A 109,018-nucleotide genomic window follows, 5' to 3' on the forward strand; every position below is an offset into this window, starting at 1 on the left:
AGGCTGATGCAGGACAGTACTCACTGTATGTCACCAGTATTTTACCTTTGATGAGTCGAACATTTACATATCCCATTTACAGTGCTGTGTGGAACCACTGCTCAGTGAAATTAAATGACTAAATACTGTAGCTTCAAATTACACACTTCCCATTCTATCTCAACACCAGCACCCATACTGAAATAATCTGACACAAATTTAAATGACTGAAAATGCTGTAGATTACAGTACTTGTAGATGATGATGCTGGGAAATGAAGTTTCATTCTCATTGAATTTTTTTGCAATTGTATATTCTGCATATGATTCAAAGTTTGTTTTATTATCTGCGTTGCAGTCCGCTACCAGCAGATGGAACCAAAGTACCGATTTGAAAGAATTCCTTACAGTGAACAGGCAACAATACTGATTGCAGACGTAGAAGCTACAGTACTTTAGTGCCAAGTTATATATACACTTAAGATACAGTCCCATAATCATGATCTCCTCCTGGCCCTGTCAGGCATTTGACCAATAAGGTTCGCTGAAGCACGATAAGTGGGCAGGTGATTTCCCTCCCTCATCTCCAGGAACAGAAAACGAATACAGAGTTCCCTGTGGGCCCCGAGCCAAGATCGCCAACTTAGCACTGAGAGGAATCGTACCCCACTATGGCCCAGTCAGTCTGAACTAAACAGCCACCTTCCTGATAAACCTGCAGCAGCAAAAAGTTCAATTCCTGAAGTCAGGTGGTTTGAAAAATATCCAATAGGGGCACTGTGACACTTACTGCCCCCACTGAAACCATGACTTTGTGCAGCGATATTTACTCCCAGTTGCCACAGGTGCAGAGGAGGTTGCACGCCCCTAGTGCACGCCCCTAGTGGTCATTTCTAACACCAACTCGCTTCAGAAATTCAGCTTTTTCAAAGGTCGCTAACATTAGTTAGCAAGCCTGGTAAATAATCGAGAATGGCAAATTGCACATCATAATATATTAAACACATAGCAAGGTAAACATAACGTAGATGGCATCCCTGTAAAACTGTTTGTATTAACTAAATCCTTGAAAAGCAACAGGAAGTAGAAATGCTGTGCTCGGTTTGGATTCAAAGGTAATTACAGCACGCATGATAATTGCGGTTACTCTGTCAACGTGTTAGAAACGATGACTCAAACTGCAGCTCCTATTCCAAGTCAGGCAGTCTTACAATGCTGTGCGTGTGCCGGGTTATTGAAGTTTAACTTGTAGGTGTTAGGACAGTTTCAGTTTGCTGATTACGTTGTTTCACTATTGCATGAGATATGTCAACCTGGCAAACTTGTAACCTAGCAAAATACAGAACAAGTGTTGATACAGCAAACAGGCCCGTGGTAATAGCCATTGTTAACAATAGTGTCCATTATTAAAATGTAATTCAATCACCACATACATGCAAATGATAAGGAACATACACAATGTGCTACTTTAAATGCCAGACCGTTTCCATACTGCACAGCAACTTACTTATATATACACTTTCTAATCATACCAAAGGGGTTTTAGTGCAGGGGGAATGCAGTTGTGTGACTGAGAAATGTGTTTGATATTAGCTGGAGCCAGTAACAATCTTTGACCCAGAAGACACTGCTGAGGTGAAATGACCCAGGAAGTGGAAGTGTGACAGATTTCCTGGAAGGAGAGGCAAGCAAACTGAGAACTTCCTTTGCTGTAGTGTAGTACTAGTCATGTTTTAAAATGAATATAATACATGTCTGGGCTATTATGTTTCTTTTGAAACTGCACATATGGCAGCTATATTGAGTCTTTTCTTAGCTGCAGCAGCTTAATGGTGATTTGGTCTTTAGCAGGAGATGGTCATTGGTCTTGGCTGAGGATTCTGCAGGAAGTGCTGCATTGACTCTGGCACTCCTACAGGATAGGGAGGCAAACCATTTCTGTTTCTCCTCATCACCCTACAGTTGACCCTTCTGGCTTAAGCACCTAGTGATCTCTGGTGGTCTTTGTCTTCCAGAGGCTGGTAGCTCGCTGACATCCACTCTCGAGTTCCTGGGTGTGACAGAGGAAACTGGCTCGCTCGTGGGATCGGAGGACGTCCACTGAACCTTCAGTTCTCCTGAGCTGTGCCACCGTGAGGGAACATAAATGGACATTCTGATTTGGGGAGGAACTCTGGGGTAAAATAATTGTGTCTACTTTATTTAAAAAAATAAAATGAGCTGGTCACAAGGGAGAGTTTACACTGTTTCCACACCCCCTGATCCAGTAGATCAGAGGTCCTGTGTGTTTTATATGGAACCCTTATTTTTTTAATAAAAACAGAGGGTTCATTCTATAAATCAAAGTATTCTAATTAAGAGCCATTAGGGGTTCCACAGTAGAACTGGATGCTTTCTATTTCAACCCCCCCCCCCCTCAGTTAGGGGTTCAGAATACAGTGTGATGCAGCATTCAAAAGGAAAACATACACAAGTAATTGTATTGTATCACAGGCCTGTATCAGATGTGGTTAAACAAGTTGCTGATGTGAGCTCTGTAGAGAACTTAGACAGTTTGAAAGCTGAATTATCTCTTCCTCCTCTCTCTGATGTCTCAGAATGAATCAATGACCACAGTTAGGCACGTGCACACACCCCACACACAAGCATAATAATACTGCAAGCACAAGCACCTGTTTAATATCTTACTGAGTGGGATTTGAATAATTCTCTGTTGCTGTTTCTGCAGAGAACATTCTTTACCAGGCTTACTAATAATGCCCTTTTTCAACCTGCTTCTGAAAAGACTCCTTAAAGATGTATTTCTAAAGGGTGTTAGGTATCCAGACCCTGAATTAAGGTAATTATATCATTTTACTAGCTAAACCTGAAGTAGAAAGGCCCTCCAGGACTGTGATTGGACACCCCTGGTGTATATACTAGAAACTACTGTCATAACACTGTCAATAGGGTTCCCGCCAATACAGCCAGGTAATGTGGGAGCTTTGCTCAATTATCACCACCTCCAGTTCCTTCAGTGGAAATTGAGATGGAAATCTGCAGCAAGATGGAAATAAAATCATCTATTTTCAGACTGTTCCTGAAAAGCATAAAGTATTGGGTAAGGAAGCACCTGCCAACTGAGCACCTGCTATCAGCCCTGCTTCAAAGTCTAGCAGAGGTACTGTCTTACCCATCGTTATTGAATCAGATGTGTCATAGAGAGGCGCCACTTTGCATAACAAATCAATCAGTCGTTTGAGGGACAGGCCATTTGCACAAAAGTATGTGCTGTAGATGGCAGGATTTGTCCGTCCTTCTGTATGCTTACTTTTTGGGGTTTTTTTAAGAACGCCACTTTTTATTAATCGCTATAGTAGTTTTATTACAAAGCATCTGAATACAATACATTTTTCAAATGCGTGGATTTTCTCATACACTTCAATAATGTACTGTAATATAAATTAGCTGTAACTTATCATCGGCATATATATCAGCATCACTGTGAAACTTAAATAGCTTATAATGACTAAGAAATACAAGAAAATCACGTAAGAAACTTTCACAGTGCCTCATAGTAAATTCAACGGTAGTTGACACGTTGTCAATGACTTTGTCTCCTTTATGAATGACTAACCCTTTTCTTACTGTAATGAAGAACGCACATACTTTGTTACAAAATTGGTCTTTTCAATTGTATTCAGCAACAAACTTATTAAATTGAGCACTATTTCAGTTTTCTTTTGTTGCTTCAGCATCTTGCAGACAGGGGTCGCTTTGAGACGGTTTATATTCTTATTAAATAAATACCCTCCCTCCGTTAACACTCTCCAAACATTTGTTTTCCACATTTACATAACATGCTGTGGGCGTGTGAGAGCGCGTCTCTCCTGTGTGCGTGCAGAGGGTTAAGTACCTAAAGTCGAAAAAACGTCTCAGTAATGCAGAATTCTAGACGTTTTGAGAAAGAGGGAGGGCTTCGTTAGCACCATATGTACACCTGGAAAAACAAAACAAAAGAGGATACTTCTTGTACTTTATTTTTACGGCTCAGTTTACCTTGAGCTGTCAAACTTTTTTTTTTGTAGGCGGAAATGATGCGATATTAGCGTTTTTTCCGCGCCTTAGTTTCCTTCCTGGAACTTTTGCAAACTTTTTTTTAAACGCCTCCAATATGGGACTGAAACAGACAGGCGACTTTTCTTGCAGGTAAATGTCATTATTATTGATGTATTTGCAATGTAACTTGGTTTCGTCATGACTTAATTAGCTGTTACTTGGAAAATAGCGACGTTATATGCCGCTTTTTTATACAGCAAGTACACTTTGCATCAAATAAGACAACATACGGCTTGATAATGTGGATTTGAAAACATAAATGTTAAGCAGACGCATATTATATGGCTGTGTTGTATGTCTAGTGTGTCAATACGTTACGTTAGATGCACAAATATATACAGCAAGTTAGTAGCATACCCGTTATTTTTCAGGTATGATGTGTTTGAAGACTGTGAATAAAACTAAATTAACCGTTGCCTCCCCGGCCCGCTTCCCTTTTGAATTTTCTTTTGGTCCTCCTTTTTGAGGTGTTTGTCTCTGCATTATGTATGTTTTGTACACACTATTGACATGACATGAAGTTTAAAAACTAGATTTTTCCATGTAGGCTGAACGTTCTTCCAGTTCCCCGACGATTATGTGACACCAGACCATAGCCGGTCTGTCCAAGGATTTGGAGCCGGGCAGCGAATTAGAAAGTAAAAGTTGAGTCTCCTGCAGTCAGAATTGAATCGCTGCGTAGGGAGGGAGGGGTATCCTGTACTCTTTCAGTACTTGTATGGAAAGGACTGATTGTTAGTTCGTGACAATTATCATTATATCCGTTTCTCTGTTTATTTTTTTAAACTGGCTCTTCAAATATGATAATTGTCTTCACAGATGTTGTGTTCAGGTAGGTTCGTTTTGATAACTGTTAGGTAATAAAAACGAGTAATGAAACTACCTTACGATGCGAGTGTGTGTGTGTGTGTGTGTATATATATATATATATATATATATATATATATAATATAATATAATATAATATATATATATATATATATATATATATATATATATATATATATATATATATATATATATATATATATATATATATATAATCAATAATAATAGCATACACAGATTTCACCGGCTGTATTATTTGTTTTATTATGATCATGTTTTCTAGTGATCGTGTTTACAGCATTTTATTTTGACACAGCTTAGCTTTGGGTTTATATTTGACTAACTTGTTCCCGATTTGTTGCCGCGTGATTCACAGAACTTAAAGCACCTTTAATGAAGTTGTGGGCTACATACTGTACGGGAAATGATTTGAATTTTCCATTAAAACCACCGATTTTTAAAAACCTACATTTCACAAGTTTCGCAGGTTTAAGGCACTGTCATGGTGTTAAAATGTATAAACGACACAGGTTTAGAGCGATTTACAGCATTTTATTCTGAAGTTTCGATCTATTGTACTCGTGCTGTGCGTGGAATTGGAAAGTCGAAGTTGACCTTATAGATTTGGGTGTTAAAGTTTCTTAGTTTTGCTCCCATCTGGTTTAGTTTTAATACTTAATGTTTTGCATTGCCTACACTTACAGTAGCAAGGCCTTACTAATGTAGGCTACTGTATGCAGTACTACAGTGTACAGCTTCTTTGTATTATAAAATGAAATCAAGCCTCTGCTATATATCTGTTCTCTATAATACATTGAAGTCCTATTCCTTGCGCCGCATTTTATCGATATTTATTTAGCAAAGATTTAATGCACATGGTAAATCTGTTTCTTAAGTAACTTTCGTGTTTTATAACATATATGAATCACTGTATTCGCAATATTTTTTTATGTTGTAAATTTAAAAAATGATTTTTTATGTCACGTTTATGTTGTCTACTCTCTGTCTGAAATGTGCTGAGCACAAAAAGTAAACAAGAAATGAGAAAGGTAGTCAGGAAGTAAGGACGAGGTGTCTTGGTTTGATTCTGAATCAATATCCATTTTGTAGAAACACGTGAGTGGTATAGATCTGAACCGTCTATTTTATATTCCTGCATTTCCATCCGTTTTGTTTTCAAAACATGACTTCATAAAAACGTCACATATAACCGCGCACACTTCTTAGAATTAGAACTAGGTGTGCGTGTACATTTATCATCAGCCTGCTTGCTGTGGTCTCCTTCAATGTCATGAATTCATCTCTGCTTACTTTGATCTATGTACAAATAAACTGCTGTTATGTACCCTGCGTCTTGTGACCATTGTACAACCTTAATTAAAAAGTTGTAAAATTGCGATGAGGCTTTCGACTTGAGGAAGGACAGTAGACCCAGTACAGTGAGAGTCCTGCTAGATGGTTTAGCGTGTGAAATAAATGATTGCATCATGCCATGCTATTTCAGTGTATTGAGGGTGTGCACATGTCCTGAAATAGCATGAGCCTGCGTTTTTTAATTCACTGTGTTTCAAAAGCATGCACTTTTGAAATCCTTTTATTTTGATAATGAAACATGGTTCATTGACAGTTATTTAGCGTGTTAGATACCTATACATTTAGACTAGTTCGTTATAGCCTGTTTGACTTGGGTTTTATTTTTGGGTCAATCTGTAAACTAATGGCAGTTGCTGTAATTTCCAAAAGCACACAGTATTTTCTTGTTCAATTTTGAATGACTTTTTTTTTTTTTTTTTTTTTAAATAAACATGACATTTAGCGGCTTATGCATTTTTTGCGTGTGTAAGTATACTGTATACGGTTGGGACAATAATTGTTGTAATTATAAGCAGCACGTTTTCAATTATAGGTGATTGTTTTTGAAAACTGCCACCTTTTCTAAGCATGATGAATTTAGATGACTGGGTGCGCACCCTGCCTTTCAAAATGGCGATTTTAATTTGGAATAAAACGTGATTGGGTGATTGTAATTTTAATTTCCACTTGAGACTATTAAGGTAAAATACGAAATTGAGGTTGTCTTTCAAATTGCATGAAAAAACAAGGCTTTTTTTTTTTTTTTTTGCACAAAGTAAGGGCTGACCTGAAACAGGAAGCATGAGATTTAATGGTAGGGTAAGATGAAAGCAACAATGACTGAGGTAGCATAATATGCCTAGCATTATGTTGCTTACATATATATCATGTTAATATGAATAAGCCTTGATGTAACAAGTGAATGCCTTAGGATAGCCATCCTGTTTAACCCTTTATTGAACAGTTTAACTATTTCTATGTGCTCTTTATTGCATTTCTCTTGTAAGCAAACTGTTTTAGTTTCTAAAACTCTTTTTGTATCTAAATCAAAAGTTCCATCCGAGTTTTCAAATGGTTTGCCAAAAAAAATAGAAAAAAAAAAACTGTTTTACAGAAAGTTGGTCTTAAAACAGACTTCAGATTGTAGCTTTAATACTGACAACTGGAGTGGCCTTAATATTGAGGGTGACATTGCATTGCTATCCATAGCAGTAAACTGCTGACTGTATACAAAAAGCAACCTGAATTGGGAGGAGGTCATACAGAGTGGTTGAAATGTGTTTAAGGAACTCTACTGGGATCCGGTACAGACAACAATGAATGACGCACAGTTTATTGGACAAAGATCATTTCCCTTCTCTCCACAGACAAGTCTTGCTTTCGGGATTATAGGCAGACTTTTGTTTTGTGCCGTGGCCACTTGATTAAAGTGACTGCTAGATACTATGCCAGTTACCCCTGGCTGCAGTGGTTACACTGTGGTTCAGTCTGGAGCAATTAGGCAGCTTTTGATTTTGATACATGCTGACTGGAAGTTGCATCGCCACTATAACAATGTCTTTCTAATGAGAAATCTGTCAGGGCTCTTACTTTTTACACATTTGTGTAATTATTCTGCTCTAATTCAGTTTCAATGAAGATTAGGAGATTCATCTAATTAGGACAGTTAATTAGGTGCGCATTGTTTTAATGGTTTATTTTAATTTTTGAATTATTTCTGGGTAAGTGCTACCTACAACGCTTCACACCAAGTTTTGTTTTTCATTTTTCAGATTTTAGTGTAAAATGGGTTGCTGCTTCATTATGAACAGCTCAGCAGTGTATATATATATATATATATATATATATATATATATATATATATATATATATACATATATATATATATATAGTGCTGGGACGAACACAGGATTTTCATGTTCAGGTATTCAATCATAATTTAAATATTCGTTCGGATATTCATTCGTTTTCAAAAAGTAATGAAAGCCATTATATTGCTCAGAACGCAGGCAGAGACCGCATAGCAGCAATATATAAATATTTGTGATACCAGATGAGGGATGGATGTGATCCTGTAGAAGCTAGTTCATTCGCGTCTCTGCTCTGCATTGCACAGTCCCTGTAGTGATCTCTGCCGAACACGTAGTATTTAAGGAAGACATGATGACTGCAATGACTTTGAAGTGGCTAACAATTTAGGAAATATTGTATAGGCCTGCACTGTATCCTCTGGGGAGAATATACAACCCCATCAGGTGATGTAATATTAGACTCTACACATTAGCGTCTTCAATGACAAACATCTCATTTTGCAACAGAGATAGTGTAGGCCCCAGTATCTCCACTACAATATTTACATGGGCTGTGCTACATATAAAAACTTTTCGAACACAACCATGGGTAGCTGGGAAGGTGCTGGCTTGATGTGAGAAGCCAAGATGTTAAACATTTTCTTGAATGACACATGACCATTCCTCAGGGATTCCTGTCCTCCTTCGGGGAAGTTGGGGTGGAATTCTGCAGGGATGTCTGTTCTCCAGAATAGCTGACATCCATTTTTGTTTCCTGTGAAACATCAAAATGGATTGGGCCTGTCAGTAAAGCACCAGCTATGAATCCTGTCAGGAACTGACTTCCACAGGGAGGTGCAGCTTTTATATATTACAGAATATAGGTCTGGGATATGCAGGGCAAGCACGGGAGGGACCATTTATGCAAAAGTGTGTGCTACATATACACATTTCACTTCCACTGTGGGCGTGACTGTGTGCATGTATGGTAAAACATACTGTGCATTCTGTGTCATATTTATTGAAATGATTTCCAGTTTGAGATTTTGACCTCTGTCAAAAAAATAATAATAAAAAAAGCATTCCCTTCCCACACGCTGCCAAGTAGTGATAAGGGCAGCCCTGTAAGTAGAGATAAGGACGGCTCTGTAAGTAGTGTGCTGTGCGCTGGCAGCCTTGATGGACTGTGACACTGTAATCCCACGCCATCGCCATGCGGAGAGAGATTCCCTGAGCCCAAGGGCTCTGCTGTCTGAGGCAGGAAGTGAACTCTGTGCGCAAGGATGCTGAGTCATCCACAGGCTGGCAACACTGATAGAAGCATGAACCCAGGGGCCTGAGAGGGGGGTGGGAGGAGCACGTTCACACTGCAGCTGAGAGGGGAGTGGGAGGAGCACGTTCACACTGCAGCTGAGAGGGGGATGGGAGGAGCACGTTCACACTGCAGCTGAGAGGGGAGTGGGAGGAGCACGTTCACACTGTAGCTGAGAGGGGTGGGAGGAGCACGTTCACACTGCAGCTGAGAGGGGGATGGGAGGAGCACGTTCACACTGCAGCTGAGAGGGGGGTGGGAGGAGCACGTTCACACTGTAGCTGAGAGGGGTGGGAGGAGCACGTTCACACTGCAGCTGAGAGGGGGATGGGAGGAGCACGTTCACACTGCAGCTGAGAGGGGGGTGGGAGGAGCACGTTCACACTGCAGCTGAGAGGGGGGTGGGAGGAGCACGTTCACACTGTAGCTGAGAGGGGTGGGAGGAGCACGTTCACACTGTAGCTGAGAGGGGTGGGAGGAGCACGTTCACACTGCAGCTGAGAGGGGGATGGGAGGAGCACGTTCACACTGCAGCTGAGAGGGGGGTGGGAGGAGCACGTTCACACTGTAGCTGAGAGGGGTGGGAGGAGCACGTTCACACTGTAGCTGAGAGGGGTGGGAGGAGCACGTTCACACTGCAGCTGAGAGGGGGGTGGGAGGAGCACATTCACACTGCAGCTGAGAGGGGAGTGGGAGGAGCACGTTCACACTGCAGCTGAGAGGGGGGTGGGAGGAGCACGTTCACACTGCAGCTGAGAGGGGAGTGGGAGGAGCACGTTCACACTGCAGCTGAGAGGGGAGTGGGAGGAGCACGTTCACACTGTAGCTGAGAGGGGTGGGAGGAGCACGTTCACACTGCAGCTGAGAGGGGGGTGGGAGGAGCACATTCACACTGCAGCTGAGAGGGGAGTGGGAGGAGCACGTTCACACTGTAGCTGAGAGGGGTGGGAGGAGCACGTTCACACTGCAGCTGAAAGGGGAGTGGGAGGAGCACGTTCACACTGCAGCTGAGAGGGGGGTGGGAGGAGCACGTTCACACTGCAGCTGAGAGGGGGGTGGGAGGAGCACGTTCACACTGCAGCTGAGAGGGGTGGGAGGAGCACGTTCACACTGCAGCTGAGAGGGGAGTGGGAGGAGCACGTTCACACTGCAGCACCTGTTTTTGTTTTCTGTATATTTACATATTAAAAAAAGAAAGACAAATCAGATACTTTGGTAGTAGGCCCAATAATATATTAATATACGAATAATAAATAAATAAAAACAGTATCAGAATATATAAACTTCATAACATTGTCCAATTTTGAAAATAAGTATAAATGCACCACGCCATGTGGACTTTGGGAACACACGTTTAGAAAAGGGTAGTCCATTATCAATGTGCATACATGATATGCTTCATTTTTATTGCATTTTAATGTTGTACAATTACACTTTTTTGTTTTAGAATATAGTATTTAAAAAATAAAAACTCCTCTATAGACTAAATACATCCAGTTGTATGAGGATAACTAATTACAATTTTAAAAAATCAGCAGCACTTTATCGAAATACAGTTGTCTCCGCGTATAGGAACACCTCATAAGAGAACACTTCACCTAAGAGAACACCCTTGTGGTGAGACTGATTTTTCCCATTGTAAACGCTCCGCCTAAAGGAACAGGAACTTCGCTTTAAAGAACACCTTTTCGGCACTGCTGGCGATTTGTTCACAACTGATACAGGACTGTTTTGTAACCTGATAACTCATCATTAGCAAACTTAAATTCAAATGGTTTATTCAATCTTTTTATTATTATTATTTATTTCTTAGCAGACGCCTCTAACCAAACTTTTCAAAATTGACACGTCATTGCGAGAGTGTCTTGAGGAGCACTGATTGGTTTATTCAGTCTTTCCTGAACCTCCGTTATTTATCATTGTCTTGTTTTGTATTCTGTTTTCCTCGAGTGCTCCTCATCGCTACAAAATGGCATGTAAACAAACGCTGAAATGTGCCGCTGTTTCTCTTGCTACAAAAAGCTGGAAATTGTTCGAGCTCTTGAAAAAAACCTGAATCAGACCCAAGTCGCTGAGCAATTTGGCATTTCCCGTTCTGGTGAATTACTTCACTGTTAAATAATTTTGTGTGTGTCTTGAATATTGCTCCTGTACATGTATTCATAATTCATCTAGAGCTGCTGCTGTATTTTTTTAACATGTGTAGGGTTCTGTATTAATTTAGTTTGACAGTTAGTTTATTAACGTTAGTTTGTCTGTTACTTTATTATTATAGTTTATCATGACAAGTAATACATATTTATTTATGTATTGATTCATATTGTGTCTGGAGGTGAACTCCGTCTTCGAGAACACTTTAGCTAAGAGAACACTTTGCTTGCTTCTCGAGTGGTGTTCTCTTAGCTGGAGATGACTGCAGTATTCTTGTCTTTTAGTGATTGAACTCCTATGAGATAAATGGGTGCTGCTGCTGTCTGTTGTTAAATAACAGCAGGTCATTACAGGGTGCTTGTACCATCAGGGGTGTGCAGTTTTTGAAATAAACTTGATGTCCAAGGGACAAAATTCTAGAAACATCTACTTGTCCTTCTTAAAAATCTACTTGCCCCCTGCCTGTCGAGCAAAACACACACAAAAAAGTAGAATATAACATGTAGGATTTTGGTTTTATTTAACAGTGAACACAATCAATCAATTAGTGATTAACAGGGGCGGCTCTGGCCTTGTAGCTTGACGGGTTCACTAAATTCTTCAAGATACACAAAAGGTTCCCTGTGACCCCACCTCACCTCAACAAATGTATAACATACTTTAAGGAAATGCTCCTTTCAGTGCAGTTTGGAACACATTTGCTAGTAAATTTAAGTAACATACTAAGAGTACAACTGTAATAAGCAATACTTGGAGTTATTCAAATGTAAAAATAACTTCTGCCTGTTTTTTCTCCATTTTCTCTATTAGCTGAAACTGGAGATGTACAGGTGTTTTAGTTTGTTGCATCACAGATACAAAATCACTGCCGGCTATTACTGCTGCTTTGTGGAATTCTGATTTTTCTTGAGGTTTTCAGTTTTGTAACTGCTGAACCCCACTTATCTTAGAATCTTAACATAGGGTACGGTGGATTCTTTTTTCCACCCCCAGCACTCCCCCAAATTGGATTTCGAAAGCTTTGGAGAGATTGCGGATTACACTGTGTATACTGCACACAAATAATTCCAGCGATTCAGCTGCTCTTCTGTGTGGACAGTAAGGACAGAATAGTATAAAGACTGAAACCTGAGCTAAGTGCATGAAATGGCCCTTAGCCCAACACTGCACACAGTGGCTTTCTGATTTCTTTTAGTTTCATCTTTAACCATCTGTTCAGGGTTCCAGGACTGGGAGTGTTAGAGGCAAAAGAAGCACAAAGAACAGCATTGCGAATGTGACGACAGCAAGTCTAAACAATAATAATGAAAGAAGTGGCTGTCAGGCTCCTGCTTTTTCATTAGCAGCTGCAGAGTGACAGCTTATGAATAGGGGTTGGAGCACAGTATTCTAGGTATGAATCCCCAGAGCACTAACAGAGCACAAAGAAGGGATTCTGAGAAGAAGTACTGGAAGTTTTGATGGGGTGCTGCAGTAAAGGGAGCAAAATGGAACCAAAGAGACTGAAATACGCTTGAACACACCCACCCACTTGTGGGTTGGATCTCCGTTTGACTGTGGTTTTATTTCATTTGGTGATTAAGTGTTAGACCCTCTGTGTGTATTAGATTAGGTAATGCATTGTGTTAAAAAATCTGTCCCACATTGTTCTTGCAAACATCGAACTATACAGTCTGGTCAGTCATAGGATCCCTACACTGGCTCTCGAGATCTCAAACCACCCTTTTTCACCACAGGGAAATTCCAGTAGCAACAGTGAAAGAAGCAGAAATGGGAACAAAGTGCCCAAAACCCATATAGCAAAGGTATGAGTGTGCATTTAAACCAGAAAATGAAACCATTGCAACACATTGGTGCTGATGGCCCTTTAAAGTGTGCTAGCTCGGTTCCCGTCACAGGGGCTGTTTCTGAGAGGAGTGTATTACTCAATTTTATTTGTTTCCTTTTCTTCAGACCCATTTTGCTTTTTTTGCTAATTTCATTTCTATAATAATATAGAAAGCGCCTCTTTCTTCTCTAAACGTGTCTGAGAATTCAGGAAGTGTGAATTTTGGAGTGGAATTATTGACATGCTATTTTTGTAAGTCAGGTCAGTTTAGTCATTTTTTGTTTTGCTCTGATGTGGAACTGGTACCAGTAACAAAGACACATGTGATTTCAACATATTTCAGCATAACTTTTCTTTTTATAAACCAATATTGTCCCAATCGCTGATTTGCAAGCCCCACATGCATGCTTCTTACTTTAACCAGATAAACATCACCGTTACATCGAACCAGCAGACGAACACAATTCATTGGCAATTACAGTCCATTTTTATTTTACTACAGGGGTGGACTTTTTTCAATCAAGCCATTATAAAACATTGATTACAATAATGTATTAAAGTCGCAATTATTCGATAAATCGTGCAGTACCTTCAAACATGTCATTCAGATTTCAAGCAAATTCAGCAAACCTTCAGCAAAGACTCATCTTATAGGTGGTAGTAAACTGGTGGCTTGGATCATGGCTATTTAGAGCAGTGATAGGTAAATGTTGACAAATGTGGGCTAGGGTTAGCTTCTTAGTTCTAAATGTAAAGCCACAACTTCATTAAGGACGACTTGGGTTAATTACCGGCAAGTGCAAGACCCTTGTGACTTGTTATTTGCAGCATAGTTCAGTCCAGTGGTTCAGGAACCCATAGACAGAGATTATTAATATTATAGTTTCCATTATCACTCGATGAGAGGATCAGTGCAGTGTTGAAAGTGTGTCCGACTTCAGTATTGTTCTAATGAAAGATATCAGTAGCATCTCTCAATGTGACTACCCAATACAGCTGATCCCTTTTTTTTCCCTCCCCTCCTATCTAGTATTCCACAGCTGTGCTGGTTACTGCAATGAATGGCAACAGTAGCCACCAAGGGACTACTTCCACTTCCGCCAGTCAGCCCAGGGGCTGGAAGGAGTTCTGTGAGCTACATGCCATCGCCACGGCCCGGGAACTGGCCAAGCAGTACCGTCTCTTCGTCAACGAGTATCCTCAACAAGATGCCCTGGCGGTTGAAAACTTATCGCTGCAGTTCATTGACCTCTTCCAGCAGTATTTCCGCAATGAGATGGGAGAGGGTGGCCTGGCCATGACGGGGCGCTATAGAATCGTGCCTTTCACGGGGGCGCAGGACTACCGAGAAGCAGGCAGGCGCTTCTCCGATGGCCCGCAGTTGTTGATGGCGGTGGTGACGCCCAAACCGGACCAGCCAGCTGTTCCCCGGGACCAGGATAAACGGGAGAGTAGGGCCTCCTCCTCTACTGACACTAATCACCCTACCCTCCTGCTGACTAAGAGCTCCGAGGAGGTTTCTGACGCTGCTTTTTCCGGGCCTGACCGGGCCCCAAGTTCCGCCTCCGCAGACGCAAACACCACACACTTTTCCATTACCAGTTTGCGACGGAGCATGCGGGGAATCTTCCGAAGGAAAACGACCGAGTCTCTTATAGCCACTGGGTCGAGCGACGTGAAAGACAGGGGGGCCTCGGGCACAACGGAACAGGTTACAGCCACGACCGCTGTCGGGCAGCGCTGGTTTGACAGATGGGCCAATAAGTGGCGTCCACAGACTGTTTCTAGAGGGGAGGAGAGCCGCGAGAGCGTGAAGGAGGCCCAGCTAAAGTACCTCATGGTGGACGACGCCAGCTCGGATACCCAGCCCCGCTGGAAGTGCTGCAGGCTGCTTGTGCGAAAGGCTGGCGGGACGGAAAGTGAGGGGTACCAGCTAGAGATCTTTGACCCTCCAAAGGTAAGCTAGCAGAGGTCTTGCATTCTTACTGCATTCTCATTGTGTTGAGACGTTGGCTTGGCAGATAGTGGTTAACGGAAGAAAAAGAAAAGTTTGATCAGATGTCTTTTTTTCATCTTAAACGTTTATCCAAGTGGGGAATCCAGTAGAACTGGGCCGCAGTCGTGATTGATGGATATCGTCTTGATTTATTTGTAGCTTGAAGCAATGTGTTGAAAGATCATTATCATAGAGCTGTCTAGAGTGCTGGTGTTCCATGGAATGTTTTTACTGGGATAGCTCTGTCCTGTGATCGCTCAAAGCAATCAGATCTGTTCATTTTGCTCTGATATTGCTTTATCTGGATCTCTACGCAATTTTAAACACAGCCCTGCGCTTGTTTGGTCTAAAGGGATGCTGTGAAATGTGTTTGTAAAATAATCTGGAGGTATTAAGACCCTTTGTTTGTATATTTCTTTGAGGATGTTTTTGATAATGATCATGGTTGCTATGCAAACAAAGGGTCTTTTTTAGCTTTGCTTTAACACTAGAACGACCGTGTTTATAGGCCTACCTACAACAACCATGACCAGTCAATTTGACCGGCGTATTAAAAACAACAGAAATATTACAATGAAAGGACAAACAATTGAATGTAAGTCGTAGTTTTATTCAGGAACGTCATATAAAGCATCTACACAAACGAAACATTGTAAATAAATGGACCTTTGAACAGAAATGTGTTTATATACAGACATATTACATAAAGTGCAACCTCCAAAAAATCTAAAAAAGTGAAATAAACAAATATTTGAAAATCAGTTTGTGTATATACAGGTATATCATGTACATACAAAACTGCACAACTGAAATGATTTAAAATGTTTTTTAAAATAAATGGGTTTATATTGCCTACATAACAAAGCGCTTATATTCAACCGATCTATGCGTTTATACACAAACCTACTATAATCGAAATGACATGAATAAATAAACATTTAAACAGATGGGTGTCATTTACAATCGTTTACAAAGTCTAAGTGGTGACACAAATCACACAGATCCTGTTCTTTTCAAAATATGCAGTGCACTTACGACAGACTGTCTTTGCGCATTTGGCACAGCTGGCAGCAGTAACTCAGGCTTCTGGCACCAAATGCTTCACGGGCATATACTAGTGCAATGAAAGCTTCTAATTCCTCCAAGGACGTTGACCAGGGATCATCTTGTAGTTGTCGGTGGGATCTGCTTCAGTGCAGTATTGTATGTGGTGAGGCGTATCCATGTTCAATAGGTGAAAAGAACTCAATGTGCTCTCATCAATGTTGTGTTTTGCATATGCCGTGGGCCCTGGAACTTCCCTCAAAATATTATGTTCACCCCTTCTACCTGCAGCTTCAACACCAGGATTTATAGTGTTCCAAACAGTGCCATCATTACCAGCCTCTTGAGTGCCATGTGGTGCTGGCGCGTCCGCTGGAGAAGTGGCTGCCTCAGGTGAAGTAGCAGCTGGATCAGGTGCAGGGGCTGATGCAGGTGAAGTGGCTGGCATCCCACGGGATCTCCTGCGCCCTCTTCGCGCACTTGGTCCTGGCACTTCGCTAGCATCCTCCACACTGTCACTGCTGCTGCATCAGAATGTTTTTTTGGTAAAGTTTGCAGTAATTCAAAACACTGCTTTGCTGTCATGCATCTTCCACGACACTGGAGGAATGCAGACTGATATAATCAATAGACAGCCGGGCGCCGTGAGCTGTCAAGGCTGATTGATTGGCTATCAGGATGCTCATTAAAACCATAGAAATGTCAGAAGACCTCTCACTTGAGAAATGCAGACTGATATAATCAAACTTCAATCAAGTCCCAACTGATAAATACAAATAATACCGCAGCATTTCATTGTTATAATATGTTTTATATGTAGCGGTCACTTTGACAGCTCCTGGTCGGAATAGGTATGACAGTATTTTATCTCCCTAATTTTTGCAGCTGCGCGATTCTTTCTTTGTCAGGGTAATTGGTACATATAATTAGGAAAAGTCAGGAAAGCGCAGCTCTGTATCTTAAACACACATGCCCCAATTTAAAAAAACGGTCCAAATGACCGCCTGGGTCGTTCTAGTGTTCATACCAGGCCTCAGAGAGATGCCTGGACTCAGTGGAAGCTTGTTTACTCTCCCCTGGTCCGGGTGTGGAATACAGTATGAGGCTATGATCTAGGTATAGAGGATCAAGTAGAGCTCTTGGATCTTGGATATGCTTTCTTGCTGCTTTCTTTTCTCTAATCTTTTCAGTACGTTTTGTCTGATTTCCTGGAGATAAGCTAATGACCAACAAAGCCTATTCACCCTGCGAGCTATTTCTTATAACTATGAAAGAAAAGAGGTAGGCTAAATGTAGACTCTGCTAGATTCATTGAAACATGCACACATACACACACACACACACAATCACACTGTCACAAACACAGACTTATTCACTTAGACATGCATAAACCACACAGTACTGTAGTTGCCAATGTTTAGCAGACTGGTTACACCCCCAGGAAGTCTTTGGCGATTTGTTGGGGCTTTATTTTGGTATCAATACTATACCATACCATACCAATTTCACTTATATAGAGACCTTCATGTGTAAACATCCCAGGGCGCTTTACAACAGCAAGCCAAGAGAGCTCCAAACTGCTCGCTAGTGATATATATTTTATGTGGGAAGGTTTAGGACAATTTGTATCATTTTGTTCAGTAGCATTCATTTGACAAGACCAAACATCACATGTTGTGGAAAGCTTCCATCGCCCTGCAGGTACAATTCAATTGTGGTTTTGAAACTAAAACTAACAAATATTGAGTGATTGAAACAATGGACGTTTGTGAATAGATACAAAAATATGCAAACACAAAGATAATAAGCTATTGTATAATAATGACGGAAAGAACAATTCGGTGCAGAGTTTTGTATGCATGGAAATTTCACTGGGTTGTGACCAAATGTTGTCTTTGAAGCTGGTCAGCTGCTGTACTGTGTTGATTCTTCCTCCCACACATCGTGGTGTAACATTTCACAGATATACTATTTCATAGTTGTCATTGATTGCTGTACAGCACCGTACTGTACACTACACAGGATCTTCTCCTGCCCGAAGCTCTTGTTTCTGCTCCTGTTAGGAGTCATTAGCAGACCCAGTTGCCGGATAGCCCAGAACTTGCAGCTCTCTGGTTGCACTGAATCAGTAAAAGGTGTTGGCTGATGCAAGTATCTTTCATCTCTCCCTTTTTAAACAAAGCTGGCGATTACAGCCTGGCTTACGGGTAGCATGCAGAGCTGACCAGACGAGTGTTGGCTGATTCGCTTTTATTTCTGTATCGTAAGAGCTTTCCCAGGCCTATATTTGGGCATGTGCTGCAGACTGTTATCAGAGGGATGCGGAGCGCTGTGTTTTCTGAAGGAGATAAAACCCTCTCGGACGCCCCCCCCCCCCCCCCCCCCCCCCGCCTCCCTTGATCAGCATGCTGTAACAGTGTGCATGTGCGCAGTGCGGAGAGGAGGCAGAGGAAAGGGAGCCAATAGAAGCCAGCGTGCTGTTACACAATGCAGGGAAACAGGCTTCCTTTACTCAGCTCCGACTTTACCACCGACACGCAGTGGAAGTTAGACTTTTGACAAGCAGTGGGGCAGAGAATAAAAGAACCCTGATATATACGTGTGGCTTTAAATACCCTTTTACCATTTGAGCCAGGTGTGAAAATTGCACACTGAGCTCCACCTGCGCAGCAAATAAAAAAAAAAAAAAACTAAACCTAAAAAGCATGGTATCCTCTAAGTAAAATTGTTTTGCTGTGCTGAGTAACAATGACCAGTAAAGTTTCTTCTTGTACAGCTGTGGTGCTGGTTTCATTCGACTTTATGAAGCAAAATTTGTTAATTCTATAAGGTGATGCCAAACTTTTTGCCATAGCTGTACAGTGCCATATATGGTATAGAGTGAGGCTGCCCAGTGCAAGAAATGCATTTAATTTAGTGCTGCTTGTTTAGACTGGAGGAGCAGCTTCGGTGGTCTAGCAGATGTATTCATGTCAGAGAGCAGCGATGCAGAGAACTGCACACAAGGAACTGACTTGAACTTTGCTCAAGACCCAAGGCATGTAGGTGGGTCGTCCAGCAGGGAGCTGAAAGGACTGTGTGAGTGGAAGGCATGTTCATGTTTGAAATTGAACAGAGCACTGGAGTAGGCTTGCTTGCCAGGAAGTTGTTTCCAGGGGAGGATGCTAGCATGCAGGATGGCTGGCTGTCTATGGAAGGACCAGATGTATTGTACAGTACCCCCGGGGAAATCCTTTTTATTTTTATTTTTTTAGGTTGTAATTTTATTTTTTTAATTTTACTTTTAGTTTTCCAGCTAATTAAAATGATGAACATTCAAATACAGTATATTTAAAAAAAAAAAAAGTTGAATATTCAGACATCAAAAACCCATGTTTTTCCCATTTATGTAGGTATCCATTTTATTAGGTTCTTAGATTTAAATACCATTATCATAATCTCTGGCACCAAGCAAATAGACATTTAGAAAACCACCCAACTTAAATCCACTACTCCAGGTTCTGCTCCAGAAAGCTGTTTACTCTGCTCTGACGAGTCATTGTCTCGACGGCTCTTATCTGTCCTCTGCTGGACGCGAGAACCCTCAGCTTCCTGCCTGTTCTTTCGACTGGTCGAGAAACACAATCCTCGCTGTTCCTGCGCACACTCGATCGCGCTCTCTCTTTCTCAGAAACACAATCCTCGCTGTTCCTGCGCACACTCGATCTCGCTCTCTCTTTCTCAGAAACACAATCCTCGCTGAGTTCCTGCGCACACTCTATCGCGCTCTCTCTTTCTCAGAAACACAATCCTCGCTGAGTTCCTGCGCACACTCTATTGCGCTCTCTCTTTCTCAGAAACACAATCCTCGCTGAGTTCCTGCGAACACTCGATCGCTCTCTCTCTTTCTCTGAAACACAATCCTCGCTGAGTTCCTGCGCACACTCTATTGCGCTCTCTCTTTTCCTGAAACACAATCCTCGCTGAGTTCCTGCGAACACTCGATCGCGCTCTCTCTTTTCCTGAAACACAATCCTCGCTGAGTTCCTGCGCACACTCGATCACGCTCTCTCTTTCTCTGAAACACAATCCTCGCTGAGTTCCTGCGAACACTCGATCGCTCTCTCTCTTTCTCTGAAACACAATCCTCGCTGAGTTCCTGCGAACACTCGATCGCGCTCTCTCTTTCTCTGAAACACAATCCTCGCTGAGTTCTTGCGCACACTCTATTGCGCTCTCTCTTTCTTTCTCAGAAACACAATCCTCGCTGAGTTCCTGCGAACACTCGATCGCTCTCTCTCTTTCTCTGAAACACAATCCTCGCTGAGTTCCTGCGCACACTCTATTGCGCTCTCTCTTTTCCTGAAACACAATTCTCGCTGAGTTCCTGCGAACACTCGATCGCGCTCTCTCTTTTCCTGAAACACAATCCTCGCTGAGTTCCTGCGCACACTCAATCGCGCTCTCTCTCTGAAACACAATCCTCGCTGAGTTCCTGCGCACACTCTATTGCGCTCTCTCTTTCTCAGAAACACAATCCTCGCGGAGTTCCTGCAAACACTCTATTGCGCTCTCTCTTTCTCTGAAACACAATCCTCGCTGAGTTCCTGCGAACACTCGATCGCGCTCTCTCTTTCTCAGAAACACAATCCTCGCTGAGTTCCTGCGCACACTCTATTGCGCTCTCTCTTTTCCTGAAACACAATCCTCGCTGAGTTCCTCCGAACACTCGATCGCGCTCTCTCTTTCTCAGAAACACAATCCTCGCTGAGTTCCTGCGAACACTCGATCGCGCTCTCTCTTTCTCAGAAACACAATCCTCGCTGAGTTCCTGCGCACACTCTATTGCGCTCTCTCTTTTCCTGAAACACAATCCTCGCTGAGTTCCTGCGCACACTCTATTGCGCTCTCTCTTTCTCAGAAACACAATCCTCGCTGAGTTCCTGCGAACACTCGATCGCATTCTCTCTTTTCCTGAAACACAATCCTCGCTGAGTTCCTGCGAACACTCGATCGCGGTCTCTCTTTCTCTGAAACACAATCCTCGCTGAGTTCCTGTGCACACTCTATTGCGCTCTCTCTTTCTCTGAAACACAATCCTCGCTGAGTTCCTGCGAACACTCGATCGCGCTCTCTCTTTTCCTGAAACACAATCCTCGCTGAGTTCCTGCGAACACTCGATCGCGCTCTCTCTTTCTCTGAAACACAATCCTCGCTGAGTTCCTGCGCACACTCTATTGCGCTCTCTCTTTCTCTGAAACACAATCCTCGCTGAGTTCCTGCGCACACTCTATTGCGCTCTCTCTTTCTCAGAAACACAATCCTCGCTGAGTTCCTGCGAACACTCGATCGCGTTCTCTCTTTTCCTGAAACACAATCCTCGCTGAGTTCCTGCGAACACTCGATCGCGGTCTCTCTTTCTCTGAAACACAATCCTCGCTGAGTTCCTGCGCACACTCTATTGCGCTCTCTCTTTCTCTGAAACACAATCCTCGCTGAGTTCCTGCGAACACTCGATCGCGCTCTCTCTTTTCCTGAAACACAATCCTCGCTGAGTTCCTGCGAACACTCGATCGCGCTCTCTCTTTCTCTGAAACACAATCCTCGCTGAGTTCCTGCGCACACTCTATTGCGCTCTCTCTTTCTCTGAAACACAATCCTCGCTGAGTTCCTGCGAACACTCGATCGCGCTCTCTCTCTGAAACACAATCCTCACCGAGTTCCTGCGCACACACTGTGTCTCTTTCTGTGTTTCTTTTTCTGTAGTCTGCCTCCCCTATCTGTTATGGGAATGAGGTGACTCATTTTCAGTTCATTCTGGCGAGGCTCACTTGGCATGAGTTGTCTTGTTTGTAAAGGAACCCTGATGACATGGCTTCATGGGAAGGAATGGAATTGTATGCAGGTGAACCTGGCTTGGATGTCTCTTTTGGCAGGCATACCATGAACTAGTTGTCTTCATAAAGTTGCACTTTATAGTTTAAAGATTCTAAAGTACTGTTAGCCTTATAGGGCATCTACTGGTGGGGCATTAATGACCACTCTGCTTTCTCTATGAGAGGATCCAAGAGGTACACAAATATGCAGGTCTGCATATTAGTCTTTGAACTCCAGGATCATGCTTTATGTTGTGGATTTATTTTCTACCTTTTTGCCTTCAGTAATTCCAAATGCAGTGAGGCCATTTGCAGGTTTGCAGTGTCACATTTACTCTATAGTGACACGCTATAGCAAAGATGAATATTACAGTATATTTTTAAATTACACATAAAACTTTTTTGTAAAGTGTGGGTTTTTAATCTGATTCTCTTTCAGCACTAAGTACTTTAAGTAACACTTGGAAAAGTAATAAAATCATTTCTGTTTCTTATACTATATGAGCAATAACTAAAAATCAATATATATTATATTAGCTTCCTGGCTTGGTGTTTGGAGGGGAGTTCTCTTTCCTAGACAACTGAGGGAGTCTGCAGTTTTGAGTGAAGTTCTGAACATTAGTCCTGTGATTGATGTACAATTCATTCAAATCAGCAGTTATCTTAATTTAGACTATGCGCTGCAGCTGAAAGTTTAATACAAACTGCGTCTGCACAGGTTGTGAGAGCAACAGGTAATAAGTATTTCTTTGCTTTTTTTTTGGGCATGGTTATTACAGAGAAGTACACAAATTACTGCTGTCATCCCCTGTTGTAAGATTGGAATCTTGGCAGTGGTGAGTCGCGGCCCTTTGGCACTGAAAGCAGGAGGGTGCCTTAAAAGGAAAGGTAATTCAGAACAGAACAAGCAGCAGAGCTCAGATAGTCTTGGACACCTCGTCCTCATTCAAGGATTTCCCCATAACCTTCCAGATAACGTTTAAATAATTGCACAGTTGTGAGAGTTTGTGTTGTTTGGTACTTTTTAAAAGCTGTAAAAAGGAAAGCGGAGCCATGAATAAAATGTAATCTTAGAGTAAGTAATCAAATCAGATATGTGTTATTTGATAATACTTTCCACAAAGAACAGCAGGCCTGATTCGATCACATGCTTCAAAAGGCAACAGGCTAGTGCAGTGACCCCCTTTTGGAGAGATTAATGGTCACACTTTAAAATAGTGCCTACAAATAATGCTTATGATGGAAATTCAATGTTTAATAAACTCTTCAACACTGCAGACCTTTATACAGAATAACTCCATACCAGCTAACTTATCCAGCATTGGATTTATCCAGGGTAGTGTTTCTGTAAAGTTATTAGATGTCAGTGAGACCAGTAGCAAGTGACCTGTTGCAGTAATTGGTACTGCTCCTGAATTACATAAGAAGCAATGTACACTGTACATGATAAAGGTGTGATATCTATTGAGGGGTTCTGGGGACATGATGAACCACAAGAGCAGAGCTTGGAATTCCAGATTTGCAGTGCGCAATACATGCATTTACTCTGTGGTGAAGAATAAAAAGAATAGAGACAACATGTAAAAGTAGCAAAGCTAATAATACTGTCATTGTTGTTCAGTAGCGGCTTCCACGCAGAACTAAACCCTGCAGTGTCTCGAGAAAAAATAACGGTTCATCACGTAGGAAGTATTCCTGAATTGCTGACACACGTTTAAAAAATGTTTCCTTCTTTCTTTAACCAAGACCCTTGCCTGCCCTTCATCTTCCGAAATCAGATGTTCTGAAATCTGTCACTGAACAATGTCCTGGTCTATAATAGAGACGTCAGCCGGATCCGAGTTCCCAGAATGAGGAAGCTGTATGAGTACTGATAAGTGATGCGTGAGAAAGGCTTAATAGCAGGGAAGTCCTTGCTCCCAAAGATGGCTTGTAGGAACCAGATAAATGTGTTTCTTTGACTGCGGTCAGGTTTCAATACCATTTTCATTTCTTTTTTTTCTTTTTCTGTTCTCTGAAGGGGAGCAGCTGTCACTTCATCAGCTACTCCATGTAGCAGAGCAACCCTATAGCACAAAACTATACTTACTGTACTCACATGCTGCTGGTATTTTAACCAGTCATATGTGCCCCAAAAGTGTAACGACTCTGCTTGCAAACTTGTAGGATCTCTGCTGGGCTCAGTTAATGGAGCTGCGTCTTTAGTTCTGTGGCAGTGGTTTTTGACAGCTGTGGATCCTTTGCTTGACTTGAAACTATGAGTGGAGGTTTTTGTGATTGGCTCCCTCACAAACCTCCACCAATGAATGCACTGTATCGTATACATCTATATATATATATATATCGTCTGAAAAAAAAGTTAATATAAAGTACTGTGTTGTGGCTTGCAGATTGCAGAAAATATCATGTTTGTCAAATCTGCAGGTGATTTGTGTAAAACGTGCATGTTGGGCAGACACTACTAAACTACAATACTGTGCATTTTGAGTCTTAAATGCTAGCCAGAACAGAGCATTTTCAGTAATGCTAGTTGGAGGTAAAGGGGGTAATTGCACAGGACGCAGCCACGTGGTTCAGCCCTGCCGTTGCTTCTTGGCAGATAGGATATGCCCGCCCCCGGCTTGGACAGACAGCAAGATCTTGCTTTAATTGTGTTCTACTTTTCATTGTCCAGCATGTGAACCTCAGAGCCGGAAACCAAACTCCCACTTCTACAGCTCTAAAGCATTTCTAACTGAGCAAAGAGGAAAGAAGAAGGTGCTGTAACATAGTTATCCACAGTGCTCGTGTCACAGAGGAAAGATCTCATGGTGACAGGACATCTGTCTTGAATCTTCATTGTGATTGGGTGTAATATACAGTGGATCATAAAAATCTGTTTGATTTCCATTTCTAATAGCAAGATTATTAGGACCCTCTGCTTTTATTGTGGACGGGCTTGGCTGTCGATTTTGTCAGTCCGTTCTTGTGGGACTACAGACTGTAGACCCTGACCTTTTGGATTGTGAGCTTTGATCCCATGGTCCTTCAAAACCAGGGTGTTTTCCTTGAGCCCTGAAGGAATGCTAAATCTCACTGGGGATTATTAACTATCCATCCCCTTGGGATTGGGAAATTTGACCCTGTACACAATAGCTTTGGCCATTGTCTTCCAAATACATGTCAAGTAAGGATTCTGGATGGGAAATAATTATGTTTTTTTTTTCTCCTGTGCAAAGGGAATGAAACTGAACCAGACACCTGCCCCTCTGTCACTAGCCCATTCCAAATGGTTTAGTAAATGTGCTGTAATAGCAAAAGTTTAGGTTTATTTTCTTGAGTAGGAGAAACCTTTATAAATCTGTTTTCCATTTTTAAACCAAATAAATGCTTGCTTGTTTACCACAGATAAACATAATATATCATAATATGCTGATAATTAATTTGTTCCTTATTTCCTGTGTTGTCTCAATTCTTGGTGTTGTTTATTTTCTAAGGGGAAATACCAATGTTAACCTTGCAGGGAGTTTATAAACAGGGCCTTGTTTATAACGCAGTAGGTTTGATTTGATATTTGACTCTTTTCATCCAGATATCGACCAATGGAAGAAACATCAACATAATGTCCTCTTAGATTTCACTGGTGAATACATTAGACTGGTCTAGTGCTGCATGATGCTTTAATCATGAACTTCTGCAGACAAAACTGTTGATAAGGGAACTGGGCTGGTGTCTGTTCCACTTTCAGGAAAAGCAGAAAGCGAAGATAAGGAAGGATCAAGGTTAGGTTCAGATCATGTTTAAAATCTGGGAATAGATTTGCAATTAACCCTTGTGTCCTTTTCTTAACTAGTCTTCGATAAAGACATACAGTAGTTCTGAAAAGTGTTTGCGATTTTTATTACAGAATTTCTTTTTTCCTCTGTATTATTTGTTTTACTCCTGTGGTGAGCACCACCTGTTCTGTGCGTTTTCATGAAGACAGTATAATGCACCTGGCAGGTTGGGAGGGCTGGGTAATCAATCAATCTGTATCCCTCACAGTGAGGCTTTATTGACCCACGCATTAACATTATTACATACGATAAAAAAGAAAACGGTGAAATGAGTCCTCTTAAAAAAAAAAAAGAAAAGAAAAAAGGGGGTTCCTCCTGAACTGATCATGTCCGTCCGTCTGTTGTTCACACTCTACATGATAAACACAGTAACTTGGTTCTGCCCCAAACCTTTATCATGCAATGGAAGCTTGGAGGAGGGCTCTATCATGAAAGATGGATCCATTTTCTATTTTTTTTTTAAGAACGAATGCTAACAGATTTGGCTTAACTTTGGGAGGAATGTTTGTGTTGAAAAACTAATAAACAAATCACCTGCAGTTGAGTAGCATTAAATGAACCTTCTTATTACTTCTACTGCAATTTTGCAATGTCAATTCTCCCCCCCCCCCCCCCCCCCCCAGCAACATGGGTGTCTTGTTGCAAATAGAGGTTGTGCGATACATGAGAACTTGTCTCTACAGCTTATCTTACATCAGCGAGAGCCTTTTTTTGATGCTGTCAGCTAAACAGCGGGTGTGTTGAAATGTACCTCCTCAGTGTAAAGAATGAAGGTTTATTGCATGTCTGCATGTGGGGGAAAAATGTTCGGCATGTTTGATATTAAAGGCAGATGGATACAGAGGAGCTGCCATGCCAGCATCGAGGAACCAGATAAAACCACAGTTTGATTGAAATACAGGAAAACATGTGTAACATGCTGGCGTGACACTCAGTGTTTTTTGTCTCCACACCTAGCTGTCTCGCTTGTGGATTTGAATACTTTTCTATGTTCTTATATGATGAAGTGCCTCCTTGTTATTACACTGCAGATGGGAGTTCTGGTTTGGAGTCCACACTGTATTGTGTGGGTTACACCTTCAATTGAGAATACAAGTGCAAATGAAATGGCATTAAAGGGGGAAATGGAGGCCACTGTCATAAATCAAGCTCCATGGGCCTCCTGTTCGTAAACACAGAACCACTGAAACAAGCCAGCAAGCAAAACCGGAATATCAAAATGACCTCCAGATTTCAAACATTAAAAAAATGATTCGACACCATTCTTATGAGGGAGTTCTGTATCAATATTAAAATATTCTCATTTAAAAATGTAGCCATATATGTGTAAGCTAGACTGGCAGTACAGCTCCTCACACTAATTGGTTGTTGGATTGTATCTCATACTCATTGATTTGTTTGAAACCGAAAAAAACACTATTGGCCAGGTGCATGGAAACCGAGTCCATGCCCCGGGGAAGTATTCAGGTACACAATGATTTTATACAGCTCTTTTAATATCATCAATGAATCAAAATTGCACTGTTACTCTTTGCTGAGCTACTATGAAAGTAGGATTTACAATGCAACATTTATTATTGCTTGCAAAGCAACAGCTTGCAAGCCTGCAATGAGTGGATCTGACTATGAGATGCTGTTTGCAGAAATGTCTATTTCTTCTGTTTTTATCAGTTTCCTGTTTATGACAGTTCTAGCTGTTCTGTGTCTTGAGTGGAAAAAGATGCTGGGTACGGGCTAGGTGGCCGTTTGGGAGATTCATATTGTTGTGCTCCTTCTAGGAAATTATTGGTCTTGTCTTGTGTGTGAATAACATGTTCACCACTTACATTTTTAGAAAGCTGTGGTTAGAATAATTTCCTTTAGTAGAATAACCAGCATTTCCATTGACGAATAACAAAATATTTGTGCAAGACCTCAGTTTTCATGTTGGTTTGGTTTAGTCGGTTTAGTGACTTACTATCAAACTTGTATTGGGGTCCATTTTAAATAAAAAAAAAGTAGCAGATCATAATTCAAGGCTGTGTTAAAGATCATTGATATTATCTAAAGTGATCACTGTGAAGAATACCTGTGGTCGATGTAGAACCCCAGCGACTGGTTTCACAGACTCCGACTACGGTTTGTGAAACCAGCCCTAGGAGATTTAGGTGTAATCATGACCATGGCATTGCTTGATCTCCATTTCCTACAATGAGCAAATACGTCATTCATTAACAAAACACCAGAACATCTACATGTCGGTAAAAAACACAAAAACTAATTGCAAAATGACTTTAAATACATCCTTTTGGGGGGCACAAAATGTACAGTATATAACCCCTTAATATCCAAGGATGTCTCAGACAGTCCTGGCCAGTTGTGGATGGTTATTATGTGCAGGTATGACTAATCAAAACGCAACAGGCTGTGTAAACATGGTAATGTGCAAAACGGCAAGAGCAAACAAAGGCAAGTTGCAAATGAAAGTGTTGTACAAACCCTACCGGTCCCAATAGTATTTCCTCTCAGTTGCCTTTTTCTTTATAAACCATACCCATGAGTGAAGCTGATGTGTTTTTTGATGATTTGGTGAAAAGTCTAATTTCCTGCTTTTACTGAGGGCTTACCACATCAATTGTGCCAGTCTGGTTCATGTTTAGTCAGTTGCGCCTGGCGTTTGCACTTTCTGGGAAGCCCAGATTGGGACACCTACGGAGGTACAAAAACCGGACAGTTGCCCAGAGCAATTAGACTGGCAGTCATAAATTTCCTGAAATCCTGTTCCAGCAGTGAACCTGAGAGCTAGGCTGCTTCTGTTAAAGCAACAGTGAGCCACAGTCCTGATTTAAGTTTCATAGAATGTGACTCCACTGTTGCATCATTTACCCACATGTCTGTGTGGGTTAGTGACCCTGTCTCCTAATTCCGTCATTAAGCATCACAGCTGCAAAACGCAAAATAATTAACACCAAAATGAAAAAGGACTCTAAATATCCCCATTAGGGCATCCATTTTTCAAAGCCCTTAATATCTCTGGTTCAACAATGATACAGAGCACTCACTATGAGAAACTATCATTACAGTTCATCCACAGCTATTTTCTACTATTCTTTAAGCTTCATTACTAGTATTATTATTATTATTATTATAAAGTACAAGATAACCGTTTCTCTTCCACATGCAGTTTCTATCTTACTTTTACAAACTATTCTATCACCCAGGAAGTATACACGCAAGCAGAAAATAGACTCTTTTTTAAAAAAATTAAAATGACATATGTTAGTTTTAGATAAAAAAAATTCAATTGCTCATAAAGTGTCTTATATAGAGAGGTCGCTTTTATCTCTAGACTTCCGTAACCTTCCACTAGCGCTGCCCAGAATTCTTGGAACGTCTCTGGGTTTCTGCACGTCGTTCACGATTCGACTCGGGCGTCGGGAGTCTACAGCTTTGAATGGGTACACACACTAACTCCAGATATATTGGGCTTCTTGTAAAAGGAAGGAAAGGTTTTGCAATGTGTGTTGGCATCTATTCAATGAAACTCCATTGTGCTGCTTTAGCAGCAGCTGGAGGTGGTGGATTAGAGAGAACATTCTGAAGTGTGATATATATATACGGTTTGCTTGCCTGATTTGATTTTTAGTTTTGTTTTTGTTTTTAAACAATCTGGGCATTTCAAACCAAAACGAGAAGACTGCTTCAGCCTAGCATTGAGGCTGATGCAGCACGGTTCCTCCCGGGATTGCATGATGCTGGGATGGCTGTCATGCGGCAGGGATGGACGCACATAGCATAGCTGTTTGAGCCGTTCCAGATTTTACTGTGAGCTTCATAAGAGTTTTCCTCCCCATGGTTTGCCAAGCCTTGAAACCTGCTTCCAGGAGACCAGGAGATCTAGTTTACTTTATGTTGCCAGCTGTGATACGGACAACACAGGGTACAGCAAAGGGAATGCATTGTGTTTCCTGTAAACACTGCAGGGGGTTCTGTAACCCTTTAAGATTGGTGGCTATTTTAAAGCCATAGGGGTTGATTTGATATCAGGGATGGAAATAAGACTTCTATTGCATAACACAGTTTCATTACATTCCAGGTTTTATTACAAGTTTGATTAGAGTGTATAGGTAACTAGCTCAGGTCTGTCTTCTTAAACTCATACTAAAACCAGGAAAAGATTATAGAATGAGTTGCTTGGAAATATTCCAATGTACCTACTTCTGTAAAAAAAAAAATGCTGGGGTGGACGGGGGAGGGGGCAGGAATTGCAAAAAGTAAAGCTGTTTCTTTTTTCCTCTGAATGTAAAATACATGAAGAGGGGACAGTGTTTTGGTGGGTTACTGCTGTTATCTGCATCGAGAAGCCATAACCACAGACTTGTCTACCTGACCTTGTTTAGCAGTTTGGAAAGTCCCTATTTCGCAACTCCAGTCCTGCTGCTGCTGTGAATGAACTGAGGAGCTGCAGGAGAGGTATTGAATCAGACTGATTTGCTGTAAGGAGAACCCAAAGAACTGGATTTCACAATCCCATCTGCAGGATTAAAATGTCAGAAACGGAGGTTCATCTTTGCGCGTGATTTTTGTTGTTTTCTTTTTAAAATCTTTTTCAGCCCTTGTGAAGTGAGCCACAGCTCACCCCACTGTAAGCGCCACCAAGTGGGTCCATGCGGTTCTGGATACACACCCTCGCACTTGAAACCACAGCAGGGGATTATTTTGTACATTTATTTACACATTTTATCAGGCGTTAATACTGCCCACTCAAATCCCACACAAATTCATATGGGTTATACTTTTTTTTAATTTTTTTGCACGTTTGACCACACTGCTGATTAACTTAACACAGAGTTGTTGACAAATTGCTCCTGAGTGATATGGGCTTGAATGAGCTATACAATAAGGCTCTCATTATTTAATGGTCCAGGTAATTGGTTGTATAGGGTCGCTATAGGATTGCATAGCAGTTTGAGCATTTCCTGATTTTACTAGGAGCTAACTTAGAGAAACCAGGTGGAATTGATCGTTAATGTATGGAATGGCACAGGCTGATTTAAACAGGGAGTCTTATTCTGACATTGGTGCTGTGCAACGGAAGCTCTCTGTTAGCCTGGCACTGCGTTTAATGTGCATTAGAAAACAATGCAGATTTTAAATGTTTAGCACCTTCAGTTTCTTTTCTTTCTTTGCTGCTCATATCCAGAATTGCCAGCAGACCACAGAAACATGTGGGTGTTTTTTTTTTCTTTTTAAGTTTGCTGTTCTGCAAAACCATCAGTCGCACTGTGCTTTCAGAAGCAATGCGGACCGCTTGGTAGATATTTGTAATTTCATACAGTACTTTCACTGTCTTTCTGAAACTTCATCGCCAGGGAGGGGAGAGGTTAGGGTGCATTCCCTACTGTTATTTTCAGCACTGTGTTTGATTCATTGTTCTTCGAAGGTGCTGATATGACACAGGTCTGCCTTTTTTATTACTATTTCAGTCAGTGACAAAGAAGAGTGATCAGGCAAGGAAGTTTATGTATTTGTTATTTAGCAACCACAACTTTTTCCGTCCTGGGTCAGATGAGAGAGAGAGAAAAAAAAGCAGCTATTAAGAAGTAGAAGCGGTGACTTTACCACAGCCCCGGTGCTACAGGGCTGAAAAGACAGAGTTTCTTATTTTGGAAACTGTGTTGCTGGGATGGAGCAAGCTGTCTTTTGATTGGGTTGTATGGAAATGTCAGAGGAAAAGCCTCACTCTGATTGGTAAACGCTGACTTGATCTCTAGCCTGTGTTGTGACAAAAGCAAAAAAAAAAAATGTTGTGTGGCTTCTTCCGTTCTCTCACACTTTTTGATGTAAAGATTAATGTATTTATTTATTGATTGATTGATTGATTTATTTGTAAAAAGATTATTTTTAAGGCAAGGTTGGTTGTGGCAGATGTACAGGATAGAAATACTTTAAAACTACTGTATTTGTGACTAAAATATAATGGTATTTATTTCTTGTATTAAAAAACAAAAAACCCTGAATGTTATGTACTAGTTATTATTATTATTATTATTATTATTATTATTATTATTATTATTTATTATTATTATTATTATTATTATTATTATTATTATTATTATTATTATTATTTATTTCTTAGCAGACGCCCTTATCCAGGGCGACTTACAATCGTAAGCAAATACATTAAGTGTTACAATACAAGTAATACAATAAGAGCAAGAAATACAATAACTTTTGTTCAAGCAAAGTACAAGTGTGACAAACTACAATTCAATAATACAGCAGATAATAGTGATAGTTACATCAGGATATGATTAAATACAGAATACTACAGGTTAAACACTTGGCAGATTACAGTATTCTGAAGTACAGGATTAAATGCAGTAAAATAGGGGGCAGATAAGAGCAAAATAAAGCACATTTAAATGAAGGGTGATAGTGTCCCAGGATACAAACAGAGGAGTTTTACAGGTGCTGTTTGAAGAGTTACAGACTGTATAGGATAGGGCCAATCATCTTTGCATTTCCGTTTTGTACAAAATGCTTCGTAGGCTTTAGAACAGACGGAGATATAAAATGTGTTGTTTTTTTATTTTATTGCTGATTGAACAGTCATTTCAGTGTTACATCCATTTAACTTGCAAATTGAACAGAATCCTTAAAATGTCAAACCTGTGTAGTATTGTACAGAAATGTGTATATGTCACGGTTCATGTGTAAAATCGGTAAGTGTATAGATTAACCGGTATATGTGTAGATTTACCAGCTCAGCGGTCAATCTATATACTAACTAAGGAGATGGTAGTTAATGCTATTTGAGGTGTATTCGGAAATAAAGTAATCGAGGAGCTTAATTACAAAAAAAAAAAGGTTTCTGTAAGCTGTTACTTGGGCACATCAACTAATTTATTATTTATTTTTCTTAAACTCCAGCCGTAGGATTTTTTGTATTATTTTATTAATCTTTGTAAAGGTCACTGCATCCCTCTTGCAATATTAGTATTACTAATACTATTATTATTGTCATTATTATTATTAATAATAATAATAATAATAATAATAATAATAATAATAATAATAATAATAATGTATGTACTGTATTTAGCAGAGACCATGCATTAATGTTTTGTCCTGTATACAGACATGATTAGAGACAGAGTTCTGGTTTTATTTCTAACGATTTTATCCCCCTTGTCTTTCACTTTATGTAAAAAAAAAAAAGCACTTTCCCGAATATATTTTAAATCACAATTTACCATAGAGCAACCATTAGGCATGGTAATAATGATGACATCTCTTCAGTCATTTTGCAGCCAAAACATTATTTTGTTTTGTGAATTGTTGCCAGACAGTGATCATGGATGTAAGTAAAAGAGGACGTTTACACCATCTCCTTAGTTATTTTATACATTGACCGCTGAGCTGGTAAATCTACACATTTATCAGTTAATCTATAGATTTACCAATTTTACACATGAACAGTAACACACACATATATATACGTTCATGTCATTGAATTGTAAATGGCTGTAAACCATTATGTAGGTGTGCACCTTTAGGTTAAATATACTGATACAAACCAAATTAATTCCATGGGCATTCACTGAAATTATTAGTTTGAAATGCAGCCCATAATTCTTATCCCCTTGTCACGGGGGGTTTGCATTCCATGCATCTGACTGTCATTCAGACACGTTTTACTGCTCTAGCACATACTGTAGTGAATTCTATAGGAAATCTTCAGCCAGTGTTCTACTTCATGGCCTGTGTTCATTCAGAACGGAGGTCTTTAATTTGAACAAAAATCACATGAAGTTTTAAACTGGAGCTGTTATTGAAGAGAATGCCCAGTTTGGGAATGAATGGGTGCTTAAAACACATAAGTATAACCATGAGGTTACATGCAGCAGGCAGTCATGAAAGATAGTTCAGTGACCTGTTTATGTACAAAAACAACTAGACTAGTTTCTGATCCCCTAAATTTAAGATCAAGAGATACAAGGGTCTACTGAAATGATCTAAACGCTGCCCAATCGAAACACCACCAGCACCACCACCACTTCCATCTGAAGAAATGAGAGCAGCCCTGGAATTGTGCTTTGTTTCTTTAATGGACCTCATACAGTCGTAGTCTAATATCATACTGTGTGTGCACTTAACAAACACCAGTTTTAATCGCAGCCAAATGAAGGTCCTTGGCCTCGATGCACTCATGGCTCAGTGCTTTGTCTGCCGTCGTGTGTGTTTGTAAATTCTTCAGTATTAATCACTCTGCTGTGTTTTGAGACCTGGGCTGTCTCTTCTCATGGCTGAATCAAATGTGTCGGTATTTGATGCGGAGAGATAAGGTGTCTTTCTCAGCCCTGCACCCTGCCCCAGTTTCTGAAGGTTGCTGACACACACTGATTAAAATGCCTGCCTTGCAGCCTTTGGGTCGCCTAATTCTGTGGAAGAGTGGCTTTCATATTAACCGATAGAAGGTTTCTTCTGTACATAGATACATGCTGCAGGTTTCCTTTGGGGTGCTTTCAGCATTCGGGATGTGTTACCCCCAAACAGTCTTGTTTTACCTGTGGAGGCAGCACATGTATTAAAGAGGACTTTTGCATTTTGTCCCTGGAGGCCTGTGTTTGAATTCACCTCGGGCCGGAATTGAAAGCGAACCTCAGTGAGCAGTAGTCCACATCACAAAACCACCAGTCACGCCTACGTCTTTCAAATACATTTCTTTTAACATTACATTTATTTATTTTAATGAATACTATTGTTCATTCAGTTGAAGGTACACACAGTCTTGAATTATAGGCATTGTGAAGACAGTGGGGCTGGGCTCCAGTAATATAACACTGTCAATGATGTAAAGAGATACTGCATTACGAGTGCCTACGTAGGCTTTATCACAGTTGTGTATGTGAGGTCTTGATGTTATCACGGGACAGCGTGTTACTATGACAAGCCAAAGTGATTTCTTAGAAATCACACATTTTCAGATGAACGTCTTGCATCCCTAGCCACTGATAAAGCCTCCAGATAGACAACAAATGGAATTTTATTTTTTGCAATATATATATATATATATACAGACGTGCTCAAATTTGATGGTACCCCTCCACAAAAAACGAGGAATGCACAATTTTCTCTGAAATAAATTGAAACTGACAAAAGTAATTGGCATCCACCATTGTTTATTCCATATTTAATAGAAATCAGACTTTGCTTTTGATTTTTTATTCAACATAATATTGTAAATAAGAAAACAAATGAAAATGGCATGGACAAAAATGATGGGACCGCTAACCTAATATTTTGTTGCATAACCTTTAGAGGCAATCACTGCAATCAAACGTTTTCTGTAGCTCTCAATGAGACTTCTGCACCTGTTAACAGGTAGTTTGGCCCACTCTTCCTGAGCAAACTGCTCCAGCTGTCTCAGGTTTGATGGGTGCCTTCTCCAGACTGCAAGTTTCAGCTCTTTCCATAGATGTTCGATAGGATTCAGATCAGGACTCATAGAAGGCCACTTCAGAATAGTCCAATGTTTTGTTCTTCTCCATTCTTGGGTGCTTTTAGCTGTGTGTTTGAGGTCATTATCCTGTTGGAGGACCCATGACCTGCAACTGAGACAGAGCTTTCTGACACTGGGCAGTACGTTTCGCTCCAGAATGCCTTGATAGTCTTGAGATTTCATTGTGCCCTGCACAGATTCAAGGCACCCTGTGCCAGGCGCAGCAAAGCAGCCCCAAAACATAACCGAGCCTCCTCCATGTTTCACTGTAGGTATGGTGTTCTTTTCTTTGAAAGCTTCATTTTTTCGTCTGTGAACATAGAGCTGATGTGACTTGCCAAAAAGCTCCATTTTTGACTCATCTCCCAGAAGGATTGTGGCTTGTCAATATGCATTTTAGCAAATTCCAGTCTGGCTTTTTTATGTTTTTCTTTCAAAAGTGGAGTCCTCCTGGGTCTTCTTCCATGGAGCCCACTTTCACTCAAAAAGCGACGGATGGTGCGATCAGAAACTGACGTACCTTCACCTTGGAGTTCAGCTTGTATCTCTTTGGCAGTTATCCTTGGTTCTTTTTCTACCATTCGCACTATCCTTCTGTTCACTCTGGGGTCGATTTTCCTCTTGCGGCCGCGCCCAGGAAGGTTGGCTCCAGTTCCATGGACCTTAAACTTCTTAATAATATTTGCAACTGTTGTCACAGGAACATCAAGCTGCTTGGAGATGGTCTTGTAGCCTTTACCTTTACCATGCTTGTCTATTATTTTCTTTCTGATCTCCTCAGACAACTCTCTCCTTTGCTTTCTCTGGTCCATGTTCAGTGTGGTGCACACAATGATACCAAACAGCACAGTGACTACTTTTCTCCATTTAAATAGGCTGAATGACTGATTACAAGATTGGAGACATGTGTGATACTAATTAAAGAAACGAATTAGTTTGAAATATCACTATAATCCAATTATTTATTATCATTTCTAAGGGGTACCAACAAATGTGTCCAGGCCATTTTAGAATATCTTTGTAGAATAAGCAATAATTCATCTCTTTTCACAGCTTCTTTGCTTTATTCTATGACATACCAAAGGCATGCAAGTATACATGATAAAATAGCTTTTAATTTCATCACTTTTCAGGAGGAATGAAGCATTATTTCAATGAGCTGTAAGGGTACCAACAAATTTGAGCACGTCTATATATATATATATATATATATATATATATATATATATATATAATTATAGAGCTAATTTATATATATATATTTATATATCTGTGATGTTTAATGAAGTAAGACATTTTTGGGACAATTTCATCATAAATGTTGTGTAACATGCTGTGACAGGAACGGCTGAGTGGTCTGACGTCACGGCAGAAGCAGGGACAACAAAAACAAAAAGGTATTGTGCAGTGGCGCGGGCGCCGTTTTATTTAATGAATTCAAAAAATTAAATAAAATATTTAAACAGAAAACAGTCGCTCACAGAGCAAAATAAATAGTTAAACAAAACAAAATCACGAACACAAAATAATAACTGCAACACAGGTCAGGCTGGGCAGATTGCCTTCACTGTTCCTATGTTTACTTTCTCTCTCGTTTCTCCGTCACTCCTCTCGCACACTCTCCTTATGACACCCACCCCGAACTAGAGAGCTGCAGGCTTTTATTAAGGTGAACCATCTCCCAATTAGCAACAAAATTAATCCCGTAATTAATTCGGGAGATGGTTCACCTTCTGCACGAGTTTATTAATTATTACTCCTGGCAGAGGACGAGCACCGATCTCGCCTCTGCCAGGACACGTTTTAAAAATAAACGAAACAATAACAAACATACGGCGCTCGCCGTCATGCATACAACAATCAAAATAAACAAACACAAAATAACACAGGAGCGGAGGGGGAACCCTCGTTCTAAAAATAAACAAATCAATGTACAGGGCTGCTCGCCCTGTTACATATCCCCCCCCTTGTGCAAAGCACACATGGCCCAACGGCCACCTTCCCCCTCAGTCTCATAGTCCCGGAAGAGGGGAAAGCCCAGTGTCCATGGGGGTGGCCAGGGTGGGATGTCCTCCACCCCCCAATTCTTCATGGCCGGCAGCTCCCTCTTCCGGGGCTCCCGCCACACTCTCTCCTGCCGCGAAATTGCGGCTGGGGGAGCTGGTCTCCTGACCTTCCCCCTCCTCTTCATGGCCAGCAGTTCCCCTCCGTGGGGCTCTGACCACACAAACTCCTGCCGCGAAAGTGCGGCTGGGGGAGCTGGTCTCCTGACCTCCCCCCCCTTCTTCATAGCCGGCAGTTCCCCTCCGTGGGGCTCCGACCACACAATATCCTGCCGCGATAGTGCGGCTGGGGGAGCTGGTCTCCTGACCTCCCCCCCTTTCTTGATGGCCGGCAGCTCCCCTCCGTGGGGCTCCGACCACATGACCTCTGGCCGCGAAAGTGCGGCTGGGGGAGCTGGTCTCCTGACCTCCCCCCCTTTCTTGATGGCCGGCAGCTCCCCTCCGTGGGGCTCCGACCACAGTGTAGGGACCCCAGGTGAAGCAGGATCCCTGGCGATCCCAGGCGACGGCAGCGGACCCTCGGGAGGCGACGGCAGCGGCAGCGGACCCTCGGGAGGCGACGGCAGCGGCAGCGGACCCTCGGGAGGCGACGGCAGCGGACCCTCGGGAGGCGACGGCAGCGGACCCTCGGGAGGTGACGCAGGACCGGCAGCAACCCTAGGAGACGCAAGGGAGACACAGGCGACCCAAGGCGATGCTGACGGCGGGAGGGGAGCCCCTGGCCATGAAGGCGGCAGCAGGAGCTCCACTTCTCCCAATGGTGGTGGTGGTGGAGGTAGAGGTAGCTCCTGCTCCTCTCCTCTTGACAGTAAAGGTGGCAGGGGCTCCTCCTCTTCTGGCGGCCAAGGCGGCAGGGCTTCCTCCCCTTCAGGCGGCCAAGGCGGCAGGGCTTCCTCCCCTTCAGGCGGCCAAGGCGGCAGGGCTTCCTCCCCTTCAGGCGGCCAAGGCGGCAGGGCTTCCTCCCCTTCAGGCGGCCAAGGCGGCAGGGCTTCCTCCCCTTCAGGCGGCCAAGGCGGCAGGGCTTCCTCCCCTTCAGGCGGCCAAGGCGGCAGGGCTTCCTCCCCTTCAGGCGGCCAAGGCGGCAGGGCTTCCTCCCCTTCAGGCTGCGAAGGCGGCAGGGCTTCCTCCCCTTCAGGCTGCGAAGGCGGCAGGGCTTCCTCCCCTTCAGGCTGCGAAGGCGGCAGGGCTTCCTCCCCTTCAGGCTGCGAAGGCGGCAGGGCTTCCTCCCCTTCAGGCTGCGAAGGCGGCAGGGCTTCCTCCCCTTCAGGCTGCGAAGGCGGCTCCTCCCCTTCTGGCAGAGAAGGCGGCTCCTCCCCTTCTGGCAGCGAAGGCGGCTCCTCCCCTTCTGGCAGCGAAGGCAGCTCCTCCCCTTCTGGCAGCGAAGGCGGCTCCTCCCCTTCTGGCAGCGACAGGGAAACCAGCAGGCATGTTCCCTCTGCTGGTTGTGGTGGAAGCGGAACCAGCAGGCATGCTCCCTCTGCTGGTGGTGGTGGTGGGAGCAACATGTCGTCCTCCCACGGAGACGGAGGTGGCACCAGCAGGTATGCTCCCTCTGCTGGTGGTGGGAGCGACACGTCGTCCTCCCACGACGGTGGAGGTGGAACCAGCAGGAATGCTCCCTCTGCTGGCGGAGGTGGGAGCGACACACAGTCCTCCCATGGAGACGGAGGTGGAACCAGCAGGCATGCTCCCTCTGCTGGCGGAGGTGGGAGCGACTCACAGTCCTCCCACGGCGGTGGAGGTGGAACCAGCAGGAATGCTCCCTCTGCTGGCGGAGGTGGGAGCGACTCACAGTCCTCCCACGGCGGTGGAGGTGGAACCAGCAGGAATGCTCCCTCTGCTGGCGGAGGTGGGAGCAACTCATAGTCCTCCCAGGGCGGTGGAGGTGGACCCAGCAGGAACTCTCCCTCTGCTGGCAGGTACCTGGGCTGTGGACCTTCGGCCTTCCCCTTCTTGGGCCGTGGACGCACCGACTCCGCCCTCTTGGGCCGTGGCCGCACCGACTCCCCCCTCTTGGGCCGTGGACGCACCGACTCCCCCCTCTTGGGCCGTGGACGCACCGACTCCTCCCTTTTAGGCGCAGGACGTTCGGGCTCCTCCCTTTTAGGCGCAGGACGTTCGGGCTCCTCCCACTCAGGCGCAGGACGTTCGGGCTCCTCCCACTCAGGCGCAGGACGCACCAACTCCTCCCTCTTGTCTCCCCTCCAGCAGCTGTAATCCCAGTCTTCAGGGAGGGGGCAATTAACTGGGAAATGCCCCCGCTCCCCACAGATGCAGCAACAACTCAGCTGGCTTATGCTATGGAGGAGGGCTTCCCAGCTCATCTCCTCCTGTGCCTGCTGTTGTTGCTGCAGCGGCTGCTGTCTCCTCATCCTCCTTCTTCCTCCCATCTTCCTTCCTCCCATCCTCCTCTTCACTCCTTTTCTCCACACACAAAAACGAAAAAAAAACGAAAAAACCTGCAGTACCCTCTTCTGCCTGCGTCCTGGAGGCGCTGCAATCCCACGCAGGACACCACGTGTGACAGGAACGGCTGAGTGGTCTGACGTCACGGCAGAAGCAGGGACAACAAAAACAAAAAGGTATTGTGCAGTGGCGCGGGCGCCGTTTTATTTAATGAATTCAAAAAAATTAAATAAAATATTTAAACAGAAAACAGTCGCTCACAGAGCAAAATAAATAGTTAAACAAAACAAAATCACGAACACAAAATAATAACTGCAACACAGGTCAGGCTGGGCAGATTGCCTTCACTGTTCCTATGTTTACTTTCTCTCTCGTTTCTCCGTCACTCCTCTCGCACACTCTCCTTATGACACCCACCCCGAACTAGAGAGCTGCAGGCTTTTATTAAGGTGAACCATCTCCCAATTAGCAACAAAATTAATCCCGTAATTAATTCGGGAGATGGTTCACCTTCTGCACGAGTTTATTAATTATTACTCCTGGCAGAGGACGAGCACCGATCTCGCCTCTGCCAGGACACGTTTTAAAAATAAACGAAACAATAACAAACATACGGCGCTCGCCGTCATGCATACAACAATCAAAATAAACAAACACAAAATAACACAGGAGCGGAGGGGGAACCCTCGTTCTAAAAATAAACAAATCAATGTACAGGGCTGCTCGCCCTGTTACACATGCCAATACAATTTTATTCAGTTTTGACATCGAGACAAATATAAACACAAAAATAAAACTTATATTTCTTTGGTACTCCATTGTAAAGTTATGGCGATGCAATAACTGTAAGTAAACCTCATATGTTTTTTTATTCCCCATTCTCCTGCAGAGAGAAATATAAAATATGTATGTGTTTAGGTAAAAGTGGCCTAGCAAAAAAGAGTGTATTCAACTTTAGAATCATTTTCGATTAACAATGCTGTAATTTTTAATAGTAATTACATAATACATAATGTAATTATTTTTTGGGCTGTAAAGTGGCAAAAATGTCATAGATAAAGAATACGTCATCTTAAGTAAATCTGAAATCAATACACTTGCCAAAAACCAATAGGCTAACCTTAAAGCAATTTCCACGATTTGTCAAACCATCCCTGCATAGTTTTGTGCGTACGGACGTGTGTTCGGTGGCACAGAACAGCTGCCGTTTGAGACTTTGTTGTGGTTGACAGTCTTTGATAATACTAGCCAACCCAACTCGGCACAGTCAGAATCTGCGGATCAACCCTAACACTTCACTTTCTCTGAATAACCCTCTTCATCTTTTCAAAACACCTTTAACCCCAAGACCCATCGCCGGTTTCAAATTCAGCGAAAAAAAAAAAGAAAAAAAAGCTTCAAAGGAACATGAGATGTGGCTTCTGATCTTGACCTACTGAAAACGGCAAACTGTGAAGCAGATGATGATAAAAATGCTCAACATTTAATCTAAACTGAGAGAGCTCAGATACTGAAGTCATTCAGTACATTATTCATGTGCTTTGTTGTTGCTATAATAAAGTGAATTAAGCCGTGAATTGCAGTGTTGGGCAAACACCCTACTAGTGTCATTACCTTCTGCATTGCCTTTTGTGTTGCACTGTTTAGAAATGTGTTGGTTGTACTGTTGCATTGAGCTGGTCCCTAGATTGTGATTCTTTGGGAGTTTGACACAATCAATAGGTCTAAAGAGTAGAATTGAGTTCACTGCAATCAGCACACATATTTGTAGACATGGAAGCCCCACTGACATTATTCAAGCTGACTAGATTCCGTGCATTGCTAAGGTACACATTTTGTCATAGCTGAATTCCCTTTAAACTGAAAGAGGCAGTACACTGCGCCTTCCGATGGGAACCGGGTCGCCGGTACTTCCCGCTATCATTCCAATGACTCCCAGCTCTGGGATTGCTCTGTGCTTTTAAGAGTGACCTCATGAGGGACATCAAAGCGATGGGCAGACCTCAGCGCTGCAGGGAGCGCTCACATAGAGCCCAGTGTTTGGCTTTGCTTTCGCAGAGACTCTTGGTTCAAATGTCACCAGTGCGTCTTTCCTTTGAACCCCCGGATTATGAGACATGAGGAATGCTTAGAGCTGGCCTGACCTGCCCCTGTTGTTTTAAGAAGGGCCGAGCCTCTCTCTGTAATTTAGGGAAGTCACAAGCTATTAAAGACGAAAGAAAAGAAGAGCTGCACAATGAAACTCGGGTGGCCAACTTTTAAAATGAGGTTGACAGCTATGTTTGGATGGCATGGAAGCTATCACTTCTCCTTCTGTTAAAAAGAAAAAGATGAGTGAATAATAATATCCATATTAATGTAAATGCCGGTGTACAAAAGTAGGGAAGATTCCTCAAGGAATCTTCCTCACAGACATTCCCAAGGAAATGTGATTTATTTGGTTTCCTAATCTCCCAGTGACAGCAGTACTGCCCTTGTGCGTACTGTGCAGTGTGGTTCTACATGTAGCTCCTTCAAACCAAGGGTGTTGGTTCCCGTCACAATCTAAGAGTTGCTTAAAAATTGGGAGTCTTTTTCTCACTTACAAATCAATGCAATTAACCTTTTATGACTAAAAACAAAACTTTGTCTAAATCCTGGAAGTGTTACACAATGCTGGGGAATCCCCAGTTGCATGTGTGATTTGTTTGTTTAGCAAAATTAAATTTGAAAGTGTCTAAACACTGTGGGTGCCTTTGGCGCTTCAATGCAACAATAAGATTTGTGCCGATATCGTTGTGGAGTGACAACATGTCGATGCGTCTGTGTTGCTTTGAAAAAATCATACTGATCGCTCCTGTAATGTTTTGCAGGATGCATGTTGCTAACATTCGTGTTCCTTCAGTATAAAGATATCAATTTGTGTGTGTTTAGTGTAACACTGAAAATGATTGAGGAGCACTAGAGCTTTAAGGGAATGCTCACTTTGGAATTCTGTAAGTTAACAGTATGTTAACAGCTAGCTTGTGTTGTCAGCTACAGTCTTTGTAGGCTGATGATTTAGTTGTTAACAAAACTTGCTTAGCCAAGCCCGTATAACACAAGCTTTACTTTTTTGTTTTTATTGACAACTAAGGTATTTTATCTGCAGGTAGATGAATTTAACTGAGTAAAAAAACCAAAACAAAAAAACAGTCTACAACATGTTTTTAAGCTTGATTCAGTACTGGAATGCAGCCCCATTGTGTGCTCTGACATGTAAGTGATGTTGAGTGAGATGATATTTCAGAGGCTGTCATTCTGAGTTAATAGGGAGTTCAGAATTGTATCAAGGGTTCACATAACCAGTCAACTTTGAAAAACGAGTGGGTGAAAGTATTCAAAACATTAATGACCAGGAGAAGGCTAGTTTGAATCGATTAGGAAATATACAACAGTGCTTTTATTTTAAGAAGGGCGGAGTAATCTTAGATTTCTAGTATACAGCTTTTTTTTTTAAACTGATAAGTATAAGAATGCGTGACTGCATTCTTACCTAGCCTTCTCTCTTATGTGTGCCTTTCAGTTTGTACATCCTGTGGTTAAATGTTTTGTGTGAGAGAGAGTGTGTGTGTGTGTGTGTGTGTGTGTATATATATTACACACATATGTATAAATAAGTAAATACTCGTTTATTTAAGAATTATAAGGGGAGTGGCTGCATTATACTTGGTAAGCAATGTGCATTGAGTTCTTTAATTGTATTTTAGCAAATAATATGTTTTACCTTATATTAGAATCAGGGGTTTTATGGAGGCTGTCTGTCAATCTTTCACAGATATACTAGCTTCAATTTTGTATTAATACTTCAAGGATGGAGATAAGTCTCCTAGTGCATAGCTGTTTGATCCATTCCTGGTTTTACTGTGAGTTTTATAACATATACACTATGGCTAATCAAGCTCGTAGTAAAACCTGGAATGGGTGAAACTGCTATGCAATGGGAGTCTTATTCTCGTCCCTGTAGTTGAGTACAGTACACTACCATGCAGATGTTATGTTTCCAGCAGAAGGCACTGTCTGGTTTGAACTGTCTCAGCAGGTACCTGTCAAAGACAGTGCTGGCACACAGAAGCTCGGTTACTGCAAGCTCGGTGGATTAGGACACTGGTCTTACATTACATTGTGATGTCATGGGCACTCTCTGCCGGCACTGTTCTGCACAGAGCTACAGGGAATTACATAGAAGTTAAATAGAAATATCCTTCAGTAAAAGGGATGAGGTTGGGGATTTGTTTAGAATTTGGGTACTTTTGAACCAGTTAAAAAGCACACGTTTAGAAAAGTTCCTTGTTCTTTTGTTCAGTAGCACGAATGAATGACTTTAACCCTTTTTTGTGTTGAAACTGCAAAACCAGGCAAACACACAGCACACATGTTTCTGGATCATGTAGCTAATACGGTAAATGGACATCGTTACTGTTGTTTCTTTTTATTTTCTAAAGAATGGGATGCTGCTTTTTCTTTAAGAGTCGCTACTCGGTAAACTCGTACAGTAGGTGCCATTTCCGGCAATGTTTTCCATGTCAGGATATGAGCTGATAAGATAAGCGTTTCAGTACCTGTGGCTAGAATTGTACTGTCAGGTTGCATGTTAACGGATAGTGTTGTAGAGTTCCAGCAGCCCCCTTTAGGACTGCATAGGAGTAACTGCTTTGGAGTTAAGAGGGGGTCATTTGCATCAGATTTGATGTCATATTCACATGCAAAGCCTGTTCCAATTATTAACTGTCAAAGTATCATATATGAAAGCAGGGTTGCGTAAGCAGTTATTAATATTTAATGCCCTATTAACAGTGTTTATTTAATGATTTTTCTTATTTGTTTTTTGCATTGCAAAGAGTGCTGTCCCAGGTGGCAGATTCTCGTGCACATAATGTCCAGCACTGTGTGCTTCTGAATGAAACCAAACAAACAAAGGGTTTCAAATGTATGTTAAACATTTAAAACAACGTCTTGTTCAATGTCTGTCTGCTGGACTAAGTTCCGCTAGTTTATTAACTCTGAAACGTACTGCTGGAAGACATCGCCCACGTTAAATGAGTATTCATTAACTAGTGTTGCATTTTCAGTGATCTCATTATTCTTTAGTATGGGCAGTCCACTCTGGCACCCGCAGGCTCAGCTTATGGCTGAGTTGTGGGGCTGCAGTTAGTTTGCCCATGAGGTGAAGAGGTTAAAGTTGACCTGCTTGGTGGTTGGAAGCCGGATGAATAGAGCACTTTAATGAAGTTTAGACAAGGCAGCGCTTCGATCATTCATTTTCCACAACATGGCTGATTGTTTTAGAGCTCCTGTGTAATCATAGTAGCTTATTTTTATACTAGTATTGAGATGAACACTTTTAATGTTCAAATGTTGTTCATTTTAAGTATCAGAATAAAAAGCATTGTATTACTGTAGAAATTGTATGCTTTTAAAATACAAAAGCAGATAGGCACCCCTGAACATACTAATAAGAACGATGCGGTGTAAGAGTCACAGGAATGTCTTAGAAATTAATGCAACAGTGACCCCTGACTGAACCTGTGACCCAGGTCGTATTATGAGCACAAGCCCACCCGTTCTTAGGAACCAGCACTATAGGGTTTGTTCTGTATGTAATTGCGAGATGCTAAACTGCCACACTGCGTTGTTTTGAAGCACAGCAATTTGTGAGCTCTTGGGTAAAAAAGTGAATCGGTCCTGTGAGGGGCAGCACATTTGCACAAAAGTATGTGCTACATGTGTGTGGTTGGTCCTTTAGGCTGTATTCTTTCCAGATGTGTATAGTGTTCATTGTAAATATGCAGATGGCATTACCTACAGTAGTGTATCAGGATTGCTGTCTATGTTGGTTCTGTTATAGTACCACACAGAGGAGAAATCTATAGTCGTAACAGCTTGATTGTGTTTATTCTAGTTTTTTTAATAGTTTTTATCTGCCCTGTTCAAACAGAACTGAACTATGTGATACCTAAAACATAACCTGGTCTTTAATCCATAAGTAGACTCTTGATCTGGTTTTAACAGCATTCAAGGGACTGACTTTTTGCATGTAAAGAGTGCAGTGTTGGGAACCTGGGGGGACAGGACAAGACATAAAACCCTTACTATGTAGGATTAACAAAAGGGTCACAGTCATAGCACTCTTCAGATGGTAGTGAACCACTTCCACTAATAATTCAACCCTTAAGTAGAGTCTCAAACACCGTCCTTGTATTGCACATAACTACAGACAAGTACTTTACAGGCTCATGTTCAGCCAAACTCCATGGCGCATATATATAATTTTCTTTCTTGGTATGTCTTCAGTTTTATTTGGAAGATGTGAGAGATCAGGTACAGGGTTTAATGGACTGGGTGGGGTGATGGCGGTGGAGCAACCTGTGGCTAAGCAGTCTTGTTTCACATCCCTACTTAGGTCAGCTTATCTCTTCATCAGACCGTTTGCTCGTCACAGATAGCAGCAAGCTAATCCACCAGCGACTCTCTCTTTTTTTTCAAAGTTCAGAGAAAGACATTTTTCTATTGTAAGCGTTTGAGGACTGAGAAAAGAAGAAAGAAAAACTTAAAAGGCTTATTAAAGAAAATCTGCCGCATGCATTTCTTTCAAGACCGAGCACCACGAAAATGTACAGTACAACACATGCTTGTTGTATGTAACTGCATCTGCACTGAAAAAACAGGACTGTTTACAGATTATTTAATTAATTATTTAATCAGTAAATTAATCAAGCACAATGTTGATAATCATGAAACACTCGTAAAAACCAATGTAAAAGGGGTCCACTATTTCCAGTTGCATTTCTCACTGTTATAAAAACAGTAATTTATTACAGCACATTGCCCAAGGTTTCTTCAGTCTGTCTGTGCTGTTCTACAATTAACTACAGTGTTTAAGTTTTCTCAGTTTCACCTGGACGTGCTTTCCAGTCATTTGACAGTGAGTAGTCCTATGTGGCTTCTTACTGTCATTAGAATTGTATTTGGTGTTTTTTTTTCCTTTGAGAACCAAATTGTTTAAAGACATCATGAGTGGACTCTGAATGATGGAGACCATCCATGATGTTTATAATAATTCATTTAAAAAGAATATGTTTTCCTGAATTCCCCCCCTCCCATTCCTAGCTGCAAAACAGTTAATGTTCTCCAGGTAATGGAAGTACCAGTGCTAGGGACACTTCAGAATAGGGCAGCGGAGAGCGAGGTTTAAAAACGCAGAGAGTCTTTTTCGGTTTTCACTTGAATAAGTCTGCTCATTGTTCAAGTTGCAAGGGGTAGTTTGAGAGGATGTCGGCTGAGCTGCATGTGCAAAACAAGCAATAAAAAGGCTATTGATCCTGGGCCTGGCTGAGGCGTGAGAGTGGAGAAGGGTAGTCCTGTATGAGGTGTGACTGGCCTGGAATATTAATGCTGAGCAGAGGGAATGACAAAGACAGCACTGTGTGTGTGTGTGTGTGTGTGTGTGCGTGAGCCTGCCTGCAGCTGTGACTCAGCGAGGACAGACACAGCTGCAAGCTCACACACTGCACACTGTAGGAAGGGGTTTCCTGGCCCCCCAGGGCCTCAGCGAGCGGGCCCTCATGATGAAGCCAGGCCGTGTTCCTGTGGCGTGGTAGCATCTGCATTCCCTGTGCTGACAGAGAAAGCCTTATTTTTTTGTGTGGAACGCTTAACTTGACTGAACATTTGATGTATGTATTACAGTGTAGAGGAAATTTGAATTTCACAGAAACAGTCCGTGTGGCCTAGTCTGTCGTTTGCTGTGTCTGCAGGAGTCCACTATATATTACTCCTGTTTTTATTAACATAATGTTTCTTTTTTATTACAGATATTTCATTGCTTAGACTTAAGACTTTAGAGAGATGACGGACTGTGGAAATGGAGGTTAATCTATAGCATCATTATTAAAAAGGAAAAATAGAATACTCTGCATAAGGCAATGTGGTGAAGCCCAGCCCCCCTCCCCTGCCTTCAAGGAGAGAGGAGCTGTACTCTGTATTTTGTTTAGTATCACCTTGAAGTCACAGGAAGTTCAGAAGAATAATTCTAGTTCCTATATAGGTCAGCCAGTTTGCACTTGACTGGTTGATGTGCTCAAGGTTTTTCCCCTTTACCTAGTTGTGAAGTGAAATATGTTGTTTTTATAAACTCACTAACGACAAGCAACCCCTTTCATTTTCTGCGTATTTGATCTCAGAAATGCGAACATGTGTTCCTGGATAATGCGTTGGATAGATAGTATACTAAGGTCACAGGTTTTATTGCAGTTTCAGCATCACTTTTATGTTTTGTTTAGGTTACTTTATCAGTTTACAGATCTCCTGCTTCCATTTTCAGAATATCTTTGCAACAGAGCATGAACTTCATTACATTTGTTGTGTGTGTGCGTGCGTGCGTGTGCGTGCGTACGTGTGTGTGTGTGTGTGCGTGTGTGTGCTGATGCCGTGGATCCATGAAACAAAATTAATTCAGATGTTAAAATTGAAGTGCTTACCGTAACTGAAGCTCATTAGAACCAACTGCATCAGCTGGTTTGGCAAACATTCCGAGGTTCTATTAATTCTTTGCATGTGTTGCAGAGTCTAACTCTGTTTCCATGTTCCATCAGCAGAATCTTAACAAACAAACAAACAAAAAAAGAATGCATTTTTAACAATTGGTATAGCACGGGCTGCTGTATCGTACTGTAGCAGTGTGTTGTATAGTTTTGGTTTCTTTGCAGCTTCCTTTAATTTGACTTATTAATGATGATGGTGGTCTAGCGGTGTGACGCTGGCCTCATTCACAGAAATACAGTATGCTGAAAACATAAGCGAATGTGCTGTAAATAGTTGTTAACTGGCTGTATCCCTGTATAATTACTGTATGACTTGCTTCCGTATAAGATACTGAAAACAAATTAGTTGGGGTAGCCGACTTGACTCACAAGTTAAAGCATTGTGCAGAGAACTTAGATGACCTAAAACTGCGCATAATTACGTCCCAGTTGCTGACACGTTTTATAAAGTAATAGCTGCTCAAGAAAGCTGTTTTATTGCCCTGTTTGAGAGTCTGAGGCTTGCTGTAGCAGCGGTTATTAATAGTCACTGTGGAAGTGAGAGATCAGCTCTTTTATCATGTGTTTCTCGAAAGGGTTCTGACAGAGCGACGGCTGACGTGGGAGCGTCATAGTGAAAGCCAGCCTTGGCAATGTAAACTCACAGCACGTGCTGGAGCAAGCTCTCCTATTGCTTCACACTATGAAGTGAACAACCAGCCAGGCTAACCTGAGGCTGTCTGCCAAGTCAACCCATGACACAGTGCTGCAGTGCATCTGTGACAAGTTCACACGTAGTGAGCTGTACATGGCAGCAATGTGCTATACATCAGGCTGTTTAATTACAGCTGTGGCCAAAAGCTTTGCATCACCCTGTAGAATTAACTAATGAAACCTGCTGAATAATGTTAACATATTGAATTGCATACCGCTTTGTAGTTGTCCATATACGTATCAAAAAACTGACAAAAATGGAAAAATTTGATATTTCAAAATCTAACATGAAATACTGTACCACTATTATGGCTTCTGGTAGACTTTTGCAATATAATTTTGTAGTTTCTTTGATTACATGATGTTAATAAAAGATAAATAAATGATGTTCATATATCAATTTTTTTAATTATGTCTCAATCATAAAATTCTAGGTGAAACTTTTGACCATCGCTTTAGCTGGACAGCTGATAACAAACTTCTAAAAGACAGTTTTATCATTAGAGGGTTCAGTGTCTACTTCATAGTCCAGGAAAAGCTTTGTAAATGAGAAGGTGAACTGTCTACTGTCTACACCTTTTATTTAAATTTATTTCTGCTACTAAACGTTTAAAAGAAACTCATTCATTGTCTTGGTTGTTGCTTAAGCAGTGTATTCTACAACATTCAGTATTTCTTTAAGGTGGGGCACTGTTTTGTGGATAAAGTAGGCTAAGGGTTTATAATTTACTGCAATAAGTGTACACAAATATCTATAAACACGTACTGTGTATTAATAACTTTAAAAACTTGTTTTACAAGAGTAAGCTGTTCAAATCTTGCATGAATAAATCTGATACAAGCAGTCTTACCAATGAGCTGCTTGTTACCCCCTGTTTAATATAGCAGCCCATCATTGTTCCGGAAGCTATGAAATTGGAAATAAATGAAACAGTTCCTTGGTGACTGAATAGAGACTGACTAGAGTTTGTCAGCGAGCTTGCTACTGAGGAGTGTCTTGTGATACCTTTAGCCCTTTTCTCACCCCTGCCATTGCGTTCAGATGGAGAAACCAGCTGTTGGGAAGCAATCAGGTCAGAGCTGACGTTAGTCAAACAAGTATTTAATCTGGTGGCTGTTGCATGTGATATATGAATACAGGTCAATGCACAACATTTTATCATGACATCACTAAACAAAGGCAGATACATTCACACTGAAACCCTATGCAAAGAAATATATCAAGCATTATCGCTCAGGTCTGATCGGTCAATGTTGATTTCAACCAACGATTCTCTCACTGGTGCAAAAAAAGTCTGTCAGTAATGTTGGGATGAACACACACACACACATCTGTGATATTGAGATAGAGAAGGGCTCACATACATATTGCCCGTCATTCCGATCCACCTCCCTTAGCCAAGAAAGAATTGGCATTACTTTGCATTACAGCCACTTTCCAGCAGCACTGGAAACGGTACAAAGGCGAACATTGTCCAATGCAAACACATGGTATTTGCATGATTATATTACGTTCAGGGTTTAATATGTATTTATCTAGCAGCATCAAACAGTTCTAGGACAGTGTCTTTTCTTACCGGGGATCTTTTGCATCCAGATTTGTAATGGATTGGGGATAACAGGGTTTTTCTCATGGATTGGGTACCAGAGTGGCGTGTCAAGCTGGGGACCCAGGGACAGAGATATTCAGAGCTTCATTTGAGATGGTGCAAAGTAGCCTAGAGGTAAGTGACCCAGGCAGGAAACATCCTCGCTGTTTCGTTCTCCACACTATTAACAGAACTCCCCAGTGATCTGATGTGGTCTTGACCCAAAAAAAGACTGATCGTCTGTGGTCAATTATCAGGGACGATGGTTTACATGTTCCGCATTGTTCCAGGTTTCTCACGGTATTGTCAGGCTGTTACAGCTTTAACGTGAAGAGCTCATGTGGGTATGTGTGATGAAACTTGAGAATTTGAGGCAAATAGTACAGTACCTGCAGTGTTGTCTGTGCAGACTTTTTCCAGAAGTCCAGGTGTTACTGTAAGCTCGAAACAACTAATATAAAGAGCATGCCAAGGACACTGAAAGGTCATTCTATACAAAATCAGCACATTTTCCAAGCTATCAGAATATATTACCCAACTTCGCAGTTTCCTAACTGCATTATCTTCAGGGGTTTTTGCTGAACCCATGCAAGTGCATATAATATACTGTACTGTATATGCTGAAAATGTAGTGTTAAATAATTTACCTTCTTCAGGAGTACCATGGCACAGTTTAACAATGCCATGATGGCATAGGATGATTCTGCCAGTACCCCAGGCATCTCAATCTCTTACAGCACAATGGAACCATGCATGCATTGAGGCTGAATTATGAAATATGCAACTTGCATCAACATCTGATTTGTCATACTTGCCTCCATAACAGGGATGGAAATAAGACTCCCATTGCATAGCAGTTTGTTCCATTCCTGGTTTTACTATGGGTTTAATGAAACACACATGCACTTGTTACCTATACACTGGGGCTGATCAAGCTTGTATTAAAACCTGGAAAGGGTGAAACTGCTAAGCAATGGGATTCATATTTCCATCCCTGCATAACATGGACAACCCCCTTACCAAAACCTTGTGGTTTCATTTCTAATCAAGGCTGCTTTAGGGGGATTTTTCCATTTATTGTGGGTTCTTATGGTCAAGAGACCTAGACCAAGCTAGACCACCCACACCTGCTGTCCTTCTCTGCACAGAGAGGCCCCCGACCCAAGGAAAGGGATTTGACACTGAAATGGGCTCTTGAGAGGGACGATGTATAGGAATTCAAATAGTATTCCTCTTAAATCCTGGGCTTTTAATCTTGGCGCGTGTAAACAATTTACATGCTGCTCTGCGCTATGCAAACACATTACCCGCAAGGAGTAAACACCTGATGATAAAACAGTAAAAGTATTCCTTCCTATCCTGCTGCAGTGCCGGCATGCCCCGATAAACAGTCTTGCAGACTGTGTGCAGCCAGGCCACAGAAAGCCACAAGGGAAACTCCTGTGAGGCTATGCTCCAGTGTGCACAGCCTGTGGAGTTTCTTTGCGGTTTACCCATGACCTATGCTATGTGTGTACCATAGTTTACCATGTCCTTTATTATGATTTATCATACAACACTGCGCTTTACCATGTTTGTTAAGCTTTCTTACGCTCTTACTCTGGAAAGCTTTATACGGGAGCTGCCGATTTACAAGGAGTATTCGTTCATCTGTTCTACTTAAATGCAAGGTTTTCAGGCTCGGTTACATCAGTATTCACTGTATTTTGGAAAGTGTTCGCCTGGAACTTTGCCAAGGACATGTGTTCTAATGAGTTAGGGAACGTTCTATTCATGTTGATGATAGGAGAAAAGCGTTCAGGGTCGCCAACTGTCAGCCATCATTTACACCACCCACAAACATTGAATGAACAGCTTGTTGCAGTAAAAGCACTCACTCTATGTATGCAGACGTTCAAGCTCACAAACCCAGTCTAGTTGATGCTAGAGCAGGACTATACCTGAGTATTCGTATAAACCTCAGTAATTGAGCTTGAAGTCATTCAACTGTTCTGCCTTTTGTACCTTAAATAGCTTTGGTTAGGCTTCAGGTTGATCTAAAACCATTCTACCATACAAAACAAGTCACTACTTTCAATACAGTGCCTTCCTCTTTGAAACTGCAGCTCAACAGCAGAAGTTCCTCAGCGAAAGAACCGGACCCCACATTTACACTATCGGTTTTAAAATAAACCATTTCAATCCTTTATGTTGCTTGCTATTTCGTAGGAAATTCATTCAAGATGTGAATACTTTAAAGAGACGCTGACAAAGGCTTGACTATCCTGCTGAAATGGGAAGTGTTTCTTGGCTTCCTACTCTTTTGTTAAAGGAGATGTCAACTCAAATATTTGAAGTTATAACAACCTCTCGCCCACGACCACATGTGCCAATCCCCAGGGTTTTTAATGGAGCCCAGTTCCGGGGTTGGTGAGACGAGACCTCTTTCCTGCATTAATTGACTCATGTTTTTCTAAGGAAAGCCTTGTGGTCACACTTTAACACAGATGACCTGACATGACCATGTGGACCAGTGTGAATGGAGCAGCAGGCTGTCCTCAGGAGCTTCCATTTGATCTTAGTCAGCCAGTACTCATTTTTTTTTTTTTTTTTAATTTAGTCATCACCAATGGTTTTTTACCTAGGTTTTTCTCCCCAATTTGGAATGCCCAATTGTTATTTGTATCCTGGTTCACCACCGCGACTCGGGAAAAGGAGGCTGGAACACACGTCCTCAGAAAACGTGTTCCTACCAATCCTTCATTTTTCACACTGCAGATCCACAGTGAGGCCACCAGATCTATAGTGCCAGAGGACAAAACAGATCTGATGGCTCCACTGCAGAACCGCAAGTGCCCTATTGGCCACAGGGGTCGCTGGTGCGCTGTGAACCATGGATTCCCCTGCCAACCTAAGCCCTCCCTCCCCGGGTGGCGCTCGGCCAATTGTGCGCTGCTCCCTAGGAACCCCCGGTCATGGGCAGTGACATAACCTGGATTTGAACCTGCGATCTCCGGGCTATAGGGCGCATCCTGCACTCCACGCGGAGCGCTTTTACTGGATGAGCCACTCGGGAGCCCCCTAGCCAGCACTCATTTTTAAATTATAAAGAAGATATATTTGGAAAGATTTTTTTTTCTTTTCCTTTATTTGCAAAGCACTGTTCTTCTCATCAAACAGGATTATTATTTTAAATTGATTGCCAGCTAGGGACAACTTTGTTCCCTTGCCAACATGCGTTCTCAGTTTTAGCCTGCAAGCTTCTCCTCTTTCATGCAGGAGAGATATTCGAATAGCAGCTAACTCTGCTCCCAGGAATACCATAAAGAGACTCGGTTATAAAATTAGACAAAGTTCCTTTGCTCCCCAATGTTTAATTCAGTAAGATTTCCATAAGATTCAGACAGACAGAGACAGCCTCCCTTGGATAGCTGGCACCTTACCAAAGCCAAATGCATTATCAAGCAGCAGCAGGAACAACACCTTTATTGACAAAACTTCTCAGACCGGGACAGTCTTTTGAATTCTTTTGAGAACTCTGCAGCTGTAGTTTAGGTTTTTGCTTCCCTTTGCTTTGTTTGATCCGTGCCTGGCAATGGGGCAATACTGGCTTGGGTAGTCTCTGAATCTGGCACGTTATCCTCCTATTAGGTATCTAAAACCAATTCACCATATTTTTGTGATCAGACATTTTGTGGAAACAGAAACCTGTTTAAAACTGTCCCCTGGGACTGTCTAGGGCAGTTTCTCAAATGAGAGCACCATGGCCACATGCCTCCCACTGCTTCCCTTTGATACCTTCTATTGGCAAGTATAGTGATGGTGGTGGCACTCAATGACACCCAAAATATTAAGCACCAAAGCCCTATACAAACAGAATATCCACATGCAAAAGGTGATTACAGAATGAGATTACAGAGAAGGCTGGCCTAAATCAGAATGGGGAGATGGAGTAATAATCCATGGATGCCACTGGCTTTATCCATTCACGTAGCCTCTGAAAAAAAGGTGTTCTTTTCTAAAGGACAAGGAACCCAGAACCTGTAACCTGGCTCTTCCACCGCACTGACATGTGACACGGCAGTATCAGCACTTTACATCTCCCAGGGTTATCATCGGGCTGAGAGGCACACAGTCACGCTTCCTGTAACAAGAAAAAAAGCAAAAGCTTTTCCAGGAAAAGAGAGCCCACTACTTCAAAGTAGCTCTTTTTGTTTAATCATTATTTCGCTCTTTTTATCTTCACTGCGATCTGCTCAACGTTTTACAATACAAAAAAAAAATAGTGCACAAAAAAGGCCTGGATTGAATTAAAACTGCAATGGCATTTCGTCAAGCACTTAATCCTTTTCATCTTAGCTTTTCTGCACTGTGTGCTTGGTGCGGATACATGGTCTGAAAGAGTTACAGTACAATACATTCTAATACTTTTCATGCAATGCAATAAGCATGCTAGGTTTCTGTGGTCCTGGCCACTGATCGCTGGTGCACAATGGTGCTTCCTTGCAGGGTTGCTTGGCTGCTGGACTGGTGAATTTACAGTCCACCGTAAACTCGTGCCCCTCATGTGGCTCCCACATATTTACTGGTTCTCTGAGACCCAAGGGAGTCCTTCACTTCTAAACAGGTCTAAATAGGTTTCCATGGCCACCCAGACTGTAGACTGCATAAACTAAATTGGTGTGTGTGCATAATAGGCTTGTGTCTAACACATAATCTGTCAGGGTTTTTAATGGTCACGAGGGAATGCGTAACAGCGGAATTGCAAAGCCAGGGACAGTAAATCAGCATTAAGAGTGAGGCAGCAGCACATGAAGCCTGGCACATGGTGAAAGGAGCTCACGTCGAAGCTCTGCTCGGGCACAGGCAGGGCTTCACTGAGTGTTTTGGAACCCAGCCTCCAGCTGGATGCTCTCGAATAACGTTGGCGACCGCTGTTTGTTTTAATGCTGTGGTGTGAGGTTGCAGGCTTGGTGCAATTGAGAGGCTGCTGTCTCCACTATAATGTGCTAAAATATTGGGATAATATAATAATTTGTCCTTTTGGGATATGGTTATAAATTCTGCTTGTGGATCATATTATATGACTCTGGATGCATTTAGGATTCAAATGAGTCGTTTACGGTAGTGTATTCACCAGATCAAACCTACCCTAATTGATTATTCTTTTTGTAAAATCCTTCGGCAGTGCTGTCTTTGAGAATGTGCATTGTTTAAGGAATACCCCAGATGCAGATTTACATTACTGCCTTGGTGAAGCAGATTAATAAAAGGATTAATAGAAACTGATGTGGAGGATTCATTGAGATAGATTGTAATGGGCTTTTACCCTTTCATTTGAAATAATTGCAACAAATTAATCAACATGTTAATTTACAGAGCTTCTGCACATTTGGAGTCTCAGATTATTTCTCATTAGGTTTAGTAGTGCTTTAGATCCCAGAATGCATTGCAACACTGTGATCATTGATTCATGCTACAAGATTCAGAACATGATACAGGCACTGGTGGCTCTAGGAATCTACACAAGAGGATTAATAGTAGCCTTTTTACTTTTTATTTGATTGCTGGGCTCTCAATTTAGCGACTGTACTATATTTCTCAAAGATCAAGACATTAAATGGAATTGCATTGTAATTACATTTCATTGTATTTTGTTGTAACAACTGTGTTGACAACCAAAGTCTATTCAAACGCATTTGTGTGCATCCAGCAGGATTTTCCAAACCCGCCCAGCACAGGAAATGCTAGTCATTGTGGAACACTGCGCAAATTGTGAGCTGGCTAATTGTTTTCAGCAGTTTGGTCATTGAGGGGGTGGTTATTTTTCGCTCAGGGGACAGAAACAATGGGGTTTCTTTCTGTGAGAGTTTATTGACCGAGTTCTCAAAATGATTCTTCTCCCCAAGGAGTCCTGTGAGTGGAACGTTTTCTGAACTTGCGGTTTGGAATTCGCAGGACTGTCGTTTAGAATGCGTGCGTGTGAGCTCCTGGGATTAGCGCTGGAATGTTTAAACAGCTCTCCCAGAGCAGGCAAGGCTCGCTGGCAGGCTGGACAGCCAGTTGGACTTCTTGTTGTGTTTGGAGGGTGAAGGGGACGAGGGACGGGGGACGGGGGACGGGGACTTTGTGTTGATAAACCATTTCAGTTTCCCTCCAAAATTGTGATCCTGGATCTAAACTGGGCTTAAATTATTATTTCGTTTTTGTTTTTTGTTTGCTAAGCCCATTTATATTTACACAGTACAGGTACTGTAGGTCAGCCTGTGGCTCACTAGTGCCCATCTTTAACTACAGACCTGTCATTTTAATCAGTCTGCCCCTGGGTATTCAGGTCTGCATTCAAGCATTTTCTTCAGATTAGCCCAGTTGACAGTTACTGTAGTATTCAGGTAATGTGTTGCATTGAAGGCTCCTCTAATCTCTTCTAATGGGTTTCTCTCCTGTCACAGTGCACCAGACCCCATCTGAAGGCTCTCTGCTCTGATATAACTGAGATACGGAGGTGTAACCGGCTGGAGATGCCAGACAACATGAACACGTTTGTTTTAAAGGTGAGTCTCTTCACAGCAGCAGAGTCACCCCAGCGTGCATGCATGTGCAGCATTGCAATAGCAAGTTCTATCTGTAACTAAGTGGCCTATATGAACTGAGAGTTTCATGCGTCAAAGTAGCCAAGCAGTGTCTCCAGCGAGAGCAAACTATTAATTTCTATTACAAAAAACATGTGCTATTTCTATTACAAAAAGCAATCTTATATTTCCAAAGCGGTTAACTTTTTTTTGTAAATGTAGGAAATAATATGTATGTTAGTATCCAAAAATGATGTCATGTTTTTATGCAGTTTCTTTTATACAATTATCAGTATCAGTTTTACATTTTTGTTATCCTTTCCTGGGCTACAGCTGAACTGTCAGACATCTTTCATAAGCACCTGCTGCTGCAGGTAATATTGGGAGCAGGGGGTGGTGTTGAGGAGTAGTTAACAAACCTGAGATCCAGCCAATGAGATGTGTTTTCTTATGAAGCACGAGAAAAAGGAAAAACTGATTGAAGAATGTAAGAACATTCACCAAAGAATCCTATTGTTGTATAAAACTTAACAATCAAAAACTGAAAAAGAACAAGCAAACAAACCAAACTAGTCTGTAAACACAGGAAATCAGATACTCCCCCAGTCTTGAAGCAGGGAAGAGGAATTCCATTCTGAAATGAAGTCTAGCCAGGCTCTGTCCAAACAATGCAAGGCTTATTATTGTGCCACTGGACGCAAGTCATCGTCTGTTCTGCTACTACAAAGGGGGTGTGGAAACATGAATGTTGGAGTTATTCATCCTAATATTATCCGTTTTGATGCGTGACAAATGGAGACTTTCATTAGTAAGACACCATTCAAACCCTGAAGTCAGGCAAATCAAGCTACAACGCTATTTTCTTTATACAAAATCCACTTTACTTTCGGTTCATTCACCAGCCCATGTATGAATCAATAAAACCAAGTTTGCCAAGTAACATAAACTCGGTGGCTCTCCCTCTGTTCTGCTGCATTGAAGAAGACGGAGCACTAGTTTGTCTTGCACGTTATTCCTTCCGATTATAATAAGTGCTCGTCTATTATTCACGTCCTTATTTGTTTAAATTTCAGGGGCGATTTTCACAGCGCTTTTCTACTAAATGTAGCAGGTAGTGCTCTGTTGAGTGGAGGTTTCACAGGAGCGTAACATCTGGAGCAGACTGTTCTTCCAGATGGCGGGGAGTCTTTGATGTACAGTCCTAACTCGCTGCTTCCCCTGGTAAAAGCATGGGACACCCAGGATATGATTCTACACATTCCATGGAAATCATTAAAGCTACACTCCCATCGGGGTCTGCAGTGCTGCATTAGTCATCAGGCCCAGTTCCTCATTCTGTTCATGTTCTTATTTAGGTACTGTATGTATAACAAAAGAACAAATACCATGTACAGACATTAACCAAAGCAGATGGGATTAAAATGGTAAATGCTTTTACTGCTTCAGTAATTTACTATGAACAGTCAGTTGCTGTGCCACATGCATAAAAGACAATTGGATTGATGTGGGTTCCTCCACAGGGAGTGTTGCATTGGCTGTGATGATCCCACGGGTTAGGAAGGCATGACCAGCAGGGACTGTTTTTACAGTGACCAGGTGCAGACACCTGCAGGGCTGGCCTTTGTCCTCCAGAGGCTGGTTGCTCACGGACATCTGCTGTAGGAGGCCTGGGCTCTAAATAGGCAATTGACTTGGTCATGGGTTCAAGGCCGCCCACTGACCTTCAGCTCTCTTGAGCTGTTGTACAGAATTTGCTGCGGTGAAGGAACATAATTGGACATTATGAAATTAAGATGAAAAAGAGAAAAAAAAATATCCACGAGCAGGATCACATGCAGTGACACAGTAGGTTTGGTGTGTTGCAGAGAGCTGACGAAGGACAGCCGTCAATTAGTCTTGACGTTAGCTTGATAATGCAGATGTCATGTATGACGTATCAAACCGCTGCAGGGTCTTCCCCTAAACCTGGATGTTCTTTATCATCAAGCTGCAAGATGTATCACAAATTCATCTGAATCCACGCTTCATTGTTACACTAGATTGGCTACCACCTGGTGCCCACAGATGTTATGGTTTGCTGACCACGTCAATGTCGCCAGATATCCTCCTCTGAAGAACGTTAATCGAAGAGCGCCTTCATTCATCCATTCTGATTCTAAGAAAAGTTCACTGGAGTAAATGCTTCTGTGGATTTGACCCGCTGTTTGGTGCAGGTCCATACAGTTCTTTAGCAGAGGATGATTAGACAAGCCTTGTAATATCACTCTTAAGGCACAACAATACAGTGAAGATGACCTATCCACATGAGTCTTTTAAAGTTCGGTGTCAACAGCCCTACAGTAGACTAAGCGGGGCTCTTTAACTCCAGTACCACACACGGTGAACTGAAGCCCAGTGTTCTGAAAACCCATGCGTAACTTTAATATCGGCCACAGCGACTGAATCTCAGTGTCGTAATGCTGCAAGTTACTTTACAATCCTCCATATTGCACTGAAACGTGTTTTAAATGTGTTTTTAACAGTTTTGTATCATCGTTCGTCGATACTGATTTTTACTCCTCGTCGGAGAGGCCTTGATCAAAGGCAGCGGCACAGAGAAAGCTTTGCCACATGAAAGAGTGCCTCTTTCTGCCAGAAACTCTCTCGCTAGTTTGATGTTCTATTTCTATTTTTCAAACAAGTACAGATTCACTAACCTTCTGCTCTCCATAAACTATTTCAAATGCATTTAGTGACCCTAAAATTTGAATTTATTTTTTTTAAATGTTTTTACATGGATACATTTTATATTACGGCCTATTTCTGACTGTCCCTACAGTGACATGTTGTCAAACTGCTGTGCAATGGGAGTCTTATTTCTAACCCTGTTGTTCTGCTTGTTCCTTATCGCTAACATTATGGCATCTCAAGCCACGGATGTAAAGGGGTTTACAGAAGACAGGCAACATTTCCACACAGTGATGCATTAGAGAAATAACTAGGCTGTGAAACGGGCCATGTAGACTGGATTTCTTGTTCCTGTTCTGTAAAGTGCTGATGAAAGTGTTCACTCACTCACTCACTTTTTCTCTATCTCTCTGTTTTTTCCCCTTTCTGGTTTCCAGGTTAATCACTTCCCAGGCAGTGTTATATTTGAGACTGATAACGACCAGCAGCTGAGTTCCTGGACTACAGAAATTAAGCATTGCATCAACGCAGGGTAAGTTGCCACAGCTAAAAACACTTCTATTTGGAAACATACCAGAACACATCAGTGTGAAACATGTAGAAATAGCAGCACTGGAGACCTGCGTCATCTGCCGGTGATGGTCAGGGAACAACCCTAGAATATTTAAAGACACACCAATGTACAGCAGTGACTTAACACTCCAAACAAATAGCACAGGGATATACAAAGATCCCATAGCAACCTGGCAGCAAGGACTGAACAGCCCTGCATTGCTGCAGATCCCAGCTGACACCAGGCTCGTATCGGAGTTCCTGCCAGAGCAGCACTGGAGTTTGAACATGCCTGCGGACCTTCCAGTGACATGGCAGATCAGTGCACCCCTGTACCTCTGGAGCGAGCTGTTTCCAGTACCTCCAGCGTGTTCCCTTGAAACAGGAAATACACGTTTGCAATGCCCTTGAAACCACTGTCTTATGCATACTGTCAAAACCTTGCAGATTGACGTCATCAAAATGTTTGAGACCCCTGAAATGTTTACAACAGGAACCAAAGCAGTGGTTCCTTAAAACAGGGTTTGAAAGCAAGTGATTCACAGCGGTTTCAAAGCTGCAAAAAGGAACAGAACTTGCACCTCAGTTTTGTTCTGTACATAATGGAGTCAGCAGCAATCAGCCGGTCCATTCTAATACTAGACAGTTCCGCCCACAGCATACAGAAGTCTTCCTCTGTGGCTGTTTAATACAACAACCACAGCGTAGCTATTTTTACAGTTATCAAAGGGACACCATGTGTTTAAATCGAGTGAATCAGTTGACAACGGCTAAATAGTCATACATTTAAAAAAAAAACTATAATAAAGGAAATGGAGCTCTAGCAGCAGACCGCTGCATTGCATTGGGAAAGGAAACATATGGAGGTGTAATCTGTGGGCCCCCTTCACGTCTTCACTTTAGCAGATGTGTAGCCGGGTTAGAGTTGTGGCAGGATAGTACTGTGCAGAGAGGTTTTTGTGAAATCCCTCGGCTGTCTGCTTGGCCTGGGATTGTGGCTCGCCTATGCGGGGAAGACAGCTGTCCCGGACATCAGAGACATTGTTGACTGTCTAACACACACTGACTTATCATCTCAGTGTCTCAGAACCTTTTCCCAGAGTTAAAATAACCAAAGTGACCAGTTCCATCACCACCGTTTGTCTCAGTGACGTGAGTCACCTGAAGTAGTGGACTGGCTTCTGTATTCATTGCATTAGCAGTCAGTGTGATTGAGCTGAGCCACAATGGCTCCCTGGAACATCTGCTTCCTGCTTCCTGCTCCCTGCTCCCTCTCGCACAGCAGAGGTGTGTTCTGCTGGAAGTCTGTCGTCACTGTATCGCAGCGCACTGAGGTCTGGAAGCAGAATGTCATCAGCATCCTGTCCAAGGACGCTGCAGCTGAGACTTGCATTGCCAGTAGGGCGAGAAGACAGAAACCTCCCCCGGTCACTTGTAGGTCCTCATGAGGACAACTACACATGGAATTGTCTCAACAGTAGGGGCAGGTCCTGTGCACCAAGCGTTTCATGTAAAATGTCGTCATTGCAACAGAAACACCATTGTTTCCAGAGCTGTAACTGTATTTGCAAGGCCATGCCTGTTTGTCTCATAGTGTGATGTAATGACAAGGAGGGGAGGGGAAGACTGCCTTTGGTGAATGTGCACCGATCGGACTGTAAACACAATCTCATTTTTGATACGTAGGGCACATGAATGTAGGAATCGGAAAAGATTTTCCCACGTCATATATTTGGTGTGTTGGTACAGTGCCTTGCGAAAGTATTCGGCCCCCTTGAACTTTGCGACCTTTTGCCACATTTCAGGCTTCAAACATAAAGATATGAAACTGTAATTTTTTGTGAAGAATCAACAACAAGTGGGACACAATCATGAAGTGGAACGAAATTTATTGGATATTTCAACACAGCTCTGAACACACCATCCCCACTGTCAAACATGGTGGTGGCAGCATCATGGTTTGGGCCTGCTTTTCTTCAGCAGGGACAGGGAAGATGGTTAAAATTGATGGGAAGATGGATGGAGCCAAATACAGGACCATTCTGGAAGAAAACCTGATGGAGTCTGCAAAAGACCTGAGACTGGGACGGAGATTTGTCTTCCAACAAGACAATGATCCAAAACATAAAGCAAAATCTACAATGGAATGGTTCACAAATAAGGTGTTAGAATGGCCAAGTCAAAGTCCAGACCTGAATCCAATCGAGAATCTGTGGAAAGAACTGAAAACTGCTGTTCACAAATGCTCTCCATCCAACCTCACTGAGCTCGAGCTGTTTTGCAAGGAGGAATGGGCAAAAATTTCAGTCTCTCGATGTGCAAAACTGATAGAGACATACCCCAAGCGACTTACAGCTGTAATCGCAGCAAAAGGTGGTGCTACAAAGTATTAACTTAAGGGGGCTGAATAATTTTGCACGCCCAATTTTTCAGTTTTTTATTTGTTAAAAAAGTTTGAAATATCCAATAAATTTCGTTCCACTTCATGATTGTGTCCCACTTCTTGTTGATTCTTCACAAAAAATTACAGTTTCATATCTTTATGTTTGAAGCCTGAAATGTGGCAAAAGGTCGCAAAGTTCAAGGGGGCCGAATACTTTCGCAAGGCACTGTATGCCGTGTTCAGACCAAAATAAATGGATTTGCACTACAAACTGTATCACACTGCAAAGTATATTAGGCATTAAAAAAAATGACATTCTTAAAACGTTAACAACATTTTTCCTTTTGTGCAAAACGTCATTGTAATATTGCAAATAGCAGGATGCAGTCTTACGTGTTAGCAGTGAAAAATATTGACTAATTCATAGACAGATAGCACCTAGCATGGTGTCCGGAGCACAGATCGTGTTGGTTGATGTGCTGTGTTAATGGTTTGGGAGTGTGGTAGACGCAGTTGCATTAGATATTTCAGGCATCTCCTGGGTTTTGCTCTGGGATCTAAGTTAAGAACCTGTGACGTACAGCAGATGATGTGTTTGCTCCGTCTACTTCAGCCAATAATAAAGCCTGGACTGGCTTAAACAACTGCTGCTGCAGAGGGAGTCGTGTGCATCCCTGCTCTACCCGGTGGCAATGCTGTCTGCAGCCCGGGGGAGTGTGTCGGTTTATGGGGGAGGAGGGGGAGCTGCATTTCAAGACCTCGAGAAAGCCTCACTGAGAAGCTCTTCCTGTTATTGGAACACTGAGAACAGTGTCCGCAATTAATCACAGCGTGATTTACACAGCTTGGCTCTGCCAGGAGCTTCCTCGCGATGAATTAGACATGCTTCCTGAGCAGCCTCTCTTGCTTTCTCTCTCCCTCTCTCTCTCTTTGACGCTGTCTCTCCTTCCCCATATTTTTTTATTTTTGTTGCTCGGTTCTGGGCAGACACAAAGGCAAACAACTGGATAAATAATGCTTAGAGGTTAAGTGGTGATTTTAAAGTTTTATAAAATGAGTACAGTATTTAGTTAACAGTATGGTTATTATTATTATTAAAAGTTATTTATTTAGGATTAATCTACTGAGATGCAGGCATCTCATTTTCCATGCCTGTGGAGTCTGGGACAGTAAATCTATTGTTGTTATTATTATTATTTGTTTATTTAGCAGACGCTTTTATCCAATGCGACTTACAGAGACTAGGGTGTGTGAACTATGCATCAGCTGCAGGGTCACTTACAATTACGTCTCACCCGAAAGACGGAGCACAAGGAGGTTAAGTGACTTGCTCAGGGTCACACAATGAGTCTGTGGCTGAGGTGGGATTTGAACCGGGGACCTCCTGGTTACATGCCCTTTTCTTTAAGCACTGGACCACACAGCCTACCTCCTCCTATTGTACACGTAATAGGTGTCAGTGCACATGCCACACACACACACACACATCTGTATAGGAATGTATGACTGCACATGCGTGATTCTGAACAGAGTAGTGCATTTATTGTGTGATTTTATCATTTCTTTCTTTGGAACAGCTTGCACACTTAGATGACTCTATGCACAGGCATTAGTGAGAAGGTGTCGTTTAACATGTTTTAAATGCAAGGCATGTAGTAAATGGTTTTGTTGGTGTTGTTGCAGCAGGCTGGAAGGAGCCGACGTGGAGCTGCTCACTACATCTCAGGCAGATTCGTTTCCTCCTGGTAGCGGGAGAGGCAGCTCGGACTCCATTAACCAAGGTGAGCCCTGGACACGGACCAAAGAAATAACACTGCCATTGCGTAGCACAGATCCATTCCTGGTTTTACTAGGAGTTTAATAAGCTTTTTACCTGTATACTGTGGCTAATCAAGCTTGTAGTAAAACCTGGAATGGGTGAAACTGCCATGCAATAGGAGTCTTATTTCCATTCCTGTAGCTCAATACAGGAATTTAGCATTTTCTTCACACAAACAGCACTGAAGCCTGGCTTATTCTGGGGGGAAAAAAACAGTTTGAGATGACAGTTTTTGCAGTGCCACGGCTGTGCACACCTGATATAGAAATCCTGTATGTAATCAGGTTGTGGTGTTTATTGAATGAATGCATGAATGAATGAGAAAGAAGACACATGCTTTTTGTTAATGTGCCAGCACGGTTTCCTGTTGCTTGCATTTCTCTTTATTGTTGCTCTGCAATGTCCAGTAACACCCTCCAGTTCCTCTTCAGAGAGAGAGAGAGAGACTGTCTGAACTGTAAGTGGTTAATCAGTGTGGTTTGATGTTTCATACTGAAACATTTCACTATTTTCAGTTCTCCGAATTTGCTAGCAGTCTCTTTTAAAAATAACGTATTTTTATTTGATGGACAGCAGATTTAAATGAGTCACACTTTATTGTCACGTGAACACAGAGCAAGTAATCCATGCTGCAACGTAAAAAAAATAAAAATAATCATTTGTGTGAGCTTCACCTGGGGTGTTAGGGGGAGGTGATAAGGAGTGTTCGAACACTTCCTTTTTGTTTGTGTATATGTTAAGGGTACAGCTCACTTTTGTAACAAGTGAGCTTAAACAATCCCACACACACGATCCAATGCATGACAAATAGATAAGGACTTGGGTTACTGCATGACTTTTTCTAAATATCAAAATATTCCCTTTGTAAACTTATTATTATTATTTATTTCTTAGCAGACGCCCTTATCCAGGGCGACTTACAATTGTTACAAGATATCACGTTATACATTATTTCACATTATTTTTACATACAATTACCCATTTATACAGTTGGGTTTTTACTGGAGCAATTTAGGTAAAGTACCTTGCTCAAGGGTACAACAGCAGTGTCCCCCACTGGGGATTGAACCCACAACCCTCCGGTCAAGAGCCCAGAGCCCTAACCACTACTCCACACTGCTGCCAAACTTATGAACATAATTTATTAGCAAAAATAAGTGGAGGGAGTTGTCCTGGAAACAGACTGGCTCATTTTTAGAGGGGTGTTGGTATTCCATTATCAAAACAGAAACACAACACTGTATTAAGTGTAAAACAATGACAGCAGGTGGCTAGAGTGAAGCGTCCTTTTTTTTAAGCGCTTTATGCAGTAAGGGGTTAAACACCCTCCACAAGGGAATTACCATGCTCCTTGTTATCTGAAACCTAAACAGACCTTTCGTTCCGTGCACAGCCTTGCCAGGTGGAAATGGGTGTACAAGTTCAGGCTTGACCAAGGATTACTGCCGTTGACGGGAAACAGTTACTTATCTCAGAAACCCAGCTTTCAATCTTTCTGCTGCTTTCACATCAGTTTTGTCAAAATGTTTCTGAATTCTGAGAAAATGCACTGCAAGCTACACCTCTATGTGGAGCACAGAACTCTAATAAACCTCAAAAGTCTTTTTTCATTATAACATAATGTAGCAGTGTGTGACATGTAGTTGAATGACTGAATACACCAATTAATCTATTGCTGAGGCTGGGGCACGCTCCATTGAAACCTGCTTGCCACTCGGAGCACATTTTATAGCAGTAGCATCGATTATAAAAAGAGATTTTCTAACCGCTTTAGTTAGGTAAGCGAAACATATTTAAAAAAAGTGATTTGTTTGCAAAAAGCAAAAATGGTTTGTTTTTGTTTTCGAGGAAACTCATATTGATGATGTTTTCAGCTTTAGCTTCTTGAAGAAATCTTGCATCCATCTGAAAATACATTGAAGCAAATTGTTTGTTTGTCTTTTTCCAAGGAGCCACTCACTTTTCCCCAGCAGAGCAGATCTTCAACAAAACAGATCACTTCCTCTCCTCGTACCCCTGGTTCCACGGGCCCATCTCGCGCGTGAAGGCAGCCCAGCTGGTGCAGATGGCAGGTCTCCAGGGCCACGGAGTGTTCTTAGTGCGTCAGAGTGAGACGCGCCGCGGAGACCACGTCGTCACCTTCAACTTCCAGGGCAACGCCAAGGTAACGATGCGCTTCAGATTCACTTTTCTGAATCCTTCCTTCTTCAGTGTAGCGCACACAGAACGTGGCAGATTGCTGGATTGCTTTCTTCTCGCTTGTTTTTCTTAAAACCACAGTAGCATAACAAAATTCAGTAGCATTTATTAGCTAGCACCCGATGCTTATGGAATTCTTTTGAGTTTTGTATTTTATTTGATCTGGCGCTGTGTTGTGCATAATAAACATTAAATACAATATCTAGCAATGGTTTTCCCGTACCAATGAGTCACATTGCTGGGAAACTCTCCCACTGTGGGTGCCAGTCCAACACAATGCTTTGGGAATGTGTGACTGATTATGGCACTTTTGGTTTCTCTTACCCAGCCACTCAATGAATGCAACATGTAGGTGAATCAGTGTGTTGAAGACTTTGTTCCCTATTGTTGTTTATTGACAGATAACTCAGATATCTACACAGTTCTGCTTTCAGTGTCAAAGTCCCCATTCTCATTGTAACCCCCTGACCAATTCTGACTCATTTCAGACACATTTATTACATTAGTAGTGTACTAATACCTCTGCAAAAAAAATGTTATACCAAAAACCAGTTTAGGGCAGTGAGAAGCCAATACTTAACCCTCTCTGTAACTGCTGACAACCCATTATGGTACTTTTCACTTCCTAACGTTCCTCCTGTTTGTTGCAGCACTTGCGTCTCTCGCTGACAGACAGAGGGCAGTGTCGAGTCCAGCACCTTCGGTTCCCCCGTGTCATTGACATGCTCAATCACTTCCGGCTGTCCCCCATCCCGCTGGAGAGCGGCGCAGCCTGCGACGTCAGACTGTCCAGCTACGTGGTGGCCAGCGCCTGTTCTCAAGGTACTCGTCACCAGCTGTCTCTGTCCTGCTGCCTCTTGTTAAGCCTCTGCCAGGCCATTCATTATCCATTACAAGAATGTTTATACAGTTTTGTCAACATAACAATTAACATGCCGGATAACATAAAACAAAAAAAAGACGTTTCCTACATTCTTTATAATTAACTAGTTTTTTGGTTTTTTTTAAAGGAGAAATAGAAATCAGGTTAATGTTACAAAATGAAAAACACATTGAGAGGGCTTCGGTTTCATACACCACAGTTAGAACTGATCTTGGGGCCTGCGAAACCTGAAATGAATGTTTATTATTTGTTGTATTCTGTTTAAGAAAGGTAAAGCATGCATCAGTAGGTACTATGAACACGTGAGGATGGCCTAACATAGTAAGTGGATTTGCCCCGCCTGTGTTATTAGGTGGGAAGGCTGAGGGCAGCTCAGCTTGCATGTTAGAATGGGGCGTGTTTTTATTCTCTGGGTTTTTGGCATCGCATAGATTTACGATACTGCTTATTGTCCTATTCAGCAGCTTACTTCCCGTCCCGTAGGGCTATCTGATCAGTATAGAAAGATATAGTTACACCCGTGCAACCCTAATCTAGGTCACAGTGACCGATTTATTCAAAAGGTCAGGATAAAGGAAGGCTTTATCTCGCTTTACTCGCCTCGTTTATTGAAGCTTGTGTATCTGTTCACGTCGTACTTATTTTTTTACGTAAAGTAAATCATCAAAACAATCAAACTTTATAGACACGTTCTTTACCACAAATTCTTGCATTTCTCAGAATTCTGAACAGCTTGTGGTGACCTACTTTTGCTCTGGCTTGTTACTGGTTAAGCTAATGAAACAGATTGGAAGCCATTTGCCTATTTTATTTGTAATATTTGTTTTATTTTGCAAAGACTGTTTGCAGAAGTACCCGTTTTTAATGCACAAACTAAGACAAACAATATTTAGAAACGATTGGGTAATGAATGGTCTACCCTGGAAAAGTACAAGCAGGATAGTGAATCATCTGAAGACACCTACATTCATCCCAGTTTGATCATAGATGATCAAAATATTCACACTGCTGGACTGTTCAGGGTTACTTTCATACATTTGCTGTGTTCTGTTGTGCACAGTACAGTACTGTACTCCAAATGACATTTCTGTTATCTAAATATAGTACCAGTGTTACACATGGAGATACTGGAACGTTATTTGGCCTTGTAGTGTTGGACTCTGTTGGGCTGCTGGCCTGCTAGACCACACTGCCTCCATCTGTTCTACTCGGCTGATGCCCTACACTTGCACAGAGATGTTTCACAGTGTACATATTTCCACTGAACTGACAAGGCATTCTTGTATGGAGAACGTGTGCACAATGGCTATCTACTATATATTTTAAAATAGCACTCGCCTTAATTCTTAGAATAAGAGGGGTGTGCGCATTAAGAACAAAAAAAAACAACAACATTGCATTAATTGCCTATTTTTGCAGCATGAGACACATGACAATACTTCACACAGTCTCACATCTGTTTGGTAGCTAAAGCCACAGAAGTCATTAAACAGGAAATATTTTGTTAATTTCTAAGAAAAGTTTTTTTTTTTTTTTTTTTTTGTGGTACGGTTCTGTTCTTGGCAAATAAGTGACCTTTTACACCAGTGGTTTTAACCCTAAAGATGCTCATTCAATGCAAACATCATTTTGATTCTGGGTTGATCTGGGTGATAAGAAGGCTGTATACAACTGTGCTCATATTTTTCTCCCAATATATATTTCAACTTTTCAAAGCCTTTCTGTGAAAACTGAAATTACAAGTAAACTTTTACTGTGATTCTGCCAAAAAAAAATCTTTTAACAATTAGAAATTAAAAGTACTTCACATGTCGCAGAAAGGAATACCTGTTACACTTTAAAGTAATGTGTAATTCTAAGCTGGTATCATGTATGTTTATATGTCCGTATAAGATACTGTTATTTCAAAAGGCTTGATAGTAAAGATTGACATTTTATTGTGGAATGTACATATTTATTTATATATTAATTCTTTAACCAGGAAAAAACCCATGAAGACAGAGGCCTCTTTTACAAGTGTCCTGGCAAGATGACCAGAAACAGGCAGCAATAATTTCACATCTATAAAAAATAACATCACTCAAGACAATCACATCATACATTCAATCTGGGAGCGGAAACACTTACACTTCGATAATTCTGTAATGACTATGTACTGTACAAAAAATTCTCCCAGTGATATTTAAAAATATTAAAAGAAAATACAAAAACATGTATTAAATTAAATGAAACTAACATTCACATGAACACACTGTTACTATGACAGCCGTCTTGATTGTATTAGAAGGAAAAATTAAATAAAGAAAAATAAGGATACGGATCAAAACGGCAGATGAAAAGACACAGCAGACATATAAAAGCAAATATTAATTCACAACTCCAAACTGCCAAAAATCATTAGCGGTCTAGTTTCATTTTTTGATACAATAGTTTCTGACATGGTATAGGGTTGAAGTTGGAAAATGTATTAGCGCAGTGGTTTTTTGGTTTTCATTTGAGACATTTGCAAAGATCTCTCTCTACGAGAACTATTTTCCTCTGTCTGTTTCATGGTTCATCAGATCCGTTCAGTAATGGAAAACTTGAAGAATCTACCCTGAACCACTCCCCATGTGGATCCCATCTGCCCAACCCCCAGCCCAGGCCCTGCTGCCAGAGCTGCTCCCCCTGCTCTCTCTCTCTCTCTTCCTCTTTGCTATATTTGGTTGTGTTCTGACAACGCGTGGGAGACACTGTCCCGGCTTCCAGTTACAAGAAAGCTGAATCCTAGCTAGGACTTGAAGGCTCGTTTTCCAGACGTAGTCCGTTGTGGTTTGAATGGCTGGGAAGCCCCTGACCCTCAAGGTGGTTGTTTATCAAAGCCCTGCTCTCTGCAGTACCGATGTGCACGTATCACATGGAGTCCGGCTGCCGTGATAACCCGAATCCTCAGACCACCAACAGCGAGGCTCTGAGCTGTCAGCCTCATGACTTAACAGAACGACCCACAAACGACAACTTCAGATCCTTTCAGGGCAGTTGCAACTCTCATATTTGCTCCCCAAATTGGGTTCAGGCACAATACTCCACTGTCCTATGATGTGCTAGGAAAGGGTACATGTTGGTAGAAGAATATCCATATGCTTTTCATGGTAGCAAAGCAGTTTAAACAGAAAGAAATGAAAATTGATTACTCCCATGAGACAAAGCCTTTAGTTTTTCAGACACACTGTACTATACAGTAAACTCCCTCCAAGAGAGCAGCTTGATATAAAGCCCTGCTTACCACTGGGAATACTCTCAGTCCCTGCCAACCTGGTTGCACATGCTTGGTGGTTAATATGCATAACCTCCGCCTACCCCACTCCACCAGTCTCTTATTCCAGCAGAATTCCCCAGTCCTGGATAACAGGAAGCATTGGGATTCGAACTCCTGACCTCCCCAGGACAGGGCCAGCCAGTCAGAGCCAGGAAGGGGCGCTAGAGCCACCTAGCACAGCCTGGGTGTGCAGTGGAGAGAGACGACTGAACATAAATAACACATATAAATGCTGCTTTTCTCCTGTGGTACAGTAAATGACGTTCAATTGATCAGCGTTCACAAACCTATAGTGGGAGACACTCTTTCATACCAAACAGTAATTTGTGAAGTTGAGAAGCAGCCACTTCGCTGTTGAGTGAGAGAAGGGCCCAGCCTCATTTTGACAGGTAACGAGGGACAGCTCATTTCTTGCGGCCGGTGGTTATAGCAAGTTCTTGGTAAGACCATGCTGACTGAACTGAGAAGAGGAAGCAAGAAACCTAAAGCAGAGTCACCTGCTCTCTACTGCACACACACACACACACACACACACACACACACACTTCCTGCCACCCAGTGATGTTCCACAAATACATACACAAATAACACGAAAGCCCACAAAGAAAATCACCCAAGATCTGAATCCCATTTTCTAGTTCGCTTTCCAAATTTTAAAACTGCCAACACCCCCCCCCCCCCCCCCCCTCCCAAAAAAAACAAAACAAAAAGTAAAGTTTAGTAACTATACTGTCCCGTATATATACTGTAATATTCATTCTGAAAAGATAAACAAGGGAATCAAACAAAATACCAGCCATGCATCATTGCTCCCTGTGTTGCTTTCAGGGGAAATATTTAACTAACCTTAACATTCACCTGTCACAGTTTCTGTAAAACTCAGATGTTCCAGTAATTGTTTTTGTATGTTTGTTTTTCCCCAAACAAAGGTCTCTTAGTTAGCATTTTCCAACAACTGGTTTGTGGGTTTTTTCATTCTTATAGGTATGCCCCCTTTAATATGCAGTACTGAAACATCATCAGTTTGGCTTCTTGACAGATTTCATTTCCTTTGTTGACAATGTTGTGGCTCCAATATCCCAGATATGACCTGCTCTGATTATTTACTTTGTTCTGAGATTTGCTGCTTTTTGTCAAGCTTATTATCAGTTATGCATTCCCTGGCCCCTGTAATATTTAATATTCATTCATATACTTGTCAGTTCAGAATATGTCCACAACCTTTACCTCCCACCAGAAGTGCTTTTCTAGTTTCAATAAAAAAAAAAAAAATTTAAAAAAATGTAAATCCAAAACATTGGGTTGCAGTTAATAATGTTAAGGGTGTACATTACTGATAAGGGCTTGTTTGGAAGCACAGGAAAGAAAATCTAAAAACAGTACCAAGACGACACTTTAGACATGTGTCTGAGAAAGTTCTATTGATCCCGGTTCCATCTGGAGGCACTTTTTCTACTGGTTCTGAAGTGCAGATTCTTAAAAATCATAGCAATGAAGCAAAGCGAGTACTACGTGTTTTTCCTTAAACACAGTTCCAGAACTACAGCATTGATCATTGATGATTCTGTTGCCTACTGTAACAATCTTTTTTTTTTTTTTTTTTTTTTTTTTTTACAACGTCCTAACTTGCTGTAACTGGAGTTTGTTGTTTGTTTGCAGGTCCAAACACTTCCACCACCGCAGTCCTGGCACCCTTCTCTCGCCACCGCTGGAGCTCGGAGCCTAGCCTGGCCCATATCAGCGCAGCCAACTGCCCACGAGTGCACACCCTGGACAGCCTCCACCAGCACTCGGAGCCTGAGCAGATCTTCCACCTAGTGACCCCACGAGAAGACCTTCCTGGGGCGCTCCGCCACAGTGACTCCATTGGGGTGCAGCCCCGCCAGCTGCAGCAACGTGACTCTGACTACCAACTAGACCCACCCTCAGGGGGGCGCAAGCGAGCCATTGACAATAATTACATGTTCCTTTAACGGGACATGGATCTCGAGACACAAGCGGACATGTGAACTAGGAGGAGGCAGAGCGTGTCTCGCCAACCATTACAACTCTTCAGGGAGAAGAGCTTCACTGAATGTATTTTTAAAAAAAAAAATTTTATTTTGGGCATGTGTGGCTACTGGATTTGGGAGTGAGGTTTGCTTGAAACCTTATAGGCAGAACCTGGTCCTTCTCAGGTTAAAATCATTGTCTCACATGCAGATTCCTTCCTCCTGTTAAAGGGCCCCGTTCTTTTCAAAAACTTATATTGTTAGTTCCTAATTTACAGTGTACAAGCCTGCCTTAAAAATCACAGCTTTTGGCTTGTGTCTGAACTTAATGGTCTGCTAACAAAACTGCCTGTAAGGTGTAGGATGTTTTGAGACAACAAATAACAGCAATCCTACCAAATCAGTGCTGGAAACACTTGTCAAGACTAACATTTACAAAGCACCCAGAATCAGCAGAAAGCACTGTCTCCTTTGAGATACAGCAGTTCTCTGCAAGTAATATACATCTTTTCACTCCCATATTGTAGCACAGCAGGCCCCAAGCTAAAAAGCATTAAATAATGATTTTAATTAAGCTTTAGCGTTTGTAAAAATGTTTGTCAGGTTTGCTTTTGTTTTCCAGGAGTTTTGCACAGTACATTACAAACTTCTGCAAAATAAAGCACAGAAAACAAAAACAACCTTCTACTTAACTTTTGCTTTTTGAAAGTTGATTTTGTAATCTTTGTTAGCCCTTACATATTGTACATTAATGCAGTAACACTAACATGATTTGGCAAGTGATTTGGGCAAGTGATTTCCCAGTGCAAAGAAAAGCACCAAAATTTAAATAAATGGGTTAAGAATATTTTTACAGATAGAAGTTCAGACACAAGTCTGCTAGAACCCAGAAGGGTTATTTTCTTTTTTCATAACAATTAATACCTCAGATTTGATTTAAAATGACAGTATTACTGCACGGCAGTAACTGTAGCTTGCTTCCTTTTTCCAGATGGCTTTCAGATGGTAAGCAATCCGTTTTTTGTACTTTCATATCAAGCTGTATAAAATGAAGCCTCCTCTTCTCTGTAGCAGGGTTTCTTCTAAAAAACACACAAACAAAAAAACTGCAGCACCATATTTATTTCATCTCATCTCAGAGGAAAACCACTTTATCAAAAGCGATGTCTAACTTGAGCTTCTCTTTTGTATTGGTTACATTTCTGTAAATTAGACAGTATTTATGTTTTTGTAATTTATCCACATTATATACATACCAGGGGAGAATGTTTCCAAGCACAGCTGTTGTGCAACAGCAACATCAGTATAGTGGAACTTTGTGTTGAAGGTAATACTGTTCTTCCACTGCCTCTTGGTCTGTATTTTAGCTCTGTAAAATAACATTCTAATAATATACAGATATATATTTTTTATTTATATAGCACCCAAGTAAGATGCAAAATAATAACCTTAAATAAATAGAGTTTCAGCACAGCAAGATGCAGTAAGAGAAGTGAAACCTGACGTGGGTGCAATTCCCAACACAGAAATATTACATCGAAGAAAAAAGAAAAAGAAAGGGGGGCGTTCTCGGTATATATGAAAAGAATTTAAAAAATACTGCCTCATACACAGTGTTCTACTACAGTAAGACCTTTGTTAATTATACTAATATATAAATGTATTTATCTATACCCAGTTATTCCAGCTACAACAGATAATATATTGACACATCTAATCAGACAAAGGCAAACTAGTCCTGATTTTCCTGTAGTACTAGACATTTGAAACTCTTACACTCTACTGTATTTAACAGAAACAATGCACAAAATGTAAACATTTTAAATGTTGCCTATATCTATAATGTATACTATATAATGTATATTTGTTTTAACCAAGACATTAAATATTTTACATGTATTATTTACAAGCACTGTACATTATGTAAAATGTAAACTCATTTTTATTATTCAGGAACATCTAAGGTTAGGTAGCTCCTACCCTATCCCCAAGTAGCCCACCTTTCTGCAATAGAAACCCTGCTGCAAAGATGAGCAGTAAATGCAACTATTTCCACTGCCCATGCATTTCACAGTTCTAATTATACATACAGTGCCTTGCAAAAGTATTCAGACCCCTGACCAATTCTCTCATATTACTGAATTACAAATGGTACATTGACATTTCGTTCAGTTTGATATTTTATTTTAAAACACTGAAACTCAAAATCAATTATTGTAAGGTGACATTGGTTTTATGTTGGGAAATATTTTTAAGAAAAATAAAAAACTGAAATATCTTGCTTGCATAAGTATTCAACCCCCACACATTAATATTTGGTAGAGCCACCTTTCGCTGCAATAACAGCGTTAAGTCTTTTGGGGTAAGTATGTACCAGCTTTGCACACAGTGGTCGGAGTGATTTTGGCCCATTCTTCTTGGCAGATTTGCTCCAGGTTGTTCAGGTTGGTTAGACGACGCTTGTGGACTGCAATTTTCAAATAGTGCCACAGATTCTCAATGGGATTGAGATCAGGACTTTGACTGGGCCACTGTAGGACATTCACCTTTTTGTTCTTGAGCCACTCCAATGTTGCTTTGGCCTTGTGCTTGGGATCATTGTCCTGCTGAAAGGTGAATTTCCTCCCAAGCTTCAGTTTTTTTAGCAGACTGAAGCAGGTTCTCTTGCAGTATTTCCCTGTATTTTGCTCCATCCATTCTTCCTTCAATTTTAACCAGATGCCCAGTCCCTGCTGATGAGAAGCATCCCCACAGCATGATGCTGCCACCACCATACTTCACTGTAGGGATGGTGTGTCTTGAGGCATGGGCAGTGTTAGGTTTGCGCCACACATAGCGCTTTGAGTTTTGGCCAAAAAGCTCTCATGCTTTCTGACAAACTCCAGACGTGCTTTCAGATGGTACTTTTTGAGTAACAGCTTCTTTCTTGCCACCCTCCCTTGATATGGTTGACTGGTGCACCATTACTCCACTCCCAGCCACTGAACTCTGTAGCTCCATCAAAGTGATTGTTGGCCTCTCTGTGGCTTCTCTCACAAGTCTCCTCCTTGTTTGAGCGCTGAGTTTTGAGGGACGGCCTTTTCTTGGCAGTGCCTGGGTGGTGTGATGCAGCTTCCACTTCCTGATTTATTGATCCAACTGTCCTCACTGGGATATCCAAACACTTGGATATTATTTTGTACCCTTTCCCCAATCTATGCATCTCTATTACTTTATCTCCAACTTCTGTAGAATGCTCTTTGGTCTTCATTTTCCTTCAGATTCACAGCCTGACCAATGATCCTTCAACAGTTCCAGAAAATGTGACAGCAACTTTAATGGTTCACAGGTGGAGGCCAGTGGTAAAGTAATTGTGTCCTCATTAGGCAATTTCTTTCATCGGTGTAAACTGGGAGCTTCCACAGCACAGGGGTTGACTACTTATGCAAGCAAGATATTTCAGTTTATTTTTCTTAAAAATATTTCCCAACATAAAACCAATGTCACCTTACAATAATCGATTTTGAGTTTCAGTGTTTTAAAATAAAATATCAAACAGAACGAAATTTCAATGTACCATTTGTAATTCGGTAATATGAGAGAATTGGTCTGGGGTCTGAATACTTTTGCAAGGCACTGTATATATATATATAACTGTACATTTTACTTATTTTTACATAGCTAATAAAAACAGATTTATGACAAGCATTATAAGTTGCCTTGTATGTTTTTATTCTGAAATCCTTTCCATTAAAATAACATTCAAAAAGTAGAGATAAAACAGGAATGCTTTTGAAAATGTCACTTGGGTAATTGTTGCTCCATTGGCTTCTCCAGGTAGTACACTAAACTAAAACACCTCATACTGCACAATTACAGTAATGGTGCGCTGTATGGATCTGGAACTACTAAAATAAAACTAGAATTCTGTCATTGAATTTAGTTTCAGCATTTCTAATTTCAGTACTATTGCAGGATTAATAGTTATGGATAAAACCTGGAGGAATGCAATTGTCATTAACCTTAAATCTTGGGCAAAGCTGACTAAAATCCAATGGCCAAGATCCTTCTGAAAAGAGATAGGACATCATGAAAAGCCTTTACAAATGCAACCTGACTAACTCGTTACCGCCATCATCTGGTTGTTGAGTACCAAACATCCTTCAACTGAATAATGCATAAACTGAACAGATGCTTAATGCCATTGATCAATCAGCTAAACAAAATAAACTCAAGAAATGTACGTTTCTACTTACCAATGGACCACAGTATGAAACAGCAACCTTTGCCAAAAAAAGTCATAGTGGTAGATATCAAAATACTACTAGACCTATTACTGTCAGAGTAACCACATTTGCTTATATGTACTGTAGGAGCAGTTGTCAAAAATAGCCAACTACTTCACAATGCTGACCATGCAACATGCTTCTGCTGGAAAAATCATACAAAAACTTCACCTATCTTTCTCAAAGCATTTCACATTTGAATTTAACATTGTACTGTATATGCAACTTATTTCAAAATGTTGCCATTATGTTGTTTTATACTGGAATTAAATATTAATACATGCTAATGTATTAGTATTATAATCTGTTCATAACAAAGTGGCTGATTGCATTTCACACACATCAATATTAATAATCCTCATGTGGGTCAACACGTATGACTGTTTGACCTTATTGTTTACTGGAAAAGTGAGTGTTTTATGTTCTTGCACTCAAAGATGTTCAGACCATCTGTAGAGCAAACCAGTTTGAGATCTGTTTTAACCTAGAAAGTACAACTGAATCTCAACCTATTAAAAGCAAGCCAAGTAAATACCAATTTATTGTATTACTTACTAAAAACTGTAGTATACTAAAAACTATGCATTGCACCCCATTGTACTGTATACAGTCATCATTTACTTACCTCGTCGCTAAACTTGTAAGCAAAAGCAAGACACCTTTTTTTTTTGAAAAATCAAGAGACTGAAGATGTTTTGTCAGTTTTAAAACTTTTTTTTTTATTTTTAAGTTTTTTTTTTTTTAAGTTTTTTTATTTATTTATATTATCTACAAAGTAAAAGTTCTTTAACTTAAAAGTTACATAACTGTCGGGTGACGATGGGTCAACTCAGCAATCATGATTCATAAATAAATCGAACTGTTTTTGCCAACCAGATTTTGTTACAAGATTTTTTTTTTTTTTTTAATTTATTTCAAGTTTGGTTAGAATGAGAAGGGTCTCCAAGTCTTGACAATCTTGTTAAATCTTTCACTAGCTGAAGAGTTTTATAACTTGCAAGGGTCAGGGGAAATAAAGTTCCACTTATTAGCAAGCTGAACTGGGTTAGGTGGGAGGCATTTGCAAGAATTGATTGAATACAATACACTAACTGGGAGGGAGTGGGGTTTGTTAAGTTATTAAAACTCTTTAGTCAGTCCAGAATCTGTCCACTGCAAGTCGACCGGTTAGCATTCCTAATTAGTTTACAAGAAAGCAAAAGTTTAGCATGATGAGAAAATGCAGCCGTCTTTCTTCAGATCGGTAGAAGCAGGTTGGGTGGGGAGGGGAGGGAGTCGATTTCTCCAGCCTTGAGGTTCTCCTACAACTGCTGCTGATGGTGGGCTTGCACTGGGTAACGAGAGAAAGGAAATCATTTGAATGTACAATCTTTAATAAACTATTTCAAAAGTGCCACTATCTTACCCACTTTTAAATCCCCCATTCTTACTCTGAATTTAAGACTACGCAGCATCTAAGATAAACACTTAACCCTTTAATATCTGTGAACAATCTACAGCCTTTATAACAAACAAGTTAATCTTTTCCCGCTTAGAACCTGCTGCAACAAGACAGCACTTCCCTTTTAGAAATATCAGCAGTTACTGTACCTGGTGGGGTGGCCAAGTCATCAATAGGTAGGATAGGGTTAATAGGCCATCTCATCTTCTACTGACCTGACATAACTGACGGTAGCCTGCAATTATCACAGCTACATATTAAACACAGTGCATTAGGAAATAGATAATGGATAGATATAAAAATGTACATAGTCTGAAATATCAGGGCAGTATCTTCCTTTGTGTCTGTTCAAAACAGCATACGACCTTTACTATATACTTCACTCACTCCCTTTCTTACATCTTGTCTTATGAAATGGATATATTTAATATTTCCTTTAACCCTTCAATCAAATCCAACAATAACAGGATAAGCAAAGGGCAGCTTTATTGAGAATAAAATTTATAAATACATAAACCACCCCACCAATTAAATACCTTATTAATACGTTTATAAATGGAAGGGGTACTCAAATGTTGCTTTACATTTGGCACAAATGTTCTGTATGGCTATAATTATAGAAAATCAATACCCTACTTTAAAGTGGTAAATTAAATAAGCTACAGAAATGCAGTACTACAGTACACACGTAGAGTACATTAAAGTTGCAAGCGGTTAAAAATGGTGACATTTGATTAAAAAAATAAATAAGCAAACAAACTCAAATTGTTTTCCAAACCTCAACCCGAAATATACTTCTAACACCCTCCCATAAGTCAATTAAGGGTATTACAATTCAGTCTCTTAACCAGTCTCAACTTGATCTTTTAATTTAAGCATTTTAACGGAGGTTGAGCTGTTTTCACAGTATGATATCATCTAACACATTTAAATAACATGTGCAGACAGATCAGATGGAAACAAAGAAAACATTTAATCTCGACAGTCCTTCTTATATGATAAATAACACAACCTTCATTAGTTCCTTTCCGAATTTCATAAAAAAATAAAGAAGCACCTGAATTGGATCCTCAACATGTAGAACGTATGTTCACTTGCTCTTACAGCGTTTCACATTCCTACCCTCACAGACTGCTAACAGTCCAGTTTTAGTTCTTCCAACCTGGTATTATTGTCTGACAAGGTAACAGGATAGTTATCGCAGACCAATATAGACTTGAGTGCAGTTTTATGTGCACTGGAAAGCAGTGCAGATTTATTCAAGTCCTGGTTGAAACAAAAACCTTTGTCAGATGTCCAGAAGGGCCAGAGTTGGGAAGCTCTATAGAGGAAGCGTGCCAGACAGTGCCCTTACCTGTGGGGTGTGCCATGTAAGAGAAGTGTGTGGTTGAGGAGACTGGAATGGGAGGCAGTGCATTCTGAGGAATGGGAGGCTGTGGGCCACCAGGAGGCTGAGTTGCCATCAGCATCATAGGCGGGTGTGTTGGGGTGGCATGGTGAGGGGGTACCATTCCAGACTGCACATGGGCCTAAAAACATTAAAATACACGACACTAGGCGTTTACAAGCATGTTTCACACCATGACGTTTGGTGGTAATTGTGCATACACTGGAAAAAAAATGGGAGTGAATATTTTAGAGTTTTCTTGCAAATAAGAATTTTAACGGCCTGTAAAGCTTTAAGCAGATAGCAATATTACTTACTAAAAAACTAAAAACATAGGAGGCAGAACAGCTTTAAGAGAAGTAACATATGTGGAATAAAAAATAAACATCTTTTAGATCTACCATAAATCTTTTGTGATCCACAACTGCAAGGAGGACCAGCTTTAACACATGCACAGAAATGTTGTTTAATTTGTAAAAATACAGGATATCCTGTTATAAACATTCAAATACATTTACAGCATGTTAACCAGAATTAGACCCTTACCATACATTACGGGGGACATTACAAAATGGTGGTGTTACAAATTACATATGACCTCTTTCAATTAGCTTTTAGCTGGGAAAAGGCATTGTATAAATACATGCAATACAAATGTTGATTCTATGAACACCCTTTTCACCAGCTAAACTGGAAAGCAGTTAACGCACAACTCTCATTTCCAGGGGGGTCTTATTGTACCCTTTTTCTGGGAAGAGATGTGCTGAACTCTCTGACATGAGAGACCCATCAAGCTGGCAGGACTGGTACTGTTTCCTCACCTGAGGTACATGTGCCATGTGCGAGGGGTTGTATCCGTGCTGCACTTGCTGGGGGTGAATGTAGACTGCCTGCTGAGCCGAGGGAAAGCTGGTCTGTGGAGACTGCGGGTTGGGGCCAGGCGTCATGGAGGGAGGGGTGGGGGTCAACGTGGAGTAGATGGGCTGCTGCTGTGGGTTCCCCAAATGAAGAGCCTGAGCCGCCTGGTGCTGGGCATGCTGTTTTAACAAATACATAAACTTCTTCAGTGTTACAAAACTCTACGAGAAAGTTCAGTCCAAACACATGCTTAACTTGCAAATAATAAAATAGCAGTGAAAAATGGCCATTGGGTAATCCAAGAACAGGCAATAATTCAAAATGACATTTAAATACACTAAACAGGACATGAACAATGGTCAACATTAAATTAAGAACAAGTTTAAGGGGCTTGAGATCAAGCCTATTAGAAGAAATCATAAACTCTATACAACAGGCACAAACCTTTTATGTACTGTAAAACCCTTCATTAAACAATGAATGTATCAAAGCAATTAGGCCAATGGGGTGCATTTATATATATTTCCAAGCTGCTGAATCCCAAAAACATGTTTAATTCTACATGGGGATGGGTTTACTACATTCCGCCATTGTTCGAAGGTAATAAATAGCTTTCTTAAATATGTAGAAACTTTTTTAAAAAAAGGAGTCCACTGCTTTAAAAAGGAGTAAAGCCTTACCTGGACGGGGCTGGGTGCGGGGTGGCTGCCTGCATGCTGTCCTTGCTGCTGCCCAGTCGGGGTGGCAGAGGGCTGTGGGTGCTGGGGATGGTGGTGTAGGGTGGCATTGGGGTGAGTGTACTGCTGGGGGATAGGACCCTGGGACACTGCAAAACAAAAAGGCAGAATATAAAAATTAAAAATAAAAAAAAGTCTCAAGTTATTATTATTCCTTTAACCCAATAAGTATGGTATGGTTTACATGTAAATGAAAAGGTACCCTTACCATACATAGTGTGAGTTTGTTCTGCAGCACCGTACTGTGTTGTTGAGGAGGAGACCAGGCCAGGCTGCCCATGGGTTGGAGGAGCCATCATCCTGCCATTGCTCTGCATCACAGGGCTGTAGACATGTGGAGGCTGGAGGGAAAAGACGTTTAGTTTTGTTAAGCAGCAGTTCTGATCAACTCATCATTGACACCGCTGATTTCAAAATGGGCCATAAATATAATAACTTAAAATATTCGTAGGTGTTAGTTTAATCTGCCAATAAAGTTGCTCGATTTCTAGCTGCTCTCTCACGCAGTAAACAATAAAAAAATTCTGCTGTTTGGAAGTTTTCTCTCCACATCTAATCTGCACTCAAGTGTGCTAACAATGTGTACATAAGGCAAACAGACCCTCAGACCCTGCTTTATTCTTATGTTTTAAATGGTACCCCCTCTTGTTAGATGACAATATACAAGAGATTTGGTAAGAGGAAATCCAAAAGGAAAGAGGAGCCAGATATTTTTGACCAGTACAAATGTCACATGGGTAGTCTGTGGCTAAAATCAAAATCCCTCCTTTGCTCTTTACATCAGACCCCAAAATCTCAAAAAGATCAATCCTTCACGTTAGCATACAACATATTAAAAAAATACCCACAGACTTTGTGATCCGCCTGGTTGTAACAATGTAGTAAATGACACTAACTCAACTACAAAATAATCAATAAAAACATGTTACCTGTGACTGATAGTGTGGTACTTGCTGCACAAGGGGTTGGTTGGCAAACTGCTGAGGGCTGTAGGTCACATACTGTGCAGAGTACGCTGGGTTGGGAGCCACGATAGGCGGCCCTGCTGCAGTGGCGGGGTGGATCATGGTTGGGGTGCCCTGAGGGTGATGCTGGTCTGGCCTCTGCTGGGGCATGTTTGGTACTAGGAAACAAGCAAAGAGAAGGACGGGCTATGAAGATTCAGCACAATAACAAACACTAAACTTGAACACCAGAGACACAAAATATTAATTTAAAATCTTTTTTTTTTTTTTTTTCATTTTGAAATGAAGCATTTTTCTGTGGTAAGAGAAGGGCATATATCCAGTCAACTTTATAATGCTGATTTAATTACAAACACAGGTCTTCTGAATCACCATCAGAACTAGAACTAAATTAGCCTCCTGCTTTCCAGTTTTCCAGAAGGTATGGAAGGTAATGGAATCTGAACTACCTTTAAACAGGGGTTCTCTTTGCAACAGAACTTGCCAAAACCTGACTTACACTTCAGTCACCAGCACAGTCAATCTGAAACATCTCACAAGCACTGCATTTCATCTCAATTTTGCAATAAAGGAAAAAATATCTGAGGCTGTAATATGTGTTTCACCATTCAATTTAAGTAAATGAAAGATTTCCACTGTTTTAATGGATTATGCTAAAACACACCAGGCTCATAGATCCAAGCTATCCAAAGTAACAAGTAAGACTGAGGTATGATAAAAACAGGTTTCCAACGAACAACTCACAGTAGCTAAATTATTATTATTTTTTTTTTGCATGCTTCACTTAAAACAAGGTAGCAATGCGACAAATTTAAAAACCGAACAGGTATTAATTTGGTTTTCATGTCATGTTAAATCAAATAATTTGATGATTGATCTCCCCTACATAAACTCACTGTTGCAACACTTGCTTTGTGTCCCACATTCCACATGCATTCCTAACTGATCAGCTATGTAAACCACACTGGGTAAACATTGAGTATGCTAGCAGAAAAGTGAAAAAGGCTATTACACAAACATTCGGGACGTTTCAGTCACCAAAGTGGATCTATAGGGGCACACTTCCTACACCTCCGATTCACAGCCAAGTTTCACGAGGAACAGTCCAACATTTAACACTTAAAACATTTGCTTTGGTCTGCAGCTATTAAATAAAACTTAATTAAAAAAAAACAAAAAAACATGTATTGTATAAAAGTAACCCATGCACAGCATGCACCCTCAAACCAAACAAAAAGCATCCAGCATAATCTCACCTTTACCTGCTCTATAGGGCTTCGTCTGGTTTACTGGCATATGAGTCACTGGGACATGGTACATAGCAGTAGGCTGAGGACAGAGAACAAAAAGGACACACAAGTTTACACAGATTTCTGTTAGAGAATATGCATCACAAAATACAAAAAGTATGTGCATTTTGACAAACAGACCAAGAAAGGCTTGGTTGACATAGAAGTAAATATATATTTATATACACATACAAGTACATTACTCATCACATGCCCTTTTATTGCCTGGTACCAGCTGGGAGATTGGCACAGGTCCAACTGCAGGCTCCCCCACAACCACTGCCTGCCCAGCCCTGCTTGTGGAAGAGCCATGTGCAATAGTTTAACCTTTGGAGAACACCCAAACTATACAGTTTCATTATAACACAATGAGGAGGGTCTACATGCATTTAGCATGATTTTGAGAAACAGCTCAAGCAATCACAACTTTGACTATTTCTTAATCATGCAAATACACAATTTTAGTTCTTGAACCATCAGGTGATCAAGCCAGTGTTAAAGTCCCAAAACAATGCTGCATTCTCCATGAGTCCTCTACTGTGACTCCTGGACATGAAGGGGGCCCAGCGAATATTATACGCGTTGAGCCATCACATGAGTATTATTATGGAGGACTAACACACAGCTTATGTAGCATGTGTATAGTTATCCCAGCAAACCAGAGAGGATTTAAAAGACTGAATGGGACAAAAATGTAGAAAAAATAAACTAATGCATTTGTAATATTGTGTTTTGTGGTGATGAAAAAGGAAAGACAGATTGTCTTGGTTCTAACTTCCCCCATTAAATATTTTTTCTCTCTCTAGTGACCAAATTTGCATTGATCAGTAAAGAGGATCTATATGGGCACACTTCCTACATCTCCGGTACTGTAACAATGACCACACAACAGGGTGTGTACATTAGGGATGTCACGGTATCAAATTTTGACGGTATGGTAACCGTCAAAAAATATACCACGGTTATCGTCATACTGCGGTATAATGTAATTTTTTTGTAATCCGTTATTAAATGGCTATTTAAAGAAATACACTCAAGTCATTTTTTAACAAGAAAACTACGTTCATCAGTTTGGACGGCATCCTATTAGTTAAGAGAAGCAAAGTGTTACCTAGCAATAGCCAATTGAGTGCGTTTTAAGACATGCAGTGCCCGGCCACTGATCTCTCAGCAGAGTGCAAAACTTAATGATGAGAAGACGGTGCCAGCAAATTGTTTTTTTGTTTTTGTTTTTTCATTTGGACTGCATGTTAACAGCAACGAACACAAAGGAAAGAAGAAAAGTTAAGGTGGGTATGACACCGTTGCAAAGTTAAGCGGCATCTATAGATACGGTAGACACGATAGATAGTAGCTACTGTTGCTTCTTTGGTTTGGTAAATTAATAGGAAGGCAGTGATGAAAAGTTACAGTGCCTTGTTCTTGCTCATATTTGAGTATATGTGTTTCATTTACCGACAATCACATTTGCTAGCGATCATTGTTTAGTAGGGCGGTTTATATTAAATATGATGTTACTTAGTTAATAGCCTACTTGGATAATCTCATGCATGGCATTTTTCAGAATTTGAGATGTCTGTGTTTATTAGTTAGTTCTAATGAACACAGTGGCTCACCGATGGACAAATGGTGAATAAAAAAAAACGTGCCCATATCACCTTAAACCATGTGATCATGGTTCAGAAAAATGGTGGTGGTTTCAAAACAGTGGCAGTTTATACTGCGGTTTACCGTAAAACCAGTATATTTTCTCTATACATGTATGTTGTAGTACCCAGACAATGAGCAAAATTTATTGTCACATTTATAATACATACAGTAGGATTGATAGAATTTTGTCGTTAAAAGTGGTTCATGCAGTGAAGGCTGAAGGCTGAAGGCTGCATTAAACCAATAGGCTTTGTCAAAAGTTAAATCCCTTTCATTTCACAATAAAACACAATATACACATTGCTATTAGCTACGGATACTCCGGAGACAACAAGAGTGATGTCAAGTAAAGACAGGAGGGAGGTAGTAAGGTCGTGTGGTGAGAGAAAAGGACTAAGAGCCAGGAGATCCTGGGTTCAAATCCCACCTCAGCCACTAACTAACTGTGACCTAGGATGGGTCACTTAACCTCCTCGTGCTTCAATCCTCCCAGCTGTAAAATGGGCTAGCAGCAGGACCCCAGTGGAAAGAGATGCTGCATCTTAGTTGGGCTATCCTGGGCAAATAATTTCTATAACAAACAAAACAAACAAACAAACAAACAAAACAAAAAAAATTGCAATATGAAATAGGCAAACCAACATCTGATGGAAAATATTCTACGGAAACTAAAAAAAATAAAATAACCCTCATTAAAAAAAAAAAAGTTAGAATTGCACTATACCTTCCAGACAATGCTTTTCTAAAATGGACAGAGAGGAAAGGAAGAAAAAAGAAAAGAAAGAACCACATTTTAGTTTTTTCCTTGCAACAGTGATTGATGTTGGGTTACATACTATTTCTTACTGCAACCAAAAATCACCAGCTGAACTTACACAAGACCAATTAATAATTAACGTTGCTCACTGGCTGCATGTTACATTGCAGGGTTAAAGCATAATACAGCATTGACCTCTACTTGGACCATATGTGTGGGAATTTCTACAGGACAATAAAGTTTCTCGTTCCCATCACATTGCTGCTGAGGAAAACCTATTTACCACAATGCGGTGAAACCTGGCAGATTTACAGTAACTGAAAAAAATATTAGTTCAGTTCTTCAATCTTTAAAAAGACGTAGACATGCGGAGGCTGGAGGGAGGCCGGGTATTTTGTTTTTGTTTGTTTTTACGTGAAGCTTTGGATTATTTATGAAAGGCGTTTCAGGGCCTTATCCAACGTGTCTCTACGCTGTTTGTTTGTTTGCTGTTTGGAACACACTAAAAGCAATAAAAGCATAGAATTTCCAAAGAGGCACTACTAAACCCCTCTGGACATGCACTGTCCTTCAGACATGTGAATGTTTTTTCCACAGCTGCAGCAAAAAGTGGACAACTGACTTTATAGATACACTTTACCTTTTTTGTATGTATTATATTGATAAAATAACTGCATATAGCAAAACTACACATGCACATGCATTAACTATGATTTAGTATGAGAGGTAAGAAAAGAGGTTGTAATCCTGTAGCATGCAAAGTTACAGGAACACCACCACTTGTCAGGTCTCAGGTACTATATTATTCCCCCCCCCCCCCCCCCCCAAGTAGTCTATACAATGCTGACAAAATAAGAAAAGCTTACCTGCACTCCTGGGCTAACAGGAAGGGGGTACATTTGTGGGAAGCACACTGTTGGGCTATACATCGTGGGATGCTGCTGCACCACAATTGAAGGGCTAGGCTGGCCTTGAGGGCGTGGGGGAGTGGGTGCAGTGGCAGGTTTGGGCTGAAACATACAAGAAGTAGTATATATTAAACACTAACTAATAATAAACAAAATAAAAATAACCATATTACTGATGGGTATTACATTCAAGACTAGACTTTTTGTTATTGTAGTATACAAAAAAGGCACCTAGGTTTTCAAAGATAAGCAACGGCTTTAGCACTGTTCAACCTATGTTTCTGAAAGAGCCATATTAATGAGCTCTTAAAACATCATCATAGACCAAAAACATATATTTATTTTAAATTACAAGCAAACGACACACTGCTTCTGTATTTTTGTGCTCATTAAATAGGTTACATGTTTAAACCCTTGTTCTTGCACTTTGACTTGCTTCTACCAAAAACTACAGAATGAGCCACATATGGCTCAAAAGACATCTTTTGGAAAGTCCTGCGTTGCTTGACAGTTTTAGGCAAAGGCAACAAAACCCTTTACAGCAAGATTAAGGGAGACTACCACACTTCTATAAAGAAAGCAGTAACACATGAAAGCATGTCTGTCAGCATTTTTTGAAAACCCAGATTTCAAATAAATCATGTATATTAATATGCACAATTGTTCTCAATTAGTTCCACAGTTCCAAAGAACTAAGTTAGGAGAAGAAAAAAAAAAAAAAAAAATTCATATTACAAAAGATTACTTACTTGAGCAGAGAATGACCTGGGGTTGAACTCCTTGGCATTAGGATTCAGTGTTGATTTTCTAACTTGCCTGAAACAAAAATATAATACAGTAGAACTATATATTGTAAACTTTTGAAGAGCTAGTCATAGTTATGTAAATAAAATAAATCTGTTGCTTCTTATGGTCTTAGTAAATGTTAAGAACACTGCAGACAGAATTGAACACAATGTGATTTTCTTTTTGCTATCCCTGAACTACAAATAGAATCCCTCCTTGAAGTCATTTTAAAGGGTACATCAGCACTGCATGAAAGATAAAACATGACCTATCCCACCTTGCTGTTCCAAATGTATTTGGTCATTGTATAATAATCTGTATGCGCCCAAGCATCTGCATAATGCCACACTGCCATGTCCAAAATTGCTGTTCTTGAGCATCAGTCTGAGCCAAAAAACAGGACATACCCTCACATGTGCTCCGAAACGTACCGGCACATGCCCAGTGAAAGGTTGTATTAGCTATATTACCTCCGTGTGGAAACACACTAGTCTGTGTTACAAACATGGTCAGTCTAATTTTCCATAAGGAAGGAACTTGTGCCTGCTTTTGTTTTGTGTAGTAGACATCTTTCACACTGTACATGTTTCCTTCATATGTTGTATTTTGATGTATTATTAAGATTAATATTGCCTTATAAACAAACGCACATACACATGCTTGCCCAGCTCTAACTGCAGTAATGTTGCTATTGCAAGTGACCACTCTCAAGACAGCAGCTTCCTCGAAATAACAGTAAATATGTTAATCATTAACACTACCATCAGTTACACAGACGCATATGTTATAACAGGACATACAGAAATCCTGAATGTGACTTACTCTGGGGTAGTGTCTTTGTTGTCGTCTTTGTCAAGCTTATTGCCTGGCCCGGAGGTCTGGACGCCCTGGGAGGTGACGTCTGGTCCTCTCTTTTGCTCCGAGCTGCACTCGGTTGACGGGGAGGTGCTGGGGCTGCTGGGCTTGCTGCTGCCGGTGGTGTTGGGGGCAGAGCTGTCCTCGCTGGCTGACTCCTTACTACTCGTCTCCGCAGTCTTATCCAGGTTGGACTCCCTGGACTTCTCTGCAGGGTCTCGAGGTTGGCTCATCATCTGGTCGAAAATTGGATCAGGATTTGAACTGGGCTGTAACTGAAATTAGAGCAGGATATGAAACAAAAATAGTTAGAATGACTATCTATAGGCTTCAAATTGATTTTACTTTATTTTAATTGATTGAGAGCAGAACAAAATACACTGCTACCCCGTTATAACACAACCTGTTAGAGTGCGGAACAGCTGTTTCAAAAGATATAAATGTTGCAGAATCTACATTGCATGGATGGCTAAAAGATGCCTCCAAAGAAGGCTGCTCTAAGAAAAAAAAGCTTTGCTAAAGAGAGCCAAGTGGCTGTGTGAATGTGCTGCTGTGAGTGCAAGACTGTTTGCTGTTTTTGGTGTGGCCCAGGCTAACAGGACCCGGGAATAATAGTTCCAATAAACCGTGTATTCGAGTACCTGCAAATTGTGTGTGTGTCTCCTTCCTTCATTTTCCACCATAAGCTACATTAAATTTGGCAGATGGGCACTGTAAATCATTTCGGGAACAAAAATGCCAATATTCTTTATAAGACGAAACACAAATAACCCGGTCTCCTAATTATGGACCCCGACAACCACATTATAACGGGGTGGAGCACTGTATAAACAGGCAATGACAACGATAAAGAGAGATCCCTCTTTAACCTTGTTTTACATGTTTGTGTACATTGTGTTCAGATTACTCACAGTTCCAGTAAAATACATACATAACTAATCATGATCATATACATTAATAGAAAAAGGACCGCTTTCAAAATTATACATAAAATCTAAAATTATAAATTTATCTTTTAACTTTACTGCAAAGCAAACATATCATTCCAAAATAGCAAGTTCTCCATAGAGAAGGATTAGCTGCAACTATGAGTCATCACAGTTAAAGTCAGTCAAGGCCTTACCCCCCCACCCCCTTGGCATTTGACAGATGCTTTAACTGAGTGCCAAGTGTACAATATACTACTGAACTAGATATGCACAGAGTGCATTCTACTTTTAATAATTTCAAGTAATTAACTCTTTGAATACTACAACAAAAACACATACTTACTCTAAAGTCTTCACTGAATTTCTTTAAATTATCTATTTGTTGTCTATGATCTGGAGCCACAGAAGAAGCACCTAGAAGTGAAGGAAGAGGCAGGTTACAGTTAAACACAGATGCTGTATTTATCACGTGATGCGATATGAAAGAAAAAACTAAAACAAAATCATTAAAAATGTCCCTTGAAAATGGATTTTCAAGATTTGTATTGGATGGTATTATATTGACAGACACTGGTAAAGTCTACATTCTTGAGAAGCATACTGTGCATACAGTTTCTACATTTATATACATACAAAAGGGCCTTATTAATTTAGCCAGGTGGGATCCTCCAACCAGCAGAGCTAAGCAGTTGCTAGGGTTGCGTAAAAGATGAAAGCATCATACCATGATTAAAGGGGGAGGGCTTAGATTTGATAAACATCGTCACAGGAATTACTAGGGATCGCTGCTAATTTCAAATACAATTTTAAGACAGAGCAGAGCTATAGATTTGGTTGCAAACTAAAGAAGGGAACAAGGCACACAAATTTCTTGAGATGTCACCCGATACAGAGAAATGGTGTTGCCCAATAATTCCCTAGCATGACATTAAAATTAAGCCTCCTTTAAAAAAAGGGTTGACGGGAAAGATTGGATTCACTTCTCATAACGTAATGCAACACACTGCTACTGCTTTCATGCAAGGCTGAAAAGAGTTTCTGATAGACATGTACCTTTATTAGCAGGTCTTGGGAAGCTTGGAGAGGTTTCGCTCGGTTTGATATTTTCTTTGCTTGCAGCAGGGGAATTTTGCCTTGGTTCCTGAAGTCTGGATTCTTTAGCTTTATATATAAAAAATGATTACAAATCACAGAAATCACCCAATTAGTGAACACACATAAAAGCAATGCTATCAAATCAAATAAAAAACTCCAAGACTTAGTGGCAACATATTCCTTCACAAGATTAGGTCAGTATAAATTAGCTAGGTCCCTGTTCTTAAAGCTTTAAACCAGCAAGTGCCATTGTCCTCACCTACCCGTTATTTACATTCTCTAACTGTATTGTTATGATAAAAACGTTTTCATTTTGTTAACCGCAAAAGTCCAAATGTAATGTATGAAATTGCATAAATACAGCTTTTTTCAAACAAATTTATTTGGTACTTAACAGGTTAAACAAGCTATTGGTGGTGAAATAGGCAGTGTAACTTCAATAACATAGGTATTCGATAATAAACATTATTTAGGGCAAAAACACAGTGTCAGTCCATAAAGGGAGCCACACTGCCCCAAGCCCAATCAATTCTTCACAGTCATATTTGTTGGAGGATTTCTTTTTGTGGACAGTCATACCATATTAAGGTATTAAGGAACCCCAAAAAACTTATAGTACAGGCCACCAGAATTAAGGATTTTAGATATTGCCCAAAAGGACTGACAAACTGAGGGAATCCACAAAGCGTTTCAGAAGAGGTCGCAAATTATGGTCATTTATTTCTTCACTCAAATCAAACAAAACAAATTCACTTAAAAACATTTCACCACTTGAAAAAACAAAAAAATCATACATGTGCCATTTCTTTTATAAAACAAGGAATTTTAACATAGATCAGTATAGCTCCAGAATATCTATATAGACAAGTGGCAACAACCTACCTTCTGCAGATGGGGTGACTGCTCTGTTGGATGCAGGACTGGCTGCCGTGGGAGACACTGCGGAAACCGGCATGGCTACAGACTCAACAGGAACAGTACCGGCTTGAGGAGAGGGAAGAGATGATCCACTGGAAGCACTTCCAATACTGTTCTGCCTTGGAGACCTGGGTCTGTGTACTTTAGGAGATAACCGGGAGCTTGAACCTAGGATTCACATACGATTCCTTTTCAGCCAATATATTTTTATTTTATTTTACCCCCTACGGGTATTTGATTAGGCTGTTTTTCTAATTTATATATGCCGTTTTACTACATGGCCACAATGTTTGTAAAAAAAATAGGTAACCCTATGCAATGTTTCTTGTTTGCTCACCTCCACTAACGACCGCTGACCAGGTCCCACCTGAGGGGCTGCTTCGTGGCGCTGGGGGGGGAGACACCTCTGCAGGTGCATTGTGGGGTATGAATTCCACACCCACGCCAACCCTTCCAGTGGAACCTCTGTGTCCCCGAGGGGTGCGCTGGGTCTTTGGAGACATCCTCGGAGGACCTGATGGTTAAAAAAAAAAAAAAAAAAAAAAAAAAAAAAAATTACAATAAGAAAAAAAAAAAAATCAAAATCTGCCCCAAGTTATGCAGACTGAAATGAAGCAGCTTCCTTTCAATGAATACCCAAAGCTTGCTTTTTCGATGTACTATTAAAAGTGGTAGGAAAAAAAAAAGTGTCCTTCAGTCTTTTTAATTTTATACAAAAATGATTCTATAATGGCTGTACATTAACAATAATGTACAAAAAAACAGAACCACTATGAGCAAGTATACTTATGTAAAATTAGACCTCCCTAAAAAAAAAAAAAAACATTTAAATACTATAATCTAGAAGACGCACTGGAAACTGCATTTACGTATATAATGATTTTGCTGGGTTTTGTCTAAGATTTTAGAGAACACATGAAAAAAAAAAAAAAGTTTAGCAGGAAGTAGTTGAACAGTTTAGAAAAGAGATAGTTATCAGTAAGGCAACGAAAGAGTTAAAACCATTCCTTGGAAGGGATTAGCAAAGATTTAAAAAAAGGGAGAACATTTAAAACAGGGGAATTTCAAGACAAAAACAAAACAAACCAAAACATGAAGAAACTATGGTAGTGTACCTTCTGTAGACATGCGTTTAGGCATAGTAGAGAAAGGAGCTGGAGCGCCATGAGCAGAGGGGCGAGACGGGGGCCGCGAGGGCCTGGAGGGGGGCCTGGAGGGCGGCCTGGTGGGAGTGGCTGCACGAGGCGGAAGAGAGGTGGGGGCTGACTGGTAACGAGAAGGTGGGCGAGAGGAAGGAGATGGGCAAGGCGATGGCCAGGGAACACCTGACAGGACAAATGAAATGAAGGAAAGTATAAAAACTAAAAGAAAATAATAAAAGGTAGGTGGGTGAGGAGGGTAGGGAAGAAACACAGGTAAAAACAGAAAGGAAACTAAAAAATAAAACCGTGAAGACAACTAAACAAAAAAAAATGGTTTTGAGAACTTTTATAAACATTTTATGATTTTAATTTCATCTCGTTTTGTTTTTCCAAAAAGCCTTTTCTTTTATTATTAATAGTTTTATAATAAAAGTACTCGGAGGGATAATGCTATGCTACTAAAGAAAAAAACTAAAAAATCACAGCTTGAGCTTTTCACAAAAAAAAGGGCCATTGTAGGGATATAGCTTTGTTCCATCCCAAGAGTTAAATCACAAAATGTCAACGATATACAGGATGATTAGAAAGTAAGTTTACCACATCAACGCACCATGCGTTGTGGACAGTACCACCTTTCTAATCATCTTGTATAATTCCCAGCACTATGTCGTCTAGATAAGCCACGGTACGTGTGCATAAATCCAAAAACAACTATGCCAGCCCAGTTTATTTTAAACTCATTACGGTCACATCCAGTATATCCACTCCACAGGAGATAACTGTGCAGCTATTTTATACTAAAGTTAAAATGACAGCAAAGTAAAAAAGGACCAATCTATTCAGGGCGCTATGATGATAATCTCTGGATACGAATCAGACATGGATGGCAACAGATCTGTTAAGAAGAAAGTGACATCAGTGCTTTGGCATCTTATCGATTCTCATTTGAAATCAGAAACATTCGCAGATGTGTAGTTTATTTAACTTAATTGACAATCCTGTTACCATATAATGGAACATTTTGGCAGGGAATTTATTTTGGCTTTATTGGAGGTTTTGATTGGCTCGCCAGTAATTCTTCCACCAATCAGAGTGTGGCATACAGTGTGTGATCCTGGCCTCTGACAGACTGGTATGCAGCACAGGTTAAAGAAGCGCTGGGCAAGGGAAAGAATGTGTCGGATGTCAAAGTGAATATGATAATATGAGAATGGCAGTGTGATGAAGCCAATTTGCTTGAAAAACTTAAAAGCAGACCGGACATTTACATCAATGGAATTAGAAAATCTGGAATTTATGATGCGCTCAGGAACGCCGAGGCAGTGTAAACTGCACCTGCTACTGTGGTACCTGTACGGCTGTTCTTTATGTTAAGCAGTTTTGTGTTATTTTATTTATTAAATTTTTTACAAGAGATTAATTAAGTACTGTAACAGCCAAAATAGTTTACTCCAGACTTGTTAGAACGTCTGTAACAAAAGCAAATTTGCTTTGGATTGTTATTGTTAATTCATTGTAGATACTAATATTAGGACACCCACCACGCAGGTATCGCAACGTCCCTAAACAATAAGTTAAAATAAATTAGTTCTGCACTGTACAAAACCAAGTTGATTTTGCCAGTGCTTGCAAGTCTATTAACTAGTTCTAAATGTAAAGCATTTTTGTTTTGACTTTATTGTTAAAGTTTTCACACATGGCAATACTGCCCTACAATTACTAAATGATATTGTGATCATTCCACTGTGTTGTTAAGTGAACCAGAGCTAAATTTTAAAACAGAGAGTTAGCAAAGGCCTATCGTTTAAGTGTACTGCAGTTACTAATCCTTTCCAGTTACTGGTATCTTAATTAAGGACTATATACCGATAATGTTGTAACTCATTTTTAGAAGGCCTTCTTTGTTCTTATCCAAGTTGCTGCAGTGACACTGTAGATGCTATAACGAGTTACTGTAAATGAGACACTGTTTTAGAAGACAGATTTCATTAAGTAAACATGCATTGGAATGTTTTTGAAATTAAAAGTAGAAATACAAAAAACGGTGGCATTTCTTTGTGAACGTGCTAAGTGAAAAACGCCAATTCAAAAACTGTCAAAATCTACCAAGGTAGCAATTCTGCCGAATTTAATACCAGCCAATATTTCCCATTATACTGTATTTTAAAAGTTGTATCCTTATAGGCACGCACATTAACTTTAAAGTTAGACGCTAACAGTTGCTTAAATGTTTGCTGGGATATAAACGACCCATGACAACAGATAGTGAACATGCTAAAATCAGTATGAAATTCAATAACTGGACAGGACTGAACAACAACTCAATGGTCTTGACCTTCATTGCATTTCCACAAAGTTAGATTTTAAATATCCGGGAGCTCTGCAGGTCGACAACTGTGTATTGCACCTGGAGTAATGGAGTCCATTATCGAAAGAAAGACTGCTACATAAAACACACACATAGTTTACAAAAATACTGTAAACCTTTTCTGTACTGTACACAGTCTGAGGAACCAACATTCGAGAACAAATCACAAAGAACATGGCTGTCTATTGAGCTTTTTTAAAATGTTAAAATATTTCAAAATCAACATATATAGCATTAGGAAAATCCTTTACATTTTTTTATGAAAGAGAACCTCCACCTGCTAGTGTCAAAGGCATAAATTTTAGAATGTATGACTATGATTGTTGTTGTATGTTAGCTGACAAATTCTTTTTTTTTAACCATCAACTGAGCAGTCACAGAATGGTCCATGCACAACATGAAAATTATGTAGTGCAAGATTGTGTTCCGCTTTATATTTAAACTGCTTCAACGTCTCTGCGCAACCACTCGTCACATCTGCTTTGGATATGTACACAAAAGCTGCTTGGGTAAGGTGGCCACCCCACCATGATTTCATTGTTGCAGTGCTCAGATGCGTTTTTGTTGAGCCCACAAATCAAAGTAATCCATTTCACCCCTGCAGTTAAACACTGGTCTTACCTCCATTAACCACTCTTTGGTCTGCTCCTGAGCTGGGACTGTAGTCTGAGTTGTGAGCTCCAGTGCGGGGAGGAGGGGGTCCAGAGCCAGGTTGGGCCATTCTTGGAGAATTCTGTCTGCCAGTGCCCCAGGACATTCCATCCCTATTCCTCTGCCCTGGTGGAATGTACTTATTTTCCCTGGAGCAGGAAAAAATAATGTTGAGAAATTCTTGTAAAATCTGCATTGCATACCGGTACTCTATACTATAGATGTTCTGTGAAAGTGCTGTCCCACTATAAAAAGACATGTGACTTTTGTTACTGGAGGACCTTTATTCCTGGAACACTCACTATCTCACACACGATTATTTTATTACATTTTTTTCAACAAATTTGGCAGACATGGTACATGCTACACTTTTAAATAACTAAAAACACACTTTACACCGTTTATCAATCGAGGTACTGAAGAGTGCAGTGCAGTGCGCACCTGGAGTTCATGCTGTGTCCTTCTCTTTCAGAGTTTCTTGCCACAGCTGTGTATTTGTCCTCTTCTGTGCGATCATCGTTCTCCACAGCCACTCTGGCTTTATACGAGGCGCTTGACTCGATCTCATCTGCGAGCTGCGCAGCTCTGGCTTCCCGCTTCAGAAACTCTTCAGAAGTGTCCCTTTCTAAAGCCACTCTACATCAGCAGAAACACAGTCACTTGGCAGTCTAACAAGCCCTTTTGTCCTCAGCACCAGATAAGCATTTTACAGTAGTTTTTTTTTTTTTTTTTTTATTTAATGAGTGTTTAAACAGTAATGGAAGTAGTTAGTATAAGGTAAAAAAAAAAATTAAGACACAAAATGTGGAAGACAATGAGCCACATTCACAAACCTTTAACTCATGAGTTATATAAATATATTTTCAACACACTGTTAACAGGTTTCAAGAATATAACAAAAACACAATCTTTGTAAAATTTGTTACAAAAGGGTTCCTTTCTTTCACAATACCACCAGCCAAACTTCCCCTAAAGAATCACAGAACACAGTTTTGGTAAGGGAAAAATTCAGTGTTGCATACTATTTCTAAAATATTTCAAAGTGTGTTATCTTGTGAAAATATGAGCTCTACGTGTTTTCTGTAAAACACTATTGTGGGACACTGCAGCTTTAAATCGCTGTTGTTCAGTTGTGGCAATATATGATTAAACCTTCAATTATAAACAAGAAATACAATTATGATGACAAACTGAATACTGTTAATGTGTTACACAACTTACGTATATGAGGAGAGACTGCTGTCATAAGTTGATTTTACTCCATAGTTTTCTTCATTAAATTTAAACATGTCATTTGGATCCCAGCCATTGGACTGTCAGGGGAGAAATAAATATACAATACATTTATTTCATGCCATTATGTACCGTCGATAAACCTTACAGGTAACAGATATATTCAGATAAGCATTCAGCATTGAACATGTACAATAACTAAAGACACAGACTTGCACTAGTGTAAGCTATCTCAATTGAAGTATTTTTTTATACTTTTAAATCTGTCTGGAAAAAAATACCTAGCAAACAAGTAAAAGCATTCTGCTTGCCACATTCATATTTTAGATGTTAAACCTTAACTTTATAAGGAGTTCTTGATTCCTGATAAAATATTTAAGAACTTAGGGTTAGAACTTATCTGGTAACAACCAATACATTATTACAGATGAACATGGTGAAGTCCTACTTTTTTTTATATAATATTGCATATAGTAAAAACACGCACCACATCAGTCTCCAAGGCCTCTAGGTCCTCAATGACATTCTCACCACTGTCCCATGGTTCCAAATCTTTGTCTTTGTGCTCACCATTTATTCTAGCATTGACAGTAGGTTCTGTGAATGTATCTGTAAAAAAATAAAATATATACATTTGTTAGGCTAACAGTATATAGTTAGCCTAACAAACCAGCTGTATGACATTAACCTGGAAAGACAAAAACATGCAACCACTTCCATTACAGGACCACAAGCACATCCTTTGATGCATTCCATTCGTGATCATTTTAGTACAGTATCCCAGTATCAAAGTAAATAAAATCAAAATATAATTGGGTGTTGAAATACTGTCAAAACAAATACATATTTAATGCTTAATTACCTTAATTGGTTGCTAATTGTGGAGCAGTGTACAGTATGCAATGCAACTGTGGCACTTTTTGTCCATCATTGTTAAAATTTGGAACCTAGATCAGATTTCAAAAAATATTTTGCATTCTTATTTTGCCCCTTTTAAAAATCATGCCTTGCAAACTACTGTTCTTGAGACAAAAACACAACTGCAGTTTCCATCAACAAACAGTGAAATGAAATGTACCTTCACATTCAAATACACTTGCAATGCTGCCAAAACTCCAATGTCTATCAATCAAGATCCATGTTTCTTATTCTTTTAAACTGCAATCTGTCTGCTTTGTGTTTTGCTATGTTGGTAATCTGTCTGTTTTGTGCTCATTACTCCAGGTAATAATTAATTCTTGTCAGCTCTCTATAAGCATATAGTATAACAAGAATGCAGGTGCATGTGAAATGGCATTTATGGGGCAAAAAGGAGGCATGACCATACCACCTTATAACTGTTTTCATTGGTGTAAAGGACCACCTTATAACAAGAGATAACTGGATTATAACAAGTGTTTCTCTCATCTGCAACATTTGAAACATGACGACTGTATTAAAAAAAGCAAGCATGCAGGCTTTAGTAAAAAAAAAAAAAAAAAATGTAAAAAAGAAGAAGTGTAGTTGGCTTGGTCTGCATAGTATGAACCAAGTATAGGGCAATAACATGGGGGATTCTCTGATTATCCATTGAAAATGTATCAATATTTAGATATTTTAAAAATGATCCACATTCTTATTATGAAAATAAGAAAAAAAATAAAACCGTGGAGGGTTGTTTTAATCTTGCTAGCAGCACTATTCAAATGTTACACTAGCACAAGTACAGCGCTATAGTAGACTCTGTTCAATCATGGATTTGTACATGCTACTTTCTTAAAAGCCCACATCATTAGATTCTATTGAAAACTCATTACTAAGGTTTTATGGTTTAAATGCACTATACTCCTGTTCTAAGTCTCAGTGCTGCTCAGTTTGTGTTCCAGTCAATTTCATACAGAAACACCAGCTATCACAACACAGCACACCACATTTACACATCGAATGCTCACTAATATTCAAATCATCACGTCTCAGCACATTTATAAATATCCCACAGAAGAAAGACAGCAATGTCCATTTCATTCAAGAACTATCACTAACTGACTTGATGTCTCATGAGCATTCAGTGAAGCAAAAGTTGATTTGTACACAAAGCACAACCACAAAAAAAGCAAATCAATTGTGCAGAGTCAGATTTTTGACACACAAAACACGGGTTAATAATACAGCCTCCTAACATGAATACCTATTTAACATGCCAAGCACAGTGAATGGGAGCTTTTGTTCCTCAAGCATCTATACAAAGAGGCCTAGAGTCAACCACTAAGTGAATGTGCAAATCTAAACAAAAGCATAGTTTACTTAAACCCCTTTTGAATTACAAAGATTGTACTATCATTTAACTTTGCCTTTTTTTCTTTTTTTTTTTACCAACATTTTTAGATTTCTGCATACTATGGTATAATAGTTTAAATATTGGAAATAATTCCAACTATAATTGTAATCAATTGAATTAGGAATGTATATAGGGTATACCTTTCCTAATTTACATTTGGTTAAAAAAAAATATTTTGGTGCTTTATTGAAGGTCAGGCAGTTAGGAAGGCCTATTTACGCGATACCCAAAATAGTATTAAATGCACAGAAAAAGGAAAAGTGAAAGAGTGTAAAACAAAGTCATATATTACCTGTTTCTGAAGAAACTATATTGATTACAAAGAGAAAGAAATTAAGAAACAGATTCAGTGGACAATTGAGCACTTTAAATAAACAGTAATGTATTAACCCACTAACTATATTGCTGTAAACTGTAACAAACTTGGTATCTGTACTTCATCAGTCTTGCATGTTAAAACTTCATATTCACACTTGCTGACTTAGCCGTTGCAAGAAGGATAATAATGTTGAAGAATTAACTTTTCTTCCACATTCAATGCTGTCGTATAACAAGGACAGTCAGCACTTTAGTTCATTCAGTCCCAGTTCACTAATGTTGTGGAGAATGATAAGGATGTGTAAGGGGTCCTGCTGCTTACAACAATAACAACCCACTCAGTGCTTATAAAATCGAAAACTAGGTAAACTTATAAAAATGCAATACAATATAATTTAAAGTAGGAGGAACTGAACACATTATAAATATATAATGAATTTATGTAGCAGTGGACTCCCTCTACTTCACCAGCCAACAAGGGGGACTGGTTACAAAGATAAGACTTTTAGCATGTTGTTATTACCAAACCCAATTATGCCAAACATTTTATCTTGTTCTGTATGCATTTTAATGAGGACAAGAACTGAGGAATTCAACTGACAAGAGAGAGGGTTGCAAGAGTTCTGATCATTATCGTGTTACTGATTTTGTATATTTATCATTTACCTCCCTTTTTATTTATATATATTTTGATAAAATCTTTTTGCAGCCGTGAATGCATTTTATTTTCTAAGAACATAAATCAAATCATTAAAAAAAAATGTAATAATAATAATTTAAAAAACGGGAGTCCACTGTAAGTGAATTAAACAATAAAAAAATTAAGCCAGGATTGGGCAATTTCAGTCCTATAGGGCCATTCCAATTCAGGGTTAGCGGATAGAAATCAATAATTTGCTTTACAGTCAATCAATAACAATCTGACAGCGTTATTTCTATAAAACCTGTCGTGATCAAACAAACTAAAACTAATTTAGATTTCAGAAGCGACCTTTCTTTTATCCTTTTGATACAAGAGGAAAATTAGCTTCCAAACGGCTTTTTAAACACTCAGTGCAGAAGTTAGCTGCCATTGATTGGTACTCAATTATAAAAAGGTGGGAGAAGGGCAGCTTTCTTGTTTTGAAATCAACACATTCATCAATAGGTGTGTTTTGATTTATTTAATACCTGCCGACAAATACTTCTTAAAGGCAATTACTTAAAACATCAGCACACCCCTAATTGGAACATGGTAAGACTGGCCCTCATTAAACATTAGTAACATTTATATGCTTACCTTTTCTTGCATAATTTAAGTCTACATCTTTAAACTGCACCACAACGACATCAGATGCCTTAAAAATGATACTCTCCAGAATATCTTCACGCTTTGGGCACAGACCAGCGTCTGGACTCTTGCGGTGAGCAGCGTCAAGCACCAAATCACACTGAAATGCAAGAGTGCACAATTATCTGCTGAAACTCCACCGTCTATAGAAAACAAGATCAAATGCAAAGAGCCCAACACCCATCCTTACCTTGGGACTGTAGGTTTTAAAAACTCCTTCATAAATAACTCCATTTTTTACTTTTAACTCACATTTCGTTCCCTAGAAAAGAAAAAAAGTAATGCAAACATCATGTTTCCTACTTTGCAAAAAACAGTGCTACTACAGCTGTTTAACAATTCAAATTTGCTTGTGCAAGACATTTTTTTTTTTTAATATAATTTGGCTAACCTTCTAGAACCACCAAGTAACCTCCCCTAACAAATATGGTACTTACTACAACTGATGTTAGGACATGTACCATCCTCATGTTTGCATAAACCCCATCAAAAGGAATCTGGAAAATGACATTAAAGGGTACACCACATGACTAAAGTGCTGGCTTATAATTATAATGGGACACTGAATTTTTACACTGCTGTGATTGTAATCAAAGGGTATTACATAAACAAAAGGAATTCAGAGCTGAAATGTAACAGGAATACCACAACTCTGTGCTTCTTCCAGATATTCACTCATCTCTGAATTTTAAACGCCAGTATTATTTTAAGTACTTTGACCACAATTACCTCCTAAGCCATCTCCAACAGTAAAACAGACAAAACATTGTACAGTAAACCAACTTTATAGCAGCTGGCAAAATCTATTACAGAAATGTGATATGCAAAATATATAGAAAACATCAATAAGAGATTTGCTAAATCAAATCAGAAATGAGGTTCATGACCCTTCATAATACACAGTATGAAATTACTCTTCTACAAAAAATAATTCACCACTGGAAATTGTTTTTCCCTAGCTAAACTCTTTCCATTTGCAAGGCAGGTTCAGATTTCCACTTAATATGCTGATTCTGCAGAAAATTTGACAAGGTTGATAAAGCAGAAAAATGTGTTAATCATTACGCAGTAGTTGTGGTTTATATATTTTTGCCTTTATTTCCTTTATAAATTCTATTCGTCATATAGGTATTTTTAATTTGATTAGATTGTGCATTTGAAATGGGGTAAATTCAGAATTGAGCATTTTAATTCAGATACAGTGCACATGTGCTGACTGGCAAAATACAGTAGCCAGATAGTATGTTTTGTAAAAAAAAAAAAAAAAAAATTAATTAAAAAAAAGAAAAGTATTTGAAACTGACCAACCTTTACTTGTAAACCAATCTACACCATCTCAAGCAGTACTAAACCCTCTTGTTGAAGGAACAAGATACTGTTTATAATTCCATAGGCAATAATTTGTACCTTTTCCTAAATACAAAAATCGCAGTAAAAGCCTCAGTTGTTTATCTACCCAGCACTTTTTGAAAATAACTTGGTTTTACTAAAAATATAATACATTTACCTTCAGTGAAGCCAACTGGCACATGTTACTTCTCTTTAATTGCATAAGAAAAAGTTGCCGCCTCTTGGCATATGCCCAGTATAAATCAAGACCAAGTGACTCACATGGTAGGGGGGGGCATGGCCTGTTAAATTCTCTATGACCTTATGACCTTGAAGAACAAAGTCCTACGCATACTGAATGGCGTTATACATGCCAGAAATAAACACACCATAGAACTCTGCGAAGGCCATGGAGTGCATTGTACATTATAAACTTGTTTAAATGTTTCAAGATATGTTTTTTCACTTACAGAATTAATAACAATCTGTGCCTTTCAGTAGTCAAATAGGCTAGATATTAAACACAGCCTGAAGCATCTTAATCACCTTTACTGCCAAAAAGTTAAGATTAAAAATGTATACACTTTGTCATTTTTCATATATTTAAAAAAAGAATTGACAGGAGGTTCAAAATTTGACAGCCATAATAAGAGACAATACAGAAAGCAGAACAGTACCTAAACAAAGATTTAACAAGCACATTTTAGCAGTGTGATTCTTCAGAGGATTACGCACAAAGCTCACATTTGTTTTATATTATACACACACTGTTTTTTTTGTATGGCAGTTTTTAATTGCTCAACTGATTCAATTTTGCTCAGCAAAAATTTCAAATAACGGGTCATTTCCAATACAGAATGGACTGGATTTCCATCTGGTAACCCTTGCTGTCATCTCCAAAATTTACAGATCAGACTACATCTCTTCAGTTCGGTGTAGAATGAATTTTAATAAGTTAATAAAAAAAAATAAACTACAATGTGTACTTACCGTAGCTGAGGGAGGACCTTTTCCGCTGTTGCGCCCTCTGAAATATCAAATAAAATGCAATAAGGCACACAATCTTGTCAACTGTATTTATGTACAGTGCCTTGCGAAAGTATTCGGCCCCCTTGAACTTTGCGACCTTTTGCCACATTTCAGGCTTCAAACATAAAGATATGAAACTGTAATTTTTTGTGAAGAATCAACAAGTGGGACACAATCATGAAGTGGAACGAAATTTATTGGATATTTCCAACTTTTTTAACAAATAAAAAACTGAAAAATTGGGCGTGCAAAATTATTCAGCCCCTTTACTTTCAGTGCAGCAAACTCTCTCCAGAAGTTCAGTGAGGATCTCTGAATGATCCAATGTTGACCTAAATGACTAATGATGATAAATAGAATCCACCTGTGTGTAATCAAGTCTCCGTATAAATGCACCTGCACTGTGATAGTCTCAGAGGTCCGTTTAAAGCGCAGAGAGCATCATGAAGAACAAGGAACACACCAGGCAGGTCCGAGATACTGTTGTGGAGAAGTTTAAAGCCGGATTTGGATACAAAAAGATTTCCCAAGCTTTAAACATCCCAAGGAGCACTGTGCAAGCGATAATATTGAAATGGAAGGAGTATCAGACCACTGCAAATCTACCAAGACCTGGCCGTCCCTCTAAACTTTCAGCTCATACAAGGAGAAGACTGATCAGAGATGCAGCCAAGAGGCCCATGATCACTCTGGATGAACTGCAGAGATCTACAGCTGAGGTGGGAGACTCTGTCCATAGGACAACAATCAGTCGTATACTGCACAAATCTGGCCTTTATGGAAGAGTGGCAAGAAGAAAGCCATTTCTTAAAGATATCCATAAAAAGTGTTGTTTACAGTTTGCCACAAGCCACCTGGGAGACACACCAAACATGTGGAAGAAGGTGCTCTGGTCAGATGAAACCAAAATCGAACTTTTTGGCAACAATGCAAAACGTTATGTTTGGCGTAAAAGCAACACAGCTCATCACCCTGAACACACCATCCCCACTGTCAAACATGGTGGTGGCAGCATCATGGTTTGGGCCTGCTTTTCTTCAGCAGGGACAGGGAAGATGGTTAAAATTGATGGGAAGATGGATGGAGCCAAATACAGGACCATTCTGGAAGAAAACCTGATGGAGTCTGCAAAAGACCTGAGACTGGGACGGAGATTTGTCTTCCAACAAGACAATGATCCAAAACATAAAGCAAAATCTACAATGGAATGGTTCACAAATAAACATATCCAGGTGTTAGAATGGCCAAGTCAAAGTCCAGACCTGAATCCAATCGAGAATCTGTGGAAAGAACTGAAAACTGCTGTTCACAAATGCTCTCCATCCAACCTCACTGAGCTCGAGCTGTTTTGCAAGGAGGAATGGGCAAAAATTTCAGTCTCTCGATGTGCAAAACTGATAGAGACATACCCCAAGCGACTTACAGCTGTAATCGCAGCAAAAGGTGGCGCTACAAAGTATTAACTTAAGGGGGCTGAATAATTTTGCACGCCCAATTTTTCAGTTTTTTATTTGTTAAAAAAGTTTGAAATATCCAATAAATTTCGTTCCACTTCATGATTGTGTCCCACTTCTTGTTGATTCTTCACAAAAAATTACAGTTTCATATCTTTATGTTTGAAGCCTGAAATGTGGCAAAAGGTCGCAAAGTTCAAGGGGGCCGAATACTTTCGCAAGGCACTGTAGCTCCCATTTTATGCAGTCATTTCTGTACTAACATAAGAAGGAAGAGAAAATTAATGATTATTTTTTATTATGTTGCATGTGCAAAACTCCAAATCAGGCAATAGTTGCATGGAAATATCTTCCCTGTGATTATCAACGCTTGGCATTAAAACTCCAAGCATTAAGATCTAGGTTTCACTGTAAAATGTCCAGTCACATCGTTTCCTACACCAGCAGCAGTAGAAGAATGTAACACTTTGGTCCACTAATCCAGGTAAATTGCTCCTGGCTGGCAGTAACAAAGTATTCTGCTAAAATCAGATCACTATGTATGGCTAACCCAAGGCATTAGCTCCCTGCTGTTACCATAACATTACATTACACTTTGCTCTGGTTTTCCAAGCAATTTGCTCTCAGCAGGCTGTCATAGTAAATTGGGAATTGTTTTGGAAAGAATACATTTGAATATTTCTCTAGAAATATTGCCAGTGCAATCTTTCTGCTATACCACTAGTTCCACAGCACAGTCTATCATGGAAGACACGTTTTATACTCATTAATACAGTTAAATAATGGCTATTTAAAAAAAAAATAGCACCAGTGGAAAACAACCTAAGATTACCTCTCTGCTGTCCTGCAAAGCACCGCTGATCTAATTTTACTTGAAATTTAAGACGATACATAGTATATCTAAATAATAATAAAGAAAAGCACCTTACAATGTCAGCATTCCGTAGTTTAAAGCCCCAACACTAAGGACAGGCATCAAGCCATTAACCTGTGATCTCCGATTCGTTTTTAAACATTATCTGGTACGATTCGTGATGAATGGCCAATTCTGTAATTTAAGCCCTAGCGTTTCTTTATAGCCCAACATCTTGTATCTAACGCAGCCCACGTGAGTCCTGTCACTCGTGATCGGCCGGGCCTGCCTCTTTCTGCAGAGATTCCAATTCATGACACCGGAATGCAATGCTTAGGTCTAACACAACCTTTCCACCCTGCCGCTATTACAAGCGGGTAATTACACAACACAAAACAGCACGCAGTTGTATTATTTTAAATGGATTCTGAAAACTTCCATGATGATAACTTTGGCAATAAATAAAAATACTGTGCGGTTGTATTTTCATTAATCTAGGATGCAACTTGCAGCATTTATGTAGGCAAAAATACAAGTACAGTCTATATGCCATGGAAGTATTTATTTCACACTTACATATACAGCTAAATACAGTACAGAAGTATACATTTTATATAAAGAAATGTATCTTATTCTGCTACAGACAACCATGCATATCACCACAAAATACTGTCACATTTGTTTTAAGAGATTGCTTAAATTATAAATATGACAGCACTTTTCTGAGGTGTTATTGCACGTTTTATTATAAATTACATTTGTAATTAAAATACATTTTAAATGACAGTGTGTCGCAATCTAGCTGCCCCTAAAGAGACCGGCTGAAAATAGTTTTTTTGTGTGTGTGTGTGTGAAATGTTAGAAGCCATCTGAATGTCACGCATCCTTTAAAAATAAAACAATACAAAATATCGTACATAAATACAAAGTGCGTTGCTGCAGCGATATCACGAAGCGAAACCAAAGAGTGAGCGCGGCCTGGAGAGCTAGGGTAGGCCATGTCGTTATTATAATTATTTACATTCATTTGACAACAATAAAAAAAAACTTTAATTGCCACCCAGACGCGCCCTTAACTGTACCACAGTGTAGAAAAAGACTTGTCAAAAAAACCTAAGCTCAAGGAGGTTCCTCGTGAGCTGTCAGATGGATAGCAGAAATGCACCGACCTGCCCATGTTCTGCCGTCCGCCGCTCCCCCCGCTTCCCCCGGCGCCAGAGGCCGCAGCCGGGCCGCCGCTGCTGCTGTTGCCGGGTTTTCGGTTACCGCCGGCCTGCTTCATTGACATGATGATGATCCCATAAACAAAAACGTATTAACTGTTTTGTGTTCAAAAGAACAGCAAAAAATATTTAAAATAATAATATTACAAATGGTTCAATATAATGTATATATATTATATATATTATTATACAAATTAAAAGAAAAATCTATATTTATGTTTTCTTAAAATGTAAAGTATGCCAATAATTATTGGGTTACTTAATATTAATATTAATTCCTGTTTTAATTGTGTCTTAAATTTATTTAATTGCAATAAACAGGATTTTGAACACTCTCGGTTTCTCTCTTAGTTGCTATCAGCGAAGAGACCAAAACAGTCTGAAAAGAGACAAAAAAAAAACCGCGTATGGATATAATCAGGGCGCAGCGCTGCGTACATACAACTAATTCACCGTTCTGCGCAGTGACAGTTCTCAGGGAGCACAGATTACAAGAAATTGAGTACTTTTTAAAATTAAAACCACTCTCCCTAAAGCTACTTTCGGTTGCCAGTTTATTTTTTGCCGTGTGAACATTGTTCTGACCAGGGGAACTATTTACAGGAAGTCGGAAGATTATGGACACTGGTTGTGCTGTGTCTACCACGTGAGCCGGTAGAAGTGTTCAGTGAGTGACTGTCACAGAAAAAAAACAAAAAAGCAAAGACGTATATTTTGTTTAATTTTTCTTTGTATGAGAGAAAAAAAAAAAACATAGTATATTATTCTATAGTAAAAATATCAGCTCCCCCGGTTACAAGCATATATGCAGGCATGCCGTGTTGTTATGCCAATATTTTACTGTTATCATTTCCCAAATTAAATGCTGTTGAAAAATAATATATGTACCCAGTTCAGAATAAACTGCATTCTTAATGTTAGCTTTATTGATTTCTTTCATTTTTTTATTTTATTTACATGCATATGTCATGTTGGATCTGAGCTCAGCCACTGACTCACGGTGTGTGACCCTAAGCAAGTCACTTAACCTCCTTGTACTCTGTCCTTCCGATGAGACGTCAAACCGAGGTCCTATTATAAGTGACTCTGCAGCAGTAGTTGTGATGCATAGTTCAACCCTAGTCTCTGTAAATCGCTTCGGATAAAAGCGTCTGCTAAATAAAAATAAAGCTAAATAAAAGTAAAATGTGAGCATGCTCACTCCATCTTCATACTGTTGACGTCAGAACGGGGGACTATTCCTTCTCATTTACAGAGAAGGCAGTGTCTATGTATTCTCCTGGTATACCCTTGTGCCCTTGATTACTCTGGAAGGTAATCCAAGTCCACCCAATACTACTGCACTTGTACCGATTGTAGGGCTATCACATGACTCCATGTACACTTTCTAGACGAGAATGCCCCCATCTAACATGCATTGTGAGGTAATGCTTTCAGGAGCATGGCAGCACCCACAGGCACATTTATACTGAATGAAAATGGGTCTCTTAAGTACCACACACAAGAGCCACGTGTGAAAATGTTACGATTTAGTGGGTCTATAGAAAGGTAGCTGATTTCATATCTCCCCATTCAGCTGTGCTACATTGTAGAAAACATTGTTTGTGAGTGGTAAATTGTAATACAGAGTATATGGACACCTGCATAGCGCAGAACAATATTTGCCAAACTATTAGAAACTAGACCTACAACAATATATATATATATATATATATATATATATATATATATATATATATATATA

General features: G+C 40.5%; 2 protein-coding genes across 22 annotated transcripts; one reads left to right on the forward strand and one right to left on the reverse strand.

Moving 5' to 3' along the window:
- Positions 1-3,834: 3,834 nt before the first annotated feature.
- LOC117973373 (SH2B adapter protein 3-like) lies at positions 3,835-75,654 on the forward strand. Of its 4 annotated transcripts, none has more exons than XM_059033223.1 (8): positions 3,835-4,166; positions 14,369-15,295; positions 57,276-57,377; positions 60,500-60,594; positions 64,681-64,778; positions 66,766-66,980; positions 67,666-67,837; positions 72,856-75,654. In XM_059033223.1, exons 2-8 carry the CDS (start codon positions 14,396-14,398, stop codon positions 73,167-73,169), a joined length of 1,896 nt encoding a protein of 631 aa, XP_058889206.1. In that variant the 5' UTR covers positions 3,835-4,166; positions 14,369-14,395; the 3' UTR covers positions 73,170-75,654. The 4 variants fall into 4 exon arrangements, with proteins under 4 accessions (XP_058889206.1, XP_058889209.1, XP_058889208.1 ...); XM_059033226.1 differs by having other exon boundaries at positions 64,684-64,778; XM_059033225.1 differs by lacking the exon at positions 3,835-4,166 and adding an exon at positions 4,626-4,908.
- Positions 75,655-78,280: 2,626 nt separating this feature from the next.
- LOC117426750 (ataxin-2-like) lies at positions 78,281-107,658 on the reverse strand. 18 transcript variants are annotated; one of them, XR_004663930.2, is made up of 27 exons: positions 107,221-107,658; positions 103,706-103,742; positions 101,824-101,883; positions 101,577-101,648; positions 101,336-101,486; positions 100,031-100,045; positions 97,909-98,030; positions 97,410-97,501; positions 96,630-96,824; positions 96,159-96,337; positions 93,143-93,352; positions 92,365-92,541; positions 91,992-92,168; positions 91,068-91,175; positions 90,358-90,428; positions 89,053-89,360; positions 88,194-88,260; positions 87,403-87,546; positions 86,504-86,521; positions 84,097-84,169; positions 82,805-82,998; positions 82,084-82,216; positions 81,819-81,964; positions 81,102-81,317; positions 80,248-80,422; positions 79,043-79,143; positions 78,281-78,782 (listed from the first exon to the last, which is right to left on the reverse strand). XR_004663930.2 is itself a non-coding variant. In XM_034925330.2 (26 exons), exons 1-26 carry the CDS (start codon positions 107,337-107,339, stop codon positions 78,754-78,756), a joined length of 3,288 nt encoding a protein of 1,095 aa, XP_034781221.2. In that variant the 5' UTR covers positions 107,340-107,658; the 3' UTR covers positions 78,281-78,753. The 18 variants fall into 18 exon arrangements, 6 of the variants coding, with proteins under 6 accessions (XP_034781221.2, XP_034781219.2, XP_034781218.2 ...); XR_004663929.2 differs by having other exon boundaries at positions 81,102-81,338; XR_004663923.2 differs by having other exon boundaries at positions 81,102-81,338; positions 84,103-84,169; positions 91,992-92,195.
- Positions 107,659-109,018: the final 1,360 nt, after the last annotated feature.

The sequence above is a fragment of the Acipenser ruthenus genome, chromosome 11 (assembly GCF_902713425.1).
Source record: "Acipenser ruthenus chromosome 11, fAciRut3.2 maternal haplotype, whole genome shotgun sequence".
In the NCBI taxonomy this organism is placed as follows: Eukaryota; Metazoa; Chordata; class Actinopteri; order Acipenseriformes; family Acipenseridae; genus Acipenser; species Acipenser ruthenus.

Excerpts from the sequence above, each read along its gene's own strand:
- LOC117426750 (XM_034925327.2), bottom strand. The coding sequence starts at position 107,339 with ATGTCAATGAAGCAGGCCGGCGGTAACCGAAAACCCGGCAACAGCAGC. Across the intron at positions 90,429-91,067 it reads CCCAAGACCTGCTAATAAAG|GTGCTTCTTCTGTGGCTCCA; the intron begins GTACATGTCTAT and ends CTTCACTTCTAG. Across the intron at positions 80,423-81,101 it reads ACATGGCACATGTACCTCAG|GCCCATGTGCAGTCTGGAAT; the intron begins GTGAGGAAACAG and ends TAATGTTTTTAG.
- LOC117973373 (XM_059033223.1), top strand. The coding sequence starts at position 14,396 with ATGAATGGCAACAGTAGCCACCAAGGGACTACTTCCACTTCCGCCAGT. Across the intron at positions 15,296-57,275 it reads AGATCTTTGACCCTCCAAAG|TGCACCAGACCCCATCTGAA; the intron begins GTAAGCTAGCAG and ends CTCCTGTCACAG. Across the intron at positions 67,838-72,855 it reads GGCCAGCGCCTGTTCTCAAG|GTCCAAACACTTCCACCACC; the intron begins GTACTCGTCACC and ends GTTTGTTTGCAG.